Source organism: Sebastes umbrosus, chromosome 9, assembly GCF_015220745.1.
Source record: "Sebastes umbrosus isolate fSebUmb1 chromosome 9, fSebUmb1.pri, whole genome shotgun sequence".
In the NCBI taxonomy this organism is placed as follows: domain Eukaryota; kingdom Metazoa; phylum Chordata; class Actinopteri; order Perciformes; family Sebastidae; genus Sebastes; species Sebastes umbrosus.
Window position 1 is genome coordinate 16,270,245 of NC_051277.1, and position 118,953 is coordinate 16,389,197.

General features: G+C 40.7%; 9 protein-coding genes across 16 annotated transcripts; 6 read left to right on the top strand and 3 right to left on the bottom strand.

Annotated features, from left to right (window-relative positions):
- Window positions 1-6,514: 6,514 nt before the first annotated feature.
- Window positions 6,515-12,893, top strand: rtn4rl2b (reticulon 4 receptor-like 2b). Its single transcript, XM_037781234.1, has 4 exons — window positions 6,515-6,694; window positions 8,778-9,004; window positions 9,105-9,335; window positions 10,366-12,893. Exons 1-4 carry the CDS (start codon window positions 6,643-6,645, stop codon window positions 11,236-11,238), a joined length of 1,383 nt encoding a protein of 460 aa, XP_037637162.1. The 5' UTR covers window positions 6,515-6,642; the 3' UTR covers window positions 11,239-12,893.
- Window positions 12,894-20,404: 7,511 nt separating this feature from the next.
- On the bottom strand, window positions 20,405-25,771 carry si:dkey-31c13.1 (uncharacterized protein LOC100002197 homolog). The gene is made up of 10 exons (XM_037781020.1): window positions 25,559-25,771; window positions 25,283-25,434; window positions 24,604-24,717; window positions 24,247-24,399; window positions 23,966-24,115; window positions 23,576-23,754; window positions 23,216-23,421; window positions 22,673-22,911; window positions 22,291-22,466; window positions 20,405-22,033 (listed from the first exon to the last, which is right to left on the bottom strand). The coding sequence occupies exons 1-10, from the start codon at window positions 25,710-25,712 to the stop codon at window positions 21,307-21,309; spliced, it is 2,250 nt and encodes a 749-aa protein (XP_037636948.1). The 5' UTR covers window positions 25,713-25,771; the 3' UTR covers window positions 20,405-21,306.
- A 547-nt stretch (window positions 25,772-26,318) lies between these two features.
- Window positions 26,319-29,645, top strand: selenoh (selenoprotein H). Of its 2 annotated transcripts, none has more exons than XM_037781011.1 (5): window positions 26,319-26,473; window positions 27,599-27,725; window positions 28,261-28,382; window positions 28,965-29,084; window positions 29,370-29,645. In XM_037781011.1, exons 1-4 carry the CDS (start codon window positions 26,458-26,460, stop codon window positions 29,069-29,071), a joined length of 372 nt encoding a protein of 123 aa, XP_037636939.1. In that variant the 5' UTR covers window positions 26,319-26,457; the 3' UTR covers window positions 29,072-29,084; window positions 29,370-29,645. The 2 variants fall into 2 exon arrangements, with proteins under 2 accessions (XP_037636939.1, XP_037636938.1); XM_037781010.1 differs by having other exon boundaries at window positions 26,320-26,473; window positions 28,240-28,382.
- Window positions 29,646-30,343: 698 nt separating this feature from the next.
- On the top strand, window positions 30,344-34,490 carry clp1 (cleavage factor polyribonucleotide kinase subunit 1). 2 transcript variants are annotated; one of them, XM_037781009.1, is made up of 6 exons: window positions 30,344-30,501; window positions 31,580-31,854; window positions 32,041-32,148; window positions 32,248-32,367; window positions 33,224-33,361; window positions 33,498-34,490. In XM_037781009.1, the coding sequence occupies exons 2-6, from the start codon at window positions 31,582-31,584 to the stop codon at window positions 34,182-34,184; spliced, it is 1,326 nt and encodes a 441-aa protein (XP_037636937.1). In that variant the 5' UTR covers window positions 30,344-30,501; window positions 31,580-31,581; the 3' UTR covers window positions 34,185-34,490. The 2 variants fall into 2 exon arrangements, with proteins under 2 accessions (XP_037636937.1, XP_037636936.1); XM_037781008.1 differs by lacking the exon at window positions 30,344-30,501 and adding an exon at window positions 30,531-30,680.
- Window positions 34,491-37,330: 2,840 nt separating this feature from the next.
- Window positions 37,331-50,036, top strand: zdhhc5b (zinc finger DHHC-type palmitoyltransferase 5b). 3 transcript variants are annotated; one of them, XM_037780788.1, is made up of 13 exons: window positions 37,331-37,488; window positions 39,733-41,201; window positions 41,675-41,796; window positions 42,025-42,182; window positions 42,732-42,904; window positions 43,046-43,148; window positions 43,250-43,341; window positions 43,653-43,785; window positions 45,196-45,304; window positions 45,470-45,576; window positions 46,383-47,317; window positions 47,416-47,439; window positions 47,814-47,920. In XM_037780788.1, exons 2-12 carry the CDS (start codon window positions 41,053-41,055, stop codon window positions 47,432-47,434), a joined length of 2,100 nt encoding a protein of 699 aa, XP_037636716.1. In that variant the 5' UTR covers window positions 37,331-37,488; window positions 39,733-41,052; the 3' UTR covers window positions 47,435-47,439; window positions 47,814-47,920. The 3 variants fall into 3 exon arrangements, with proteins under 3 accessions (XP_037636716.1, XP_037636715.1, XP_037636714.1); XM_037780787.1 differs by having other exon boundaries at window positions 47,416-50,036; XM_037780786.1 differs by lacking the exon at window positions 47,416-47,439 and having other exon boundaries at window positions 47,814-50,036.
- Window positions 50,037-50,040: 4 nt separating this feature from the next.
- tmx2a (thioredoxin-related transmembrane protein 2a) lies at window positions 50,041-56,601 on the bottom strand. 2 transcript variants are annotated; one of them, XM_037780793.1, is made up of 9 exons: window positions 56,471-56,601; window positions 54,342-54,482; window positions 54,150-54,210; window positions 53,528-53,641; window positions 52,488-52,564; window positions 51,962-52,068; window positions 50,866-50,931; window positions 50,597-50,726; window positions 50,041-50,510 (listed from the first exon to the last, which is right to left on the bottom strand). In XM_037780793.1, the coding sequence occupies exons 1-9, from the start codon at window positions 56,498-56,500 to the stop codon at window positions 50,328-50,330; spliced, it is 909 nt and encodes a 302-aa protein (XP_037636721.1). In that variant the 5' UTR covers window positions 56,501-56,601; the 3' UTR covers window positions 50,041-50,327. The 2 variants fall into 2 exon arrangements, with proteins under 2 accessions (XP_037636721.1, XP_037636720.1); XM_037780792.1 differs by lacking the exon at window positions 56,471-56,601 and having other exon boundaries at window positions 54,342-54,578.
- On the top strand, window positions 55,245-58,088 carry si:dkey-6i22.5 (polyamine-modulated factor 1). Its single transcript, XM_037780795.1, has 5 exons — window positions 55,245-55,498; window positions 56,232-56,337; window positions 56,493-56,593; window positions 57,130-57,325; window positions 57,857-58,088. The coding sequence occupies exons 1-5, from the start codon at window positions 55,308-55,310 to the stop codon at window positions 57,920-57,922; spliced, it is 660 nt and encodes a 219-aa protein (XP_037636723.1). The 5' UTR covers window positions 55,245-55,307; the 3' UTR covers window positions 57,923-58,088.
- A 937-nt stretch (window positions 58,089-59,025) lies between these two features.
- med19a (mediator complex subunit 19a) lies at window positions 59,026-62,593 on the top strand. Its single transcript, XM_037780794.1, has 6 exons — window positions 59,026-59,432; window positions 60,474-60,596; window positions 60,815-60,948; window positions 61,091-61,187; window positions 61,273-61,367; window positions 62,178-62,593. Exons 1-6 carry the CDS (start codon window positions 59,210-59,212, stop codon window positions 62,241-62,243), a joined length of 738 nt encoding a protein of 245 aa, XP_037636722.1. The 5' UTR covers window positions 59,026-59,209; the 3' UTR covers window positions 62,244-62,593.
- A 141-nt stretch (window positions 62,594-62,734) lies between these two features.
- Window positions 62,735-91,868, bottom strand: slc43a1a (solute carrier family 43 member 1a). 3 transcript variants are annotated; one of them, XM_037780791.1, is made up of 15 exons: window positions 82,007-82,160; window positions 80,743-80,935; window positions 79,199-79,254; window positions 76,068-76,144; window positions 68,369-68,461; window positions 67,857-67,990; window positions 67,627-67,754; window positions 67,015-67,161; window positions 66,885-66,920; window positions 66,657-66,792; window positions 66,374-66,503; window positions 66,178-66,251; window positions 65,681-65,804; window positions 64,412-65,577; window positions 62,735-64,229 (listed from the first exon to the last, which is right to left on the bottom strand). In XM_037780791.1, exons 1-14 carry the CDS (start codon window positions 82,158-82,160, stop codon window positions 65,380-65,382), a joined length of 1,680 nt encoding a protein of 559 aa, XP_037636719.1. In that variant the 3' UTR covers window positions 62,735-64,229; window positions 64,412-65,379. The 3 variants fall into 3 exon arrangements, with proteins under 3 accessions (XP_037636719.1, XP_037636718.1, XP_037636717.1); XM_037780790.1 differs by having other exon boundaries at window positions 62,735-64,195; window positions 64,368-65,577; XM_037780789.1 differs by lacking the exon at window positions 62,735-64,229 and adding an exon at window positions 91,679-91,868 and having other exon boundaries at window positions 65,380-65,577; window positions 82,007-82,170.
- Window positions 91,869-118,953: the final 27,085 nt, after the last annotated feature.

Sequence of the window (118,953 nt, forward strand, 5' to 3'; positions counted from 1 at the left end):
CATATTTTGTGGGTCCAGACGGAGCTATCCATATAAGCCACGCCCATTTACGTCCATACTGATTTTTTGTCATTTTTAATTTTGTCCAAATGATATTTTTTGCAGCTCCTCTTAAAAATTTTGCGCAATCGTCACCAAATTTGGTACAGAACATCTCTGGACCAAGCCGTAAAACGTTCCTTTTTTGGATCGTTGATGTCACACACAGTTTTGCTATAGCTGGCCCTCAAAATAAGCTCAAAACGCTGTGGGCAGGGCTTATATTACAAAAAAAAAACGCCAGATCTCCTGAATGCTTTGTGCTATTGGTGGATATGTGTAGATATGTCTTCTGAATGACCATGGCAAGTTTGTTGCCATGTGGCCAATAGGTGGCGCTGTAGCAGCATCATCTATCTACTGTATAAAGGAAGTATTCTGTGTCTGTGTGTGTATGTTTGTATGACTGCCCTTCGCATATCTCGAGAACTGTTCATCCAAACAACTTCACACTTACAGGGTACACTAACAGCCATACCGCGGTTCTCGGGGGGCCGAGCAGTTGTCCCATTACGGAGAGGCATGCACTCTGAAGAGGTATTGCACTTGTTAAAATAAACATTAAAGTGATATTTAAAGACTGAACCCTGAATTCCCCCTTTTTTCCAATGTTCAGTTTACTGAGTCCATGTTTTCAGTTGAGTACTTTTGATTGACTGGTAGTATTTAATGCAACATCAGCTGCACAAATTGTCAAAATGCTAAATTTATTGTTAGAATTTATTTTGCATTAGTTGACAAGGAAAAAGAACGGATCTGTGGTTCTGCTGCTGCATCTAATTTGTCCATCGTAAGTTCAACAATGTTTCAGGACCGCAATGTTCGGAGGTCAGTCTGCCATCTCCAGGCACTGAGACGCTTGTCAGTCTGAGTAGGAGTTGCCATGTTGTTCCTGATACTGGTGGAGAGGTTTCACACGGGGCAGAATCATCTCTGGCAGGGTTTAAACCTGAAATAACAGGGTCACAGCAACCCCCACAACAGCATCTCTCAAGTCCTCTGTACACCTGCTGTGTGACAACGCAGTGAGCGCAGAAAAACTTCATGCAACTGTTCAAAGTTTCTCGTATCGTGTGTGTGTGTGTGCAGACATGTGCATGGTGACAGTTTCCTCCCTTTCATCTGCGTCATCGATGTTAAAAACCTCAGTTTCTATTCAATTTAAAAATACAAACTTGGATAAACAAATGTGTAACAGAAATAGGGGCGAAGGCGGGAGGAGCGGAGGATACAAATAAGCCAGCCTGTTAATGAGGCAATTTGTTATGTGTTGTTTTGCTTTTTTTAATCGGACTGAATCTGTCGCAGGGCCTGATGATGTCTTTATGACACACAGGCTTACTCAAAATGTGTCAACTAACTCATGTCTGTTCTCTTTGATTGGAGCAACAGGACAGAACTGTAATGGCCTCACTTTATCAGCCTTAATGTGCTGTTTTCCATCTGCTGTGGGGAGCTGGTGGCAAAACTAATTATCTCTGATGCTGAATGAATGAACAGGCTACAACATGAACGCTGAGCTTATTGATGCTCTGAGTTTTGGGTTGTAACTCAAAACAGACTGCTCAAGACTAATGGACATGGTGACTTTTAGATTTCTCTTAACTGTTATTCCTAATGAGGCAAAAGAGAAAAAATAATTACACTATATGGACAAAAGTATGAGTTCACTTTTGGTTTGGGGTTGTTTCTATGGTTTGTTTCAGTGGTGGAAAGTAACTTAGTGCATTTACTCCCTTTGTTTTGTTCAGTTTTTAAATATTTCAAGATGTTTATTGTCACTCCGGTTATGCAAGTACAATCATGTGTTTTTTGCTGGGAGGCTCCATAAAAGAGAGAATAGTGAAATATAAAAAAACATACACAAAATTATAAAATAAAATAAAATAACGAAATATAGGAAACAATAGAAATATCCATTTAAAGGTGCAGTGTGTAGGATTTGGCGACATCTAATGGTGTGGTTGCAGATTGCAACCAACTGAGTGCCTCTCCGCCTGCTCCTTCCTTTCCAAGACTGCGGTAACGTGAGCCGCCGAGTGCAAACAGTGATAACGCTGTTCGCCTCGCTCAGAGGCCATCCTTACCATAGTAACACTACTTTAGGAGCAACGGAAGTCAGACGGCGGCTGGCGGTACCAAGGTTTTGCACTCTGCAGCTCACATTACTGCAGTTTTACAGAGTCAGTGTTTGTTTTGTCCGTTCTGGGCTACTGTAGAAACATGGCGGAGCAACATGGCGGAGCAACATGGCGGACTCCGTGAAGAGGACCCGCTCCCTATGTAGATATGAAGGGCTCATTCTAAGCTAACGAAAACACAACGATTCTTAGTTTCAGCTGATTATACACTAATGAAAACATAGATATGAATATATTATACTCCATTTCTGATAATAGATCCCCCAAAATGTTACACGCTGTTCCTTTAAGAAAAACAATAAAAAGATTGCGTTCATGGAGTATGTTTACAATGCAGTATTGGGTACTTTTACTTTAGTAAACAATCTAAATACTTAAAGACTCCATCTCTGCTTTGAAATCTTAATGCTACAGCATATGACATTTTAACATGTCACAGGATGAAGATTGGTGTAAATACTAATAATGATAAAAAGAATGATTGCTGAATTTCATTTAGCAGCTTCGTTGTTCCTGCTGGCTCACTGTCACACTGTCGTATCTTACTGGGGCACTTGAATAGAACAGAGCCATTATTAATGTTAGTAGTAACAGTATCAGATATTTAAATCAAGAGTCGGTGGAAAGAGGGTGTGAGGCTTTGAGGCATCATGGACTGATAAATAAAACTGACTTGACATGAATGAGATGTTCAACACTCTCACATGGAAGTAATGTTTTGGTGTCCACATACTTTTGGCCATATAGTGTATCTTTGTTTCACTTTTTCTCCCCCTTTATGTGGCTGCTAGTCATCATACGGCACTAACACACCATCTCTCACTTTGCCTCTCTGTGTTTGTGAAACCGGAGTCAAATAGGATTTAAGATTTAAACTATCGCAGGATAAAAGATGAAAGGCTCTACTTTGCTGAAAAACAATCCTGAATTAATTTCTCAGATACAAGAAACTATGAAATTCTAAAATCCTCCTCACATTTGACTACAACAGGCGTATATTTAAATTGGTTGCAAATATGAACTTTACACACAGAAGCACACTGCAACTAAATATCAAGTGATTCATTATCTCGTTAACGAAGTCTTGTCAGACCTTTGCCGTCCCAAACGACACCCACATCTTGTCTGATTCATACACTTTTACACATATCGGCCTCGCGCTGCATTTCGAATTTGAAAAATGTGGAAAACTTTGGTGTTTAGTTGATATTAAGATTATAAGACTGTTTGCAGTCACATTTCAGGTGAAATAAAAATCATTCTATTTCACATGAAATTATCTCAGTTGGGGGATTCGTGATCCAGAACGAGTTCTCTGAGGAGGCAAGAAAAAAAACAAACTTCAGCTTCTGGGTTTTTTTCACCTCTTTACCATGATATACCATGAAGTGGGTAGAAACACACTTCGTCCACACACAAGGTCTTCAGCCCTGTGTGAGAGTGATTTTCTGTGTGTGTGTGTTTGACTGAGTGGGGGTTAGAGACGGAGTCAGCAACACATTTTTTTTAGGATCAGGACAGATCCTTTGAACATGCTGTGTTTACACCAGTTCAAATGCCAGTGTGCCCGTGATTCACTTTGACACAGCAGGCTAGTGTGAAGATGTAAGAGAGGGGATCTGGGAGTGGACATGTGCATGTGTGTGTGTGTTTGTTATGCATTTTTTCTGCCTATGTATTAGGATTGGTCATGATTTTAGCATCACACACACACACACACTCAGTCTGGATACTTGGTCTTTATAGTATGGAAATGGCACCAAGAACCGCACGTGTGCGCACACACACACACACACACTCCCACAGCCTCCCTGAAGCTGGTTGGTGAGTTGGCTGCCTCCCCCAGTTGCCCTGGGGCCAAGAACAGTGTGAATACACAACGTGCACCCACACACCCACACACACACACACACACGCGTGACCTTCTCAGTCCCACAGACCCCCATGGAGGCTAATGGCTGACTGGTGAGCTGTCTGCCTCCCCTAATCACTACACCTCAGCCAAGAAACAGTTTGACTCCAGACGCGCAACTTATGCCCTGCGCTGCTCACAGCTTGGCGTTGCAGATGACCCTCCGTGGAGCAGGTTTTGGGGAGCGTGTGTTCACTTGGGAACAGATGGTGTGCATCATGGTGGACCGGGCCTTGACCCATGTCATGAAGGGAGGACTCAGTTTGTGAGTAAACCTGCCCTGACACAATTTATTCCACATGCAGAAGACCTCCACGTCCATCCATATGCTGCAACCTACAGTAATTACAAGTTTAATTTGTTTTATTGGTGACACACACATACCTGGATGTATAGTAGGCACATGTGTTGTCACCTCTCCTCCTCCTCCTCACACAAATGTAATCAGTCCATATGATGCGTTGGATCATTTCGCTCCGCCGCTAGGTTTCCCTTTCATGTTCATCTGTTGTTCTGAATTGTAGGCGGCTCTAGGGCTTCTTTCCAAAACCTGGCCTACACTATGAGACAGATGATTTTTTGGCTTTAATGCCAAATGAGTTTTCCCGCCTCCTGTCCTCCTCCAGCCCTCTTGTGAGCACATGTGCCACGATGGAACTACACAAACACCCTTACAGTCATACAATAAATATTTGTTGCCTACTTTATCATAGAAATTCTGAGTTTATTGTCACCCAAGAAGACATCCATCCCACTTCTTCATGATCACAAAAAGTAAATTCAGGAAAAATCTCTGAAAAGGTACATTAGGATTGCTCATGTTCCGAGATGTAGACTAATAGACTGCGTTCTATGGTGCCTTTACCTCATCATAATGAATAAAGCCTAACAATCTTTGTAGTGGCAGCTTGCTCTAAACCGTCCTCGCCACTTCTAGCAGGATGTAAAGGTATTCTGACTCACATAGACTAACATGTCCAACTTCCACTTGCCTTCTGCAGACACTCACTCCATCGTCAGCTTCAAAGAAGGCAAATGGAAATTGGACATGTTAGTCTACGTGAGTCAGAAACCTTTACATCCTGCTAGAAGTGGCGAGGATGGTTTAGAGCAAGCTGCCACTACATAAGGTCAGAAAAATTGTTGCTCCCCATCCCGCTCCCCTGAAGCCTAACTAACATTAACCATACTTAAAGGGACACGCCCACATTGTCCAATAGAAGGACGACTAGTTAGGCACATCTTAAAGGGACTGTTTGTAACTTTTTACAGGTATAAATCTAACGGGTCGGGATCCCATGCGCGCTCGCGTGTGGCTGTAGTCTCTCCTCCTCTGCCTGCTTGCCTTCACGCACACGCCGCGCGCGTTCTCGCTGTCTCGCTGTCTCGCTCCACCTCTAGACGTGCATGCGCGCACACTACACACTGCAGGAGAGTTAGTTTAGCTCTGAGAATATCTATGGAATGTACAGTGGACGTTTGTGGAGAAATAACTGCTATAGCTCCTCCAGACCAACAGAGGTTTCCCGTGTCTTGTGAAGTGACGGGACTCCGCAGCGAGAAACATTATCGTCTCTGACCGGGTGCCGGTGTCTCCCTGCGGGCGCAGTCGGGAGACGATAACGTTTCTCTTCCTGCTTCAGCCCCGGAGGCTGAAGCAGGAAAGGCCAAAACTAGGATCAGCAGTGATTCATGGAGAGACCTTCATCTGGTCAGCTAACATTACTGCCAAGCAGCTGAAATATAGAGTGATATTGCGGTTTTAGCTGACGTGTGTCTCCTCACTGTGTTGAGCCATGCTCGTTCATGTCCACGTAGAGCGAGCACAAGCGCGAGCCCGACGCTGACTTTCGTTGACTTAACGGCCACAGGTGTCGCTGTTAACAGGCATTTCTGAAAGTTACAAATAGTCCTTTTAATATTGCACAGATTTACTGTTTGTTCAATGTCCGTATGGCCCAGGGAAAGAAACTGTTCGCGAGTCTGGAGGTGCGGGCTTTCATTGACCACAGAAAATAAATTCATTCAAAAATCTCTGAAAAGGTACATTAGGATTGCTCATGCAACATGTTATGTTAGCTTAGATCTTTCTTCCTTTTTTGTTATTGTTTTTTTTTCTCCTGTGCTTGGTTTTATATATGTGCAAATAAATACATTTAAAAAAATAAATACAAAAAAATGTTCCAAAATGTAGACTAATGGAGTGTTTCTGTGGTGCCATTACCTCATCATAATGCATAAAGCCTAACAATCTCACTTTGGACAAGCGAGGATGCATTAGGTAATGCCACAGTGGAGACCGTCACTGCCTTTCTGGTCGCTTCCTCCGGTGACTGTCCCTCCTCCTCCCGGTGTGACGTAGTGAGGATCCTCCGCAGCCCACGGTCTGTGGGCAACGACCCGGCGGGTATAAAAAGCTTCCCGGGACTCCAGCCCGTCACTGCATGCAGCCTTCAGCAACTCGTTCACCAGAGCTGAACTTCAGCAGAGATAGCAGCAAGCAGGCACCTCCTCGCCAGCAGGCTAACTCGCTTTCGGCTTTGGTTCGAGATGCAGACTCGCAGCACCACGAGACGCTCCAGCAGCTCCAGCAGCTTTAAAGGTGAGTTCTTCTCCATCATGCACCTGCACTTTGAATGCATTTTTTTGATTTTGCAAATGCATTTCTGTGATTTAGTTGACTTATTGCAGCGTGTGCACTCACTAGTGTGCACTTTTTTAAGATTTGAACAAAATGACTTGAGGAACAGTCAACTTTTACACTTTAAATTCACATAATTCACATCATTGTAAGGCAGGCTTCTCGTTGCCTTAACTATAAATTTACTTGTTACTGAATTAAACTACTGTAGAGCTTCGTCTGTGCAACAGGATCTACTTTAATGTCTCAACTCCAGCCTATAGGACAATTGAACACCGATAACCTAAAAGGTGGCACATCACTTCTTACTTCATATCACTCCGTCACATCTTAATCATCACTCACTTTATACAAGCACGTATAAGGTGCGCCAAATTATATAGTTCCAGATCTAACTTAAGGAGCAGAATACAATATGTATGCTGTATAAAATAAGTCTTTACAAAAATAAATCTAATCTTACATTATTTTCTGTTAACTTATTTGTTGGTTTAATTTATTATTACTCTTTTTTTTAACTCTATTCTTTTTTTTGTTGTCATTATTATTATTGTCATTTATTTTCTTGGTTTTGTTTCGGTTTTGAATGTTGAGGTTGTTTTTTCTCTAGTGTACTTAGTGTCTGTAAGCTCATCTACTTAAAAGTTGGTTTATAGACTGTTGTAAATACGAACAGTGGATTGCATACATGAAAACAGACTTGAAAAAAGGGAAAAAAGAAAGTATAAAAAAAGAAAAATCACATAATATGTCCATGTTATTCTGGGTAGCAGCAGCTTTGTGTGTCTGTAGAAAACCGCTGAATTTTTATGAACTTTATGATGATTTTATGCACGGTCATTTTGCATGTAGGTCTATTTTAAATTGTTTACCAAGATGTATTGTTCATCAGCCATTTTAATTTAAATCGTGTTTGCGAATTATGGATGTTAGAAATGTAAAGGAAGGTAGCAAATAGAGGGAGCCAGAGTGCGCACCTTTGGGGCACTTTTGTGCACAAAGATTTGTAAAAGCCTCTAAAGGAAATCTGTGTGAACTTATGTGATATCGTCATCTAAAGGAAACGTGATTTACAACACGTGATCAAAAGTTAGTATGTATGTTTTGGCTGTCCTATAAAGTTTACCTCCTTATCCAAATCTCTCTATATCTCTTTTACGCACAGAGATGTGCTGATATGCTGACGATTCCGAACTTTACTTTTCATGTCGTGTCGACTTTAGAGTAAATAAAACGAATGAAGACTCTAGAAAGGTGTCTTATTCCACTTAAAAGTCCTATCTCCAATTCTCCCTCTGCTAATAGTCCAACTTGTTAAGAGGTCAAGAGGTGAGTCGCTGGAAAATCTTGCGCACAACAGATGAATGGGAACTTCATCATTATTTCATGTGTATTGCTTTTCCCGCGGTGGCCACTTTTGTGCGCTGTTATCCGAGCTGTGCCAAGAAGCTGCTGCAAAATTGATAAGAACCGAAACTGATCCGGGTCTGGTTGCCGGTTTTACGCGTGCCCTCTGCGTGACAAACCTCTCAACGGAAACGTCCCTTTGTTAACCTGAGAACTAGGAAACCGGGTTAATTTAATCTAGTGAGGCACGTGTGATTCACGTATCTTGTCTCGTAAATGTCTTTATAGTAGATTTGGAGATTTTCCTCTTCTAAACAACTGAATTCAAGAGTTATGTAACGGTGTCACAACAGCCATGGAGACCTATGTAAAGTGATCCGGTGGATATGAATGGGTGAATGATTTCTGTAATGTAATCTGGTGAATTATATATGAACCCCAAAGTTCTGTAAACCCATCAACAAGTCACGGGTGAAAGCACAGCAGTGCTAAAAAGAATCACTGTCAACAGCAACAGGTTTGACAGACAGACAGCGAAGAAAGACTGGTGTCAAAAGCTGAAATCAACCTCTCCTTCTTTGTCTGTCTCTCTCTCCGGGACTAACTAGTGCAACAATGGTCCTTTGCTGCTAACCTGACCTTCAATTGTGTTCCTTTCATGAGAATGAACGTCCTCTGTCTCTCTGTCTCTCTGCAGGTGGATTGACTCTGTGGCTAATTCTGTGGCTAGTGGTGGTGAAGTCGGGCGGGGTGTCAGCATGCCCAAGGCTGTGCGTGTGTTACCCAACGCCCATGACGGTCAGCTGCCAGTCCCAGAACCTCACCATAGTGCCGGCCGGTGTGCCGTATGACTCACAGCGTGTTTTCCTGCAGAACAACCGCATCACAGAGCTGCGCGCAGACTCTTTTGGCTTCGAGACACAGGTAAAAATGGCAGTGAGTGCATCTGTGTGTGCATATTTCCCTGCAATATTTGCAGACATTCAAATTCATCTTTTTCCTCCTCTCTCCTCCCATTGTGCAGGTGCTTTGGCTGTATGGCAACAACATCACGTGGGTCGAGGCCGGGGCCTTCAGTAACCTCAGGGTGCTGGAGGAGCTGGATCTCGGCGATAACCCGCTACAGCGGCTGGAAGGTGGTGCCTTCAGGGGCTTGGAGAAGCTGCAGAGCCTGCACATGCATCGCTGCAAGCTGGCCACTCTCCCCCATGACCTCTTCCACAAGCTGTACAGCCTGCAGTTCCTTTACCTGCAGGTAAAACCAGCACACACACACACACCCACACCTAAAACACACAAGTTTTTAGTCATGCAAGAGTATGTACACGTGATGCAGACTTGATTTATGGACACATCAGTTGCCAACATGCAGGCTGAACACCCACACACATAGAGACACCGTGCACGTTGAAGGATTGTACTAAGTTGGTTCAGTGAGTTGCACACGGCCCGCAGTCACAAAAATGCAAAATTGAGAATAGATATAAGTAATTATTAAAACATTTAGAATCAAAGCAACACATCTCAGCTCCAATTAGAACTATTCAACAGTCAAAAAACAAAATTAATGTAACCATCAAAATATGAATCAAGCACAACAGATTGCTTTCAGATTGATTGGCAGGGAACTAATGACACAGAATGATCGCAAAGTGAGCGGCTGCCAAATTCTCCATGCACACACACACAACATATATGTATAATACACAAAAGGGAGCGTACGCCCACACATTTCCTCTCAACAGAAGTTCTAGCTGCTAGTCATATGAGACGAAATGATCAAACATAACTCTAGGATAGAATAAATGAAAATGATTAAATTCCCTGCAGTACAATAAACTCACCTAAACTCTAAGCTTGATTTATACAGCACTTAAAATCCAACCAAATAGTTTTGAATCACAAAGAGTAAAAAAAATACTGTTTCAGGCATTCATTACCGTGCTCTATGTAAATTAGCTTGCAGAGGTTTTTACAAGACATCACGTGTATTTTTATGTTTTTGCCAGTGTTGTTCTCAGCTTTTTGGCAGTTGACAGTGAGATCTCAGCTGTCGGACTGTCTTTGAATCCCCCATATTAAGCTCTGTTCCAATCAGAAAATAAGTCCCTGCCAAGAAAAAAAAATCTCTCCCACATTCAGTTTGGTTCCAGTTGGTAGAGGTCACTTCTGATCATTGTTAAGCTGATAGTAATCACTGACAACTTTTGCCAACTAGAACAACCCAACAGTCTTCCTTCGCTTTCCAAAACACTAAATCTTCTTGTGTTTTGTCTTTGCTCCAGGAGAATCAGCTCCACTTTCTGCAGGATGACCTGTTCTCAGATCTGGTCAACCTCAACCACCTCTTCCTGCATGGCAACCGCATCCGTGCCCTCTCTGAGAACGTGTTCAGAGGCCTGGTTAACCTGGACCGCCTCCTTATCCATGACAACCGCGTCAGGCAGGTCAACCGCCGGGCTTTCCGTGACCTGGGACGCCTGACCATCCTTTACCTGTTCAACAACTCCCTGGCCGAGCTGCCAGATCAGGCCATGAAAGACACCCAAGGCATCCAGTTCCTCCGCCTCAACGGGAACCCCTGGTCCTGCGGCTGCGAGGCTCTTCCCCTCTGGGAGTGGTTCCGCACGGCTCGCATCTCCTCCTCTGAGCTCATGTGCACCTCCCCGTCCCAGCGTCGCGGCCAGGACCTCAGGTTCCTCCGGGAGATGGACTTCGCACTCTGCCCTATGCCTGACCCCGGCTCTCTGGCGGGAACCACCACGACCACCTTCAGCACCAAGACCCGCTGGTGGTTCTCCAAGCACAAGCCCGCATCTTCATCCAAGGCCGCGTACCAGAAGAGCAGCGAGACGGTGAAGGCCTTCCCCTTCCCCGCCGGGAAGCCTGAATACCTCCCCAAAAAACCCTCCGAAACCATCTCCACCAAGTATGAACTGTCGGAGGACGAGGCGGCGCTCCCCAAGCTGGACCAAGAAGAATACTGGGCCAACTACGGCAACGAAGACTCCTCCATCCGCTGCTTCGAGCTGGAGTGCCCCCCGGGCTATGACAACCCAGCCTTCTCCTCGTCCTCCTCCTTACCCAGCACCTCATCCCTCCTCCACCTCCTCTCCCTCTCCATAGTCACATGCTCCCTCCATTTCCTTTTTGGCTGAACTCTTCTCTCCTTCACTCCTTCTTTTCCCTTCTGATATCTCCCCCCGCTCTTTCCAACTCTGAAAAGAAACCTGGATCTTGATTCCTTTCAGTTACCTCCTCAACTCGCAGGAGGTGCAACACTGACGCAGGAGACAGGCGAGGCAGCAGGGAGCTGTTTTAAAGAGCAGTTGAGTTGATGTAGAGTAGGACAGGATTTCACTGTTGAAGTAGCTGCTGCTTATTAGTACAGGCTTTAAAAAAAGCAGGGATCAGATCACGGAAACTGACTCTGATAGCGGCGGTACAAAGGCAGAAACCTGCAACAACACGATGAAATGATAGAGACACAACACACATCTGGTGTCTCCAGATGTTTTTTGATATCACAGCTGTGAGCAACGCAGGCGTTGTGACTCGACTACAGCTATTTTCTATATCAAGCGTTCACCATCCACTCACCACGAACATTGTCCATCACTAATTTCTTTCTTTCATCATTAATAGAAGTGGTTATTAATGATACCGGAAGTTGGAGATAACGAGAGTCTTGGGAGGAAAGAAAAGAAATAGAAAGAATTGCAGGGCGAAGTTGAAAGAAAAATCAATACACCGTGAGCAGAGTGAGCTTAAGATATTCATCTAAAGGCAGAGAAGGATGAGAGGATCATTAGAACTGCAGCCAAGAGCGGCTCTCCTCTCTCCTTCAGATTCTTGTGCAATCCCAGAGATGCCAGCAAACCACCACCACCACCCACACGTGTACATACCACTCTTCATCACTGTACATACACGCATCCTAAACGGCTCTGTATTTTAGACTAGCTGGATTTTTACCTTTCCTTTTTACTGTAGTACCATTCGGTAAATGACCGCTTGTGGTTTTAAAAGAGATACTCATTTTGTAAATGAGAGGCAAACAAATGAAATGTAGAAACTCCTGTTTTCGTCCCTCGTGTTCTCCAGTCTTGTCTCTTCCTCTCTCAGACGACCTAAAAATGTTCCAGATTCAGATTTTTTTTTGTGTGTGTGTTATTCAGTTTTTGTTGTAGACTAATAACCAAAGTCCCGAGAAGACCAGTTTGATCAGGTCTCTTCTTCAAATGAGTGTCTGTGTGTATGTGCCTGTTTTTCCTTTAGAAATATGGCCTTTGTCTGTCTGTCTATCTGGATGTCCAAACTGACAGATAACAAGGTTAAAACAACACCAGAGCTGAATCCTTTACAGTCTTTTGTGTTGTATTTAGCTCAGATTGAAAGCTGAAAAACTCCTTTACGCACAGATAAACTTACTAGCACCCATGACTGTTTAAAAACTGCATTGTTTACGAAATGCACGGGAATCTGGGTCTCGTTTCCACATTTGGCAAATCCAAGAATTTCATCTGATTTCAGTGATATCTGTAGTGTATGCTACTACAGACCACAAGGAGGACAATCAAGCTGTCATCCACTTTATAAGAGATATTTTCTTACTCCACTGTGTGTTTTTAGATACTGGGAAGTTCCTTGTTAACCCCAAATGTTTTTGAGTCCATACAAATCTGTGAGTTTCTGCATAGAACATGAAGGATACTGTGACGCTGGTAGATTCTGTATTTTTCAATTGAAAAACTTGTTGAAAGTTGAAAAGTGTTTTGCTTTATTAATAAAATAAACAAACAATTAAACAAAATTGTGTTTGGGTTTCACTGTTGTTTCACTGTCGTCTTCCCTACGGAAGCCACCAAACGGGCAAAAGTTAGTGAGCTGGCACATAAGCACAAACACAAGATATACAGATAATAATAGATAGTAGAAACCTTGACGTAGTGATGGAACACATTCATTCATCTAGTCTTGACTCAACAGCCTACTGCAGGCAATATTTTACACTTTCACACTAAAAGCCCAATAAAATAAGAGCATCAAAAGCATGAACGTTGTCAGCTCTGACGTCCTCGTGCCATTAAAGCAACACTCTGGGCTTTGTTTATTTAGAAGTGAATCACGTCATAGTGCTCCTGTCAAACCTCTCAGAAAAGGGAGGTGGTATTTGTAGTGTGTGTTTGTGTGTGTGTGACAGTGTGTGAGTGTGTTTGTTGAAGGTCACCAGCCTCAACTGTTCGCTCCTCGCCCCAATCTCTTTTCTCACCATGTGCAGAAGGCAGCTATATTGGGCCAAATTATACAGAGAGATGGATGAATGAGCTGTCCAAGTGTGTGCGTGTGTGTGTATGTCTGTGTGTGTGTGTTTGGGTTCAGTGTGTGTGTGTGTGTGTGTATGATTCAGGGAAGGGGCTGAATGGGGAACAGGCCAGGATGAAAATGTGACGATGTGTCCCGGAATCAGCACTCCCCCTCAACAGATTAACTCTCACCGTGATAATGACGGTGATGCATACGCTCATGTGTTGCATATATATTTACATGTGCAAATACACGCTGACACACACATACACAAAGTTCAGAAAAGTTTGGTGGGGCGGCCCTCTAATCTTTTTTATCTTCCAACTCACAAATAATTCATCACTTTCACACCTTTGTTTTTCTCCTCCCTCACTCCTTCCGGTCATAGTTTACAACAGATAAATCCTCAAACCCACGTATATTATTGTCCTTAACAGCGTATTTCTTTCAGAACTTTTCATTTCCTCAAATTCAACATGCACATTTTGACCACAAAGGAGATCAGTTTAAATCTGAGGGTGCACTGAGACGACGTGTGTCTGTTGTGATGACCCCTGACGACCCTTGTCAATTTTTGACTTCAAATGAAACTCGTGACGCGTGATTACAACATGGAAGTCGTGTACACAATATGCTTGGCGTTCAAGTGGTAAAGTTGCACACATACACATATACATGTGTCTGGAGTGGGCCTTACATGTGAAGGTGGATGCATGTGTGGGCCCATGTATATCTGTGTGCATGTTGAAAAGTATACCTATATGTTTATTTATGTATAGGTTTGTACACCTGTGTACATGTATATATACTGTATGTATATATGTATTTTTGTATGTATGTATGTGTATGTATGTGCATATATGTGTGTATATACTGTATATGTATATATATATATATACACATATTTGTGGGTTTATGAATATCTATATGGGTATGAATAAACATATGTATATGTTTATATGTCTACATAAATGTATGTGTACAAATATATGCCAGTATCCATGGTATATGTAAATGAATCTAATGTACACACTTGAATACAGCATCCATCCTAGTTGTTATATATTTTCTGTTTTTTATTTCTAATGCAGATGTTGTTCTCTTTTGTGTACATCTTGTTTTGTCTCTTTGTTCGTTTCTAAGCTCATTACTTAAAAGATTGTTATGAATGTATGAACTGTAAATTGCATATATGAAACAATCTAAAAAAAAAAGAAGAAGTATATAATCAAGTGGTTAAGTCGTGAGAACATCGCTGCTAAGCAACGGCAATATCAATGTTTCTGTCAGCGCCTAGAAGCCCCAGAGGCTAACGATTTAGCAAGCAAGAAGGTAACATAATGCAGTAAATGTAAAGGCATAATGACAGAGGAAAAAGATGAGTCCTCAGACATATTATAAAATTACAAAGAAAAACAATATGCAACTAAAATTACAATATATTAACTTATTATGCACCAAAAAATTAACTACCGTGGCCTCCACCATTTCTGACATCAACAAACACGTCACAACTCGTAAACACGGAGCTTTCAGAAACGTTCCACTTACGAGGTCGTGAATACCACGAGAGGGGGGCGTTCATATGGACTCTTCTCGTGAACACGGTAAACACAACCCCATTTGAAGGCACCAAATCTGTCTGCCATGTTTTCCAGGTACCTGGTGGAGGGGATCACTGCTGTTACTGGCAGTCTGGTTTCGCTCTCTGCCTGCTGTGCTGCTGATGCTGCAGTTCATACTCTTCCCTTGTTTTGTTTGCTTCAGACATTTTCACACATCCACACATGCTTACATTAGTGATTACTGACTTCCCACGTTTGTTCTGTTCTCTTTGGTTACTTTGTGAATAAATCCCTTTATAGTACTTTTATACTCATTTGGTCACCCATGTTTGTTGCAGCCTTTGAGCCGGGCTGTAACAAATGCTTTAGTTTGTTAAAAAGTTTGTTTGGTGCTGCAGGTAGAGGCGGGCGCATGGTGTTGATTGTGCAGCTGATGAGGTGATTCGGTCCAGCTGGAGTTCGACTGTGTGCTTTGTTACCAGAGCTGCTTTGGTCTTTGTTTGTGCTCTGGTTTCTGGTTTTGGGAAGATTCACCATGGCTACTATCCAAATTGTATACTTTTTCTTTTTACTTTTAGTACATAGTACAGCTGCCCTTACAAAGTACGTACTGTTGCATGCAGTATGCATACAATTGGGACATGCTAAATGTTTTTCTGGCATATTAAATGGTATGATAGTATGGGTATTGGAACACACAGCATGTGTTTTTTCAGCAGGAAGCGTCGGTTTCTCCAGTCTGGTCATAACACTGTTAATAAACAAATTAAAAGAAATCGTATTAACCAGTGTCACAGAGGTTTGGTTGGGTTATTGTTCTGTGATTGGCTGCAGAAGCAACAATGTTTAAAAAATCCTTGTCTCCAAATCTAGCAAAAAACATCTGCTATTTTGTCTGCAAACATGCAGCTACAGTGGTGCTTTGTTGGGATGTAAACAAGGTACGGTGCAGTTACAGTGGATGTTGCAATTACAAAAATGATGGCACTCCCAAATTTCCATCTAGAGATGAGAATGTAACACCGTCACAAACCCTGCTGTGTTTTGTGCAGCTTGTTTTTCTCAATTATCTTTATCACCAACATGCTACTGCTAATATTCACAGTTGTCTCTCTTCATCCCAGTCCGTAACACGTTTACACTTGCTCTCTCGGTGCTTGGCAAACACTATTATAATGTAAGGCAATCCAAGGGTTTTTCTTTGACATCAGGGTGTTCGCGCTTTTAAGGAATAGTTCAACATTTTGGGAAAGCCGCTTCTGACATAGAGTGAGGTGAGACGGTATCAATTGTCTCCTCTAACTCTCCGCTAGAAAGCGAACCAGCATATTTCCTAATTTCCTGCTTTCTGGCAGTCAAGGCTTCAGACATCTGTGGGTTTAGACTTCTCATGGACGTTATTAGTGATAAGAAACAAGAGAAATATCACTGCTGTTGTCCAAAATTGTCAAAGGGCATTGGCCTATAGCCAAGTTCAACTCAAATAATTATAAATATTTCACATTACAACCAATGGCATGGTAAAAAAAAATCATTGTAAAACAACTTTGGAGGCAGCTTTGAAGTTAAGTAAAAGGACATTAACTATGGGTCATAATTTCACACAAATGTGCAGATGGCAGTGATGGATGGCTCTGGACATGCTTCCGGGGTTATCCACCTTGAGAAATGCACATCAAAAACTTGAATCGTGACCAACGTGCTTTACTTTTCCTACATTTCCAAGTTGCTCTTCCATGGCAGAAGTGTAGGCGTTTGCTCCATAGCCTGAAAGCAGCTGCCTGGGTGGTCACGGGACGTCTATTTCCGGTGCAGGAACACAACCAGGCCATTAGCAGAGCGAATTTCTCTGAAGTCGTCAGACTTTGATGATGTGCGCTTATCACACACTGTGCCCACTCATTCCCCCCCAACTCTCTGTCCTTTCTCTTGCCTCTGCCTTTCTTCCTCTCTTTTGTGTGTTTGCCTGCTTTTCATATACTGTCACTCAGTCTTTGTCTGAACCCCTATCACTCTCTCTCACTCTCTCTCTCTCTCTGCCTGTCACACAGTCTCCCCCACATGGTTATGCTCGTCTTGGCCAAGCCTTCTGTGTTGGCTCGTGTGAGTTGGCGGGTTTGTTTGCGTGTCATTGGCGTGTTCGCTGACGTTCACTCTCACACATGTTCTTATTTGCAGAGGATGAACAGAGACTCACACCCTGACGTCAGAAGGCCCAGGATGGAAACAAAGAGGGATGAGAGAGACTTTTGGGATTTATTCACTGCCACCGAGTGTTTACTCTGAAATAATAGAATACAATTGTTGTCTTTTCTTGACATTATAGAAGAGAATAAGTTCAAACTGCAGTGTGACAATGCAGCCCTGCAGTCAACGTGACATCCATAATTGATGGACATCATTTGCAGCACTGTTGTACTCACCAACTCCCATTGTCCAGCACGTGGAAACATGAGCCTCCAGAGCAGCGGACCTCTGCTCCTGATAACCCACCCAACGGAAGAGGAAGGAAACAAGTGAAAACAGAGCGACGAGGAGATCCTTTGATTGATCTGAATAAATCATGGAAACACTGAGTATTCTCACTAAACAGAGACAGACTTTGCTATGAGTTCACCCACCGAGCAACAATGAGCCCATCGCTTGTGCGTCACCGGATAAAATGCTACCAAAAGGGCATCAGTGGGAAATAATATTTTTAAAACGCCTGAGACATTAGGAGAAGAAAAGGAGGTTGCTTTTAACTCATATGATTTTATTTCATACAACTGGTTTTGAAATGGTTTTCATAACCCCAAAAGCTGGAAAGGTTCATGTAATTCTTCACCAAAAACATAAAAATAAACAAAATTGGAACAGCATTCACACACAAAGATCTGATTATTGTGAAAACTAATACTATATAGCAGCTTTCAAAATACACTATAAAACCTCCAGTGATACTCTGATCTTTTATTGAGTAAAAGTATTAATACAATAATGTAAAAATACTCCTTTACAAGTGAAGGTTCTGCATTCAAAAGTAAAAGTACAGAGGTAATATCAGCAAAACATTATGTTATCAGATTATTAATACTGATGCATCATTGTTTAAGCAGCATTTTACTCTTATAGCTGGTCGAGGTGGAGCTAATTTATATATGTTATATAAAGTTACGTAGTTTAGTCCCGGGGTTCTCAAAGTTTTTGGGGCCAGGGACCCTCAAAGGGGAGAAAATTCTCCAAGGAACCCCTCTTAATCATAACACCGATTGAGCATAATGCTTACTACCATTTGTACTCTCAGGCGCCTTTGGAACTATTTGTAGTCTAAAACTTTTCAACCTAAATACCTTGGACCTGTTTCATAGTGATAAAAAGAAACACATTTCAATTTGAATCATGTTAACATCACTTTCAAATTGCGTTTGGACTCAACTTGACACCATTTACTTTTAAAGTAATTGATCTTAAAAGCTTTAAGAAAATGGACAGTAGTAAGACATAGTCCTAATAAATCCAGATGTTTAAATTTACCAGTCTAAAGCTGACTTTCAGTAAGTGCTTCAACTTAATTAAACAGCACAATTTTAAAATTTATAGCAAATTATTTCACGGACCCCCTGACAGAGTGCCACAGTCCCCTGGGGGTCCCTGGGCCCCACTTTGAGAAACACTGGTTTAGTCCAGTGGGTCCCCACCTGGGGGTTAGAGTTCCTCCAAAGCGTCATAAGACAAATTTGAGAGGCTGTGAAATTATTAATGAGAGAGGAAACACAAATACGTCTTTATGTTTTGGACTTTCTGCTAATCTTTGTTTTTTATGTTATTTAGACGACATTTTGTGAGGAATTTAGAGGGGAAATGTCTCTTTGGTTTTACTGCTAACAACTCATAGACATCTGAAACATAGGAGGCCATAAAGGATGGGAACCACTGGTTTAATCTTTATTTATGCATTTTAAAATGCTTTTTACATGAAATCTAAATCTGAAAAGTAAGTAGTGGGCTAATTCTAGCTGTCAGATACACGTATAAATTAAAATTAGACCTTCCAGCATACTGTATATGGTTTGAGATTTAAAACTCTCCAGACTATTCTATCTCGTTTGAAATAGACAAGACATGATGGAAACTTGCTGTTTCTTTTAGCACAAACAAGATGTGAGCAGCGTATTGTGTTTGTACAAAGGAACAGCATATAAGGCCTTTGTGAACAGACTCTTCAAACTGAGAGAATCAAAGCAAATCTGTCTGTGTCAGTGTGACTAATCAGTTGTTGATTGAACTTAATATATTACTGAAGTTGTACAATAACTCAAAATGATTCACGTTTCGTTCAGTTAACACATTTTTATGGCAGCAGGGGAGATTATGTGTCTAAATTAAACCAATGTGCAATGTTTCACACTATAAAGTGCTTAACAGCTTTACTACAGAGCCATTGACAGTGGAAGAAGCACAGCAGGGTTATCAATTAAACATCAGGATATATGTTTACCAGCTGGAGAATCCTAAATAATAAGGTGCTAAACATATTCAAAAAAGACCTTAATTTATGAATGAAATATTTGCCTTCTGTTGTTGCTTGCTTGTGTGTACATACAGACATATCTGCGTGCATGCAAGACTACACATTATGCAGTGTGGAGGCATCCAGGAGCTCTGTGCATCCGGTCTTGAGTCAGTCAGAAATTAAAGGAGGAAAGCGGGGTGAAGGCGGGGCACATCTGTTCGACGGTCTGTCCTCTCTTCTGAAGCTTTACGCACACGGCTAAAAATACGCTGCAACAGACTGCAAAGACAGATTGGGATCCAAAGACAGTAGAGATTTGCTGTGTCTTTGTGTCTGGTCTGCTTCAGAGAGAGTGACGCGCTGAGTGAAAGATTTAATAATATGGTGAAGGCAGCGGGGATAAAAGTTAGTGCACGGCCGAGATGAAGTGTGGGTCTTGACTTGGTTGTGAACAAAAGAACAGTTATTATATGAGCGCTCGTGAGTCAGTCACACCGCCTCGCTCTGGGAGTTTGTAGCCCATTTTTGTTGGCACGGACGCAGCTTGTGACGTCCTTCAGACAATTTGCTCGAGTGCCCAAATATGTGACTGCCACATCCACTGTGTAAGACACGTGGATTCTGTATTGCTATTCCGGTAACACCATATTTGTTCTTGACTTTGGAGTACTCAAACACATCCGTCTGTTGCTCTGCAGGGTTTTCTCTCACTTTCTCCTTGTTTGTTTTGAATGCTGTCTCTCACAAGTTTACAATAGGGAATTTTGCAAACAATTAGAGGACATGGGAACACACAACCCTTGGGACCTGCATTCATCTGTCCCTGTTTGCAGAGGCGATTACACAGATCTTCAGTTGGAACAGCCAGAAGGGGGAATTGATCTCAAAGTGTATCTAGGCTTTAACTGAATGGGATGATGCAAATGAGGCCATGTCAGAGATCCCAACACACACATCTATGTATCAAAAGTGGTTTCTTTACTGTGGAAACTTGTTTGAAATAGGTTACATTAATGATTATATGCAGCATTTTATATCATTGTCAAATCAATTATGATACAACTGCTGGAAACAAAAGGAAAACCAGAAGTCCACTGGTGGCCTCCATCTCGACCTGGGGATGTAGCATCAGCTGATTGTTTTGACATCATGTTGATGATCACGATCGACACTAGTTAGTAGTTTAACAGATTATAAATCAGTCCTGGTAGGAGCTTTTAACATTAAAACAAACTTAAAGTTTTGTACAGAATAAGAACATCAATGATCCTTGCAATGAAACCAAGGAAACAAGAACACAAAAAAAGTAAATGTAAATTATCTTACAGATTTTCATCCTCTTCCCATCCAGTGAAAACAATGAATGTCCAGATGTGTTGATTTTTGAATTTCCTTTATGTGTTGAGAAAATTCTCATTCTTCTTAAGCTCAATAAAACTATTTAAAAACCCTCTTGGATCAGCTGGAAAATACAACGTCACAAAGCTGATTACGGCTGTTTTTCTGAACTCAGGGAAAGTTTTTAGAGATACATGGTTCTCACAAACAAATGACGATGTTATAGAATATGATGCATTGCTGTAGATTAAACAGTACATAAAGGAGATCAAATCAGCACAACCTTAAACTTCTACAGCAGTAAAAAGCAACATATACATAAATGCACCAGTAATATTAATCCAAACCGACAGGGAACATTTTAATGCAATAACAACAATTGCAATGCAAAAAAATAACATGAGTAAAGGATCTGAAAACTTCCTCTGTCACCACTGACAACATATTAACATTAGATCCTGTCCATGTAGTGATACACAGTCTTACAGATATGCGTGGCCAACTCTGCCAGAGAATTGCAGTTACCGCATGTGCTTTTTCAGAAGCCTGAGGGGCTCAGCAGCCTCCGAGCGCCTCCTCTTAACTGCGGATGTAGACAATAGAGCGAGGGGGCCATCATGCGGAGTATGGTGTATGACGTCTTCCAGAAGGTCCTCTAGTTTCTCTATTACCCTGTCCATGTAGCTTTCGTCTTGGAGGTGGGAGACCTTGTCTGCAAGGTCTTTTAACAGACTATCACACTTCTGGCGCTTCCGTGCGCATGTGGAGCTGGATGATGATTCTGCATGGGTTTGTTGCTCGGAGGCGGAGGGATTGGTCGCTGTAGATGATGGTGCGGACGTACCTGAGCCGTCAGCAGAGTGCTTCAGGCACACCTCATCGATCACAAACAGAGGATTCTCCCTGTATGCGAGGCACAGTCTGTCCCAGCTCCAGTCAGGTACCAGGTTGAACACTGCACAAAAGTGCGTGCATGGGAGCAGGTTTTCCTGCCAGTCTTTACATGTACATGATGGCATCTGACTTTCCGATCCAAAGAACACGCTGCACTGTGGTACTGTTGTGTCTCTCTGAATGTTGACTTTGAAGCTGGCCTCCCCTGCAGACGCTACATGGTCCAGTGTGAACATCAGGGACTCCTGGTGTCTCGACATGATGTGCTCAGCCACCATTATTGGTTTGTCTCTGAGGAACCGTGGCAGATATTGGCTGTTTACCCGGTGGCCACGGACGTTCAACTCAATGTATCTGTGAGCAGATAAACATTGAATTACTTCATACCACATTATATATGGTTTGGTTAGGTTAGGTTATTTTGTCTCAGTCCTCTAGTACATTTGATTTGAAATTAAATATTTGTGCTTGAAGTACAGACTTGGTATGACAGTAAATACCGCCATGTCATATGAGCACTGTGAATAATATAACAGCAAAGTATTCATGCTTTGAGACTTTTTATTTTGGTTTTCTGTCTTCTGTTTGTTGGCCCTTTTTTGCGTTCTTACCTTTGATAAGATCTTGGCAAGATATCCTTCACAATAACAGTGGTGGTGTCACTGAGACTGCGGTCCTTGTAGCCCTTCAGGTACGAGTGTCTGAGTGTTTCATTTTGTCTCTCGACTCCATTGTTTGCGTAGGCAGCCACCCTCAGGTCTTCCTTCTTGAATGCCATAACCCATCTCTAGTTCAGGACATACAACGTCACAAAATCATATTAAAATCATTTTCATAAGGAATTCTAGTTGAATGTGTGCACTACAGTGCTAAAATAGGTTTTATTTTCAACCTTTAAAAATGTGCACTGGCCTAAAGTGTTGTCTAAAGCTTTTTAGCTTTTAGTTGTACAGGAACAAAAAGGACAGCTCTGGAGTAGAAGTGTACACAAACCTCTGCTTGGGAAAGCCATTTAGTGGAGAACCATCTTCTCAGACTCTCGTTTGTCTGCCAGGCAGAGTGTTGTTTGAGGAGGCGGGTGCTGCTATCAAATTCTTCAGCCGTCCCAGAGTCTGCGATGGCCCCAAGCATTTTCAAAACTTCCTCTTTACACGTCACTCCGTGTCCCTTTTTTCTGGTCCATTCTATCCACGCTTTCTCCCGGTGAAAATCGCAGAGGATCACATTGGAATCTAAGAACATAAACAACACAGAGTTACTGTATATTTCCCACTATATTTCACTAGACCTGAGTTTGGTTAAATATAATCATTGATTGTACCTTATTATACAACTTAATTGCAAACAATAAAATGTATTGTGTGTATCAAATGGTTTGTAATAAACAGGGGGGTGTGGGTAACCCAAAGTAATGGACATAACAAGCGATGGCAATAAAGTTATTTGTATTGCTATCTTCTGATTTGCTACGTAAAAGTTAATCTTTGTTTAAAAAAAAAAAATGGAATAAAGAAATAAATCAATTTAAATACTTACCCTTGAATACTTCTTCCAGAGCCCCAATTTCTGTGTTACAGAAATTGACCATGAAGTGGGACGGCTTCCAGTCTGCATTCCACTTTTTGAACACCTCCAACGCCTCTCTGATGTCCTCCTTCTTCTCAGACTGTGTGACGAAGACTCCAACCACAATGTAGTTTACATTAGTCCTCACACAGAGGAAGAAGACGGGTACTGAATACCTAAGAGGCAAATTAAGCAGATTGGTATTATGCTTTCTCAACAATACATTTTAATTTCGGCACAATAGTCATGCATTTTTCTAAGAAAAAATATGAATACAAAACAGTCTGTGAAGGTATGAATGACCTAATAAAGTTACTATCATTACAGTACCTGCTCGTACGGTACGTTGCATCGAGCAAGCACAATTGTTGCCCATACAACACCAAAAGCCTCCTCTGCCATTGGGTCTGCAAACAGAGGAGCAACTTCTCAACGGCGCCATCGTCCGTCTCCTGAGAAGGTCTGTACTCGATAGCACATCCCTCTTCCTTCCACGTCTCCACCAGGTCCTGGAACATGTGAAGGCCAAACATTATTTTAATGTATGTACTTATTCTTAGAAGTTTCTGTCCTGCAAACGTAAACGTAGACTGTCTTATTAGACGGTTTAAAACTGACTTTTCTTTGGTGGTCATAGATTTATGAACAACTCTGTGCATGATCTCCACAATACTACTTGTTGTTTGTCTGAAAGAGCAGCACCCACAACACAATCTTTACCTGTAAATTCAGCTGGTCTGCACTGCTCTTCATTGACCCCGTATTTACTTTTTGCATGATGTTGCGGATGTCTTTATCTAGAGGATAGAGCCTTCTCCGAGTAGGGGAAGAGGATTCGGAGCCTTGGAGCACCTCCCTTGACCCTGCTGCCTACATGTCCAAGCACATCAAATTGACATCACCAGCAATATCTTGAACAAAAAACCTGCATATACAGTATGTAAGAGAAGAACAGAAATGCTATGGAATTTGTAATGTCAAACCCAGCACAAGGCACAAACCTTTCCAACAATGGGGTGGTTTTTATGCACTGTCACATGTGGGAAATAAGCAGTGAACATCTGCTCTGTTACCACAGGTGACGGGTTTTCTTTTAGCGCTTTTCTCACAGCTGTTGATTGTTCTCGCCTCTGATATGGGGTGTCCTCGCTTATCTAGAAACACAAAACTCAGAACTAGAACTCAATTCTATTCAACCTTTTGTCATTTCAGTATGAACGAACATTGCAAATATGGTCTACTAAGATAGTAACGGATATATAACATGATAGAGTAAACAAAAGAAGTTACGCACATGAATATTGGAAACACAGTCTTTCCCATGACAAAATAGCAGTAAACATTAGATAGTATCTCACCTTATAATCAGGAAATCTGCATATATGCACTGCATATATGGCTGCAGGACAACCTGCTTTTTTGGATTTCCGCATGGTCTCCACAAACACATCTTCTTCTTTGACAGTCTTTGCCTGAAAGAAATCATCTTTAGCATTTATACATTCAGTGATATCCAAAGACTTAGTCTAAATTTGAAATGCCATATTGATCATCTTGCAAAGAAATGAAAAACTGCCTTTTTCTCGTAAAGTTATGACTTTATTCTCATACTATTATGACTTTATTCTGGAGATCTCAGATGTTTTTTCCCTCAATGTGGCCCTAATACTCCGTAATACATTTGCTCTTTGACCCTCACTGCATTAGACTTATATACTATATACTTAGACTATAAACTGTGTCACCTTCATTCACCACAATGATCAAATGTTTTGAAGCTCCAGACATATTATTATTTATTTTTTTTAATTTTGCCTAAAATGTCTCTTTTGATAGTAAAGGTTGCTGACCCCTGGTGTACATGCAAGTGTATTATTACACATGTAATGACAACCCCCACACACACTTAATAACACAGTTACACTCTTGTTAGTGAACTGTAGCATCTAGCAGCCTATCTCACATCATGACCAGCAACATGGTGATATATCTGTGGACTGATTCATGCTGTAGTATGCTGAGTGAGGGATTCCTCACCATCTTCTCTTGTCTCTTCCTCTTCTCTGCAGCATGTTTATCTCGACCCTGGTGACACACGTACGTTTTAGTGCCGAGCACAGCAAAGGGCGTGCCATCAAACGGGACCGTCTTCAGCTGCCAGTGGACACCTGTACCTGTTAAACTCACTTCTGTGGAGAGAAATCACCTGAGGTTAGTATCTAGATAGAAGTAACCTCGGCTGCAGACTGACATCTGACATTGAGCAGCATAACAGTTAGTTAGCCCAACCTTAACTTTAGTTCACTAACTTACCGTGTTTTCCAAACGATTTGTGGCTTTTTGAAACAACAAATTTGATATTGGTGTTTTTCTGGTATGACTTCAGATGAGCTTCAAAGTCTGAGAGACAAGAAAATGTTGAAGCGGCTCCCAAAGGTGTATGTGAGTCCGCCATTGCTGTTGTCATCCGTGTTGAATCTAGTGATGTGTCGTCGCGAAAGAGCCGGTTCTTTGAGCCGGCTCTTTGAGCTCTTATGATAAGAGCCCAAAGAGCGTTTATTATTTTTTTCTTTCTTTAATTAATTAAAGGCAGAAATGATATGATGATCTTCTCCGCTCCACGGGCACTCCATGCACTGACTGTGATTGAATGTTGTGTTAATGACGTCCGTGCGACCAATCAGGTGATGCCAGACAAGGATCATTACATCAAGCAGGAAGGGGCGAACGGCGCGCTGATGGTCTACAGGTACAGAGCAGGAAGGAGAGGAGGAGAGGAAGAAAGAGAGAGGAGTGCAGTGCACGAAAAGCAGACAAGATGAGTGACAGTCGGAAACAAAGCAGCATGTAAAATTATGGTATTCTGGAAATTATAAGGTTTAGTATAATTATATTGAATAATTTAAGTGATATATGTGCACACATACTAATCATAGGTCAAAACAGATAAAGCTAAATTTGACTGAATTATAAAAGGCAGAAGTGGTAAAACGCAGAGCCTTTTGGGAGCCGAAAGAGCCGGCACTTCTTGGTGAGCTGAGCCAAATGATCTGGCTCACTAAAAAGAGCCGGAATTCCCATCACTACTTGAATCAAGTGCGCATGCGTGAGAGATTCTCAACTTGTAGATGGTCTCGTCCGTCGTAGTGAAAACCCCTTCAGACAGATAGTTTGGTACAGCCCACCAGTCGCGCGAAAGTTCTGTAACAGCAATGGCGCCTAAAGCAGGTATGATGTAGTCATGGATGTATTAAAGGTTGTAGTATGTTGTAGAAATAAATATAACTCAGTAAGTTAGCAACATGATAGAGATGTGGTGTATATTGTTTGCAGTTGATAAACGGGTACCGTGTGTTATTATAACACTGGTTGTCATGGTTTGGTTAGACTTCCCCTAGTAGACTGCAGGTTGCCATGGAGTTACCGTTAGGTTGCCATGGAGTTACCGTTAGCTAGTAGCTTGCTAGGGCAAAGAGATGAGCAGAAAGGGGAACCCCCTTACCCAGCTGGTCCTGAGGCTGAGTTCACCAACCCTCTCCACCAACACACCAAGGCCTCAGGAACAGAACATACCACCAATTAGACTCAACCAAATTACAACACAGTTAACACTAAACTACATCACCTGTTGGTGAACACTATCTGGCTCTAAATCGACAGTACACCATAGCAGACTATCTGAGCATGGTTACTGATCTACATTTAAGAAGAACCTTGATGAAGTCCAGACTGAGTGAGCACAGCCTCGCCATTGAACAGGGGCGACACAGGAAGACCTGGCTCCCTGTAGAGCCCACTGCATCCTCAGTGAGCCTGAAACAGAGCTACACTTCCTCACCAAATGCGAGAAATATAAAAACATCAGGGAAATGTATTTTTTAAAAAAAATATATTTTAGCACTAAAGTTTTTCTACAGCTCTCGGATGGAGATAAATTATCCGTCCTACTGGGGGAGGACACTAGGAGCTGTGAGCTGGTAGCAGTCTATGTTGCTGCATACATAAACTGAAGTTCAGCTGTCTGCACCTTGTTGTTTGATTGTTTGTTAATTTGCTTCGTTTCCTGTTTATATCGTTGTTCCAATTGATTGATTGAAAATTATTTTTTATTTTATTTTATTGATGTTAATGAAATGTAACTATTGTACATTTTCATCATTTGAATATGCTTTGGCAATATGTACAGTGTTACGTCATGCCAATAAAGCCAATTGAATTGAATAGTGGAGCAAAGGGATGATGATCAAAGTATAACATCAGCTAGTGTTTATTAGTTGAGCGCTACGACTCACTTCCTTATCTACCATTATCCTGAGTGTATTGCATTCCCTTTAACATCAATGTGTATTCCAGGTCGTCGAGGGACGAAGCGCAAAGCGGAAGTTCAGACAGAGGAGGATAAACCATCCGTGGAGGAGAAGAAGGACAGAGGAGAGGAGGAGAACGGCCAGGACGGTCAAAGGGTAGTCATTGAACACTGGTGAGAAACACAGTGTTCAATGACCACTGTCAAATTTCTTATTCAGCATTTAGTTGTACTTAGCTCCATCCTCTCGTGTCACTTCTGGTTGCAAAAAAACAAGATGGCGACAGACAAAATGCAGTCCACAAACCAATGGGTGATGTCACAGGGACTACGTCCACTCCTTATAGTCTACTTGAGCCTGCCTGACAGGGCTGGTGGACAAAAACAGTTGGGAACCACTGTTCATCTGCACAAGACATCCTGCTGTACATTAGGCAACAAACACGCTTAATAACTTAATAAAAGAAGCAGCTGCTTCATGCATTGTAGACTTCATTTCACTAACTGGCATTCCTGCAACATGACTCCTTCAAAGCATTAAGCTCATGCAATAAAGTGTTCTCTGCAAAGTTGTACTTGAGGACAGTACTTGAGTAATGTACATAGATGCTTTATCATATGCAGTCATTGATAACTTTAGTAGACTGCATAAATGTCCACCTGATGGTTGATCTGTTATTTCTGGCAGTAAGAGCTGACGAGTGTATGGGCGTAATGCTGAGGAGGTGAAATCTGCCCTCTTGGCTGCCCACCCTGAACTGACTGTGGTCTTCAACCCTGAGAAACCCCGCAGGAACAGCTTCGAGATCACTCTGCTGGATGGAGGCAAAGGTGAGGACGACGAAAAGGGGAAAACCTAGAATAACTGCAATTTTACATCCCCAGTGGTTGAGCAAGTGTCAGTATCTCAGTTTTTGTACTTACTCATTTTTAAGGGCTATTAAAGGTTCAGTTCACAAAAATTACAAACAACAAAAACACAGTAATTTTCTAACCACTGTTTGCTATGCACGTAGTTTGATTTTATTTGCTGATGTTATGAGATCTTCACCTCTGAGATGGATACTGGTGGTGAATGAAATTTAATTTGGTCTTCATAGCAATAAAAATATCACTAAGCAAGGTGCATTCCCAGAAACAATGGTCCAGTTACTCAGGATGAGAGTTTAAGCCTCGCTTTTGACAATCGTCAGTTGTTTGTTTTTAATCTTCACATTAAAACAGTTTATAACGAGGCCTGTGGATCCCCCAGAGTAAACTGGGACTTTGTTTGTGGAAAGACCAATAAGAACATGGGGTATTTCAGCAGGTGTATACCAAAAGGCCCAGGCTTTTGTAACACATTGATAGTATTGCTTATCTTCTATATTGTTCCTACAAATGACGCCGTATTCTGATGTCTCATCCCTAAAGAAACATCTCTGTGGACTGGAATAAAGAAGGGTCCGCCTCGTAAGCTGAAGTTTCCTCAACCTGATGTTGTAGTTGCTGCTCTACAGGAGGCTCTGAAGGCTGAGTAGATGCGCAGTGAAGGTTTGTCATTTCAAATCTCTATCAGACAGAATAGTACAATACTCTATGCAAAAATGAATCAAGGATTGCACTGTCAGGCTAAATTTTTAATTTTGTTCAGCTGTAATAAATAGAGACGCAAAGTAAAATGAAACTTGTGAACTGTATTTTATATTGGATGTAAGTGTATATACTGCTGCTGGTTGAGACTGATGGCCTTACAGGGGAATAGTACACAACAGTGGTGTGTTAGGAATGTTTATATTTCAGAGTTTAACTAAAGAAAACTTCTTGTCCTGCTTTCAGCCAAGAGTTGAGGAGATGTGAACCATGGAAGCAGAATGATGAGGAGTGACCAATGGGATGTTCTCAGTCTCTCCTCTGATGATCCAAGCTCCAACAGCTCACATCTCCTGGACGCATGGTGACACCTAGTGGAGCCTCTCTGAGCCAATACATTTCATACAATGCATACAATGCTGCTGTTTTTGTAAACTATTTTTTTCCCCTTATTTCTCAACAGTTAATTATGCTTTTAAATCATGTTTTTGGTAAATAAATAAAGTGTTTCTTGTTTCTAAATTATTGTAATTGCAGGTTTGTGTTTCCTCTAGCCAAGCAGTCATTTGTATGTGGGAAGGTTTTTATTTTACATCCCAAAAAGATTTATTCTGTGCAGGGCAGAGTTGGAAAGTAACATAAGTAAGCGTATTTACTCAAGTACTTTACTTAAGTATAATTTTGAGGTACTTGTTCTTTATTTGTGTCTTTTCTTTTCATGCCTTTTTCTACTTCTACTCCATTACATTTCAGTCAGAAATATTGTACTTTTTACTCTACACTAACTTTTTCTGACAGCTTTAGTTACTTTAAAAATTAAGATTTTTGCACAGAAAACATATGAAGAGTTTGACAACTATTTTGATAATTGTTGTTTTTCGTACAAAAACATGACACAGGTAGATGTAATTACTGTGGCCAAGAGGAAACAGTGGAGCGTGTCATATTGCATTGTGAGAGATATGAGGAAGAAAGAAGGCATTTGAGTCAAGGCCTCAAAGAGATTAAAGTACACTTTGATTTAATTGATATTTGACAAAAGAACTCACTAAATGAGTGTTATAGAACATTAATTCAGTATCTTAGACAAATTAATATAATTGGAAAAATATGAGGTTGCTTGTTTTGTTTAGTTTTTTATGTTATTTATTTTTTTGGGATATAGTAATTATTATCCAGAATGATCCACACCTCCATACCAGTTGGTGGCGTTAAAGCACCAAATCGTTGTTTGCCAATAAACCTCAGAGAAGAAGAAAGAAGAACATGATTGGTTGCGAAAGACGTGACGTCATCACGTCGTCTCGACCAAACAGCGTTGTCTCCTCAAGAGTTGGGAAGCTACTTTTCATTCTACAATAAGGCTTGAAATCAGTCCGTAAGTACTACACAGTAAAGAATAATCAACCTGTAGACATTCACCTGACATTATGGGAGTAGTTTAGTGGTATTTGGAGCGTTTGTCGGCTCTTTACTGCTGAAATAGTTGCTGTTACTGCTTGTTAACTGCTAACGTTAGCTAGCTGGTCTCTGCCATGAAGCACTGGTTCTCTCTCTGTGTGTTCATTGATCAGTACACGTGTTATAAAGTACTCCAGAAAACTATTACTATAGCCAGCGATTAGCCCAACACTGGACTGTCACTCGACACACAAATGAGGAATCCAATTAAGTTTAAAATGTCCCAGCAGCTCTCTTTATAGCTCCAGTTTGTCCCTCACATGTAACATTATTAGTGGAAGCCACAGACTGGGGCTCCTCTCTGTCTTTCTGTAATCTGAGTTTACTGAATGAATTGTATGTTTATTAATGTGACACTATACTGCTATACTTTTTGCTGGCCTCTTGTGTGATAGTGATAATACATGTAAAGAGACTTTCTGGTTAAATGAACTTTGTAACTCAGCTTTTGACAAGCATTTGTCAATATTTTTGACATTTTAAGACTATTTTATGGTCTTTAAAAAGATAAGATAAGATGAGATAGAACTTTATTAATCCTGGAGGAAATTCTTGTGCCAGAGAGTGCTCAAAAATACAACAAAATTACAATAATTACAAGTGTAAAAAATAAAAAAGTACTATTTCTAGCACCAGTGCCTAAAAGAATAACAATTAAGTAAGATACATTTAGTAAAATGAGTAAATAAGATTAGTAAAATAAAAAATGTAAAAAGGAAAATAAGTAATATTGCACATGTTGGACATTAATATTGCACACAATGAACAGTGATATTGCACATGAGAATGTAAAAAGTAGTATTGCACATGATATTGATATTATTGTTGTTGTCGGTGATATTGTGACAACAATACATTTAAATACATACAAATACATCTCTAATATATTGGCAGTATTAGAGATATTGTGACAACCTGTACTGTATATGCATGTAACTTCTCTTTTTAATATGCCGTTATTGCCATATGTTTGTAACATAGACTTTCTCTTGTAGTCATGGCAACAGAGGGTGTGGAAACGACGATTGAAGATGTTCCGGTACCTGGGAAGGTCAGCACCAGGTTTGACTTGGAGAAGGAGACTGAACTGAGGTTTGAGGTGGAGGCAGGGGAGGCAGCAGAGCAAGTTGAGCTGGAGCTCCTCACGGGAATGGCTGAGGTGTTTGGCTCCGAGCTGAACCGCAACAAGAAGTACACATTTGGACCAGGCTCCAAGATCGCAGTTTTCACCTGGCAAGGCTGCAGTGTGAATCTTTATGGGAAGCCAGAGGTGAGCACCTGGAGGAGGGTCCATGCAGATTTGTGAACGTTTTTATGTGGCTTCTATTTTGGCTTATTTGGTGATTCAACTCACCAATTGGATATGGTATCACATTTAACCCTGTGTGGCTTTGTGAGTTTGACATTTGATGAATGAGAGGCTCAAATAACCAGCGTCTCTCCCTCATCGCCATAGGTGGCTTATGTGTCCAAGGATACTCCCATGCTGCTCTACCTGAACACACATGCTGCCCTGGAACAGATGAGAAAGCAAGCAGAGCGGGACAATGAGAGGGGGCCGAGGGTAGGTTTGATTAAAAAATACTATTTTCTTTATATGCAAGCTTTCCAGATCCCAGTAAATGCATTTTCCATTGACCTTGAATAATTAATCATCCCTCAGGTGATGGTGGTGGGCCCTACAGATGTGGGGAAGTCAACAGTGTGCCGGCTACTATTAAGCTATGCTGTAAGGGTGGGCCGGAGGCCAACACTGGTGGAACTGGATGTTGGACAGAGTGGGGTAAGATGAATTGGAGTTATCATAATAAACATCGACTACAGACTACGGGAATAGCACCTACTGATATTTTAATTATTTTGCATTGTGTCACACAGACTTATCATCTTGAATTCAGGCAATGTAGAACTACAGCATACACAGCATCTGTGGTATAGAATAATTTAGATGCCTCTGTTTTAACGGCAGTTAAAATAAAGAGTAGTGTAGTATTGCTTGCACAAGATTGATTACAGTGACCTACTGCTTGTGATGTTTATTATCATTTATTGTATCTGGGACTGTTGTAAAACGTCACTTTGAGTGCCATAGGTCCATTAAAGAGACAGTGTGTAGGATTTAGTGGCATCTAGTGGTGTGGTTGCAGATTGCAACCAACTGAGTACCCCTCCGCTCACTCCTCCCTTCCCAAGACTGCGGTAACATGAGCCGCAGAGTGCAAAATCGTGGTAATGCTGTTCGCCTCCTTACCATAACAACACTACTTTAGGAGTAACAGAAGTCAGACAGCGGCTGGTGGTTACAGCTCACGTTACTGCAGTTTCACAAGCGTGTCGGAGAACTAGGGTGGCCTTAAGGTTACATAAAAACGTGAAAGGCTCTCGCTAGAATATATGAATATTATATTAGATTTCTGCTTATAGATCCCCTAAATCCTTCACACTGTCCCTTTCAGTGGACATATGGCAAACATCGTAGTTAATCATGCCACAGTTTGTAATATACCATCAACATCCACGGTTTACTTTATTCATTCATAAAATCATGGAAATTACAGCGCCAGTGCTCTCAAGGTTGTTTTTTAAAAGTGCCATAGGTGATTCAAATCTTATTGTGTAAACTACATTCTGCTCCTCAGGTGTCTGTACCAGGGACTGTGTCGGCACTCTGCATTGAGCGCCCGGCAGACGTGGAGGAGGGTTTCTCAGTCCAGGCTCCTTTGGTCTATCACTTTGGCTCTACTACCCCAGGGACCAACATCAAACTTTACAATAAGGTGAGAAAAGAAAGATTCTGGCCGTTGCGTAACATGACAGAATGAAGCCCACGGCCAAACTACAAATTTAGTCTGCTTTGTCAACAGTTTTTGTTTCTCTGCCCAGTTTCATCTGTTCTTTTCTCAAAACGTGTAGTTGACGTCATGCCTGGCGGAGGTGTTTTCTCAGCGCTGTGAGGTGAACAGGAAGGCCAGCGTGGGAGGCTGTATCATCAACACTTGCGGCTGGGTCAAGGGCTCCGGATACCAGGCTCTAGTCCACTGTGCCTCCGCCTTCGAGGTGGATGTGGTGCTGGTGCTGGACCATGAGAGGCTCTACAATGAGCTCAAACGAGACCTCCCACACTTTGTACGGGTTGTACTCCTACCCAAGTCCGGAGGGGTGGTGGAGCGCTCCAAGGAGTGCAGGCGGGACACTCGGGACGAGAAGATCCGCGAGTATTTCTACGGCTTCCGTGGAGTGACCTTCTACCCCTTTTCCTATGAAGTGCGTTTCTCAGACGTCCGCATCTACAAGATCGGTGCACCGTCTATCCCGGACTCGTGCTTGCCACTGGGAATGTCTCAGGATGACACACAGCTAAAGCTGGTGCCTGTGACACCGGGGAGAGACCTCACGTATCACGTGCTAAGTGTGAGCAGCGCCGAGGATGGAGAGGAAGGTGCTAGAAAGGGTATAGTAGAGAGCCCCGTGTGTGGCTTTATTGTGGTGACTAATGTGGACACGCAAACACAGGTGATGAAAGTGCTGTCCCCAGCGCCCAGACCACTGCCAAGACACACTTTACTCATCATGGACATCCGCTTCATGGACATGAAATGAAGCGTTACACTTTAGAGAAGAGGGCCCTGTTGCAAAAGTAGTGGGAGTCATCCTTGGAGGAGTTCTGTTGAGAAGAAATTTTGTTTCCTAATTGTCTTTTTGGGCTTTGTAGGCAAAAGAGAAAACAATTTTGGCACGGAAATTGGTAGCTCCTGTAAATAATGCCCCATTTTATAGACCACACTGTACAGATGTTTGGGCAATTTGTGGTAAGGGATGTTTTTATCAGTGCAGGAATTATTTTCTTGATAATCTGTTTTATGAACATTGTGTTCTCTTTGAGTAATAAATGTTTTAAATGTAAAACGTTTGTGTCAATTATGGTCATGGCCGCATATTTTTCTATGCTACATATGGACTGTATATCAGTTCACGTTTATTTGCATATGTCCAGTACCTAATGCACTGGTTCACAACCTGGGGGTCTCGACCCACACTAGGGGGTCAACGAAGCTTCACGGGCTGTCGCGAGGCCTTCTTGATTTTAAGGGGTGTAAGATAACTTTTTTTTTTAATATACAGTTGGCCTTTATCTCAGCATTTCATTTAATTCTGTAAAGGAAACTATATGAAATTGTTATTTTTATAGTTTGGATTATTCTTTTTTTCAAGAAATAAACAGGATAAGGGCACAGTGAAGACCTGAATATAAGTTATATTCACAGAACCTTCCCTCTCTGCTAAACAGCCTCGTCCTGCATTACAACCTCTTAAAGAGCTAATAGAACAATGGCCAAGCATCAGAGAGTAGAAAACACTGAACTTCGAGCCTATTAAGTATGAATGATTGTTAATAAATAAATTAAAAAAATACACAATACAGAGAATTGTATTAAAAGTCCCTAAAAATAATAGGAAAAATCATTTCTGATACAATATTCACAGGAAATAATCTGCTCAAAATTCATCCAAATCACTGGTTATGAAAATATTTGTGTCTTTACTTAATTATAACATAATCAAATGTGGGAAAAAGTCTTTACAATTCCATTGCTTCATAGTAGGTTTTGCAAAATATTCTCACAGAGCTTCATCCAACATTGCAAACTTATTATGAACGTGTCTGTGAAATGGGAGACGTGTCCTGTCTTCTCTGTTGTATGTATACATCCTGTAGTGTTTGTGTCTGTTTGGAAATAAGTGGGGCAAAGGTCACTAAACTGTAGGCTATATCCTAACTGTCATACAGTACCAGTATGGCAGTAACCGTTTAGGAGGACTGCGTTATGAGCTCATTAGCTGTTTATGTTGTAAACACCTGCCAGCTCACTGGAGCTCATCACATATTCTACAGTTCCTTGTGCTGTAAATTGAACACATACAGTAACAATATCTCAAATTGAAACAACATATACCGCGTGATGCCCAGACAAATATTGCAAAATTAATTTATGTGCTGATTTTTATATTTAGCATGTTGTCTTTAAAGTTTATTTGCGGTTCTATTGCTCTAAACTTTGGCTTTAATCAGCAGGATGTGGCTTCATCGTAGGTGGGTCTGTTGCGGAGGATTCGAGTTGACCATCTGGGATCTGTGGTGAAAACTTTGCAAAGAAATTGTTTTACCTAAAGACTGTACTATAACTGCTTCCCAATTCACACTGCGCATTCATTTTTGTTATTCATATTCACATTCTTTCTTTTTATTATTATTATTATTATTATTATTATTATTATTATTTATTTTCTTAATTTTATTTCAATTTTGAATGTTGAAGTTGTTTTCTCTAGTGTGCTTAATGAGTTTGTCTATAAGCTCAACTACTTAATAAATTGGTTTTTAAACTATTGTAATTACAAACTGTAAATTACATATATGAAAACAACATTGAAAAAAGGGAAAAAATAAGTATGAAAAAAAATAATTTGGGAGGGTCAAAAGTGACTATAGTTGCAGAAACACAGTTTATGAAGCAAGTGTTCTTCCTCACCATTTCACAATGAGCCGGAAATGTTGCCCTTTAAATGTGTTGCAAGGATAATATCTGTGTATTACTTTAACTGAAAAAAACAAGTGATTTGGATGAATTTTGAGCAGATTATTTCCTGTGAATATTGTATCAGATATGAGTTTTCCTATTATTTTTAGGGACTTTTAATACAATTCTCTGTATTGTGTAAGACAGGACACGTCTCCCACTTCACAGACATGTTCATAATAAGTTTGCAATGTTGGATGAAGCTCTGTGAGAATATTTTGCAAAACCTACTATGAAGCAATGGAACTGTCAAGACTTTTCCCACGTTTGATTATGTTGTAATTAAGTAAAGACACACAAATATTTTCATAACCAGTCCATTAGTCTAGTGGTTCCCAAGCGTTTTCATTACGGGACCCTTTTTCAATCATTGAATAAACTGACGACCCCTGATTAAGTGACATAATTTATGAATATTTCATATTGTATTCAATGCATAACAATAAAAGTACAGAACAACTGATAAACTGTACTATTATTAACCCAAATAGTGAACGCAATAACTGCAGGAAGTTGTGTAAAACAAGTGATTTGGATGAATTTTGAGCAGATTATTTCCTGTGAATATTGTATCAGAGATGAATTTTCCTGTCAGTTTTAGGGACTTTTAATACAATTCTCTGTATTGTGTATTTTTTTTTAATTTATTAACAATCCTTCATACTCAGAAGTTCAGTGTTTTCTTCTCTCTGATGCTTGGTCATTGTTCCATTAGCTCTTTAAGAGGTTGTAATGCAGGACGAGGCTGTTTAGCAGAGAGGGAAGGTTCTGTGAATATAACTTGTAATCAGGTCTTCACTGTGCCCTTATCCTGTTTATTTCTTAAAATAATAATAATTAGTTAAAACCTAAATAGTGAACGCAATAACTGCAGGAAGTTGTGTAAAACAAGCGATTTGGATGAATTTTGAGCAATTATTTCCTGTGAATATTGAATCAGAGATGAGTTTTCCTATTTTTTTTAGGGACTTTTAATACAATTCTCTGTATTATGTATTTTTTTTAAATTTATTAACAATCATTCATAATTAATAGGCTCTAAAGTCAGTGTTTTCTTCTCTCTTTAACATTTATGTGGTAATAAAATATATCAAGGTGACAGTAAATCAATACTGTTATGACACAGTCTGATGTGTTTCCTGAGACCAACCTGCTCGCTCTCTGATTGGCTGCTCAGCCCACCTGAGGGACGACGGGCTACTTCCGGGATTCCGATGTGTCGGCCTAGCCAGCGAGCTAACTGGTCTGCTAGCGGCTAACTGAAGGAGCACCGGAACGACCCACAACACCTCGACAGGACAGACAGCTCACATGTTCCTCAACAGGTATGTCCTGCTTTGTTTTTACCTGGTGACTGTCTAGCTGAACGAAGCCACATTTATCTGAGAAAGACGTAAATGTTATCTGAGCCAGGTGAGCTAGCTCTGCTAGCTGTGGGAAAGGACTGAGCAGTGTCGCAAACAAACTTTAGAGGTAAGAGCTATAAGAAGTCTAGGTGGTGTTTAAACATGTCTTTATTTAATTCAACATTATTAGAGTCGAGCTAAAACACCGCAGTGTGGTTTTACTTCGTTTTAAAGAGATAAAATGAAGGTTTTAATGAGGTTTATTGAGCTGGTTGTCTTGTCCTAGCTAGCACTGCTCTGGCCTGTTGGTCTGTTTCAACAGTATGATCCACAGATATGAACTCAATCAAATGGTTTATAGATTGAAACAACACATCAGATAGACATTAACCTTTTAAATCAAAGCTTGAAACGTTCCTGTTTGCTGCTGCCTTTTATTAAACCAGATAATGATCTTATATATACTGCACTAGAGCTTTTACTCTTCTGTGTTTTACTCTATTTTAGCTTTTATTTTTATTTTCTAATCTTTAATGTTTTTATAACTGTTTTAATTATGTCTTAATGTTCTTTTTGCACTTTGTCACAATGTTCTTGAATGTTTATGTAAAGCACTGAATTGAAAAGTGCTATACAAATAAAGCTGCCTTGCAAAAGGTAGTAACTCAATCAAATGGTTTATATTGAAACAACACATCAGATAGCTATTAGCCTTTTAAATCAAAGCTTAAAACTTTCCTGTTTGCTGCTGCTGCCTTTTATTAAACCAGATTATTATCTTATACTGCACTAGAGCTTTTACTCTTGTGTGTTATACTCTATTTTAGCTTCTATCCTATAGCTTTTATTTTAACCTTGTTTTTATTTTCTAATCTTTAATGTTTTAATTATGTCTTAATGTTTATGTAAAGCACTTTGAATTGCCCTGTTGTTGAAATGTGCTATACAAATAAAGCTGCCTTGCAAAAGGTAGTAACTCAATCAAATGGTTTAGATTGAAACAACACATCAGATAGACATTATTTAGTGTGTCACTGCTGGGAACATGGATTAAACTCATAACACCACTAGCTAGCTTTGCGAGCTGCAGATTGTTGGTGACATGACAGACAGGCTCGACATGGAGATTTTAGGATTAACATCCATTATAGGAGGTGGTGGTGGAGGGGCAGGTGAGATGATTAACAACACTGACACTGTGCCACGGCTGCTGTATTTTGTTAGTATTACTTGGTGATTGTTGAAGAAAGAGGGGTGTGTCCAAACTATCAGGTTACACCTTATATATCCGTGTCCAGTGTGTGTGTGTGTGTGCACACCTCACTATTTCTTCTTCACCTGGAGATGAGGGAAATTAATCTGAGGCGTCCAGGCTCATCACAGATCTTTGTCTCCGTGTTGTTTTGAATTTTCCAGAAGTGGGAGGTGTTTTCATTTGACATCCTGAGGGCATTTTACGGTAACATCTGTGTGTTTAACAACAGCGGCAGGCTGTTGAGCAACTCTGTTTTTATGAGTAATGGTGAGAAATGCACAGGCACTTAGTTAATAAAGAGTTGGTTAGTCATCCTGATTGTTGTGAAATCAGAGTGAAACCGAAACCTCTGCTTCTCTTATCAATACCTCTGTCTCCTCTTCCTCCTGTAACCTAACAATTAAATTTACTATTGACAGTGAAGCTTAAACCTGAAAAATGAAACATAGATTGTTTCATAAACAGTATTATTGTTAGGCAAGGCAGCTTTATTTGTAGAGCACATTTCAGCAACAGGACAATTCAAAGTGCTTTACATAAAAATTCAAGAACATTTTGACAAAGTGCAAAAGAACATTAAGACATCATTAAAACAGTTATAAAAACATTAAAGATGATAAAAGAAAAACAAGCTAAAAATAAAAGCTATAGGATAGAAGCTAAAATAGAATATAACACACAAGAGTAAAAGCTCTAGTGCAGTATATAAGATCATTATTTGGTTTAATAAAAGGCAGCAGCAAACAGGAAAGTTTTAAGCATTGATTTAAAAGGCTAATAGCTATCTGATGTGTTGTTTCAATCTAAACCATTTGATTGAGTTTTTTCCCCTACAATGGCCCTAATATGCCGTCACACTATTGATTATTGAAATAACTGCCAATTAATCTAATCAAGTACTTCAGCTGTAATTATTGGCAACATTGGTTTTTGCCCACTGACTGTAATTTTTATTTTATTTTTAACAGGGGCATCCAGCAGCTGACCCACAGAGCCCGTGGGTAAAAGAAGACAGGGGGACAAAGAGGAAAACAAGGACTAAAATGCATCAGACTACATAACATCACTGCTGCACATGGCTTTGTTTAAGAAATGCAAAATGGGAAAGGAGGTCTATCTGCAGAGAATTTGGAGATGGGAGAGGTCTCTACACCCAGACCCGGCCAAGTGCGGTGACACCTCGAAGACATACACAGGGCTTCTTTTTGGATTGAGTTGATTTTGTCCCCATATTGACACAAAGACTGAAGGCAGGGGTCTCACAAGAACCAGGGGACTCTGCTTGGCTGTTTGAGCTGTTTTACTTGTAAAGGCAAGGCTAGACATCTTTTTTTAAAACATTTTTTTTTTTTAATCAGCTTTTTGAAATTCCAGCTGGACTTTTGTTTGACGCAGCTTCCCGCAAGTGGTTTAAAAGTGAATTTGTTTGTTTAGTTGTTTTCCCCTGCTGACTTAGTTTGAAACGCTGGAACTGTTCCTTCTGCCGCCATCCTCAGTTTCTTCCACCCACCCAGTGCCTAAATAAGCCCTCTCGGGACAATCACAGAAGTCATCAGCAGCTGCTGCGCTCAATCCTCTGCCTGTTCTCCTCTATGTGCTTCTGCTCTTGGCCTGCTGGCTATCCACCCACTACCTCTTTAATTTTCTGCTCTTTTGTTATTATATTCATTTTCTCTGAGAGGCATAATCACAACTCAAGCACAGTGGCGAGCATTAAATGTAAACACTGAGTTTCGGTTGTGGAGAGAAACCTAGATTGCTCCGGTTTTAGTCGCGTCTGTGCTTTTGTGTTCAAGCACAGAAGTGTTACGGTTGCACTGGTGCCAGTGAGCAGTAAGATTCGATTTATTTATATTCTTGCACCAAATACAGTTACATTAAAGCCATACAAAAATATTTATGAATTACCTACACATATTTTTGTATCACATTGCTCTTGTATAGTTTTGCATTTATAAACCTCTATTAAGATTATGCACACAAATTAAATATCTACAAGCTGTACACTTGCAAGTAAAGCTGTATATTGCTGTATAAAAAAATATCCTCTTATTTTGAGTGATTATATTAGTGCCAGGAGACATTTAGTGTCTGGACACAGAGAATCCCTCATGTTCCCATTCAGTTGCTGCTTTGCATAGTGTTTTCTTTTCCTGTGTGTAGTCATGGCCCCTCCTCCCAAACAAACACCATATTCGCCATTTTGACCAGTAAAGCACCCTTTACAGTAGGTAGACCGGAGATATCTACCTCTCTCTGTCTGTCTTCCTCCCCTCTCTCTGTCTCTGATGCCGGGCTTCAGTGGTGGGGGGGTTGGGGGAGGAGTAGGTGTCCCTGCTTCTGCTCCTCCCCGTCCATTTCGTCCCAGCCGATATGTCCCGGTGTCTGCAGCCACCACGTTCCTCGTCGGATCCACAACCCTCTTCTTCTGTTTCACGTAAGTATCTGTTTCTTGCTCATATGCGCAAACATGGTTCAAAGGACCTACATGTATGTACACACTCCACATAACTAATAATGTTTGTACATATTTGTGTGTTCTAAAGGCATGTGTCAATATCTCTACGCGTTCTGTTTTATATGAAGACATCCTGTTGTTTGTTTAACTTTTATTTATTCAGAGAAAGTTTAGTGAGCAAACCCGCCCTCTATTCAGCAATACTTCACACAGTTCCTCACAATTACACCTGTGAGCTCCCCATTTACTGAGCAGCTTTAGCAGAGCTGTTTAGGTGGTAAATTGCCTTGTACAAAGGCTTGTCAGCAGTTTTTGATGGAGTGTGTGGAGTGCTACTTGCTCATTTTCCCCATCTGTTTATTGCCAGCAAGTGCAGGGGATCGAATTATGTAGTAGTCCAGTAGTTATGGCAATAATATGTTAAACTGTAATTTTATTTTCATGCTGTCCAGGTGCCCATGGTTGTCAGAGTATTTCTCTTCTGTCATTCCCATCTACATTGCCGTGATCTTCCTCTTCACCCTTGCCAATTTCTGTATGGCCACTTTCATGGACCCTGGAGTCTTCCCCAGAGGTAAACACATGTGGACCGTGTTGGTATACAAGTCTAGAAAGTTAATTATCACATACTTACATATGCAATGCGTTTGAGTACATGATAGATAAACTACGACTGAAAATATAGTAATGACCGTGATCCATTAGTAAAATGACTGAAATAGTGTCACACAGTACAGGGAGATCATATGATCAGGTACTATGATGTTTGTACAGTCTCAGTGTTTGTATCTGTTGTCTTTAGCGGAGGAGGATGAGGACAAAGAGGATGATTTCCGCGCTCCACTCTATAAGACGGTGGAGATCAAAGGAATCCAGGTGCGCATGAAGTGGTGCTCGACCTGCCGCTTCTACCGCCCACCGCGCTGCTCGCACTGCTCAGTCTGCGACAACTGTGTGGAGGTACACACACACACACACACACACACACACACACACACACACACACACACACACATTATAACATGGGCTTGAATTATGAGTCCTAATTATAATTTTTTTTTAATTTCACACACATTATTATACAAATATTAGTTAATGTTATACAGGGAGATTGGGTGAGACAGGGTGACGGTTTTTGATTATCTGGGCTCATTTTGCCTTTTTAAATATGAAACACATTCTGTCCTTTTTGTAATATTTTAAATATATATTTGAAAACGAATGTATCCCGATATCAACAGTCTAAAAACACTACTTCATTTAGTTTGCATTACATATGCTGTACGTGTGTGTAATGTGTCTTTTAGTTTTAATAGCACGTCCTAATTTCCCAGTGAACTTTTATAAAGTGTAGTGTGATTTGACTGCTCTACCTAGATTTGTAGTTTTCCATGTGTGAGCGTGAGAGATAGAAATTGTTTGATTTTGATGTATTGTAGTTGTTCTTTGTCATCAGAATTTCCCTCTCTGTTATATCCTCACTGGTGCTTGCACACTATGCTCTCTCAGGATTTTGACCACCACTGTCCTTGGGTGAACAACTGCATTGGTCGGAGGAATTACCGCTATTTCTTCCTCTTCCTGATATCACTCACCACCCACATCGTGAACGTATTTGGTTTTGGCTTGGTTTATGTCCTGCACCACCGCCAGCACCTGGACACGCCACACGCTGCCGTTACGTATCCTTCACGTGGCACACTGCGGCCACGAAGATGCAGGACAAATTATGAGACTTTCTTTTCACATTTTATTTGCAGAGGTTGATTTGTAGCCTGATATTTGCTGGGTTTGTTGTAACCTCCTTGACCCTCTCCTCCCAGTATGGCTGTAATGTGTGTGGCTGGTCTGTTTTTTGTCCCAGTCGCTGGCCTGACTGGGTTCCACATGGTGTTGGTGGCCCGCGGTAGGACCACAAATGAACAGGTACATGCAACGGTATCAAATCCTGCATCATTGAATTCATCATTATTGTTGGTGTCCCTGTGAGCTGGAACATTTCTCTCTCCTCCTCCCTCTCACTGCAGGTGACAGGGAAGTTTCGGGGAGGCGTTAACCCTTTCACCAACGGCTGCATGAGGAACATTTCTCATGTGCTCTGCAGCTCCCTGGCCCCCAGGTCAGCCTTCCTCTCTCCTCTGCACTCAACTGTTTACTCCCCTCCTTTAACACACTGCTCCACAATTATTATTTTTTCCACTGCCTCTTTCTTTCCATCGTTCTCTCCCCTCTTCCACTTTTTCCAGCCTCCTCTTTTATTGTTCTAACTTGTCTGTTTAGTTAATGGAATATATGAGAGCAAGCGTTCAGTGTGAGTGGCCACTGGTGTTAGATTATGTTTGTCAATAGAGCAACATTCTGCTAAGCCTTTTGTTTAATGCTTGTGTCATTTGAATTAGGATTCACATGTCATTCACGTCCCTCTCACAGATACATGGGCCGGTTGCGGAGCCCTAAGGCAGTGGATGTACAGCCACCATTTCTTAGACCGCCCCTCACTGAGGCCCAGCTAGAAGCAAAGGTCCTGGACAACGGCATCCAGAATGACCGACACAGCAACAGGGTGAGTGTTACTAAATCAAACAATCGTACAAAAACGATGTGGAAGTTTAGATATAGGAACAGAGATTCTCAATGATTTTCATGTTATTCAAGAATTAGTGGTATATACTGTATGCTTGACTGTATACATTGTTGCTGTGTGATAAAAATGTCTGAGTGACAGGTGCGTAAGATCAAAAACTCTATAGACCTGAAAAGAAAACCAAAGAATCCCAAACACTTTCCATCACTTGAGCTCTTTGAGTACTTTACAAACACTACATTTTGGTCCGCAAAATTCATACAGATAAAACCTAGTGAGTTCAAGTGGTGGACAGTGTGCAGGATTCTTTGGTTTTCTTTTCATGTTTAAATCCTGAAAGGTGGGGAGCAACACAGAAAATAACTGTGAAGAGGCAGCTGATGTGTTGGTGCTGCAGCCGTTGGCCTGGATACCGGTTGTAATTCTGCAAACTTTCCAGTTAATATAGACAAAATAACATATTCTGAGCTCCGCAGTTCTGCTTTTCCTCTCCGTATTTGAAAAACTTCATGTCTTATGTCTCAGTTATCCAATGGAAACATTCTTAAACAGTCCTTTTAAACTGTCTTTAAACAATATGATAAAACATGGGGCTTGAAGGTTTGTCAGTGTGCTGCTATTCTACAAATGATCTCAAAGTATAAACTGTTTTCAGAACAGAGAAACAGCACACAAAGTCAGTTAACAGTTAAATCCCGATGCCATGTTGGAAGATTTGAATAATTAATGAAGATATCCAAGCTGTGCCAGCTTTGTGTAATATTATGCATGGTTTTGGAGAGGTGTGAGAGAAATTGATTTGGAGATAATTGCAGGTAACAGGTCAGTTCCCATGCTAAGCTTTGCAGGTGTGTGACAGGTTTGCAAATCTGGGAACGTGCAGGACAGAAGATGAAAAATGACTCCCTACTTTGCTCATGTTAAAACATTTTAATAATACTTTTCTTTTTTTTCTTCACTGCGTATGCACACTGTATTTCACACACTGAATAAGAGTATATAACACAAGAAAACCCTACCTCATCTGGATAATGAAGTACATGTGTTAGCAGCTGCTTAAGAGGGCGTTCAGACTAAAAATAGTTTGAGCACATCAGTGAGTTTATCAGATGCCAAAACGTTGAACAATGGTTTATGAAACAGGACTTCATAACTCCCAAGAAGTTGTTATGGCAACAACCGTTCCATCATTTGTTGTAACAACTACAAGGTAAACAATAGAAGTACACCGCTCAAGTTGCAAAGTAATCTACCTGCAATATGTGTGCATTGGCAGATGATGTTGCCTTTTCTTGCAGGACTGGGTTTTTGATTCCGTGCTATTGTCAGTCTGAACACGGCCTGATACTGTGTGTCTGCTCACATGACTCCTCTGTGTGTCTCCTCCAGTCTAAGAGCAGTCTAGATCAGATGGAGAGCCAGTCAGCTGATGCAGAGCCTCCACCTCCTCCAAAGCCAGAGCTTCGTTACCCTGGCCTGCCCCGAGCGGACACAGAGGGTGAGACACACACACACACAATACAGAAGTGAACCTATCTAGATGCAGGTATATCACCTGACCATCAATTGCAGCCTTGGTGTTTTCACGTGAACGGATGACTGTTTGTTTAGTAATCACAAACACGCCTCCTTCAAATGTCACTTTTGGTTTCTTGCCACACAGAGAGCAGCTTGTTGACTGAAGCTCCACCTACACCGTCGATGTACAAGTACCGACCAGCCTTCAACAGCCCAGGAAGGAACCACACTGCCCTCACACACCCCAACAAGGTACAAGTCGATATACACCTGCACAGACCTCAAGGTACTGGGTATAAACTATTCACATAACATTATGTAGATACTGTATATTAAGGCTGTGTCTGAAGTCACTCACTGGTAAGACTCATGTATATCTAAATATATTCTTTTAAATACAAACAACCTTGTTGATTTTTACATAGCAAGCTTGTTTTAGCAAAAACATAGCGGGATGTGGTTAACCTTACTGCACGAAAAGAAGTGACGAGAACAGAACAGGAAATATCCCATGGATTACTGTAACAGTTGGTCTGGCGGCACTTCTAATATCCTTTGTGGTTAATACCATGCCCCTCTTTTTTGTTTTTACTTTGAATTGATCATTCAGTGGCCATCGGTCGATCAGTAAGTCTCAGCTAGTGTCATCTGTGTGTATCCCTTTGGCTGTCTCTGTGTGTTTGAGTGGATCTATCCTTTCCCCTGAGACTGCATTGACTGGATTGTGTAGTTCATGTACCGTTATGTATTTGTATTTCCATTTATGTGTTGATACACACACAGTCTTTGACATGCAGTGTCAGTGCTTGTTCCAGCCAGTCAATGTTTCCAGTCCAGTAGTGTGATGATGGAGTAGAGCACCGGTCAAGCATCCAATTTCTCCCCACCACTCTTTATTTCTGTTAGAATCTGTAGAAAATGTTTTTTTTTTGCGATGTTATCTGTTCCTGAGGTAACATGGTGATTTTCATCTTTGTCCCCCCCTCTTCACTCCTGCCTTCATCTTCATCACACTTCCTCCCTCTTCTCTACCTTTTGTCTGTTTCTCCTCCTCTCAGATGATCCGTGGGGAGAGTCTCGACTCTCCGTCTCCCTCCATCCTCCAGTCCAGCCGTCAGCCTAGCTACCGCTCGGAGCCGAGCAGCCTGGACGGGACCACAGTGGTGGGGGGAGGTGTAGGGGCGCGCAGAGGGGGAGGGGAAAGGGGTGAGGGCCCCGGAGGCCCAGGCGGGACTGCTGGGGTGATGCCGGGGGGCATGTCAGGCTACTCCCTGACTGGGCGCTCCTACACCTCCTACCCATCCTCTCTGGTTCTGTCCACTGGCGGCTCTCGCTCCTCCAGCCTGCGCTCAGCGCACACGGCACATAACCCGCTGGCCACGCTCCAATCGGAGGGCACCACAGACACCAGCTACAAAAGCCTGGCCAATCAAACGCCTCGGAATGGCAGCCTGTCCTACGACAGCCTTCTGACACCATCCGAGAGCCCAGAGTTCGAGTCGGCCGCTCACGAGCTGTCGCCGCAGAAGCCTCGCGTTCCGTTTCCCTCAGCGACTATAACAGGCCAGCCTGAGGTGGTGTCACCCAGTAGCCCGCTGCAGGGCTACACGTCGCCCTTCCTCTCGGCTCAGATCGCCCAGCAGAGGGAGGGGCAGCTGCTCCAGGGCTCTGCCACTTTCTCCTCCCCCCACAGGGCCTACCTGCGTGCCGTCAGCCCGCCCCCTTCCTCCCCCTCTGGGCCTCCTGAGATCCAGCACCTGCTTCTGCACAACCAGGACTCCTCTTCCCGAGCCCCTCGTAACCTTTCCTCCTCATCCTCTTCCCCTGGGGCTCGCTCACTAGAGCCCCCGGTGTCCCCGCCACCTCGCGGCCTCTCCCTCGGCAAGTCCCAGTCTTACATTGGAGAGGCGGGGCCTCAGCACAAGCCTCGGGTCGCAGGAGGAGGCATTGTGCTGGGAGGGGGAGGAGCCGGAGGAGGGCAACAGGCTCCACAGTGAGTAGTGATCCATCGCCAGATCCGTCAGCCTGCTACTCTTCCTCCTCCTTCTCCTTTTCCTCCTAATTCTCTTCTTCCTCCCTGGTTTGTGTCAGCCTTCCTCTTCCTCCTTGATCTGTGTGAGTCTTCCTTTTCCTCCTTCACGGTTTACAGTCTTTGCTTGTTTAGTGTGTGTGGATGTTTTATTGGTTCAGTTGGTGGATTAGTAAAGCATGTCAGTATGTGTTTAGCTCTGTGAAAGCATGCCTAACCAAGCTGCTGTTTACTTCTGTCCTGTAGCCTTTTCTGTCCTCGTCCTTTTCTCACTCACTTAGTTAGTTACCAAATGCCTTACAAGATCGACGGTAGAGAAACATTTTGCTGTTTGTGCTCGTTTGTTGTTATTTTTTAAGTAGAACCACTCACTTCCACATCCATGTATCCTCTTGTCCTCACCCCTAATCTGTCTCCCCCCGCTCCTCTCCCCTCCCCCTCCTGATGGCTGTCCAATCAGATCAACCTCTCGTCCCGTCTTGGCCAATCACACCACATCCAAACCAGGGGGCGGAGTGAAGAAGGTGACAGGCGTCGGAGGGACCACTTACGAGATATCGGTTTGAGTGACAGACATCCTTCCCGGTCTATCACGAGGAGGGGGGGAAACGTCACTGGACTACTTCCACTTGTCTCTTACCTGAGCTGGACATTATTCACGACTGCAGGCTCCTGAGAAATGACTGTTTTCCGCTACAGGACTCGAGGAGCAGGCCCATCTGGTACTCACTTTGTTATATTTGTAACGCCACTGGCCACTCTTCTCTGCTAGCCTTTCAGATTTGAACAAAGAGTAAAAGGGGGACGCTTCATTTTTTTCACAGGATCAAGTCGTCTCCATTTAGCCACTTTGTGAGCCATAGACTGATGTGACTGTATCATCACGGCTGGGTACAGATACGTCTATAGAACACGCATAGCTATTCAATGATTTGCTGTTTTATTTGGTACATTAGCACACAGAGTTTTGACCACCGTGTCCGACACTTAAGGAAAGGATGGCCTTTATCCAGTGGATGTAGAACTTAAAGGGGGAGGATTTAGGATTTCTGTTGACCAATAGAAAACGTCTTCTCCGCAGTCAGAACGGACCACACAACCTGTTTTAAGAGTCCAACCTATAAACACAGTATCATTTTAGTTTTATAAATCTTTTTTTTTTTTTAAATATTGTTTTATATAAATGTATAAACAGATTATTATTGGGTCAACTTGTCAGGTATTGAAGATGACTAAAGGGTGGCAGATGTACTGTGTGTAATTATTCATGAAAGCGATTTTTCAAATCAGTTGCCTGTTTTTATTTAATGGCTGCATCAGCCACTCATGAGCTCTTGCTGGAGTTTTCATCGTCCAAAGAGAATGATGATCGTTTGGCGGACAGCTTAAAGTGGCAAATATAATTGAGCTTAATTTTTTTTCTGAAAGCCACAAAGAAATTCTGAATCACGATTGCAGCACAAGCATCTTTGTGGAATGTACGCTTGTAATGTTTATGCTAGAGACATTATGCAAACTCTGTTAGTAGCTTTAAGATCATTGTATGTCTTTTTTGGTGTTTTTATTTTTCTTTCTTTTCTGTAATGTTTTGTCTGTCAAGATGCTAGCAGAACCTTAAACCTTTAACAGATGGCCAGCCAAATAGGGGCAGCGAGGGAAGGGCTTATTTATTTCACCAGACAAGACAACCTTGTAGTTTTGGGCACAATTTCAAACCAGTCTCTACCAGTTTGTTCTTTTTTTTTTTTCTTTTTTTTTAAGAAAAAAAGAGCAAGTATGAATATTTTGTATGAAAAAGACTTTATAAATGAAATTGTAAATGCGATATGCCACTGAATAGAATTTCAAGGAGGGACTGGTTTGCAGTTGGAGACTGTGTTGATTGTTTTTTTTTGCCTTGAGACCATTCATAGAGAAGCATGCGCATTATTTTTTTTCTATTGGTTTGTATTTTTTACACTTTTCTGAGGAAAACATGTAAGGCAGATTAGATTTGTTTGATTGACTTTTAAAACTTCTGTCAAGATATAGTTAATTTTTTTTACCCATTACCATGTTAAGAAAGGAATAATTAGAGGGAGGGAGGTGTGTATGGGTTTTCACGATTGGGCATTACAGTTAAGGTTTTATTTATTTTATTGTTTTCTATCAGTGGTGTTAGCAGTAGAATGTCAAAGCTGGCTGAATGTAACACGTCTTTGGGGGGAAAAGTTCACGCTTGAAGCACACAAGTATCAACCCCAACGACCGTGTTACAAGTTTTTCAACCCTCCCAGTCTTCAGTGTGCATGTGACTTTTGTTTGTCGTGCTGAATGCTTCACTGGCGTGCGTACTTGTGAGAATATTGTCAAAAGCCCACCTGGTTGATGTGTGGGTGGCAACAAGAAAAGAAGCATCTTTTAAAGATCACAGGCAGCCGTCGTACAGAGATAAAGACAACCTGTGTTACTTTTCTTCCTGCTCTGGCCATGGACAGTGGTCACTGAACAATTTGAAACTATGTGAGTACAGTAAGTATACTTCTATGTGAGATAAAAATATCGCTATTGTGGGCTGTGATGAATGGAACGAGTTTCACAAATATCTGTAACGAGTACATTAAAAGACATTTCCAAAATGGCCTTATAAAGAATTTTTAAAAAGATGTCTTCTCAGAATAAAAAGGTCAAACTGATGAAAAACTGAATGCGTCATGAATCGTTTTTTTTATTATTTATTATTTCAGTTTCACCTTTTACTTTGGTTTTGAATCATGAGATATCAGTAAACACACCAGCTGCAAAATACAGGCAGCAAAAGTTAACACACAGTGATGAGATGTTGCTGAAAAAACATTAATTACAAAAAAAGGCACTTGTTTTCCAATAACTTAAGTAATAAAATGTCCCAAAATCATTGCTTATCTTTTGCATAGCTGCATTCATTCGTGCATCGTACCCAGTCAGACCATGCAGCCCCTCTGAATCATCCTCCTCACTGGTCTTTCTTGCTCTCTGTGGGCTCCTCCAGGTCGTCAGTTTCATCATGGAGCTCGTCGTCGCCCTCCTCTGGCTGAACACCGTTATGCTCCTCTCCTTCTTTCAAAGCACGACTTTTGTTCAGCTTCTTGGACTTTTGGAAGAGCTCGTTGAGGTTAAACTCTCGGATAATGTTCTCCTAGGAATGAAATAAGCTTCGTATTAGCACGTGTGTGTGTGTGTGTGAATGTAACAGTACATGTGTTAGTTACAGACAAGACTTACCTCACTGAAGGTCCAGGACACAGCTCTGGATTTATTGTCCACCATTGGACGTCTCATCAGCTCCCGCCCTCCTTGGAAAAGCATCAGTGTGGGCAGCTGCTTGGCCAGAGGAGACGTACTCACCCTGTAACTGTTCAGAAATAATTCATGGGGGAGTCAAAAACCTGTGCTCAGAGAATCTAATACATTTGTATAGCATAAACAAACATTAAAACTACTGCTGCATCATTAAAGGCAAGCAGAGTGGGAAAGCGAAGAAAATGACCGACCTCTGTGAAACCTCTCCGTAGCGTCCGATGTCCACCTTCCCAAACCTGAGTCCAGCACAGTTGTACCTGTGAGGGGAAGATGCACGAGACAGTTATGCCTCAAGCCAAAACTATCCAAACATCCAATATTGGGTCGATTTTTGGAGAGCATTTCACTTCATTCTTCAGCAGAACTTAAATATAGTTTAATCCAACAACGTGATTGTGATCACTGAAGGAAACATTAAATGCATCTTAAAATTAATCAACAGCCTATTTTGATTTTTTTTTTTTCACCAGCATCTGCAGCTACTATTAAATAAATACAATTATTTTTATGTTTCATAGCAAAGACATCAAAGACTATGATTTTTAAGGTGAATCTAGAACAAGTATCTGTACTTTACTTGAGTTTTTATTTTTCTGTAAACGTTCACTTTTACTCCACTTAATCTTCTAAATAAAATGTGTACTTTTACTCCGAAACATTTCCCCGAAGCTTCTTCGTTACTCGTTACTATTGCAAGCAAGCAGGTTCGGTGAATCAGTGGTCCAAGTTACATCATTCACGTGATGGGCCAGTGCAAACAAAGCATTAACTTGTACTTTCAATACTTAATTACATTTAATATCAGAAAATTACTTTTGATACTTAAGTACAATATATATCAGATACTTTAAGACTTTTACTAAGTAATATTCTAAAAGGTGACTTTAGCTTCTACTGAAGTCATTTTCTGGTTAGATGTCTACTTTTACTCAAGTGTTGCTTTCATGTACTTCATCCACCACCGATAGCCTATCTATAACACTCAGCAGATTCAAGAAACATGTGGGTGTTTAACCTATAAATGTTTATTAATCATAAGGTTTACATCCTTCAAAATCAATAGATATATCATGGTTGCTTATTTAAGTAAAAGGCATGACTAGTGATTTGTAGCTTCATAGTCAAAAACAAGTGTGCATTCGTCTTGTATTTTGTCTTGAACACAGCTCAGCCAATCAGAACTATATCTGTTTTACCATTAGTGACTAATTAACTTGTGAGAGTGCCTGGGGTCAACATACTGAGACAATATAAGCCTCAGTAGGCCATTATTTACTTATCTCTTACTTGAGTGAAAGGTCGGCAAAGACAGGAGCGAAGGACTGGCATTCAGAGGACCAGTTGGCGTAGAATTCAACAATCCAGGTGACGCGACTGTCTCTCCGCAGTTCCTCCTAATGACTCAATAACACAGAGTTAGATTAGAACAGATTACACAGGTGTAGATCTCCGTCATTCACACCCACTCACCTCCAGGACGGGCGCATCGTCAATGCATTATATTAATTGGCATACTGCTATTATAACGTGCCGTGAATGTGTGATGATCACTGTCCGAAATGCAAACATTCTTATTGCATCGTGCAATAAGAAGCTCACATCTTTATGTTGATATAATATTGCATATGAACACTTGATTACTCTATTATAATTCCCACCAGGTTGTGTTGTTTCAAAGCTTTTACTTCACATATCAGAGGCCTGAGGTGGCGCTGTACATCATATGTAGTAACACATGCAGTCTTACGTCATAAAGTAATTTACAAGCATTTAAACAACTGAAATTCAGCATCATCTGCAGTGTAACACTCACATCTATGGTCTTGTCACTGAAGTACTTGATGTACTCGGGGCCCATGTAGAGAGGCGGCTTACAGGTCATGAGAAACGCTGGAGACAAGGCACAGATAAACACTTTGATAAGTTTACATTACGGAGGTGCCCAGTGAATGAAAACAATGTCTACATTTTCTGAAGCTATGAAAGTCTCAGATTAGGTTACATTTAAACCCTAAAAGCATTGTTTGGGTTCAGTGGAATAGGTGCTTGATACCAAAACATCTGAATATAAAAGAAAGGCACCCACAGTGGAATCAGAGCCTTTTTTAATCTATAGTAGTGATGTCCTGAGGGAGACCAGTGTTAGGTCAAAACATCTGTAATAAAACAGGAGCTTCAAATGCAGTTTGCAGGTGCCTTTGTTGTTTTCGTGTTAATCAATTTCCCCAAATGTTGGCTTGTTTTATGAATATCTATAATTCCATAAAAACTGTTGAGTAATATATATAGATCCAAGTCAATATTTGGAGGATTTCCTGCAGTGTTTTAATTTGCCTGAAATAAAGACCATCTCCGTTAACATTATTAAAATGAATACACTTTTATGAAACAAAACATTAACGTTCAGGGGAGAAGAGCAGATGTGCTATTTTACAGAGCAAATGTCACATATTTAATGAGTTTGCCAATTGTTTAGGCCGTCATTTACTAACAAAAATGATTAAAATACCAAATGTGAGAGGATCTAACTCTGCTAAATAGAACTGCAACGATTAATCGATTAGTTGTCAACTATCAAATTAATCATCATCTATTTTGATAGTCGATTAATCGCTTGGAATACTTTTTTAAGATAAAAGAAGTCTAAATTCTCTGATTCCAGCTTCTTAAATGTGAATATTTTCTGGTTTCTTTACTCCTCTATGCCAGCAAACTGAATATCTTTGAGTTGTGGACAAAATAAGACATTTGAGGACATCGTCTTGGGCTTTGGGAAACACTGATCAACATTTGTCACCATTTTCTGACATTTTATAAACCATTTGTGACAAGGGTTATAATAAGACCACTGACCGACACACAGTGCCATGTAAAGGATGCCGAGCCGAATGTCCAGCCTGAAGAAGAGGATGACGTTGGCCACTTTACTGAACAGGAACACGTTGCCTATGTGCTGCTCCAATGTGACTGGGAAAGAGAGAGAGGAGGAACAATGAATGCAGCAGTGGAATAACCTTCACGCTGTTGATACAAGGTCACAGGATTACAATGTTTACACAACAAAGCAAAGTGTTTTAGAGCACTCCCTGGATGTGGTTTAGCTGCTGCAGGGCCTCTCAGGATTTGAAACGGTTACACATTAAGTACCTGTTTGGTTGAAGTTTAACATTACATACATATTATAGGACAGTCCTTGTTGTTAGATGTGATGTTGAACACAGTCACATAACTGTCTACAGGTTAAAGGATGAGGTTTAATTATAGGATATATGCATCAATATATCCTGGGGGCTCCCTGAGCATCACCTGCTTGGTGCATATAGGCCACTTTTGATGATGTGACTGTTTACAGTATAAACACACAATCTGGTTTACACATATACAAATGTGTGTGTGCGTGTGTGAGTGTGTGTGTGTGCGTATGTGAGTGTGTCTCTCTGTGTGTGTGTGTGTGTGTGTGTGTGTGGTTACTTACTGGCTCTCCTGTTCTTCATCATCACTATTGCACTAAGAAACATAAGAATCTCCAGCTCTCTCTATAAAATAAAATAAAGAAAAAAAAAACATGAATCAACTTTCTTTGTGATAAATCATCTAACTCATGTTTCAGGAGCTCACTCAGCCCCTCCACCATATTTAGCCCCACCACCACCTCCACCATGCTCACCCAGTCAAAGTCGCAGGAGTTGCCGTCCTCTCTCTGGGTCGCCAGGTGCTCGCACAGACCTGGAGCCTTCCGGACCAACGCGAAGGCGACGGTCATGAAGACAGAGGTGATATAATAAGGCTTCAGCAGCCATTTGTAGATCTGAGGTAAATGGTAAAAGAAAGTACAGAGTCCTGTGATCAGACCCATGTTGGAGGAGGTGACAGTCAACCTCGAGGAGGTTTGAGGAGGAATGACAGCTGCAGGTAGCTGACTGGAGACTGGGGATGTTTCGTCACGAACGAGTCGGCGACAAGAGCCGGCTCTTTTAAAGGGACTGTTTGTGAGAATCAGAAATGCTTGTTAACAGCGACACCTGTGGCCGTTACGTCAACGAAAGTCAGCGTCGGGCTCGCGCTTGTGTTCGCTCTACAGACATGAACGAGCATCGCTCAAAACAGTGAGGCGACACAGCTAAAACCACAATATCACTCTATATTTCACCTGCTTGGCAGTAATGTTAGCTGACCAGACGAAGGTCTCTCTTTACAGTTTACAGTTTTGGTGCTTCCATGTAGTTTGTGTTGGAGTCTGAGTCTGAACAGCGTAGCCACACGCGAGCGCGCGTGGGACACCGACCCGGGTGATTTATACGTGTAAGAAGTTACAAACAGTCCCTTTAAGTGATATATGCGCACACATACTAATCATAGGTCAAAACAGCGCTAAATTTGGCTGAATTATAAAAGGCAGAAGTGGTAAAACGAAGAGCCGTTTGGGAGCCGAAAGAGCCGGCTCTTCTTGGTGAGCTGAGCCAAATGATCTGGATCGCTAAAAAAAGACGGAATTCCCATCACTATTGGCGACAGGGTCGTACTGCGCATGCGCCAAACACAAACTTTTAGAGTTTTTCATAGTTTGTGGGCGCAGCGACTCGCCGTAGATTTGGCGGGTACTGCAAAAACGTAAACAGAGGAAGCTGGAAACATGGAGGAAAGCGAAGTAGCAACACAAAAGAACTCTGTAGATAAAGACTCAGTAGAAAAGCAGACTAATGAAGCTACAGGAGAAGTTTCCTCACAGGTGTTAAACCCTGGATCAGAGGCTCGCTACAAGAGGCTGAAGCTGTTCGACAAGGTGATGCAGAAGAGCCTGAAGAAGTTCATCGAGCATGCCAGGTAACATGTTATATATGTGTTTATAGGAGGGAATCTAGTCCCAGTTAGTAGCTCTCGTGTTATAGATCATCATTACTGTCAATTACAGTGTATTATATTACATTTTGAAAACAGACGAGCTACAGAAAGCAGTGTGTGACTGATCATAACAGTGCAGCATTCACCTTTCTTTTCTATTCATGTTAATCAATTTCACTAAATGTTGGCTTGTTCTATGAATATCCACCAATCAGGGAATGAAATTAGCACCTGCCACCTGCTAAATACAGGGTAAATGTTGGCTGTGGCAGGTAACACTTTCAGGTCACCTGCCACCATGGCCTAAGGTTTTCCTTATATTAAGAAATATTAGTTTTAAAAAGCAATTCCTACATTATAATAGTCAGGGATTAAGGTTACATGATCCATATTTGTACTGTCTGTTACCACTGACTCAGTATTTACTAGGGGTGGACGAAAATATTGAGTATTGCAATATTTTGTGATACTGTATTAATTCTCAAAAACCCTGTATTGAATTCTAATTAATAGTTTACATGCAAAGATTAACTCAGGAAATACTTTACTTTATTTACAAAGATCCTACTATTCTGATCGCATAAAAAAGTTTACTTTTTATATCTATCAACTTATAGATGAATCAGATAATCATTTCAGCACTAGATTGGTTAACTGAGAAAAGGTCAAAGCCATAATTCGCTGCAGTTTTTGTTGACGTTGCTTTCACTCTCAGTTTTAACAGATTCGCCAGCACATTTCGGCCGCTGTACAAGAAGAACCCACAGAGGATGGAGAGCATTCACAAGCAGTTCATTGAGGAGTTGCAGAGGACTATACAGGTACGCAGCACATCACACATTAATATCATGAATGAAAACATAAACTACAAATGGAAGGTCTACTGTCTTGTTGTTTTTATTATATTAGCTGTATGCACTTGTCTACCTGCCTTTTGTTTTTTTATTTCCTTACATCAATGTCTGTGCATGTGAAGGAGGACATCAGCAGATTGATTGAAGAAGGCCGGCTAGAGTTCAAACTGAATGAGCTGGACAAACTGGAGAGTGCTGCCAAGAAAAGTGCAGATCCTGCATGGTCAGTAAACAGCATTAAAAAACAATTCACCTTTCAGCACCGTCTGCTTTCTCTCCAATTAAATGATCAGCTGGTTACATGTCAAGATTTTAATTATATATGCTCAGTTGTCCTGTAAAACCTTTCCCCTTTTTGACAACATCTGAAGTCTGATGGCATCCATCTGCTTCTATTACCACCACTCATTCAAATACATTGTAACAACATGCAAGTAGTAAGTTCATTTTCTTAACCCTCTGACCTGCATTTGTATTTGTTTTTGTGTGTTTCTGAATGCAAACTGCAGAGAATCTGAATAATTATAGTTATATGATTTGCCGCAGCATTGTTGTGTTAATCAATCACTGAAGAACATCTTATCGCCTGAACACTTGCACACTCTATATTTTATGCTCTTGTGTCTCATTAACAACCCTGTAATATAGGTGCATTGCATTCTTTATTGCCCTGTGCATCACCACTGTAATATTTCCATTTTGCAACATGATTAAAATGCAAAACACTTTAATTCTTTACCCTCTCACTTGTTTTGTTAGGCGGCCGAGTGGGGTTCCTGAGGACGACTTTTGCAGCTTTTTGATGCCATACTATCAAAAGCAGGAGGCCTACATGCGACTGGAACTAAAAAAGATTCAAGCGGAGAACGCTGCCTTAGCACAGAAAGTTCAGGCTGGTAGAGAGAGTCTTGCACAGACTGAACATCGGATTTCTACGGCTGTTGATGAGTGGAAGGTGAGAGAGAAACAATAGGCAAAAGAGACATTAGAGTTGTACAGGATCAGAACATTCACAAAAAAAAAAAAACATATTCAACATGTTTATTTTTACACTCACAAAGGGGATGCATGTGAAAGTAATGCTTGAGTCTTTACTTTAAAATGTATTTGTGACATTAGAGGTCATCTGGAAATTAATACACCAAAGCTGTTTTACATAATCATAGAAAACGCATTCTTCTAATTGCAGTCTCATAAATTCTGTAATAGCTGCATGATTGACAGTATTTATCTAAAGCTGCATATTCTTCTCAAGTAAGTTTTAGTGTCTTAAATGTATTGTAAATGGGAGCAACTTTTTTTAATTAAAAAAATAAAGGAGAAAAAAACAGTATTTGCATTGGTGCAGTTTGAAGGAGGCCACTCTCTGACAGATTATGCTGATGAAAAAAATATACCCATGCACTATGACATAAATAAATAAAATAGAAGTTTGCCTTGACTGTTAACAGTTTTTAATGTGATTTTTATTTTCTCTCACTTTTAGGCATCGGTCACAGAGTTTGAAAGGCTGGCATCTTCTCTCTGCCCTGCTGATGTCTTCGATGTGTGATCTTCACATTATTTCACATGCAGATATATCACCTAACTTAACTGTACATATCAATTTTGTTTACTCTGCCTGTTTGTATGAAAATAACGACGGAGTATTAGGGCCACATTGAGGAACAAAAATCTGAGATTTCAAGAATAAAGTCATAAATTTATGAGAAAAAAGTCGTAATATTACGAGAAAAAAGTTGTAATTTTACAAGAAAAAAGTCGTAATACGAGAAAAAAGTTGTAATTTTGCAAGAAAAAAGTCGGAATACGAGAATAAAGTCGCAATTTTACGAGAAAAAAGTAGTAATATTACGAGAATAAAGTCGTAATTTTACGAGAAAAAAGTAGTAATATTACAAGAATAAAGTCATAATTTTACGAGAAAAAAAGTCGTAATTTTACGAGAATAAAGTTGTAATTTTACGAGAAAAAAAGTCGTAATTTTACGAGAATAAGGTAATATTACGAGAATAAGGTCGTAATTTTACGAGAGAAAAAAGTAATAATATTACGAGAATAAAGTCGTAATTTTATGAGAAAGAAAATCGTAACATTACGAGAATAAAGTTTTAATTTTACGAGAAAAAAAATCGTTATATTACGCTATGTCCTCTCGCCCTTTTTTTTGGTTGCTGGTAATATTTTTTCCTAATATAACGACTTTTTTCTCGTAAATTACGACTTTATTCTCTAATAAAATCTCAGATTTTTTTTTCCCTCAATGTGGCCCTAATACTCCGTCGTAGAAAATAAACTTGAAATCTTGGAAAATTAAAGTTGCATTTGTGACCTCAATGATTCTATCCTTTTGGGCTCCTATACACCAATCATAACGGTAATGTGAGAAAAAAAAAGTCGTAAAATTACAAAAATAAAGTCGTAATTTTACGAGAAAAAAAGTCATAACATTACAAGACAAAGTCGTGATTTTATTCTCGTAAATTACGACTTTTTTCTCGTAAATTTACGACTTTATTCTCTAATAAAATCTCAGATTTTTTTCCCCCTCAATGTGGCCCTAATACTCCGTCGTAGAAAATAAAGTTGAAATCTTGTAAATAAAAGTGATTTGTGACCTCAGTGATGACATCATCCTCTTTGGGCTCATCTCCACCCATCATTACGGTAACGTGTGCGCGTGTCTCCTGGTATTACGGTATCGTAGGCTCGTGACCATAATGCCTCGGAGAAGTGAAGAGTCGAGGAGTTGATGATTTAACGGTGAAACATCCTCACTCATACCCGACCACACGCTTCAAGAAACCGGCTCCACATCAATGTATTACTCGTGATAGATATGACGGAGATGTTTTCAACTCTGTTCGGGCAGAACGAAGCTCAGGGACCGCCCGGCTCCTCGTCGTCTCTGGGTTTCGGACCGGGGAAACCTCCGCCGCCTCAGCCCCAGAATCAAGTCCCCATGGCGGGGACGATGCCACCGCAGCTCGGGGATGAGGGGCCTACACTGCGGAAGCCCGGAGCCATGAATGAACCTTTCTACTTACTGCGGGAGCTTCCTGGTAACTGTCTGACTATCACACCTGCTGTAGGCTTTGTGTGTTATTGGTATGGTTTATTTAAAAAGAAAGAGTTGCTTAGCAAAGGTTGCTAAGCAGTTTGTAAACAATGCTAGCTAACGTTAGCACACAAGATTAGCAAAACATGTTTTTTTTATTTTTATTTTTTTATTGAACAAATTCAGATTTACAAACAACATGGCTCATTGATCCTTTTTTTTTTTCTTTTTTTTTTTTTAAGAAAATTAATTTACTAACATTGAGGCATTGTAATCTAAACTCAATACTTCTAACATACAAGGCACAATTGGATAGGAAAGATAACTTAAATTATAAAAAATAATATAATAAAAATAAAAGAGGGTAGAAAATAATTCAAGGAACAAAATAAATAAATAAATAATAATATGACTGCACTCTTCCATAGTAGCTGTAGGGGTCATCATCATATAGGTTCAGTTCTTCATGAGCTCTAAGGAGAGACTTTGCATGTTGTCCTTTCATTAGTCTTAAAGGCTCATAGATCATTGCATTAGAGTAAAAGGACAAGGTGCATACAGACAAGAACAAGTAAAATTATACATGAAAATAATAATAAATTAAATTAAGGGCTACAGGGCTGTACCTGTAATTCATATTCTTCTATTATACTAAGAAGTTTCAATGCATTTTTGTTTTTAAAGACTTTAAGGGCTTTTATGTAAGAAAGAAACTCAGAATTAAACACTTTAAACCTATAGGTTTCACTTTCATATACTTGGATTTGTGCAAATAAAATGTTTCCAAGAATGAGAATGTTATTCACCAGAAAGTCATCTTTGTTATTGTCCATGACGAGACCATATACAATGTCCTTTTGAGTGAAGTTTCCCAGATGAGAAACTTTTAGGAAAAGCCAGTCATGTATATCATAAAGCCATAAAGCTCCAGAATACATACAATTAAAAAATAAATGATGTGCAAAATGTATACATTCGTTGCATATGACATGACTTTGTGGTGTTTTGCATGAATTACACTGATGACTATATGTGTGTGTTTTAGTGGGAAACGAGCTAACGGGCAACACCAACCTCATCACACACTACAACCTGGAGCACGCCTACAACAAGTTCTGTGGGAAGAAGGTGAAGGAGAAGCTCAGCAACTTTCTGCCAGAGTTACCAGGTGGGTTGTGGGTAGGAACAGGTGGGTTATGGGTAGGAACAGGTGGGTTATGGGTAGGAACAAACAAATGTTATGTTTTGGAAAAAAAAGTTAATTTCCAACCTTGGTCTTTATAGCTGTGTCTATTCAGTGCTCACCACCTTGCTCTTTCATTGTTTGTATTTTGATCTCTGAATTTCCCCCTCATTCCAACTTGTCCTTTCTCTTCTGTGCTGCAGGTATGATTGACTGTCCGGGCACGCAGGACGGCAGCTCGTTGCGCTCTCTGATTGATAAGCCTCCAGTGTGTGGGAACTCCTTCAGCCCACTGACGGGCGCTCTGCTGACAGGCTTCAGACTACACACAGGACCGGTACTTATTGAATATATTAACAGTATTATGGCAAAGTGTCTTTAGTTGTCATGTTCTGACCCACAGGTATCCTTAATCTCTTAATTATATTGTTCATTTCAATACTTACATGCGTGCACATTTTTGTGTTTGTTTTTCCCAGCTACCAGAACAGTACAGACTGATGCACATACAGCCTCCAAAGAAGAAGAGCAAACACAAGCACAAACACCATCGACCACAGGACCCATTACCACAAGGTATGACATGAGCTATATGTACACACTAATGCAAAGGAATGCAACATGTTTCAGGCCACTGAGCTGCTTCTTTTTGACATCACAGAAACTCCATCGGACACTGATCCCAAGAAGAAGAAGAAGAAGAGGGACGACGATCCTGACCGCAAGAAAAAGAAGAAAGACAAGAAAAAGAAGAAGGTAAGAAAATCTATCCAAAACCCACTAATTCATAAAGTTGCCAGTTAGGCGTTATTATGGGCCCTAATGCAGTTATGGGCAGAGATGGAGGGTCATCCGAGACCCTTATCCTGAACATAGTCACACAAAACCCATTCCTAAAGTTTATTATCTTAAAATGTATAACTAATACAGTTACAAATTTCCAGTTTTAGCAATGAATTAAACTTAAACCTCTGTTTAACTTTTAAGTTAAAGGTGCTAAATACAGGATCGGGAGCATTTCTATTGCCTTCACAAGGCTCTCACGGTGTAACAGTGCAAACAACGCCAAAAGTGCTGACAGAGCTAACAGTGTTTACCTGAGGGGGAACCGGAGGGTGGGTGCTACGCTTCCGCAATGACGTCGTCGGTCAGGACTATGTTATCAGCTGTAACCGCTGTATGAGAGCAGTGCAGAGCGGCGGCCACATGCACTAAAAGCACGCACTGCCGGCACAGCGATGTCAACAAAGCAAAGAGAAACTCTGATTACAACACACTACTATTACTCTACTATATCTTTACATAGCAAAGAGTTGTTTGCTGCTATATTAAGGCTCTGGATATTTTATTTAGCACCTTTTTAAGTTTACAGTTTATTATAGGTCTTTTTGCAAGACGTTTTTGCAACACGGTGTATAATCGCCGTGGGGGGACAGGTAGGTCACATCCTCCCAATATATGAAACATGGAAATTGTTATCAGCTCTCTCCAAAAGCTTATAGAAAGCTCATTTGTTCCCTTCAGTATTCATATCTCTGATACACAAGCTCTCTGTCTCCCCCCCAGAACCGCCACAGTCCCGATCACCCCGGCCTCGCTGGATCACAACCCAACAGCAACAGCCTCAGATAGACAGGAGCACACTGTGTGCACACCTGTGTTTGAATGCGTGTGCGACTGTGCATTTTGTAAGAGGATGCGTGTGTGTGTGTGTTTTACAGATAATTGTATTATTGGGAGAATGTTTATTGAGAGTAATGCAAATGGTTGTATGATGTGTGTGTGTGAGTGAAAAAAGCAGCGACACAGTGGATGTGTGTGACGGAAAGAAATGTTACAGACCAGTGTAAAAGGCAGAACGCCGCTGATGAGCTGTGTGATGTTATGGATGACTGAACAAGCACTGTATGTATGTCCCTCTTTTATTTTGTTGTGATATCTTTTGACCATAATGCCAAAATCAAATAAACTTTTGGTTATTATTTTTGTGTCTTTGCAAGACTTCTTGTGGGAGTGCAGATTATATGTTCAGGTACATAGTTTATAATACACTGTAGCAGCAACAAAGATAAACACTGAGGCACTTTGTTGCATGGATGGCACACAGACAACATGTTTACATTCATTCATTCATTTATTTGTTTATCAAATGCACAAGCAGGATATATTGATTGAAGGCAGGAAAAAAGGCGTACATTTAGCAACTCATATAAAGACTTCAGCCCCAAGGGTCAAGAGAGAAGATTAGATAAACCACTGTAGATGATGGTCTTAAAATACAGACAAAGCAATTCTAATTGCTTTTTTAGAGACTGTCAGAGGTGTTGATTAAACTTAACACCAACAATTCAGGCAGCAACTGTAAAGACTTCAGAGCTCTGACAACCACTTTTTTCTTATGGACCTTTAAGGCAACTTGCAGAGAGGCAAAGAGGTCCGATAGTTGTTGCTGGAATTGCTGTTACATTTGTTTCAAACATTACAAAATACTGTGCAAGAGGAAAGTAATGACATATACCAAACTGGAAAACCTCACCAACACTGATTGTAATGCACTTAACAGGGTTTATACTAAACAACACAAAAGTACAGCCTCAAAAATCACAGTGAAGCTGAATTTTTCTTTGTATTTTCTGTATTTACTGCAGGACTAATGCATTGTGTTGTAAGGCATTCCTCTTAGGAAAGTGCGGTACTATCAACTTGCTAACAGTCCCTACACATGGCTTTGGTTTACAGAGAAAGATGTTTGCCAGAGGCATCTTACATTCATATCTATTGCAATAAAGCCAAAATGGCAGCCAAGGCACGGAGTTGAAACAAAACACAGAATCTCCTTCATATCGAGAAAGCAAAAGATTCAAGAAGCTGAACACATTTTATGTAAGAAGGGAAAAAATGCATCAGACGAGAAAGGAAACATCTACTATAGCTGTCTTGACACTGAAATGGATTGAGTCAAAAATTTTAAAAAATATACAACTGATTAAAGAAATCGACATGATACTGATGCTGTGTGCAGAACAAACATGTACAGGATGGACACATTTTGTTGTCTCTTTGGAAGAACGTACATGGTTCTGTTTTGTTCTGCAGCTGGCTGAAACAATGTCTTCGTAATGTGTGAGAAAAATCACATTAAAAACAGCCAGTGTCTCCTCAGCCATCAGTTAATACACTGTACACACCCACCTATAGCAAAACAAGCAGAATATGTCATAAAATACAAGACCACCTCAGTTCTATTTACAAATTTGACGGAGGTTTGTTTGCTCCACAATCGATACACGAAGAAAAAGCAAAAAGGCAAAAGCAGAATACACAGCGAATCATCCGAGGGTCATTTATAATTGGCACACTACAAAATAACTGATACTGTAACAAACACTTCCCTTTTTAATGCTACTGCAGCTAGAGTATAAAAATACACTTAAATACAGTACATATTTTATACACACACTAGTTCATTTCTGTGCATAAAGCAGTACAAAGTGATTCATAACATTGACACACACTGTGTCACAATTTTAAAAGTCAGTCATATTTTTCCTTGTGAATTTTTCCTAAAAACAAAAATGTTTTTCCTATATATCTATATATAGATATATAGATATATATCTATATATAGATATATAGATATATATACACATACATACATATATATATATACATATATATATATAAATATATATATATTTATATAAATATATATATATATATATACATAAATATATATATATATATTTATATATAAACATATATATAAACATTCATATATATATATATATGTATATATATACATATATGTATGTATATATATATATACATATATATATATATATATAAAAAATCCAGAAATACAAAGGTTGACTCAGCAAAGCCTCTAAAAATAAACATGAATGCACAAGGAGCCATTCTGTACTGATTAAATTTGTCATTTTGGGTATTTGACAATTAAAAGATTAATAGTTCCTAATGTGAAAATAAAGACGTTGATGGACAGACAGGAGTCAGTTGCATAGAGACAGTACAACAAAGGAAACAGAGGAGGTAGATATGATGTCTCTACAACCAGCCTATCTGTGTGTGTCTGTTTGAATAACTGGGCTCTGAAAATACCTGAAACACTTCTTTATACGTACCAGAGGTCTGCTATTCAGGTGCTTTAAAATGTCTTTGATTGCTTGTATGCTTTAAAAGTGTTTTATAGATGTATATTTATAGCTTTTGCCAGGGGGGATTACAGTAGAAACAGCACAATATACTAAAGTTTGCTTCATTAAGCACACTTTTGAAACAACACTGAAGTAGAAAGTCTAACTTTCCTAATATCGTTAAGCTGTTCTTTGGTGTTAGCGTTGATTGTGATGATTTTTAGAAGTCTTTGAAAACTATATAACAGTATTTCAAGTACCGTGATATCCGCAGTCTGACACGCAGACCATACCAGGGTGTGTGCATGTGTCTTTGTGAGTGAAATCTATGGCTTTAAATCACACTAATTTGGCTCTTTTACACTAAAACCAAAATAAATAAACAAATCATGACACTTCTTCTCCGGAAATCACAAGGAACATACGGTCTGAGTCGTAACAAAGCATGAGGAATCCTATTATTTGCTCTGTGGTGAGCGAAATGTGCACCAGCAATGGACAAAAAAACACTTGAAATATCAAAACAAAGAAATATGTGGATGCGTAGATTGCTGGTGCTCATTTTGAAGACACACGTACAAATAAATCCTACAGTTCCCCCAATCGTTGTCGCTCTAGGCCTCCACAGCAGCGAGGCCGTTGCTGTGAGGTTTACAGCCGTTGGCCTCGGTGTCGTTGAGCGCCTGCATCTCCTGTCCGGCCGCCCGCTTGTCTCTGGCCTCCTTTTCCCTCACCAGGCATCTGCGGTGGTAGAACAGGTAACCCGGCAACAGGAAGCCAGCCAATGAGGAGATGAGCAGGCCGAGGTTGATCTAAGGGAGAGTTGGATGACAGTTACAGCTACAGTCACACAGTTCCTGGTGGGTGCTAGAGATTATTTTGTGTATGGAGCTAGAGGTAAGTGTGCGTCCTCACCCAGTAGGGGTCTCCTCCCAGCGGTCCGACCATGGCGATGAAGAGCGGCTGCTGCAGCAGAGCGATCACAGCGCTGATCATGGACTGGAGGCCTGTCAGAGTGCCAAAGTGGTTGGACGGGTAGCTGTGGGGGAGATACAGGTTATTACCAAAGAGTTTGAAACACCAAATTAAATGACACAGAGCCCCAGATTAGAAAGGAAATATGATGAGCTGAGAAGTGCCTCTAGCAATAATCCGTAATTATTGCTAGTAATACATTAAATGCAACTTTCCAGAGTGTTTGATTGTGAGGTTGTTTCCTCTTCACGGATTCACCACTAGATGATGCCAATACACATGATCCTACACACTGTCCTTTAAAAATTGCTTTGTGTTTTAAGCATGAAACTTTGTGAAACATTACACCCTTAAAGTTATGTTTTCATGTAAGATGTGAATGTGTTAAACAGAGCGTCAGGTGATGCAGGTTGATGAATTAGCGGTGCAGCACTCACACAGCAGCGTAAAGGCCTCCGCAGCAGGAGTGGATGAAGCCTCGGACCATAGTGTGGAGGATGAAGGTCAAGATCTGAGGAAGAGAAGCAACACAATCAATGGATCTGAGCGACTATTTATTCTTTACTTGTTTCCTTGTTCTCTGGCTGCTATAATGTGTGTGTGTGTGTTCTCATGTGTGTGTGTGTTTGCTACCTGTAGAGGCAGGTTGTCTATGAGGCAGCAGCATCCGAAAGCGATCAGCAGCAGGTTGGTGAGGATGAAGGCCCTCATGGCGTTGGTCACTTTCTGGATCTTACGGTCTCTCTTGGGTACGGTGCTCTGTCTGATGGGGCGCAGACACAGAGGTGTTTTAACATTAATGGTACGCTGGGACACTCCCATTATAACGACACCATACAACATTCATGTTTATATGTCACATCTGGTTACATAAAAAAAAATGGACCAAGTCGTGTTTAGAATAATCTGTACGTACATCTTCTCTGTGCTTGAAAGGACGGTCTTCTCCTCTTCACAATCCTTCATCCTCCAGTCCATGATGTATCCAATCAGAGGACACGTTAACAGGCACAGCAGCTGCAGCGTGCCGAAGATGGACGAGTAGAAACTCACTGAAAAAGAAATAAAACATTAAATCAAAGAAAAATAAAAGATATGCCAGACAAGTTACATAAAATGTATATATTTAAAGCTGAATTGTTACCTTTCTCTAATTTCTCAATCACCAGCTGCTCAGATGCTGAAATATAAAAACAAAGAAACACTCTGTCAGTAACTTTTAGATGTTCTTGATAGTTGTTTGCTGGGAATGTGGTTGAGGGTTCGTCACTCACGATGCTCTTCGCCGTGGGTGACCATGAACTCCAGCATCTTGTTCATCGCCCCCATGAAGAAGATGATCCTCAGCTGGGACATCCCCATGGTAACCAGACTCCACAGGAAGATGGGAGAGAACACGGACCGTCGGAAGGGAGTCGCGTCTGAGAGAGGAGGAAACGGTTCGTCCAACGTTCGTCCAGTACATTTATTTATTTTGATATAAAGATGAGAGGAGCTCACGGCAGGTGATTTCTTTCTTGTTTGAGTTTAAGTGTAAAAGCTTTCTTGTGACCCCTTCAGATATATCTCGTGAAGTCAGAAGATATATCTGAGGGGTCACAAGATGATTTACGGGAAGTAAAGAAAGCAAATTTCTGTAAAACAAAATTGTTTCTTTTAAGATTTGTCTTGTAAATTACTAATTGTTTGTCTTTAAGCCTCTAAAAAAACTATTTAAAAAAACATGAGAAGAAAGAAAACACCTTTTGGTTGATTTAGTCACACCCTGTAGACATATGCAACCCGTGATGTCCCAAGTCAGCATCCTTTTTGGCACACAAGCCAAAAAGACTGGTTTAAGGCTGGTATAAAGTAAATGGCTGAGAGCATAACGGTTGTTGACTTACTGGGAGCAGGGTCAGATCCATTAGGAAGTTTTTCTGTGGAGTGTCGGATGTCTCCATTTTTCTGGCTCAGTCTCTCTCCAACACCCTTCAGCTCAGATGCAGGCACCTCTTGCAGTGTGAGGATCTTACTGTTATATAGAAACACACTGTGAGGGTTGGAGCGAAGGAGCGATGTTCTGATATACATTTTTGATGTCTGTGGGAACGAGATGACCGGCGGACACACTGACCTGTAGTCTACCTCGTCAGGTGTTGGGAAGCCTTCCGCGGGCCAGTTCAGGAAACAGTTGGCGAAGACAAACCCGGCAAGACCTGCCCAACTCCACATGATGGCCTGGAAGGACACGCCTGCGTCGTAGATCAGCTGGGAGGAAGAGAGAGTTACATTTGTTTAAGAAACTTGCACTTGTTTTCAAGTGACATGATGTTTTTGGCCACTTCGGGGCAACAGAACGAGCTGTGAACACAACACTGGCACATTATCACCCAGTAAATTTGTTTTTTTTCCTGTTGCAGTGTTTGGCTTCATCCGAAATCACATATTATGCACTACATCCCAATATGTGTTCTATCGTTCAACATACTTTTGTGTGAATAAACAGTAGTATGCATCTTTTCGGAGGCACTGAGCAGTAATTTACGTTGTCACTTCCTCAGAGCCTCCTTGCTGGTTAGAGACGTGTAACCATGGTAACCTGTGCCGACCTCATGTGTCCAAAACGATGAGCCATTTGTAATTTACCTTGACTCCAGGGAAGGTGACAGCAGAGGAGGCGTAGGAGCCGATCATCAGAGACATGATGGTGGAGCTCAGAGCGCCAAACATGTTGGGGAGCTGCAGGGACAGAGGAGGAGATACAATAGATATCAGTCAGTCAGCCACCTCAGCAATGTGACCTACAGTACATCTGTACACATATGGGCTGTTCTGAGTCAAAACTGTGGTTTAATCAAGATGCAGTGTGTTATTTTGACCTGCAGAGGGCAGACCACACCTTTGTATGAGCAGCATGAACCAGACAGGAGTTAATCAAGCCACTGTGAACTGTCCCTGCCTCGGGAGTTTGCACCCAGTCACACTTCTCTCAACCCACAGAGCAGACTCATTAAAAAAATATTAGTTTCCATGTCATGAGGAAACAAGAAACAAAGTCATGACCCAGTTTGGTTCCTGACTCCGTAGTTCAAACACAGACTAAGCTATACCTAGACACACGTCCACAGTCTTTTATTCTTGCTTTATCAGCAAATTCTTTTGAGTTAGGATTAAAAATGTGGAGGCCGATCTATAGCCGGCTCTTGATGAACTTCACAGGGGTTCGTAGACACGGCGTGGGGGAACACATGCATGACACACAGCAAAGGGGACAAGGCGGCGGGCACCAGGCACTAACACATCATATATTAGGTCGACCTATTTACAGTAGTAAGAAGCTTAGCGAACACAACAATGACCTATTGTGCTGCCAGCACACTCAGTGGCCTTTGATTAGAGATTTAAATGGGTCAATCACGATTATAAAATCACATGTGTGGGATTTTAGGTGTGCTGCATGACAAGCTCGCTATTCTCTCCCAACACTGACCACGGTTTTCCAAACTTCTTCTGGCGTCGACTAATCTCCCCGCTGGGTCAGAGGTCACCTTGTAGTGTCAGTGTTTATTGCCACAGTGTTCATTTTCCTCACTGATCTCACTGTGGTTGGACCAAATGACGTCAAATCAGAGTTGGGAAACTGGAAACACGGTGACAATGATGCACTTTTAGCTATTATTGGAAACAATGAACCAACCGATTCAGACATTTATATATTCTTTTAAGATTATGTTGCACTTTCTTGGATAGATTCAGAGAGAAAACATGGGGAAAGCGTGGACACTGCAGCTATATGGTATGCATCTTGACCACTAAGTCAGTGCACCAACTTCAGACGTTTATGAGTCCGATGCTGACGTGAGGCCCTCTTTACTTTTGTATGATGGGAAGGACATGAATGAAGGGTGGAGAGATGGATATATAGAGGTGGAAGGATTTGGGGTGATGACGATTACACATCTTCAAACCTTGCTGACATGCACTGTAAATGCAAAAAGTGAAGAAGAACTGTTTTATAACAGTATTTCAGTGCTGCATTAACGGATTTCTGGTCACTTGGAGGCAGCACAACAAGCTGCAAATACGACCCTGACACATTATAACTTATAAAAGTTCAATCAGATGAAAGAGGAGATAAAGTTTTGTAGAGCTGCAGAGTCAAGCAACAATTATCTATGGGTTCATTACTACAAACAACCACTTTCACATACAAGTAGTCATTTGATCCTTGTTAATATAAAGATATTGATTGCAGCAGCTTTAAGTGTAGCTGATATCTCATTAATTGTTTCTAATTATTATGGGACTGTGTGTTTATCATGAATGCTTGTAGCTTTTTAAAATGTTATATGCTTTAAAGCGATGCAGTAAAACAGATATGTCACATTTGCAGAGGACTCCCTGGAGGGCCAGAAACTATGGAATAACTTCCAAGAAAAGGCTTTCCAGGAACTTTAAACTACCCCATATGGACATTCCTGGAGCTGCTTATTGCTCCTGAGTCCAGCAAGACCTGAAGGTGGAAGATGTAGGTGAGACTTAATGCGTGCTTTTCTTTAAATGTAGATGTTTTGTGTGTGTAAGGGGGGTTTATTGTTTGCACCAAAAACCAAGGCAAATTCCCTCTAAGTGAAACCCTACTTGGCAATAAACCGTATTATGATTCTGATTCGGTTTGGCTGCTGTCTGGAGATTAGGCTGTGGTGACAGTGTGTGGCTGGCAGACTAATATGTGTGTGTGTGTGTGTGTGTGTTGCAGGGGGAAGCATGAGGTCACTCAAAGGGCTGACACAACAACGATGGCAGATAAACAGGAAAAAAAAGCTTTCCTGAGGATGTTTGAGAGAGATGAGAAAAACAACCCGGAGAACACCCCTCCTCATTCAGCGATTCTGAGAATCAAAATACTTCACAGCCCGACTGTGACCATGAGATCCACGGCGCTGGACTCTCTGGCAGCGGCGGTTTGTGGTATGCAGACGAGAGGGCCCTCTGAGCACACACATCTTACTAACGTTAAAGCAAAGATATTCCAGCCATGTGAGATGTCAGCTAACTGATGTTTGCCTTCAGAAGTGCAGAAGTGAAGATGAAATGTGTGTGTGCATGTGCGAGCAGCAGGCGTGATTCCCACCGTTTTAGTCCTCATATAGTACATAACTCAAACAGGGCCTTGCAGCACATGTTCTGCATGCTAACGCTAACGACAGAAACACGTGACTGTATGGAGGCAACACGGGGGTCAACTGGTGTCAGGAAGTCACACACACGAATGCGGCTTTGGGCGTTCGCTTGTCACGACTAATCAGTTCAGGCTCTACTCCTGCTGTGCCCACTCACTTGGGTGTTGTAAGACTTTGCCACTGAGTTTAATTAAGACCTTAATCACTGAGAGAACGGTCCAAATAGTGGCTTAATGAGGAGAACTGAAAGTCTGATGCAGCTCTGAACATGTCAAGAGAAAGTGGAATAAATGGGAAGAGGAGAGAGAGAAAGAAGGAGTGTATGAAAATAAGCAAATGACGAAAAAGAGAGGTAGTGGGAGGAACTTTTTTTTTTGGTTTGACTGATCTCCCCAAGCCACAGCTGCAGCCCCTCTCTCTCTGTGGAGATCCCAGCAGGAAACACTAAACCACAGCTGATTAGCACCGGCTTCTTCTCCCCACCTCAATTCTGTGCCGCCCTCTCTCACTGTTCATAGAGTGGCCAAACCGTTATCCCTCACAGCGTTGGTTCAGTTTAGTTCACGTCCAGCTGCACTGCACTTATATAACACAAAAAAAAGTAGTCTAACGTAAAGACGGTGGTTCAACTGGATGCCTCGAGCCACGACGTGTGACTCTCGCTTTTGAGGTTTCTTTGTATTTTACATAGGGTGACCAGATCCCAACAAACCAAATGTGGGACAAAGAGTATGTTTGTGTGGGACAATGTGGAACACGTTACCAAGGCTGAGAGATAATCTACCATTTACCATTTACCATCTAACTTAAATCATAAACATTTCTCTTCTGCCCCTTATCTTGTAACATCTCTATGCTTTGCCCGAATGCATCCATAGATCGGCAAATCTCTTTTTGAGCCGCGCGTTTCTTGTGAGACTCACATGAACTGTGCTGCTTCATGTCGTATTCCTCGCTGTGTGAAATGGAAAAATAACTGGCAAATTTCACAAAAAAAACCTCTGAGAATCGCCTTCCACCGGCTTATAAATACTTATAAGTAGTTTCACAGTCTTTATTCTAGCTGCTCTTCTTTTTCTTTGTGGTAGTTTCCATCATATTCCGCCTAAATCTGCATAGCTTGTGACTTTGCGGTAACTCGCTATTTTCTGCGTTGGGCATAGCGTAGCAAAGATGGTGAAATGTTAACCTGCGCTTGACTCACGTGTGCGCAGTTTGACAACAAACACAGACCCGTGATGACAGTCTTCCCTGCTTTCTTCACAGCCATTGGATAAAAGCCAGATTTAAAAAAGCGTCTGTCCTGCAGTGGTTTGACTTTTGAACACTAGAGCCAATCAAAATGTGGGACATCGTCTCAATATGCGGGACAAGAGATAAAATGCTGTGCAGTCCCTCGTAAAGTGGGACACCTGGTCACCCTAGTTTTACCCAAAGTCCCTGTAAAGGCCTCTATCTGTTGAGCAAATTTAAAAGCACGTGGAAGACTGACAGTTCTTGCAAACGCAGCGAGGAAAAGCATGTGATCAATACGTGCAAGAGGACTGTCCTCATTCCTCTATTGTGTGACGCATTACGTTTACAGTCACACCGTACATAGTTGATATGCACCATTAATGGTATGTGGGAACCAGGAGGCCCTGAAGGTTGCGTGCTTTTGGTAAACCACGAAGGTGTGTTCGCACAGGTTAATGATTCTAAATAAAAGGCCAGGTGCAAGATTTGTTCTTTTTTTTGCAAATCAGTTTTTAATATCGCAAGTGAGGAAAGAACACGCAGTCCCATTGAGCTACAGATCAACCCATCATCAAGTTAAATGGAAAATCAGCTACACCTTGTCTACGTCACAGCCTCTCATCACTGATGGAGGTAAATAAATATGCACTCATACACACGTGTGCCTTACGTAACCACCCTTAGAAAAAACGATTTGCATGTTTATGATAGCAATGAGAAGTTATAAGTTATATCTATTTGTTTATTTGTTTTTGTTTGTTATGCTTTGTTTTATCTGTCTCATTTTGTCTATATTCCTGTCCTATATATTATGTTGTTTATTGTGTCCCTATTTTGTGTACCACCCTTTGCACCAATGAAAAGAAAATAAATAAATTTGGCACAAACATAAAAAATATTCAAATAAAATAATAATAAAAAATTAAATCATATGGACAGAATATGAAGTGAAATTTTTTCTTTTCTCATTATAATGGTTTTATATTGCGTTTTCTTTCTTACTTATGTTTTTTTCCACCATACAATCCCACACAAACATATAAGTCCCCCTATGTACTGTATGTTCACAACTTTATTTTGTCCACAATATAAATTGTTCAGCTGACCTGCTCTTTGTTATGAAAATAAGAATTTCCCGGCTCCTTCTCAGGATTTTATATATTTCTCTGCCAATTCTATGTGTTTGCATGTTGCAACTTGTCCTTATTATTACTATACACACAGAGTAACTGTGCACACAATGCAGGTGCAAATAGTGTCAGTAGAGCATGGAGGAGTTAACTACTTTGTCATACAGGTAGAGTATTTCATCAGCAATATTCAAAACCTTCCCTTAAGTTTAAAGGTTTTATATTATGATTTCCAGCACACCAGATAATGTGAACATATATTAAATCAAATCACATGACAGACGGGGTTAAGTCCCTCATTATGTGTAACTGACTGTAGAAGGACAAATGTTCTTTCCTTATTCAATAACTTCCTTGTACAAAAGCAGAGCTGTTACTCTAAAGCACATGATTTAAATCGGAACGGGATGTGTGTTTCTCAGTCCTTGTGCTCTGCCGTCATTCGCTCTCCAGAACAACAACAACAACAACAGTGTGGAGGTCAGCCAATGTTGGTACACCGAAGGGAGGCACAGAGGTCAGACAGGGACAACGAGGAGGGAAGGAGTTGAACATTACTCAAGTGTGTGTGTAATATTAATCTGTTGTTTGTGAGTGATTAATAGAATAGAAAGAGTACAGTACCTTCCTGTGTGAGAGTTATTTGAGTGTGAGACCAAACACTAAAAGGAGTTTCCGTGTCGCTGCTACCATGAGTCACAAGCTCTATTGTCAGATTTAACCGAGCGTTACTGATAATTATTATTATTAATAACAGATTAGATGTGTATTTACATTGCCAGGCTTCCTCAGTGGGTGTGTCTCTTTTGGTGCTTGCTTAAGAAAAGTGTCAAACATTTGGAGAACTTTTTCAAACCACCTGATAATTTTATCTCGATCAACTGATTGAAAATCCAGCCAGACATTTTTTTGGTAAATTTGGGATCCCTCTAAGAAATTCAAATACATTTAGGTTTGTTTATTTATATATTTTATGTAACTTTTATTTAATCAGGAAGTCCCTTGAGATTAAAATCTCTTTTTCAAGGGAGATCTGGCCAAGATAGCATGCCATTACAATGTTACAAACAATTATGAAATAAAGCATTTCAAAAACAGACATGAGTTTGTAATGACTGACCACCAAGGTCCAGGGATTTTAAATCGCAATCTGTCCATTAAAAATGAAGATAACTTGTGCAATTGTGCTAACAATCACCTTGAACAAATAGACATCACATCCTTTTTACATGGATACATAGTTATTTTGTGTGTTCCTTCTATTAAACAGCGATGTCAGCTGTCTATTCACATGGTCAGCAGGTTTCAGTGAGATACACGATGCAGAATATCTATTTAATTTGAGACAGGTGTCTTAGCTTTTCTTTTCTACAGTCACCAGGTCATAGGAGAGGGTCATCTGTCTGTTCTCAGCTTCATTATCTAAACATTTGTTTCATGTTCGTCTCCCCTGTGTGTGCATCACCATGCAAACACATGTGTCCATCCACATGTGTGCACAGTCATGCAGAGCTGAAACGGTTTCGGCATTGATTTTCAGCTGACTGCTGAGCAGAACAGAGAAACAGGAGAGAGAGAGAAGATGGGAAGATAAGAACAAAGGCAGAAGGAAGGAAGTGAGAGACAAAAGAAAGTGTGGCCTTGAGTATTTTGAATAGAGGTGAGTGGGCCGAGCTTTGGGGAGAGGGTGTGTCTTCAAACGCTGGCCGTTATTGGTGGAAACACAAATGGGAGACTTTCCATCTGGGGGAAGTTATATGCAGCTCTGAAGGAAACACTGCTGACATGCACATACCGAAATACTTGCCATGACACAGGAGGCAGCGGCAACAATAAAACACACTCGATAATGCTGGTACCAGCTGACACATCACACGCAAACATACACATGCCTGACGTGAATGTAAACAAACAGCTCCCAGTCACAGCACCCACTGTTTCCTCAGCTGAGACAAATAGAGGCCCCGACCACGCCAAGACTCTCAGCTACCAAAACTGTTCTGCTCATTCGTTCCAGAAACACAACCCTGCATTCGTACTTTCTCAGAGTCTGAGTTATGTAACCAAAGTAGAGACTTTCAGAGCTATAATGTGGGAATAAAAAGAAAGAAAAAGGCTGTTTGGTGCCAAATTATACCCTTAAAAAGGATCCTCTTCTTCATGCTGACAACATGCTTAACATGATGCTGATTTAACAGACAAGAAAGACATTGATATGTTTCCTTTTAGCTCAGAAGCTGACATGATTATTTATAACATTTAATGCTTTTCTGTGTGTTTTACTTTCTTTAACATGGTGCAAGTTATAACTTGAACAACTGACCCTGTTCTTTTATCATGGCTGTCCAGTCAGTCCTGAGAAGAATTAAATGAACTGTAAATATTCGTAGATATATATATTTAAAAAATATAGACTAACAAAAATAGTTTGGAGGTTGTTAGGGACACACATACAGTACGCAGTGTGAAAGCAAAGGCAGTCTCGGAGGCATCATATGACCATCTAACCCAGAGTTGTCATTTTCACCATTTCATTTCCTTCGTTCTCTACCAGGTCAGAAAAGTTCTTATGTAAGGAAGTTGCTAATAAACACAATAGCCATCAAAATATGGATGTCACTGAGCATGTGGACATCCACCAAAACAATGAGAACGGGCACAGAGAAGAGTGAATGTCTCTTATCACAATAAGGTGATATCTAGTCTTGTGTGTAAATATCAATATTATACTGTATGTATATATATTCTGCTCCGTTACTCAGTGAGAATCTGTCTTTTTCTGGTTGTGTGTCTCACCGTTAGCGAGGTGAAGGTCAGGCAGATGCCTCCAAAGCCGTTCAGGGAGAGAGCCAAGAAGATGAGCGCTGACAGAACTGCAGAGAAAAACAGAAACACAGAGGTGTTAGAGCCATTATCAAATCTCTCAGAATAAGATTGGAGGACATATTTTTTACTTTGTCCAACAAAAGATTTACATACTTTTTTCAGAGACTACACTCGAAGATGAGGCAAAAAGCTAATTGTTTGGGCAGTTTTGATGCAGTTACCCCACTTATGACATCTGAGAGGTGTGATTATGAATTGATCCACTTTTTATTTACTTTTACGTTTATTTGTCGTTTCTCTATTTTTCATTTTTTTTATTTTGTGTGATTTTGCTTGTTTCTGTTCTGTTTGTACACTTAAATTAAATTAATTGAAATTAATTAAAACATAATTAATAATAAGATGGAAAACAAGCTGTGCGGGGGGGAGGGTGTCAGACTGCTAGATGATCCAGCCGGCTGTTTGTTTGAAGCATATTGAGGGCCTTATAAAGTGGAATTTTCAGTTGGTACAAAAGCTCAACGAACAGGATACAGGAAATAAAATATCACATTTTCAGGTAGCACATGGGCATTTCCTGGTGTGTATTTAATACCAACTCAGCCACTGTGTGTTTTCTAAGTGTGTGGTGTAGAGAGGCCTATTGGCTATCGGCCATTGTTCGGAACCTGATCCCGATATCAGTCGCATCCGAAACTACATGGTTTCCATTGCAGCCAGAGGCAATCGGTGAGATTTAATAGTTACATGAACAGTTGTGAAAGAAGGAGTGTGGAGAATGTGAAGAAATTAATTTGTTGATTGTTTGGATTCTGCCCATTTTTACACCTTTGCACACCTGTCCAATTGCACCTGGCGTAAGTGTTGTTGAAAGGTCTCAAAGTCTACTGGGTAACATGGACCACACTGTCTTGTCCAGTGAAAGGAGCTTTAATACACTATTAAGATGCAATAAAAAAAAACATGATTCAGCTTACAAGGTTCTACTGATAGCTACTGCGTGTATAACACAACTCAACTTTATTTAGCCTATATAGCACCTTTCATACAATCAGCCCAAAGTGCTTCACAGAGACCTTTTTAGAACTGCTTTTAATGTGTGATTAATATTGTGTGTTTTATATCTTTTTTTATGATGTCCTTGTTTTATGATCTTTTTATCTATGTAAAGTGTCTTTGAGTTTTTAGAAAAGCGCTATATAAATAAAATGTATTACTATTATTATTAAAATTATTTCTATTCTATTATCGTATTCTACCGAAATGGCCTGTGTTGAACAACAAAGTATTGTAAAGGTTAATGTTAATATTGTATATGAGAACTATGAGGACTTTAAGAACTTTAAACACGCACTATCTGCAAACATTTTGGACTCTAACCACTGGCACACTTTACACTTACTTTACACTATATATCCTATATACCACTTTATAGACTGCACGTATGTACATATTACATTTATTTATTGTACATACTACATTTATTTATTGACGGACTGCACACACTATGTTCACCCATTCACTCTGTATCTTTTATATCTCTATTATTGTTTTTATCATTTTTGTATACCTCTCCTGTGTTTCACTCTGTTTGCTGATGTTGCTGCTTTGACACCTGAATTTCCCTCCGAGGATTAATAAAGGTTCAACTTATCTTATCTTATATATAATAAGTGTTTTCAGTCCAAAATGGCGGCAAAAACACAGAAAGTTTCATCTCTTTGCCTGCGCTATGACGTCATATATAAGTTCTTTGCGTTTGAGGAAAAAAACGTTCTAATGTGTTGTCATGGTGTCATGGTTGCTTAGCGACAGGGTCATTTCCGCCAAGACGGAAGAGGTTACAGCTACAAGCTAACAAAGCTAGCGAGCTAAACCCTGCCACTAAATGGAATAGTTTAAAGTTAACGCCACCACGACTCAGAGGCTATCTGATGCGGGTCTTGAGAGACGTTATGGCCGTAACGTTAAGTTAGTGTGAAACATCTCTCCGGAGCTACGGACAACTGAAACTCGGGGAAACTCGGAGAAAGTGGAGCAACATCCTCAACCACGCCAGCAACAACACACCTCCACCTGACAAGACAAGGTAGTAGCCTAGTTCCTACAAGCAGTTATCAGAGTCAGCTTTTCAGTGAGTGCACAATAAATGGCAACGTACAAATAATGTAAATAAATAGCCAAATAATGAAATTAATATAACGTTAGCCTGTGAAGAAAAAAGAAATATGCTAATATCTGTACCCCTTATGTCTATGCCTTCTATCATTGGACCTATGGAGGCTTAAATGGCCCCACTTATTACAGTTTTATTTAGTTTTAGTTATGTTAAAGGGCCCTTATTATAAAAAAAAGTGAGATTTTCATGTTTTTTTTATTATAAAGCAGGCTTAAGTCCTTTATAAATGCTGTGAAAGTATCGAAACACTCAATCCACAGGGAAATACACACAGCCCGTATTCAGAAACTCTGCATTTGAAACAAGCCGTCAGGATTTCTGCCCATTTGTGATGTCACAAATATACAATATTTAGAACCTTTACACAATTTGAAATCCAAAAATTCTAAATGTGTCCCAGTTTATTCCTGGTTGCAGTTTATGTGAATGTCATCAGCTGACAGGAAGTACAAATGGACCCAAGCTGTTGCCTAGCAACGCATTCTGTTGCAATTCTGTTACAATTCCGTCAAAATGCGCTAAAACTGAGCTTTTCAGGCTGACAGTATGAGGAAAATAAAGTTTTTTTTTAACATTACAGCATGTAAACATGTTCTAGTAGAAACACAAAATACAAGTATGAACCTGAAAATGAGCATGATATGGGACCTTTAAGTATTCTAAATGTAGCCCTTCTTGTCTTAGCTGTGTGTGTTATATAGGTTAAATTATATAACACAAGTAATGTAAACATTGAGAATGTTGCTCTTCCAGAGGAGCAGCTGGCCTTTTAGCCTCTAAATAAATTATGACCTCAGGTGTGCTTCAAGCTGTCACTCAAAACCTAAACTGAAAGATAACCACAACACATTTACACATTTCTTATGTCACATTTGATGAATTGATATCTGGCACATGTTTTTGTGTATGTGTTTGTACTCACCATTAGGGTCATAGGCAGACACGGCCATCATGGCACAGGACAGAGCGAAACACGAACTGTAACAAAAAAATATTTTAAATTCTTGCATACTGAATCACATACTGAGTCACATTCATACAGTATATAATTAGTGTTTCTAAGAACAATGCATCACATATAGAAACTCCCAGAGGGCCATGATAGAAATACCACAGCGTATTTAACTGCTGGTGATACAGCAGTCTCTGTGTGTCATACAACTGCCACTTTATTCAGTGAAAGTGTGAGTCAAATGAGTTCAGATGCAGTTTAGTTTGGTCAGCAGATCTGGATATACCAGCATAAGTTAAACAATGTTTTCATACATGAATTAGGGGTGTTCGAAAATATCGATTCACATGAGTATCGCACTATTATGTTGTGTGATTCTCCAAAACACTGTTTAAATTAACCTCTTACATATTTTTTTTTTATTTAGTTACTAGCATCATATGAAACCTAGACTATAGACTAAACCTAAGGAATCCATTGATACAAAGCATGTCACACTCGCTTGTCGCAAAGGAGGCTAAATAACGCTCTAAACTTACGCTAAATTTTGGCGAGGCAAAACTGGTATGGCCATTTCAAAAGGGTCCCTTGACCTCTGACCTCAAGATATGTGAATGAAAATGGGTTCTATGGGTACCCACGAGTCTCCCCTTTACAGAAATGTCCATTTTATGATAATCACATGCAGTTTGGGGCAAAAACCATGCAGTTTGTTTGCATACAGTATAAATGTGTTATTTTTGGCTATCATAAACTGGTTTATTTCTGGTGAGTTCTTTATACTATGACAGTTATCCTAAAATTAAATTAAAAAAATCTATCTCCTTGCTTACAGTATCGCAATATATCACAATATATTGAATGATTACCCCTGTATCATGATACGTATCGTATAACCAGATTCTTGCCAATACACAGCCCTTACATGAATAACATTACAAATATGATACACAAAACGTCAGTTAAGCCGTTGGTTATCAGCCAAAGACTGAAACCGTCAGTGGTTTAAGAGCCTGCAGCTGCAGATAAACTCCACATTCTCCATTTTTTATCATCCTATTGTCAAAGCGTCTGGCTACTCAATTACGTAGCTGCTGAAACTGTGAATGAGAAGGAGAAAAGGTGCATTCATGTGAAGATACTCACTCTCCATTCAGTGTACTTGTGTTCACATGTCCACACCCAACGAGAAAGAATTTACTTACTATGCAATGTGCACACGCACTCTACTGCCCCACCTTTATTTATTGATTCACACGCTGAGTAAATCACTTCGGGAATGTGATCCAACTGCTTTTTTTCCTTTTACTATAACCTCAGTAGTGGTTGAGGAATCGACTTTCACTCCAGGTTCTCACAATCACAATGACGAAAATGTTAAGTAGTCAAACCTCCAAATGACAAAGCCAAGTTTTCATAAAGCAAATCTGTATATTAAAAAAGATTTAGGTTTTTAAAATGACACATTAACACCCCGCAGACATGCACATTCCCTTACAAATTGTGGCTATTACCTGCCCATCAGGCGAATTGGGCGTGGCCCAAACCTGTCCATCAGTATACCGAGCGGCAGGGTGGTGGCGCTGAGCAGGAAGGAGCCAATGGTGAAGCCCAGATTCAGCATCTCCTCCTGGTCCACGCAGCTGGGCCACTCCTCCACCTCGCCATTGGAGGAGTTGCCTAAAGACAGGATCACGGAGTCGTTCTCTGTGAGGGTTGAGGTGAAGAGAGGTGAGCGGTGAGAATATGAACAGAGATTAAAACATTTAGCGTTTTGGGTCAAGAGATGATTAAGAGGAGCAGAGACCAGATCTGCTGCATAATTTTTTTTCAGACTTTTCTATAATTTAAAGTAAATTATTGGGGGGAAAAAAGGTCCTCTAAATGCCTCTACAAGTAGAGCTGCAATGAATAATCGATTAGTTGTCAACTATTAAGTTAATTTGAACTATTTTGATAATCTATTAATCGGTTGGAGTAGTTTTGTAAGAAAAAAAGTTAAAATTCTCTTGCGCATTGGATAAAGTTGTCATAAAAACAAAAGCAACCGTAGTAATTATGACACGATCAGAAGCTGAAGTCAGGCTCTATAGACAGCGTTAAAACTCCATATGGGGTGGAGGTTGGGGGCAATGGATGCAAATCACAGGGTTTTTACCCAGGAGACCTGAGTTCGCATCCCGTGTAAAATCAACAATGCATATGGTTTTTGTGTACACAAGCGTTAAAATGTATGTTGAAATATAGTTATTTTAATACAATGTTTTGCCCTAAACTTAACCAAGTGGTTGTGTTGCCTTAACCTAATGAAGTTGTAGTTTTGTTGCCTAAACTTAAAGAATCCTTTTTGTTTGTGTTCAAAACGTAACTTTTCATTCAGTTTTATGTTAGATCGTGTTGCTTTTAAGGTTCGCTGTCACTCTTACAATGTAGTAGGCGTAGCAGGGCTCTACTGGCCCACATCTATGGTGCTTATAGCAGCGGATAACGCCTATTTGATGACCTGATAACAGTGAAATCGGGGGCACCGTTCTAGAGAATATAACCGTCCTCTGTATTGTTTTACAGCTGAGACCCAAAACAGAAGTAATGCGTAATTTTCTGTTGCAGACGTCTGAAATATGTCATCAGTTCAAAATCATATTTATAAGCAATTCTCATAAAATTAGGAGAAGTCATGAGGTATCAAGGTGATAAAACAACATTGTGCATGTTTTATGGAGCTGTTAAAGAGAAACAAAATGTTCAGGTTAAGTGACAAAGATCTGTTGTTTTTACCTGGACACAGGTGGGAGTAGAAGCCTTCCCTTTTCAGCATGATGAGCAGCGAGCCCCAGCCCAGCAGCACCGCCGAACACAGCAGGTTTTCAATCACCGCCGTCACCGCCATCCACCAGCGCCTCCTGTAGGCCCGGAGGAGAGTGGGCGCCATTGCTGCTGCTCTGTGATGGAGGAGAGGCGAGAAGGGAGGTGAGATTTCATTTATCTTCAAACTTTTGAGATGTAAGGCCATGTTAGTGGGTAACTGTGTCATACCACAGCCTGATGAAACTCTACTAAATATATATAAACAGCACAAAACTCAACATGAGAATGAATGCAAATTAGGGCTGCAACTTAGTATTTGTTATAAAAATGTTCATCACAAGTTCCCAGAGCTCAAGATGATGCCTTCAAATGTCTTGTTTTGTCTGATCATCAGTCAAAAATAAAAATATATTTAATTTACTATCATAGAAGAGTAAGAAAACAAGCAAATATTCACATTTTTAGAAGCTGAAAACCAAAATTTGTGTTGCTTAATGTTCTGGCCATTGACCAATCGTTGCAGCTCCAATACAAACCGCACAAAACACAGACAATGATGCAATAAAATAACCATAAAACTCAATGACAACCATTAGATCATTCATGACTACCAATTGAAAGCTGCTCCAACTTGAGTTTGAAAGGAGTTTTGTGTGTAATAAGTTGCACATATTGATCCCCAATATGATTTACAAAATATTCTTTCTCCATATTGACTTCCAGAAAATAAAAAATCTGTAATATTTCCTTGTTTACTTCACTGTTGAGACATGAAGGAGCTCCTTGAGACATTTTTCTCCCAGTTTGCCTAATGAGTGCCCATGTGACCAGTCATTGTTTTGTAAATCCAGTTCACCTTGGATGGAATTGTCCTCTGAAATCCTCCCACTGTGCTGTCAACAGAGCAGCTATTTCACCCCTGATTCTGACCGGAGGAAACAATGCTGAGCGCTCGCTGTGTCTGCTTTTGTTCTGTAAACAGGGTTAGCATTTTAAAAGGGCGACATTTCAATCTGAAAGTTGGACTCGGGGAGTCTTTCAACAGCATGTTATTATCTCACCGGGGTCAAAAGTGAGTGGTGATGCAGCTTTTATGTAAACACAAACAGAATACTGAAACTTGTGACGTGACTGACCAAATAAAGTTAGGTTAGTCACTACGACCTGGGAAGTAAACAGACACAGGACAGGTCATCGGTCACTGTACCCTGTGACATGAGTGACCAACACACAGAATATACAGTCATGACCGCCCTGACAGGATCACACATCTGGAAAACATCTAAGCAAGAAATACAGATCCAAATATAACCAGCTATTCAATTTGGCGGAGAACCAGAGGAGAAGTGGAAAGGATCAGAGGGAGGAAAAGTCTCAGCTACTTGATTTGAAGAGAGACGGACGGCGAAGTGGGGAATGGCGGGGGGCTGCAAGTCAAGGCCTAAAACAGGAAACACTTTCAACAGTTCCTAATGAGGGCATCTCTTCGGGCATTTGTGTTTGTATGGGAGAAGACGAGAGGATCTAATAGGACAGATTTGTCTCTGCGTGTGTCCATGAGTCTGCGTATGTGCTCGTGAGGCGTGCATGTAATGCGATTATCCATAGCTCACTGAACTGCCTTTGTGCTGAAAAGAGAGTTTGAAAAGGGGGGATTTCTATGAAACTGACACCCCGTGCTTAAAACCCCTTCAGCACACACAAGACTCCCCAACTCTCAACGAGGCGACAGAGCGAGACGGCGCTCATTCACTCAGACCTAAGTATATAATCCACAAATTAACCTGTTAATTAAACCACAAGAGCACATAGACAGTAAAGAGGCTAACTTGTTGCCTTTGTGTGTCTAAAATCAGGCCGATAAGGACAACTAACGGCTGCCGTCATTATGGATTAAACTACTCGATAAATTATTTGGCCTATAAAAAATTAGAAAGCCGTGAAAAATGGCCATCGCAACATCCTAGAGCCCAATGTGTCTTCATTAAACCATCCAAAACTCCAAAATATTCAATTTATAGTAATGTAAGACCAAGAAAAGCAACCAATTCTCACATTAGAGAAGCTGGAATTGTCCAACTGTTGCTGTTTTTGCTTGAAAAATGACTTACACTGTGAATCAGCTATTGAAATAGTTGCAGATTAATTTTTCTTTTGATCAACGAATCGATTCATTGACTAATCTTTGCAGCACTAATGGAAATGAATCTCAATATCAATATGATTCTGACAGTTGAGGTCATGGCTTCCCAACATCTGAACGATAAGGGCATAATCTCCCCTTCAGGTACTGGATCATATCATCATGTACCATAGAAGCTTAATAAATTACATTTTTGCAGAAAGTACCTTTATCATGACACCATCAGTTAACCTATGAGTACTCCCCTTCTCATATCTAAAATCATATATCACGTTCTGCGTTTCCTTAATGAGTCACAGAATATCAGTGAATTGTTGATGTCAAAAACAACCTTTACTTCTGGCCTCCCGGTTTGGAGAAGGTGTCGTAGGCGTGTTTTCCACTAACTCCTACTGACAAGTTACACATTTTAAAATTTCGACCTATTTTTCTATCAGCGAAAAAGGCTAAAGATAACAAGCCAAAGAAGATGAATCAGTTAGGGCAACCGCTGCTAATGATAGCATAGGAATCCCCAACCTACTGGCTGAAAAAAGCAAAGATTCTGCCATGAGATGCAAAAAGTACTCTGATTGAATATCTTTAATCTTAACTGTGCAGTCCTTCACTTTAATTTATCATCAACTGTTTCTAGTAACACCATAACTTTAAAGGCAGGGGGTCAGAATAGCAGAGTGGGCCCAAAAGCACAACATCTGCATTTTAATTACACTACTATGCAGTGTAGTACCAGCTTTGTGTCACTTTGAGCACCATTAATCCCTCTGTCTGACCAGCACACTAAAAGATACACACTTGGGTCTTTGTTTAACATTTTAGAGAAATGTTAAGTGCAGAACTATAACATGAAGTTAAGCATTAGGGATGCACCGATCCGGCTTTTTCAGTCTCACTGTGTGGGAGTGACTGGGGTCATTGTTTTATGTTTAAGAAAACATCAGGCTGGACTGAAAGAGGACATATTGTTCTCATATTAGAGAAACTCCCTTTGGCGTGGACTTTGGGCTTTGTAACTTTGCAGACCTTTTACATGCACAAAAACTATAAAACACTAAAGGAAATGGAAAAAGCACATCGCTTTAAACATTGCTTTCCTAACTTTGAAAAACATAATATAACAAATACATATATAGATATAAATGTAAGAGTTATTTATTCATAAAATAATAGATTGTGCACTAGCAACTTGGTAAAAAAACTTCAAAATTAACAGGAATTACAATTCAAGTTAATGCAGCCTGGTCAAATCGGTTGGTTGTGTTATATTTTGCAGTGTGGCTTTGCAGATACTGCAAGTAGCCGTAGAACTGGTTGGCGCAGCAAGCGTGTAATACCTCCAAACAGCTGACATGTCTGTAGTTAGCTCCCTCAGTAATGCAGTCTAAAGACATACTGCTAATGCATGACATAGGCAAGTATGCGCACATGTAATCAAACGTAAACATAGAATTGAATTGAATAGATCAGCCCCATTGTCACCGATAGCCGATCCAGCTATTTGAGTCAGTATCGGCCCGATATAAGTATCAGATCAGTGCATCCCTAATTATTACCAGCCGCGACAGCGACGTTGGTATTGTTTTTAACTTGTGAGTCTGTGTGTGTGTCATCATGTCAAAATGTGGTCATGGAGACCCCTACTGTAGCGGGAACTATCACAGAAGAGGTTTTGAGTACTTTACCCGGTGTTTATATGTCTGTCTGTGGACAGATTTTTTCACCGTGATAGCTTCCGTGTAAGATTCAGTCACGAAAGTTTACAGGTATGTAATTGAGATCAAACTGAAGGCTGAGTTTGAAGATGGGTGTGGTCCGAGTAAGGGCGCCAGAAGTAGGGGGTGTTTTAGCTAGTGTGATCATCGCAAGATGGTCTCTAGTTTGTTTATGTGTTGCAGTAATCTGGTAGAACGGACAGACAGACGAGTCTTTCAAACTTGAGCTGACACAGTCTGTTAAAGGCCTAAGTATAGAGACTGCTGTGACATGGACTGGATTTAAAATGCTGTGGCTGCAATAAATACACATCACATACGCAATCAAAGCTCGGGTGACAATGTTGCACAGAGCCATGGCGACTTGGTGTCGTGAAGAAAGGTCTGCAGGAAAGGTGTCAGGTCTGCAGGAAAGGTATCAGGTCTATAGTAAAGGTATCAGGTCTGTAGGAAAGGTATCAGGTCTATAGTAAAGGTATCAGGTCTGTAGGAAAGGTATCAGGTCTGCAGGAACGGTATCAGGTCTGTAGGAAATGCATCAGGTCTGTAGGAAAGGCATCAGGTATGTAGGAAAGGTATCAGGTCTGTAGGAAAGGCATCGGGTCTGTAGTAAAGGTATCTGGTCTGTAGGAAGGTGTCGGGTCTGTAGTAAAGGCATCGGGTCTGTAGTAAAGGTATAAGGTCTGTAGTAAAGGTATCGGGTCTGTAGTAAAGGTATCAGTTGCTCCTTGGTGTGTATTTGAGTTCAGGTTATAAAGCCACGTGTTGGACTGATGCAAGACACACAAGTCATGCCAGTTCAAGACAACCATCTAAACTGCTGGCATCAGGTATGTAGGAAAGGTATCAGGTCTGTAGGAAAGGTAACGGGTCTGTAGGAAAGGTATCGGGTCTGTAGTAAAGGTATCTGGTCTGTAGGAAGGTGTCGGGTCTGTAGTAAAGGCATCGGGTCTGTAGTAAAGGTATCAGGTCTGTAGGAAAGGTATCGGGTCTGTAGCAAAGGTATCTGGTCTGTAGGAAGGTGTCGGGTCTGTAGTAAAGGTATCGGGTCTGTAGTAAAGGTATCAGGTCTGTAGTAAAGGTATCAGGTCTGTAGGAAAGGTATCAGGTCTGTAGTAAAGGTATCAGGTCTGTAGTAAAGGTATCGGGTCTGTAGGAAAGGTATCAGGTCTGTAGGAAAGGTATCAGGTCTGTTGTAAAGGTATCAGGTCTGTAGTAAAGGTATCAGGTCTGTAGGAAAGGTATCAGGTCTGTAGCAAAGGTATCTGGTCTGTAGGAAGGTGTCGGGTCTGTAGTAAAGGTATCGGGTCTGTAGTAAAGGTATCAGGTCTGTAGTAAAGGTATCAGGTCTGTAGGAAAGGTATCAGGTCTGTAGTAAAGGTATCAGGTCTGTAGTAAAGGTATCGGGTCTGTAGGAAAGGTATCAGGTCTGTAGGAAAGGTATCAGGTCTGTTGTAAAGGTATCAGGTCTGTAGTAAAGGTATCAGGTCTGTAGGAAAGGTATCAGGTCTGTTGTAAAGGTATCAGGTCTGTAGTAAAGATATCAGGTCTGTAGGAAAGGTATCGGGTCTGTAGCAAAGGTATCTGGTCTGTAGGAAGGTGTCGGGTCTGTAGTAAAGGTATCGGGTCTGTAGTAAAGGTATCAGGTCTGTAGTAAAGGTATCAGGTCTGTAGGAAAGGTATCAGGTCTGTAGTAAAGGTATCAGGTCTGTAGTAAAGGTATCGGGTCTGTAGGAAAGGTATCAGGTCTGTAGGAAAGGTATCAGGTCTGTTGTAAAGGTATCAGGTCTGTAGTAAAGGTATCAGGTCTGTAGGAAAGGTATCAGGTCTGTTGTAAAGGTATCAGGTCTGTAGTAAAGATATCAGGTCTGTAGGAAAGGTATCGGGTCTGTAGCAAAGGTATCTGGTCTGTAGGAAGGTGTCGGGTCTGTAGTAAAGGTATCAGGTCTGTAGTAAAGGTATCAGGTCTGTAGGAAAGGTATCAGGTCTGTAGGAAAGGTATCAGGTCTGTTGTAAAGGTATCAGGTCTGTAGTAAAGATATCAGGTCTGTAGGAAAGGTATCGGGTCTGTAGCAAAGGTATCTGGTCTGTAGGAAGGTGTCGGGTCTGTAGTAAAGGTATCGGGTCTGTAGTAAAGGTATCAGGTCTGTAGTAAAGGTATCAGGTCTGTAGGAAAGGTATCAGGTCTGTAGGAAAGGTATCAGGTCTGTTGTAAAGGTATCAGGTCTGTAGGAAAGGTATCAGGTCTGTTGTAAAGGTATCAGGTCTGTAGTAAAGATATCAGGTCTGTAGTAAAGGTATCAGTTGCTCCTTGGTGTGTATTTGAGCTCAGGTTATAAAGCCACGTGTTGGACTGATGCAAGACACACAAGTCATGCCAGTTCAAGACAACCATCTAAACTGCTGCCGCCGCCTCTATTTTTGGTTGCTACACATTCTTCCTCTCTGTTTCCCGCCTGTTTTGTGCCGCTTGTTAAAGCAGCAGTTACTTGGAAACTGCACGTTGTCATTAAGGACTAAGGCGTGTAGTGCCCTGGTGCTGTGAGGCGGGAACGACAACACAACAAAGACTTGCCAACAAGCTGAAACACAGAAAGACAAAGACTATTAACGGTTGGCAGGCAGTTGTGAGTTCTTGTCATACATCACACTGTGATGCGTTTATGTGTGTGTGTGTGGAAAAGCAGGTGAAGTGAGCACTGAGCTGAACACCATATAAGGAAGCTGCTTCCTGAAATACCTGACCACCAGCAGCTGATGCAATGTTGCCATGACTAACTCCTCTATGGCTGATGGAGTTTTGGTATTTATGGTGGTGGGTCGGGTGGTTATAGGCTATTCATAGATTATATTTTGGATTATTATGACACAAAATACTTTTTTTCTGCTGCTTCTGTATTAAAATGTGAGTTGGCCATGATATAGCCTATAGTCTGTTATCACGTGTCCTGCTTTCTTTCTTTCAAGTCTTTCTGTTGATGCTCCCATCCAGTCCTGCTCTTTTTTCCCCGCGGGGATGTTTGTGACCTCGACCGGCCGTGTTTATCAACCTCTGCCGGACATAAAGGACCGCAGGGCAAACTCTTTATCCTCACAAGTTTCCAAGAAAATAAACCTTGCGCCCTGGGAGCCTCTGTTCCTCGAGGCTGCCCGGCCGGCGAGCAGCTGTCTCTCCGCGGGCATGACCTCAGCCCGGGCTCCGGAGTCCGGTTACCAGGATGACAGGGCGGCCGCTGAAGAAAACCCGGCCCTGCTCAAGTCTGCTGTTGCGTTCATGTGCTCCTCCGAAACGTCAGAATTGTGAGATCGACGCACAAGAAAGACGCACAGTGGTGGTGATGGATACCACCTTGTTTCCCATGATACCACATCGACCTACAGATTATAATAATGAGCTTTTAATTAAAGGGACTATTTGTAACTTTCAGAAATGCTTGTTAACAGCGACACATGTGGCCGTTAAGTCGACGAAAGTCAGCGTCGGGTTCACGCTTGCTCGCTCTAAATAGACATGAACGAGCATCGCTCAAAAACAGTGAGGAGACACACGTCAGCTAAAACCACAATATCACTCTATATTTCAGCTGCTTGGCAGAAATGTTAGCTGACCAGACGAAGGTCTCTCCATGAATCAATGCTGATTCTAGTGTTGGCTTTTCCTGCTTCAGCCTCCCGACTGCGGTCGGAGGGAGACACCGGCACCCGGTCGGAGACGATAACGTTTCTCGCTGCGGAGCTCCGTCACTTCACGAGACACGGAAAACCTCTGTTGGTCTGGAGGAGCTGCAGCAGTTATTTCTGCACAAACGTCCACTGTACATTCACTAAATATTCTCAGAGCTACTAACTATTCTGCAGTGTGTAGTGTGCGCGCATGAACGTGAGGTGGAGCGAGAACGCGCGCGTTGTGTGAGTGAAGGCAAGCAGAGGAGCAGTCTGAACAGCATAGCCACACGCGAGCGCACATGGGACATCGACCCGGTAGATTTATACCTGTAAAAAGTTACAAACAGTCCCTTTAAATCGTTTTACAAGCAAAAAAAATGCCAGTTCCAGCTTCTGAAATGTGAGGGTTTGCTGCTTTTCTGTGTTTTATATCACTGTAAATTGAATATCTTTGGGTTTTGGACTGATGGTCAGAAAAAAATCCAAGAAACAGATATTTGCATCTGTCTGTGGATGAGTAAACAAACGTCCATCAACACACTATATATTTGCAGTGGTGAAGAGTAACTAAGTACTGTACTTAAGTGCAGTTTCGAGGTACTTTACTTGAGTTTTTCCCATTTCATGCTACTTTATAGCCTACACTTCCATGAGGAATATTGTGTTTTTTAACTCCACTACATGTATTTGACAACTGTAGTTACTCTGCAGATTCAAAATAATAGGCTAATACAAAATATAATCAAAAATACAATTTTAATTAGGATGTGTTTATTACGCATTATCATTATTATTATTATTATATTATTAGTGCTGTAATTACAATGAGCACCACCTTTACCAGCTGCAACATTAAAGTAATATACATATTAATGCGTCAATAATTATAATCCAATAATATGATATACATTATTCTGAAATGGGCCATTCTGCATGATGAGTACTTTTACTTTTGGTACTTTAAGTATATTCTAATGCTAATACTTTTGTACTCAGTAAGAGTTAGACTGCAGGACTTTTACTTGTAACAGAGTATTTCTACAGTGTGGTATTGCTACTTTTAATCAAATAAAAGATCTAAATACTTCTTCCACCACTGCCTATTTGTTTAATAATTATATGAAATGTTTAGGTCCTCATGTGTTTTGTGTTGTTATTTGTATTTTGCATGATGAATACTTTTACTTTTGGTATTTTAAAGAATTTAAAGACCTTGAGCTCTGAGGAACTGTGAAATTTTTCATTATTTTCTAAACACACATAGTTGCAGCCCAAATTTGTACGATTTTTTTTATTGTAACAAAACACAACGTCCTTTGTTACAGACTTCTTTACTCTAAAGTTATTTTTTAATATATTTTAAATCCAATTAATCCAATTAATTTAAAGAATTTAAAAACCTTGAGCTCTGAGGAAATGTGATTTTTTTCATTATTTTCTAAACACACTTAAATGCAGCCCAAATTTGTAAGATTTTATTGTAACAAAACACAACCTTTGTGACAGACTTCTTTACTCTAAAGTTATTTTTTTATTTATTTTAAATCCAATTAAAAACGTGTTCGTATAAAATCTGACTTTATGGGGTGACCATGAAGGCAACAGAAGGCTTTTATACTAACCATCACGTCTGTGACCGCTGCTTCTGGTAATAACATCTCATTTAGAGTAATAACATTTGAATTAGAGTGTAACAACACGATCTAATTAGCCATATGTGCGTATTAGAGGCTAGAGAGAGTTTACCACTCAAAGAAACACAGAAACCACTTTAACATCATGTGAACTCACTTGAATAGTCACTTCCGAAACAGCGCGCTCCTTTCCGCTTCTATTTCTCACCCTTAATGTGGTTTCTACTCTCACGTTCCCCCTCTCTGTGTGAAACTTGCGACCTTTTTCCCCCACTACGCATCTACACATGTTTAATACAGTGACTCACATAGTGACTATGTGCTGAGTCTTTTGTGTCTCCGTTTCATGCCACGTGTGAGTTATATGCAGCCGGTTCGTCCTGCTGTCGCCTTCAGGTCGCCACTCCACACGTTAAGAGCTTTATACTACACTTATTAACCAGTAGCAACATAGAGTGAACATTCAAGGGAAAACTCATTCACTTACTTCAGTTGTGCGTCTTCTCAGAGAGGAAAAATAATGTTTTTGTTGCTCACTGAGTGAAAAAATGAAGGATTAAAAATGAGCTGATTGTTGTAGTTAGTAGTCAGTGAATTAAACCTTCTCCTCTCTCTCTACTGCTGCTTCCTTTCTTTCTTTTCCTGCTAGTCCTTGTGAGACTCCACACTTCTTTTCTTTCTCTGGTTTCATCACAGACTCCCCCTCTTCTACTAATTTGACTTCTAATTCCCTCCCTCTTTTGAATGGGTGGAGAGAAGTCATTCACTACTTCACAGGGCATAATGTCTTCACTCCACTCCACTCAGCTCTATATGCTCTCCTCATGGAGTCTGCAGCTAAAACACGCTTCAAATGCAAAACACATGAGGACCTAAACATTTCATATCATTGTTAAACAAATAGGCAGTGGTGGAAGAAGTATTCAGATCTTTTATTTGAGTAAAAGTAGCAATACCACACTGTAGAAATACTCGGTTACAAGTAAAAGTCCTGCAGTCAAACTCTTACTGAGTACAAAAGTATTAGCATTAGAATATACTTAAAGTACTAAAAGTAAAAGTACTCATCATGCAGAATGGCCCATTTCAGAATAATGTATATCATATTATTGGATTATAATTATTGACGCATTAATTTGTATATTACTTTAATGTTGCAGCTGGTAAAGGTGGAGCTCATTGTAATTACAGCACTAATAATAATATAATAATAATAATGATAATGCGTAATAAACACATAATCGATGTTCCAGAGGTTGTAGCGGGTTCAGGTAAGCTTGTGTCATACTAGCTCGTCGTCAAGGAGACTTAATAACGCTCTGAACTTGCGCTAAATTTTGGCGAGGAAAAACTGGCATGGTCGTTTTCAAAGGGGTCCCTTGACCTCTGACCTCAAGATATGTGAATGAAAATGGGTTCTATGGGTACCCACGAGTCTCCCCTTTACAGACATGCCCACTTTATGATAATCACATGCAGTTTGGGGCAAGTCAAGTCAGCACACTGACACACTGACAGCTGTTGTTGCCTGTTGGGCTGCAGTTTGCCATGTTATGATTTGAGCATATTGTTTATGCTTAATGCAGTTCCTGTATTATATAAATTTGCATAAAGGAAGCATATTTGCCCACTCATGTTGATAAGAGTATTAAATACTGAACAAATCTCACTTTAAGGTACATTTTGAACAGATGAAAAATGTGATTTAATTTGCGATTAATCACAATTAAAGGGACTGTTTGTAAGAATCATAAATGCTTGTTGCGACACCTGTGGCTGATAAGTCAACGAAAGTCAGCGTCGGGCTCGCGCTTGTGCTCGCTCTACATAGACAAAAAAGTGAGGTGACACACGTCAGCTAAAACCACAATATCACTATATTTCACCTGCTTGGCAGTAATGTTAGCTGACCAGACGAAGGTCTCTCCATGAATCACTGCTGATCCTAGTGCTTTTCCTGCCTCAGCCTCATGACCGCGGCCGGAGGGAGACCAAAGCTACGGTCTCCCCCGCGTCCTCCGACCGCGGCCAACACTGTTTTGCAAGACGGGCTTCACTAGATATAACTTTGCGGTTTTGGTGCTTCCGTGCTGTTTGTGTTGGAGTCTGAGTCTGAACAGCGTAGCCACACGCGAGCGCGCATGGGACACCGACCCGGATTGATTTATACGTGTAAGAAGTTACAAACAGTCCCTTTAATTAGCTGAAAGACACTAAAATATCTGTAACGGCACTCATGACATAATTCTCTGTAGGTTCAAAGAGAGACCCCTTTCACGTGATTATTTGATCCACTGTTAATATAAAAATATGAATTTGACTAACTGTGAAGTTTAAAGGTTCTCTATAGACCATTTCAACATTTGTCAACTTGATCATTCTTAATGTACTGGTACTACTCTTTGACTATGGACAATCATGCAATTAATCGCGATTAAATATTTTAATCGATTGACAGCCCTAGTTTTTAAACTTTATTTGCGGGATAGTTTGTGAATTTGCCCCACAGATCAATAAAGTCTTATCTTATTCATAATAATACATCATAATTTATTTGTTGATTGTATTTTTTTACTATTATTCTGAATCTGCAAAAAAGTAACTACAGTTGTCAAATAAATGTAGTGGAGTAAAAACACAATATTTGCCTCTGAATTGTAGTGGAAGTATAAAGTAGCATGAAATGGAAATACTCAAGTAAAGTACAAGTACCCCAAAATTGCACTTAGGTACAGTACTTAGTTACTTTCTACCACTGCAAATAGTACCGTTAATGCTGTGTGTATGTTGATAGACGTTTGTCCACAGACAGATGCAAATGTCTGTTTGTGTAAAACATGTTCAACGCTAAGCACAAAACAAAACACACTTCAGGCTACCAAAACAAACTGGTTCATTCTACAGAAAGACTACAGATGTTTTAATGTGACGGTAATGGTGTCAGTGTTTCTCTCTGTTTACGCCAGTGTTTTTTTTCAAAGCAATGAAAGTAATGAACACGCTGTTGTACAGTACTCTGCTCATAGAGAAGCAAAAAAATCAGCATAGAGCTCATGTTATACATGAATGTGTCTCTAATAGTATAGGCATTTGATATCTTCAGACAGTAGTAAAACATAGATCAGACATGGCAACAATGATTTTTTTTTCTCCTGTAATCTTATCATGACTCTTGATTCTAAATCAAATGTACGTATATTGTTATTGTGGCCTTCAGCAGGCAGCTTTCAGCAGAAATACTCGACTCAAAACTTCAAGTTAAAACTAGTTTCTGTTTACATTCACTGTTACACACCAAAGCAAACAGTTTTTTATCCTTGAGGGCTGACAAACTCATTAATTTCCTTCTGTCGTCAAACATTTGCAAAGTAGATTTTGTTGGACAACACCAATCAACATCCATATTTACTTGCTGGCAGTATTCCTTTTTGTTGGGGCATTGCTGCATTTCTTGGCTCCTCACTGACACCTGGTGTTCAGAGGACGTTTGCAACATACGCAGTGAGCCTTTCGCTCAATCAGTTTAAGTCTCTTTCAAAAACTTACTTCAACAAATGTGCTTTTAAGTGAGTATTTTATCTTTTTACTTCCTTAAAGGTGCAGTGTGTAGTATGTGAAAAGGTGAAGTTGCAGATTGCACCCAACTGAAACTTCTCCCGTGTGCCAAGCATGTAGGAAAACTACGGTGACCAACGTGTTTTCTGTTGGCTCCAAAACATCTTTAGCTCCATAGAGATCTATTCAACAAGTGCAAAAATGGGAAAACAAGAATGGCCCTTTCTGGAGTCAGTGTTTGGTTTGTCTGTTCTGGGCTACTGTAGAAACATGGCGGCCAGCTCCGTGAAGAGGATTTGCTCCATATGTAGATATAAACGGCTCATTCTAAGTGAACGAAAACACGTTTCTTATTATCAGCTGATTTATACACTAAAGAAAACATGTTTTTATTAATATTATATTAATTTCTGCCAACAGATCCCCCTAAATTGTTACACACTGTTCCTTTAACTTATTTTATTTTAGCCTCAGATGCTTGACTTTGTTAAGTGGTCATTTTTTGTATTATATGTTTTTTTACCTGGCTGTTTCTATCTAGTTTTTTGTAAATCCCTTTGTGGACAACCTCCAGGTCTGAAAAATTAAGCCATTGTGGAAGTGCCTTAAACTTGCATTCTTGCTAATAGCCAGCAGGGGGCGACTCCTCTGGTTGCAAAAAGAAGTCTGATTGTATAGAAGTCTATGAGAAAATGTCCCTACTTCTCACTTGATTTATTACCTCAGTAAACATTGTAAACATGAGTTTATTGTCTCAATCGCTAGTGTGGTGGCAGTTTCTGTTAAAACAAGACACAAGCCAAGGTCACAACTTGTCTTTCAAGTAAATTTAATAAGAAAAGCATCTGCAGATGGACTCACTTGCCACAGCCCCCTGAGTGGGCTGTGGCAAGTGAGCCCCGAACACAAAAATAGTCAGGCCTTTATACATAGTAGTACAAAACACACAGATAAGTGCAGAGCCTTGAAAACATAGTAAAGTGAATCATTATCCTTAAGTCAGCACAAAAAAGACAACAGAGCATCACAAGACAAGTATTTCAGCCATCCTTTGTTTACAGAGGTTATCTATCAGAAGACAAAACTGTCGGGTCACTGTTTTAATGCTTATGGTGACAAGGTCTGCTAGATGTGAGGCCCTGAGATTCCCTAAAGGTACATGGTTAACTTTGGCCCACTCAGATATGAAAATGTCCATTACACTAGTCTCAAGTCTTCTTCAATACAGCATGATGATCATTTAGTAAATTATGGTCCCATTTAGAGTCAAATAGACCATAAAACAGGGGATGCTTTAGGGCGTGACTACCTTGTGATTGACAGGTCGCTACCACGGCGTTGTCCGGTCTGGGAGTTCTCTTTGTTTTTGTCTTACAGCTTTAACTGGTTCACAGTGTGTTTTCAGTTTATGAAAGTTAATTGTAACATTTTGGTAACATTGGTAACAAATCACAAAATATTTGAAAATGATATTCTTCAAAGGGAAGCTACAAACAAAGAAGAAAAGTTCTTCAGCTTAACCTTTCTGTATGAACAAAATGTTCAGTTTCAGGCACGGGAACACTCTTTGATTCTCCTCCAAAGATGTCTCAGTACAAGAGACTGAATAAATTGTTTTATCATTTGGTAACATTGGTAACAAATCACAAAATATTTGAAAATGCTATTCTTCAAAGAGAAGCTACAAACAGAGAAGAAAAGTTCTTCAGCTTAACCTTTCTGTAAGAACAAAATGTTCAGTTTCCGTCTTTGTTACTTTCTTGGATTGGCAGCTGAGCTCTAGTAATTCTGTTTTCCAGACATCGTCATTCACTGCACCCTGCTGGGCTCTACAGGGAAGTTTTCCATTTCAAACATACAGAATTTTATCCATATAGTCACAGCTTTACGGTTGGTCATGAAACATTTGTTCCAGCTGCAGGGACAAATCTAGGAACTCTGGGCCCCACTTTCTTAATAAAATAATCCCGTTGGAATTTGTGTGATCTCTCTCCAGCTGTGGACACCTGGAAAGTTCACCTTTAACCCCACCTGCAAACTGCAATGTCCACGTGAGCAAGTAAAAGTCAGGTCAATTTATACTCAGGTTGACAATGTCACACTGTACTTACCCACAGCGGGAGTGGAGTGGACACAATGCAGAAACACCTCCACAGTATTTCATCAGCTCTCCATTAATTAAGACCTTTGTGAAACACTCATGTACAATTTTAGTTGGGACTGCCATCATGACTGAAAGATACAGACATTAAAAGAGTGGCTCAGGGTTATTACGAGTGCATAAACTAGTGAAAAAGAAAGTAAGGTTGAGGAGTCAGTTATTAGAATATGGAGATTTCTAACACCAATATTTTTGCAGTGCTATTAATATAATATATTACCACTTAATGCTTTCTGTTGGCTCCAGAACATCTATTCAACAAGTGCAAAATTTCCTCTTGAAATAGTAAATCAATATTTTTTTTCCCCACAAGATATTGTCTCAGTAGCATGCACTTCTTCTGATGTCTATATATAGACTGTCCGGTCTAGGAGTTTTCTTTGTTTTTGTCTTACAGCTTTAACTGGTTCACAGTGTGTTTTCAGTTTATGAAAGTTAATTGTAACATTTTGGTAACATTGGTAACAAAACACAAAATATTTGAAAATGATATTCTTCAAAGAGAAGCTACAAACAGAGAAGAAAAGATCTTCAGTTTAACCTTTCTGAATGAACAAAATGTTCAATTTCCGTCTTTATTACTTTATGTCAATTTATTACCCTAAACTGACATAAATATATTTATGTCAATTTAGGGTTTATAGAGAGTCAGCCTGTGTGACAGGACTCTAAGATACACTCAGCAGCGATGGATGTTATCTTAAGGGTCCTCAGCTTTTACCCAAATTTGGCTTGTCAGACTCCACTAACTACAAAGAAACCCAGTAAACCATCCCGGCTTCAAAACATCACGTCAGTCCATGTTTTTCTGCAGTCTGTGGTCAGTGTGTTGATTCAAGTAGTACTGTAATTTTCGAGGTCTTTCTGAGATGTCACATTGTGCCAAAACTGATTTCCTCACACTCTCATTTGCCAGATTTGTCATTCTTTCATTTATATGATTACATAACCTGTGTATATTTAAACATCTTAAATTTGATTATTGAACACATCAGTAACTTACTTTTATATTTAAGTATAAGTTTGACAGTGTATCAAAATCTTACCACACTTGATATCCATTTATAGCAAGAATAGGCGACTGCATAGACGTTTTTTTTTTTTGTTTATATAATTTTTTAAATGTTTTTCTTTTTTCTGTATGGAGTCTGACACCCCATTTTGGTTTTCATCATACTCATAGAGGAAAACTTGAACTGATAGAGGGCTCCACCTGCTGGACAGGCAGCATTGGTGAGGGACTAAGGCAACAGCCACAGAGAAGGACACCAGTGTGTTATTAACCATGCACGTCCTCTCTGTGTAAGTCATGGAAGAGCCTAAAGGTAGATGTAAATGCACCATTCATATTCATCTTGCAGCAATTAAATAAATAAGTTAATGTAGGATTCAAAAAGTTCTGGTTTTATTTAGTTTATTTGCCCAATTATTTGGATACAAAATACATACAATAGGCAAAACAGTAATTTCAGTGCAAAAAGAAAAGAGGCCTCCCCTATTTAGACAAATTTAAAATTGATATTATTACTCATTAAAAGCGAAAAAAAACAAAAAAACAAACAAAGAACACACACAAAACTCACAAGCGAGCATAAATAAAGTAAAGTAAGAAGAGAAAACAAACAAATATAAAACAAAAGTCGAGTAAGTAGATATGTACAACCAACAGAAGAATCTTACCGTGAGATTTCAGTGAGAAATTTCTTTAACTGTCTCCTAAAAGCTGGTAAGGAAAGAAGATAGACTTCAGTGACATCTAAATTAGATTTTTTAAAATTGATGTCTTGATGTATGACAATAATATAAATGGAAATATGTTTGTGAAGGTCCTCAGTCATCCAGGTCACGGTATCCGAGGAAGGGTTTAATCAGCAGCATCTGGACTTGGTTTTAGCTTTTTGAAGACGTTTCACTTCTCATCTGCAAAGCTTCTTCCCCTACGCCCTCAGACAGAAACTGGTCCACCCTAAAGACCGCACACCCAAACACAAGCAAAGCAACCTGGTGTATGCAGTCCAATGCAGTGAGGAGTGCACAGATTTGTACATTTGTGAAACCAAACAACCACTAAACAGACGGATGGCTCAACACAGACGGGCCAACTCCTCAGGTTTAGACTCAGCAGTCTATCTACACCTGAAGGACAAGGGACACTCTTTTGATGACCATAATGTACATATTTTGGACAGGGAAGAAAGATGGTTTGAAATAGGAAGTAAAAGAAGCCATCTATGCTAAAGTAGGGAAGCCATCACTCAACAGAGGAGGCATCACCTGTCGTCCACCTACAATGCTGTCCTGGCATCCCTGCCCAGGAGATTAAACAACCATTCACACTTGACCTCACCCGACAGTCATTCACACCTGGCATCAGCTGACTCTAACGACTCCAACCACCCATGGGACAGCCATTCACATTAGGTATCAGCTGACTCTAACGACCCTTGATTGCGGTCGTGACACCTAGGAGCACCATTGTACTGAGTGGTTTCTATATTCCTGCTAACGACCCCACAGAGTTTAAATTCCTGGGATCCCCTACCATTCAGTCAGAACTGAAGAAGCTTTTTGGATGAGAAATGAAACGTCTTGAAGAAACTAAACCAAGTCCAGTTGCTGCTGATTTAACCCTTCCTCGGATAAAGGGAAATACTTTTTTTTGCCTCGTTGGATATGAATGAATGTCTGAAGATAAACAAAAAAAAAAAGAAATGTATCTGGGAGATCTTGCCTGCAATTCATGTATTTAAGCATAAACAAGCATGTTTGAAAAACATTTACCGTATCTATAAATATTTTCTAAACAGAGGTGCAGATGGATGTTGTCTGTTAAAATGTGAAATCATTCTCAAAAACCTCTTCTTAAATTATAATTTGGTGAGATATGATGGATGTGTAGCAGCCCAAACAATACTACAGTAGATAATATAGGGGGGAATAAGACTATAATAAAAGCCAGATGAGGAGAAGGAAACATTTATAATTGTTTTAGTAATGATTATGATTTAAACTATTATGGAAGCTACTCTTTTATTTATCTATGTGGTCATGGTATTATTTTTTTATTGTCTGCATTACAGGGAGGTCAAAGGTCAGGTCAGCTTCAACACAGCAGCTGAAAGGATTCAAAGCAGCACTTTGAATAATGTGTGTAATTAATTAGTTAATAGACATATTTGGAATAAACGTAAGGAAATCAGTCCATTGCAAAATGTATTAATGAAGCTCCTCTTTACAGCCATAACTTAGTCATTGAAAAATGTTCATCTCAAACAGTGAGGGTGACCAAATGCAGCATAATGTGGTCGTCAATCACAACCTGTCACATCCCATTACACAGACAGTGCATAATAACACATCAAAGTGGGTATAAAAGCCACTAATTTACTGCCATAGACTGGTCGTCTGCATGCACAGGCACGGAAACACTCTTTGATTCTCCTCCAGAGATGTCTCCGTACGAGAGACTGAATAAATTGTTTTATCACCATGAGCGACGGGCAAACTTTGGACAAACAGTACAGAGTCTGACGAGTTCAACGAGGACATCTGACTTCCATGAACGACTCTGAATAGAGTGTTTTGACTGATTCATAGATGAATTTACATGGAAGCGTGACTGTGACAGACTCTGATTTGTCTATTTAAGCTGTCAAAGTGTGAGAACAAACAGTGAAATGTGACTTCTAATACATTAAATTTCGAAATAAGAAAATATCACCTATATTTGTTGATTCAAAGTGTCTAGAGAGGTTTCAGTTTGTCACAGTTGAGCAGAGAAAGAAGTTCAGAAACTCCTCTATAGAGAGCCCTGCCAAGCATTTAAGTAACTGACATTCAGGTGGTCAAGTATTGCAAATGATTTCTCAAATACTAACAAATAAATAAATCCATCTGAGAAAATAAGCTACTTTGCCTAAAGAATTACAGTGTGTTATGGTTGAAAAAAATCCATTGCACTGTTACAGAAAGGGGATTTCATCACATGTGTGCAAGATGAGGTCAAATAGATAGCAGAGTGCAGAAAAATGTGCATCTGAAACGCAAACAGACAATGAAATAGCTGTCAAAAGGCAACATAAAGAAAGTCCCTTCTGTGCCAAAACACAATCAGTTCTTCACATCATAATCGAGGCATTTACATTTCAACCAACCACAAGTGTCCTTTTTATTGTGTGCTGACTTTCTGAGCAGAATCTAAGATGTGTGAGTGACATCAACTTGGTTTTAATCTGTCATTGAGAGCCTCAGGATCTGATGTAAGGAGAAATCTGTGCCTGAGAAAATATGACAAGTGTCACCGCGTCAATCTTTGCCTTTCTCTGAAAAACGTAATATTGAAGTGAATAAATAAGCATTTATTTCCTTTAATCTACAGCCTGTTATGTTCCTCTGCAACACAAATGACCTTTTCTTTTGTGTGTCAATTTCTTTTCTGACATGTAGGTACAATAACTTATTTGGGGAACTTAAAACTCTTCAAAACTACAAAAAATAGCTATCACATTTAGAAATAGGCTAACCTTTGAAGCCAAATACTTTCTCCGTCTTACGCCATCTCACAGTGATCACTGAGTCGACCCAAGAGACGTTTGTGGTTTGCAGGAACGACATGTTTGTTTTAGTTTCCAACATTTCAGTGGGTATATAACAGGCCTTTTTGACAGCAGACCTTTTGACTTGTCATAGCAGGAAAAGCATAGGAGAAATAACTTGATGACTCCATCAAGTGTTCCAGTAAGACACAACCCTGAAACTGGCTGACCTAAGAGGTTTTCAAGTTGATTTTTTTTTCTTTTGCAGCATCAAATGAAATGGATGGTGAGTCCAGCGTGTCGTCAGCAGTGGGCCCTCTTCTTCACTTCCCTGGAGTCAACACGAGCGGATAGCCAACTGGAAGCAGAATCAAACCAAAGTGTATTTCACCGGTGTGACCGTGAGTAAGCCGCGACCTGTGTGTGTTTTTTCCCCCTGTGACTGAGACTGTATTTCCCCAAGAGTAAGACTTGATACTAACTTATAACACTACAACACTACTACAACGTTACAGCCAGCAAAATACCTCTGCTAATTAAATCCATGCTCTCCTTCATAACCGCAGTGGTTATGACAGAGCAAGCGACAAATACGCCTATTTGGGGATTACCTCCGCTAAGTGTATTTCATAGAGATGGGCTATACCATACTTTTTTAATTCGATACGATACAAATACTGATCTTAAATGGATATGTGAATTTTTTAAATAATGATCATTGTGATGGAATTTGCAATCAATTCCTCTCTCCTTGGTCGGGAGGTCAGAGTGTTTGTCAGAGTGTCCCTCTGTTGACATTATTGGGTTGGAGTCCTGTCTAGGGGAGCCACCGTTATCTGTACAGCTGTGTCTGTAGAAGGGACCATAGAGCCAGTCGCTGGGGCAACCAGGGTCAGAGATGCCACCGGAACGGAGTAAGTCAAAACATGATAAGGTTAAAACACTGAGCACCAGGGAGGAAGGGCAGAGTTGTGAGGCCTTCATGCAGAGAGCACCTCAATGGTGGAGACCTGACAATTGTTCCTTGATCAACCTTCAATAAACCATCTGTGTAAGACATCAACAGCTCCGGGTCCTCTTCCTTCCTATTGAGTTAATTTGTGTATCAGAAATTCCACAAGGGTCAATTTTAGAAGAAAAAAAAGATCATTACACCCGAAGGCAAATCACATGACACATACCGGCCATTTATAACAAATTTATTACAAAAGCAAATATGAGTAGGCCTACAATTTAATAAAAATGTTCCCACTAAGTGTAAAAAAAATAATCAGCCAATTATGTCAGGACTGTTTTGGCACCAACATTATAGAAAAGTAGAGAAAACGTTTGGAAGTGATACAGCCACCCATGTAGTATTGATACCACAGTATCGATCCACCCATCCCTAGTATTTCACCAACCTGACGGTGTGTAACAGTGACCTGGAAGTGTTTTTCCGGGGCGGATTTAGTGATTTGGCGGCTCCAAAGGCAAAGGCTGTCTAGTTTTACTTTCACCCTTTCTCTAACTGGGAATGTTGGTTGGCAGTAGCAGAAGAAGTAGGCTATTCAAAACCTTTTTTCTGAAGTAAAACTAGTAACTATTATTAGTAAAACTTTTAAAACCACAGTAAAAGTCCTGCATTCAAATGTTTACTTCAAGTGAAGAGTGAAAGAGAGGTATTATCAGCACAATGTACTTAAATGTACTTAACACCTGTTCAAGGTGGATCTTTCAATTCTAATATGATGCTGGGTAGTTTATTGAATAATAATGCATCATATTTTAATTGTTATATTTTGTGAGTCAAAACTGAATCTGCAGCATAACCAGTAACATTTCTTTCTGTCAGGTAAATGTAGTACTACAATGTTTTCCTCTGAAGTAGAAGTACACAGTAAGTAGTATACAGCTGAGTTGCATATTTAAGTGCTTCGGGGGCCTTTGTCAGATATTTCGGGGTACAATGAGTTAGGGTAGTGACATAATTCAATACTTTTCATATCTAAACATCATAATAAATCTGTAGCTGTTTGGGGCCCTGGCAGTTGCCTACCTTTCCTAACGGTTAACTCTGTCTCTGTTGTTTTTCCTTTGAACCTGAGTGTATTTCACCAGTGTTTCTGACCGTGAGTAGCCCTGACTTGGGTGTGTGACGCAACTATGTAATGGCAGGTGTATTGCTCAGGATGAATGTGAAGTTGTTTTTATGAGCGGTTCTCGAGAAAGCTGCAAGCAGCAACACCCCTGGCCAAGCATTCAGCCCGTTCTGAACAGGCATGTTTTCAACGGGCACCGCACTAGTATCTATTCAATTTGGTTTTAATTACATTGAATGACGGTCTTTGGCTGATGTCAGGCGTCCGAATTTGTTTATGCCTAGTTTTCTGGCACTTTTGTATTAGTAAGCGACAATGAGGATATATCAGAGCTTTCAGAAAAATCAGAGTCTCCCAGTCATAATTATGACTTGGAAGTTGACGTAAACAAAGTCGGAAGCTTGTAATTACGATTACTCCATTATGCACATGCAAAAAATGTTCATAGTAACACCTGTCAAAATGTCTGCTATGAAAAACATCAGTCCTGGCAAAGGACGAAAAATAACTGACTAGATCAATTCCAACACTTCTGGGTTTGATAATGTAACTTGCAAACTTTCTGATCAGCTTAAAGCTCGATGAATACAGATGCACTGACAATGCAGCACCAACAAAAGCGCTACTTATGAAATAAGCTGGAATTTTGTTATGAAGCATACTGTATGTGTGTTTGCCAAAAAGTTTTCACTCTTAAGGATCACCGAGGTGCTTTTTGGCAAACTTCAGACAAGCATTCATTTTTCTTCCCAGTGAGCAGGGGTTTCTGTCTTGGTACCCTGCCATGAATCTCATTTTTCTCCAGCTTCTTTTTGATGGTGGACTCATGAACACTGACCAAAGCCAAGGACAAAAGGATCCTGCAGACCCCTGGATGATGAAACGGGCGTTCTTATTGACTTCCTGTTTGATTTTTATACATTGCTCTTGGAGAGATTTTGGCAGGATGATCACTTCTTGGAAGATTCACTATTGTCCCACAGTTTCTGCGCTTGTACGGCATGTAGTTGGCTGGGATTCAGTGGAGCCCTGGTGCTCTTGGACTGTTTTGAAATAATTTACAGACTGACAGATGTCAACACCGTCCCTCTGGAGACGTTGAGGGATTGGGTTCGATCGTGACGTGGCGTGGTTCTCCATCCTGTGTACTTTTTTTCTCATGGTTTAAGGCCGACGTTTCTCAGATGTGTCAGGTCCGCTCCAAATCAGACAGGATAGCTGGCACGTTTGTGAAAGAGCTGAGGAGAAAGACTATGCATCAATAATATTAAAGGTAAGGTGTAGGGCTAGATAGGTAGCTTAGCTTAGCATAAAGACTGGAAACAGGGGGAAACAGCTAGCCTGGCTCTGTCTGAAGGTTACAAAATCAATCTACCAGCACCTCTAAAAGTCATTAATGCATTGTATCTTGTTTGTTTGATCTGTACAAAAAACCAAAGAGTAAAGATGACAAGTTTTGGTTTTACAGGAAGTTATGTGTCGGACTATTTCTTTGCCGGGTGCGGTGACTTCCTGAGGTGATTGTAGGTGGATTTTGAAAAGAGCCAGGATAGCTGTTTCCCCCTGCTTCCAGTGTTTGTGCTAGGGTAGGCTAACCGGCTGCTGACTGTAGCTTCATATTTACCGTACAAACATGAGAGTGGTGTGGATCTTCTCATCTAAATTTTGACAATAGTATTGCGTGGGTCAACCCACAACCCACGTCGGGCGAGTTCGGGGGAGCGTATTAGAAAAAAATCACGGGTTCGGGCGGGCAGGTTAAAGAGTGACAAAGCAGCGTTCTGAGTAAGTTATTAATAGCTTACAGAAACATTGGTGCTATTGTCCACCTTCTTTTCAACTATAATGCATAAAGTTGGCGGTTTGCGCGTCGGGCTCGTGTGATTGATTAACACATATTTTTGCGGGTCAGGCGGTGCGGCTTGGCTCTCATAATGGGTCGGGTGGATGCAGGTTATAAAAAAAAACCTGATTCACTGTTTGATAATAAAGCAAATAAGCATATTTTCCCAGAATGTCGAACTTTTGCTTTAAGTTTAAATTTAGCATGCATGAAATGTGTTGCAGAACACACATTATTTACTTACGTTACTATGAAGACAATAGCAGAAAGAGTTATCATAGGCCTCACATGACTTTTTGTGTACATGTGTGTGTGTGTGTGTGTGTGTATGTGTGTGTGTGTGTGTGTGTGTGTGGGTATGAGTGTGTGTGGTTCCAATTGACCTGAAGCCCCTTTAAAAGCAGTCCTGTGATGCGGCTGCTGTTTGACATAGTTAGGGAAATTCCATCTTATTAGACCTAATTATCATTCTTCAATCTGTTTCTACTTAAATAAGGTCCAGACAGCAATCAGTGAACGCACACACACACACACACACACTCTCAAACTCAAACTCAATGTGGTCTTAATTTTCATTAATGTGAGGACGGTTGGTGGGTTGGCAGGGGAGCGGGCGAGTCTCACGGTACCTGAAACATAAAACATATCTAATCCCATGATTCCATTAGCAGAAGAGCGTAACACATCATTCTTCTCAGCTCGAAACTACACACAGGTGGTCAAACACACTCGCAGCTCCTGAGAAGTCATGAACCGCTAATAGCAATGCTCACTGCTCGCCACAGGAGGGCAACAGAGGCCTATAAAAACAGCATGGTGCTACTTTTTTACAAGAGGTCTATTTAACCTCTTTAACTACTGGCCAATCATTTAGGAAACTGTGCTGTGGGCTGAAACAAAACAGTTTCCAGTGAGGTTATTTACCCTCTGGTAAGATTTGGAGCAGGATCTTTCTCCTTAATGTAATCCAGCGCTCTGCTCAAACACAAGAAACAAAGCATGAATACATCTTTTTGACACATTGCCTTTTGTTGCCTCCAGTAGCTTGGAGGCTTTTCTACCTCTTCTCATTCTTAAAGTCATACAAATTGTGCCTTATCCAACTTGGAACATATTCTCCCATTATTCTGCCTGATATCTCATCAGCTGCTTCACTGCAGAGCTTCATGCATCTTCCTTAAGTGGGTGCGGCTCGTCAATCCTGTAAGATTAATGGATTGTCCAAAAATCAACCCAACAGTATATGTTTTCAACACGCTAATACACATCTTTCATTAATTTAAATAGACAATAATGAACAACAACAAAACTGCATGAGGAAAAAACAGACTTAAAAAAGTTTTTTGAAGTCAAACTGAAATTACAATTCATTTTAATTCATTTTGATTTCATTAATTTAAGTGTTCTTCTCTCTCTCTAAAGTCAGTCATCCTTGGTGTTTGTTTTGACTCAAAATTGTAATTATCAAAAAGAAGAAATTTACGTTTTATTTATTTTTTTGGTGTGATTGAACCTCCTACATTATTGTTCTTCAGTGGGGTTGAATCTTTGGTAGTTAATATCGGTACTGGTAATTTGGTCGGCACAGTTTCTGTGTATACTGTATGTCTTGGTTTCCAGCAGTCACATAGGCAGTTAACCAGCTGCCTTGGCCGACTTTGTTGCCACTTTCATGTTAGTTTAGACCGTAATTACGAGCAGTAGAGTTACTGTGAATATCTGGATCTCACTCTTGGTAAAAAAAAGAACTAATTAAGTGTTAAACAAACCACTGGCAACATGGCTGCAAGGCGACCAACACGGGCAGTGACACCTAATAAAATGAAATATTAGCACTAATAGAGTCGATTCAGCTGATTTAAAAGGCGCTATACACGGTTTGTATCTGGTTTCACCTGCTAACGAACCGCTACACATACAACAAAAATAGCTAATTTAGGCTATTTATTTGGTGTGACGACGGGTAACCTCAGTGTGATTCATCACAGGTTAACATATGGAGCGCTGAGGTTACAGGGCAATCTGGTGCTAAAAGTCTTTACATCATCACATGAAAGAGAGACAGCTAAGACCCCTTCCTTTGAATTATAAGGGACAGACACAACACTTGGCAATGGCACTCAGCAGGTGTTGAACTAACGAAGTGGGAATCCGGCTCACTAGGAAGCTAGTTATCTTAGCTTGCAAGTGAAACAAGCTTTTTCTCACAAATGTTCAATGTTGTAAAAATACATAACCAATACGTGGAATAGGGGTGAAAATAACTTGTGTCTGTGTTCGTAGGCTATACAGAGGGCTATGACATGCTCTAGTCTCTAGTGCACCACTGATGTTGACAGCGTGTCTCCAATGTTCGCCAAGATGTCAGTCAACTGCTGCAAAGACAAACTAAGGCTTGAAGCTTTGAAACTAGTATAGTTCCCACAGATATTTCCAAAAACGGGTTTATTCCCTTTTGAATTAAATGTCCACAATAGCTGCATTATAGATTAAATTTCCTGCTACAAAAAGTAAAGAAAATAGAAATCGTTTGACTTTAACCTTTTTGCATTATCCATCATCGCAGATGAAGCAGCAGACCCTGGGAGCTTTTGAGTTTGTTTTTTGGAGCGAGTAGCCAGGCATGCTGGCAAGAAAGATGTACAAGAGATTTATTATAAGCAAATAAGACTTTGGTCCGAATTGAAAGAAGATGTGAAAATGGAGTCCAGGTTGAACGCGGCCTGAGCTCTGCTTTCGAGAGGCATTTTGGACCTTCGGGGCATTCGGTGAAGGCCGTGATTACCCTCCCTGCTGTTTCTGTGCACGCTCCCCCTCTGAAGCTCAATGGGCAGAGCATGGCACTAGCTGTGCTGTGGTTAGGGGGTTAGACTCCCACTGGGGCTCCTCAAATTGAAAATGTATGTTTGCACATTACTGAAAGACGAATAATAAAATGTATCCTCCAAATTGCTTATGGAGCATTTGTACCCTGTGAGGCGAGTAGGTGCCTAAAAGTAATTAGCACGTTCATTGTTTGTCTGAAAACGACAGCCTCCACTGAGAGCGGTGAGAAATCAAAGAGATCCCGCTGTGCCGTTGGGCCTGTGAGCCAATCAGACGTCTCCCTCTGGCTTGAATTATGACAAGAAGCTTTTTGAGCCAGGGGCATGGAGTCAAAGGAACCCTGAGTGTGCATAAAACCAACGCAGCGCTAGTATAGGACAAGCATATTCGCATCAATATGAGATAATTACACGACGGCGTCACGACCGCCGGCGACAGCACATGATGGATGAGCCAGGGAAAGAAAACATGCACGAGGCGAGCGGAGAAAGAGACAGGGCTACTGGTGTAACACAAACTGTGGACGGAGGGATGGGAGTGAAAGGCAAAACAAAAGATGGACTAAAGGAGGAGAGACTGGTAGAGGTCTTAGAGTCTCAGGCCTCAAGTATTACCCCTCTTCTATTTCTGCCTTTTAAGGAACTCCATAACTTCAAGTAGATAATGAGTGCCTTGAAGCAGGCTGAGTAAAGCTGAGGGAGAGAAAAGGTGTGTGTGTGAGAGAGAGGGGGGTGAGGGTGGATTGAGCGAGGCAGAAGGAAACAGTGGAAGGAAGAAGAAGATTAGAAGTGATAACAAACGAAGCGAGAGAGGAGCTGAGCTGAGTGGAGATGCGTGATAAGATCTTGCATTAACTTAAAAGCATACTTTAATGAAACTCCTCTGAGAGCTTTAGAGAGGGAGACGCAAAGATGGGTCCCACGGAGGTTAGGAAAATATATATATATCCCTGGTAGAATTTTTTGAGTTCCTGATTCTGAAATCTCTTCTCACCATTCTTTACACTCATCATGTTTCTCTATTTACAGTCTGAATAGCCGCATTTGGATTCTCGTCTTTCTCCGCCAGTCTTTTAAGAATTTACAGCAGAGGGGAAACATAAAAAAAAAAATCTAAAACTTGGTTTCTTTGTAGAAATGTTGTGACTTTGAAGGAGTCTTGAGAGGGCACAGAAAAATTCCTCATCGCTGGGTTCAGACCGACAGTGATTGAGTCAACTTTAAACTTTGACCCTTATTGGAATCATATGAGTCAGAGTAATGGCCTCAAACAAGCTCTTTTTTAAGTCTTTATACAACAACTAACAACTACTACTACTACTACTATCAAGTCAAGTAAAGTCAGTTTTATATACAAAATACTAATTTGTCTCAAAGGGCTTTACAATATGTTCAGCACAAGACACATTAGACCCCCAAAACTCCCCAAATAAAAGCCCTTTAACAAGAAAACAAGGAAGAAATCATAGGCAGAACAACAGAAGCGTGATCCCTCTTCCAGTATGAACAAGCATGCAGAAATTTTGCCTTCTACCGTCACTTTTCGTGTGTACATCTCAGCGCAACAAGGAAGAGCCTTTGAGAAAAGACGGTTCGAAATTGTGTGCTGTTATCCCCATTTGTACAAATTCACCGTGTCGAGACAGCCAGCCGTTCTCATTTCCAGGGCGGAAGTTACCGACGCTTTGTCACACCCATTGGCGTGATACCAACACACAAGGTACCCTTTAGCGCCAATGCACCGGGCTTTCCATTAACTAGAATGTCAACCCATCCGCAGCAACAGTGAACGCTCAGAGAAAGTGCTCTGGAAGTATGGTGACGTAGTTTAAAGAATGAAAAAGAAACACACATGGCGGGAGGGGTGGCGGATGGGTCCATCAACACAGGGCTTTCATCCAGTTTCACTTTCACGTTACAATCAGCTGTTCCTTTGTGTCCCGTGTTCACAATGTTAAGTCTCAGTTTCACTTTATAAACGTAGTAATTTTAAGCCCAACCATGATGTTTTTTCAAAAACTTAACTAAGTGGTTTTGATGTCTAAACCTAAGTGTTTTTGTTCAATTAACAACGTTAAGCATGTATTTACTGCAACCAAAAAGTGACGCTGAGGGGTCTGACAAAGCGTGAGTATCTGACGAGTTGGGATGAGAACGTGTTTAAAAGTAAAGTTTAAAGTTAAAGTTTTAAATTGTTAAAAATACGTAGGAGGAGAGAGATCAGTGAGGCAGCGTGATGCAGCCAGGCGGACGGAGGCTATGACGTGTGGCCTTTTGTCACATTGTACAACCTAGTTTGTTTCAACCTCACTGAACCCTTGAAGCTGCTCTAATCAGTATTTTCATGTCAACAATGGGTCGTATGAATAGACTATGTGTAATGTGAAACTCGTAGTGATGAACCTGCAGACAATTATCACCCAACTCTGCATTCCCCGCAGCTTTACGGAGCGTTTTAGCATCTTTCAGCTCATTGTTGTGGTTTTTGCAGCCCGTTTGCACAAAAAGGCGATGAATGACACGATAATCACAATGCATTTAGCATGCATTAAGAAGGCCTTTCTTGCGTTTGACGTGTCATTTGACCGCCATGTATTCTGGACTGACTGCAATATAAACACATCTGTGTAACTATGCTACGGTAAGAGTTAGTGATATTGAATAAAAAGCGAGAGAGACTGCTTATTGCGGGTGGGAGGGGAGGTGGATGGGTCCAACAAACACGGCTTTCAATAAGGAGACCGGTGTTTTTTTTTGTAAGTTACGTTAGTGACGTTTTCCACGTTTTTAGTGACGTTTGTGACGTGCTTTCTGTACTTATCTTACATTGTTTCCGTACGTATTTTACTTAGTTTAAGAACTTATTTTAAGCCCAACCATGACGTTTTTTCTAAACCCCTCTAAGTGTTGCCTAAACGTAACTGCAGATGTTACCGTAGTTTTATTGAGTGCCGACAAATGACACACGAAAAGCCTAAAGTGCGTCCTCATGACACACAAAATATCCTTGTAATGTCGTGATGTTTATACGTCTTCCCATGAGACTGGGTTGGAATTTTTGGCCCACAACTTAGCTGTTTTGAGAAAAAAATTAAATAGAAATCACTCAATGCATGTTTAAAGCTGCCCTGAAGTGCTTCACCTAAGCTTCTTCTTGTGGGATCTGAAACTTGTTAGCCATTCATGTTAAACTGGTGAGAAAATAGGCACCGTAATAAAACGCCTTTATTGCCGGCTTAGGATAACTGTAGCTGCTGTAGACCAAACAACTGTGCGTCTCTGTGGTAAAGTTCAATTTCCTACTTTTCAGTCGCCCTCCCTGTCAAAAATGACAACAGTCAGTCTAATAGAAAACAAATAGCACCCAAGCTCCAAATAATACTCTCATGTGACGTCAAGGAGAAGAGAAGTCCCATTCTTTACCCATGTTTCCAGATCTGTCTCTGTTTTACTGTGTTTCTCTGTATTTTGCTTTCCCATTCGTCTGCTTCTCTGTCCCTAAACCGCAGCAGTTGTGGGAAATCAGGCCCAGCTGTCAGCACTTTGATTTGATCGTAGAATGTGTCAATCAAGCCGGGGCACGTTGCGCAAAGTCTAATTCTAGTCACTCATTATTTCAGCTCCCACTGAGCTCTTTGCCGAGGGATTAACTTTGACTGTCACACAGAACCGAGGAACCCATGGCGAGACTGACCAGCGCATCTGATCTTTGTTCCCTCTACCAAGCAAACCGAACATGAAAGCATAAACTTATTCAAAACAACTTGTTCTGGATCCCTTTGAATGTTCTTGCTCCTAGCAGTAAATACTTGCATGGCAGGGTTACATGGCAGCAACGTTATTATCTCTTTTTTTTTAAATATTCAAGATGTAAAAGCTGCATTCAAACTGCCAGCACTGAGAGGAACAGCAGTGTGGGAATCTCTCCTCAGGATATCTGTAGTGGTGTGGTGGTTCTGCAGGTTTGAGAGTTCAGATCTCTGTCAAACATCAAACTGGTGTCACAAATAGGATGTGAATCAAAACAGCTCAGAGTCATTCATCAAAGCAGAATCCAGACTCTCTTTCTCTAAATGTTTCCTTCTTGCTCATCCCTGTCTGTCCTTCCAGGCGGACACAAGCTTGCCTTCTGGGAGTTTGTTTTGGTCCAGTCTCTTCTTAATGTGCTCAAATGGTGAAAGACCAGAAAGGAATTATAAAGAAAAGAAAAGTCAGACAGCGTGACGGAATGAAGAAACAGCATCATATTACCTCTTAAGAGGACCGTAAAAAGATATGCACTGTGTACTTTCCAGGCCTGGAACAGGAAAATATTTGGTTCTGCCTTTTCCTACGCTTTTGAAATGGTGCACTGTGGGAGAGGGAAAAGAAAATGGTCCAGTGTTCGTGAGAATTTTAAGAAAAGCAAAAGAGGAAGCCGTGAGCGAGTGTGAGGAAATGTGTGTTGTGTCGGTGCAGGTGTGTTTAAGACACTGTAGAGGTGTGAGAATAAAGTGGTCTGCTTATAGTTTTATACAGTCACCTTGTGGATTTGGGGAGAGTTAATTTGAAGGTAAACCATTCAAATTTAAAGTTCAGGTTTTTGGTCAAAGTTGGGTTAAAGGCTTGCAATATTCTGTGTTTTTGTTGTTGTCTACAAATACCATGAAAAGACCAAAAACCAAAATGGATTATTCCGTCTGTAATTTTTCTGACTCCCCCAGCCCCAAGCCAGATGTTGTTTCCTGAAGATGCAAATCTTTTGAAAACGGGTCACGGAAATACACTTTGATTCTTTAAAAATGCTTGAATTAATTTTAAAAAGTGGGCACTTGTAGTTTTTAGCAAATTTTACTCAAACAGGAGTAAATAGTGCATTTGTTGTAGGTGTTTGTTACTCAAAACTCAAAATAAACTACACTGCCCATGTTCATCTTAATGAAGGAACATGTCGCCCAGTGCAGGCTGTTCTCATTCACTGTTCGTACTTACGAAAAATAATATACGTGAGGGGCATGCAGGGCAGACGCTGAGGAAGTCAAAGTCTGCATAGGGAGGAGGTCGGGGTGGATGGATGGGTCAAACAAACACATGATTTTCACCCAGGAGACCGCTGTTTGTGTCCCGTGTGAAACCAAAAGTCAACTTATTTTACCTTTTGTTACGTAATTTTCGTTCTTAACTAACGCCACCTAAGTCATGTAACACACATAATTATTTTACGTAACAAACATACTTATTTTAACCCAAGGCTTGTGGCATGAAGGGTTAAGATTGTAGGGTAGGTCTACAGGGAATGAATGTAAGTCAGCGTCTCTTCCTAAGTGACAAAAACAAGTGTGCAACTGAGTGTGTGTGCGTGTGAAGGAGTCTGTAGTTCTTCCATAATCTCCTGTCTTTGTGCGTCCCGCAGACAGTTTAAAAGCTTTCTATTTACCTTTCGCACCATTCTCCCATTTCCAGGTCGCAGAGCGGGATGGAGGTGTGTGTGTGCGTGTGTGTGTTGTGTGTGTGTGTGTGAGACAGAGGACTGTAAGTCCTCCTGGTGTGGGTGGACAGCTGGTCCAAAACAGGCGTTTTAGTCTCTAACAAACCGTGACACGTCAAAGATGTAATGTAGACCGCAACACAGCAACATGTAAAACGCCTCATTGACTCCCACCCAAGGCCTCGGGGAAAAGAAAAAAGAAAAAAGAAAAACCTTTTCGCTCAAACACACAACTCGCAGCCATTAATCATAACTGAATTTTTACGAGGGATGGGGAGGAATATGATTGTCATGAAATGAGCAAAACAAATGCGCGGAGGGAAGTTCCTGGCTACGACTGCTGGAATCACCTCAGGATAGCTTGGCTCGGGGAACAAAGGTGCTGAGATATACCCTGAGTTTGGATGAGTATGTTTTACCCGCTGTGTTTCGCTTCCCCCTCTGTTTTGAATTTATGCGTCTGTGCTTTTGCCAGGATGCATGTCAGTTATCAGACTTATTAGATGCCATCAAACGTCCGCTCTATCATCTGTCTGTCATCTGGCTCTGATTTCTCTCTCCTTTAAAGTAGCTCTTGCTTGTTTTCTCTTTTCATCACTTTCCCCCCACATACACTTAAAAACATACGTTAAATGCAAACGTTGGCAAGACAGACGAGCAGGAAAAAAAGAGATAGAGAGAAAGAAAAGCACTCACACAATGTTTCTCTGAAGCTGAAACGCCTGATTTTCTGAACTGTTCTACTAAAAACAACAAGAAGAGTCAACACAGTTTGTCTTGTAATATGTGGATTTTAGATTTGAGCCTGCTGACCAAGCCTCAGAACAAACCGAGCCGTCGCTATTTCATTAAACGTTGAGCTTTTATTAGACTTGAAGCGGGACAAATCTAAACATGTCATGATACTAAAGTTTGAGGTGATTAAAGATGTAAATCTGCACTCACAGTGTAATTTTCCTTGACAGTAATCTGTCTTTTACATCATCTCTAATTATCTATCAAGTGAATGAACCACAGGTATTTTTCTTAGGAGCTCGCAGACCGGATCAGTTTTAACACATAGATATCTGGGCAAAGTTTCAACAGGTGGTGAAGAAGATAACCGCAGTGGGATGTTGCTCTGAGGCTGCTGGGTGTGTAAGTCATGTCGGAAAGTTGTTTGCTGTCACATTACAGCCCGTTCTCATTCCCAGGGCGTCAAAAATGGACGCTTTGTCGCAGCCGTCGCCGTTTGATACCACCGCACAAGGCACCCTTTAACGTCGGTATGAGAAACAACGGGCTTTCCATTAACTACAATGTAAACCCATCCGCGGCAACAGTAAACACACAGGGAAAGTGCTGTGGTGATGTAGTTTAAAGAGTGAAAAGAGACACACAGGGCGGGAGGTGGATGGGTCCAACAAACACAGGGCTTTCATCCAGGAGCGCCTGTGTTGTGTCAGCTGTTCGTCCCCTGTTCACAACATTCAGTGTCATTTTCACTGTACAAACGTAGTAATTTGAAGCCCAACCTGTACTGCCTGAACCTAAGCAAGTGTTTTTGTTTAATTCACAATATTAAGCTCGTATTTACTGCAACCGAAAATTGACGCTGAGGGGAGTTGGGATGAGACTGTATTGCACATTACACAAGTTGACATCGTAAATCAAGGCTTGAGTTAGGCCTGAATGTACCTTATGCATGATGTCACTACTTTTCATTGTCAGGTAGACTTCTGTAAGACACCCACATTCAACTATACATGAACATCCACCCATTCAAGCCATTCAACCATCAAATGAATGAACACCCAGCCCCATTTTCTCCCTAATTGCTTTTGAAAACATGTCGTAGAACCGAGCAACACGGAGAATGACAGCTCCCGGTGTTTTCCTAAGGGACTAAGTCAACAAGCACAGACAGTGACATGAAAGAGCTCACACACCTCTGCGGTTTTGCTCACTCACACGGACGACCAATTGATTAACTCATAAATCAACCTCATCCCAGGCCCCGGGCCCTGGAGCGCCCCCTCCACCTCCACCCCCACCAACCCCAAAAAACAAAACGGCGGTGAGAAGGTGCAGCCCAACCCTGCGCCCTCCAGCTAAGTAAGTGGAGGCGGGATGTTTCAGCTCATGGCAGAAACCCAGCAGGAGGGAGAGGCCAGGTGGGGCAGGTATAGTGGGTGCTACGGAGTATAAGAAATTAAGGTGGGGTCATGGAAACGACAGGTATTAGTATGTGTTATTAAAAAGGCAGGGAGGGATGGAGAAAGAAAACACAGAGGGGCCTAAAGAAGGATACAAATGTGTTAAAAAGACAAAAGGAGAAGATCTGAATGAAACGCTGTGTAGTGCTGCCAGAACGGAGAGAAAACGAGGGGAGACAGATATGGAGAGAAAGCATAGAGGAATGCAGTAAATCCCTGAGCGACTGAACAATCCTCTGGAGAAAGAAAAGAGGAATTTTTATGTGCTGCAGGTGAGCAGAACTGAGAGGGAGGGGAGAGGGAAGAGGAGACAAGGAGATAGACAGATGGAAAAAGAGGGAGCGAACGCGGGGGTGGCCGAGGGAATTTGAGGAAAGCGTGAAAGGGTTTGATTGTAGCAGAGAAGAAGGGGACACACGGGGTGAAAATGAAGCAAAAGTGACACATAATGACACCAAATGGCTACTCAGGCAGTTAGAGAGAGGATGGTATAAGGATGGACACGGTGAAGAAAGGCTGAGAGACATATGGAGAAAAGATTGGGAGACAGAGTGTGACCCGAAAAAAAAAAAAAGGATAAATAGAAGAGAGACAGGGAGGAAGAGGAGGTCCGAGAACGACTCAACGAGCGCATCTGTGTATCTTAAAGGCATACACGGTCAGCTTCAATGATGAGATCACACACACCAAAATCATAATGTGACACAGAAATCATGTTGAATATTATCTGGGTATAAGAAAGATGACCTTTAATAGACAATAGAGTCTTCATTTGTATGGCCTAATGACTGATATATCATTACTTCAGTAGTTCATGTATAATCTTAGGTGTTTTGAGGGAGAACGTGTACTCTGGTCTATTTAACTGCATTCTTTTAATTATATCTTCAATGTTCCTCAACATGAACACAAGCGAGTCTCCCGTTTAGATAGATGATAGTATAGGTTTACATTCTGGCCCTTCACTCTTTATTAGATATAGCCTAGTTAGATACCACTGTGGAGAAGAAGCCATTCAGTGGCATGAATCAGAGCTGTAACAAATTAAAAATGCTTCGTCGTTGCATCTAGGATAAAAACCCTCTACCACAGGTGGCAAACTCCTGCAAAATTTACTCAGTGACTGCTGAATAATTTCAAAGCATAATCTTTAGCTTCAGCTTATTGTTAGCAGGTCATGTGCAAAAAAAAAAAACTTGTGATGAGATGTTTCTTTCTGAAATGCTTGGACATTTTGTCAAAGAATCTCAAATTTAATACCGTAGTGAAGTTACAAGTGATGTCCCGAAATCTTTGAGCAAACTGTTGGCAGTTGAATTGCATGGTGGGAAATATAGGTGACTGGTTTTGACTAGGAAGAGGAATGCGTGGAATAAAAAATACGATATGGCACCACAGCATTAGACCGAAACCACTTAGTTTAGGAAAAACATCATGATTGGTCTTTAAATAAGTACGTAAACTAACTAAAACACAGACAGAAACGACGTAACATCAGTAAGGAAAATATATGACAAGCGTGATCACAAAACATGTGACAAACGTCACTGACATAACATGCAAAACAAAACACCGGTCTCGATCACCGGTCTCCTGGTTGAAAGTCCTGTGTTTGTTGGACCCATCCACCTCTCCTCCTGCCGGCCAAGAGTGGTCTTTCTCACTTTTTATTCTACATCACTAACTCTAAGCATTGCATGTTTACACAGATGCATTTACATTGCAGTCAGTACAGACTACATGGTGTACAAATGACACTCCTAAAGCAAGAAGAGCGTTCTTATTACATTATCGCATTATCGTTATTACATTATCGCATTATCGTGTCATTCATATGCTTTTTCGTGCAACCGGGCTGGACCTCCATAGGGGGACACGGAGGAATTTAAGAAAATCTTGTTGTTTTTCTTTAAAAGGAGTGGAAGTGTGGAGCGAAGGAGCAGAAGAGGTGCTCTCCAAGAGCAAATAAAAGTTCTCCAACAAGATGGCCCGCGCATCGACTCCTCTGGAGGTCGTACGTCTTACATCACGGCCTGCCAGTCAGAGAGACGGGCATGTCTGAGCAGAAGAGCCTCCTTCTGTCAGCAGCTGCCTGATAAACCGAACAAGCCAATAATGTCGATGCCTTGTCACTGACAGTATCAGTTATTATCGAAGGACTCGCCCTCGCTGAGTCATACAACACGGGGCTCGACGATCCTGTTACGTATTAGTTACAGCAATTTGTCTCCGCTTCGCTGACAGAGAGAGACGACGCTGAGTGATGGCTGTTAGATAGCTACGCATGACGAGCCTCATTCCAACAGAGTTCTGACACAGAGATATAATGATTCACACACGTGCTGCGCTCGCAAGCCCACACTCGGGCAAACAATACACACAGATAAACGCACACACACACACACACCATACAAAGCTGCCTTTGTTGACTACTGGCGGCCCTTCAGTCTTTGCTTACTGAATGTAAAAAACACACAGCGTTGTGTGTGTGTGTGTGTGTCACATCTCTGTCAGCGTTAACCCTTTCCCCCACTTAGTGAGAGTGATGATGTGTCAGCGTTGACACAGTCCACCTCCCATATAAGTCACTTCCTGCTCCGCTAATGCTGCTTTTTAAGGTTCATGTGGGCTCTTGTTTGGCAGCACATGGTCCACATTTGTGTGTGTGTGTTTGTGTGTGTATGTGGGGGTCAGGGCGGGAGTGTGCGGTTGTGTGCAGGTGTGTACCTCGAAGGAGATTCTCATTGATCCTTTAATATCTGGCCTGGGGCGAGGAGGGGAGAGGAGAGGGAGCCAGAGAGTTGCTGCAGAGCACATGAGAAAAAAGCGTGGTCGAGAGCAATAAAGCCGAACAAGAAAGAAAGATAACAGGTGAGAAAGCGATAAAAGAGTGGGTGCGTAGAAGAGAAGAGCAAAAACAGTAAGAGGCAGAGGCGGTGACAGAGACAGAGAGAACGGCGGCATTGAAACACAGACACAACAAGAGAGATTATGAGGGGGTGTGTTTGTACCTGAGCCTGTTTCATGTAAATCCCTCACTGTCACAGGTCAAGGGGATGTTTTGGGGGGAAGAGGAGCTTCGTGAGATAGCGTGATGAGA

Excerpts from the sequence above, each read along its gene's own strand:
- rtn4rl2b (XM_037781234.1), top strand. The coding sequence starts at position 6,643 with ATGCAGACTCGCAGCACCACGAGACGCTCCAGCAGCTCCAGCAGCTTT. Across the intron at positions 6,695-8,777 it reads CAGCTCCAGCAGCTTTAAAG|GTGGATTGACTCTGTGGCTA; the intron begins GTGAGTTCTTCT and ends GTCTCTCTGCAG. Across the intron at positions 9,005-9,104 it reads CTTTTGGCTTCGAGACACAG|GTGCTTTGGCTGTATGGCAA; the intron begins GTAAAAATGGCA and ends CCCATTGTGCAG.
- si:dkey-31c13.1 (XM_037781020.1), bottom strand. The coding sequence starts at position 25,712 with ATGACAACAGCAATGGCGGACTCACATACACCTTTGGGAGCCGCTTCA. Across the intron at positions 23,422-23,575 it reads GCAACGTACCGTACGAGCAG|GTATTCAGTACCCGTCTTCT; the intron begins GTACTGTAATGA and ends TTTGCCTCTTAG. Across the intron at positions 22,912-23,215 it reads TCTGGAAGAAGTATTCAAGG|ATTCCAATGTGATCCTCTGC; the intron begins GTAAGTATTTAA and ends TTATGTTCTTAG.
- selenoh (XM_037781011.1), top strand. Across the intron at positions 27,726-28,260 it reads AGGGTAGTCATTGAACACTG|GCGTAATGCTGAGGAGGTGA; the intron begins GTGAGAAACACA and ends ACGAGTGTATGG. Across the intron at positions 28,383-28,964 it reads TCTGCTGGATGGAGGCAAAG|AAACATCTCTGTGGACTGGA; the intron begins GTGAGGACGACG and ends TCATCCCTAAAG.
- clp1 (XM_037781008.1), top strand. The coding sequence starts at position 30,659 with ATGAAGCACTGGTTCTCTCTCT. Across the intron at positions 30,681-31,579 it reads GAAGCACTGGTTCTCTCTCT|TCATGGCAACAGAGGGTGTG; the intron begins GTGTGTTCATTG and ends TTTCTCTTGTAG. Across the intron at positions 31,855-32,040 it reads ATCTTTATGGGAAGCCAGAG|GTGGCTTATGTGTCCAAGGA; the intron begins GTGAGCACCTGG and ends TCATCGCCATAG.
- zdhhc5b (XM_037780786.1), top strand. The coding sequence starts at position 41,053 with ATGCCGGGCTTCAGTGGTGGGGGGGTTGGGGGAGGAGTAGGTGTCCCT. Across the intron at positions 42,905-43,045 it reads ACGCCACACGCTGCCGTTAC|TATGGCTGTAATGTGTGTGG; the intron begins GTATCCTTCACG and ends CTCTCCTCCCAG. Across the intron at positions 43,786-45,195 it reads ATGACCGACACAGCAACAGG|TCTAAGAGCAGTCTAGATCA; the intron begins GTGAGTGTTACT and ends TGTCTCCTCCAG.
- tmx2a (XM_037780792.1), bottom strand. The coding sequence starts at position 54,530 with ATGGGTCTGATCACAGGACTCTGTACTTTCTTTTACCATTTACCTCAG. Across the intron at positions 52,565-53,527 it reads TTACATGGCACTGTGTGTCG|CGTTTCTCATGACCTGTAAG; the intron begins GTCAGTGGTCTT and ends CCTTGTCTCCAG. Across the intron at positions 50,511-50,596 it reads TGTCCTGGACCTTCAGTGAG|GAGAACATTATCCGAGAGTT; the intron begins GTAAGTCTTGTC and ends TTTCATTCCTAG.
- si:dkey-6i22.5 (XM_037780795.1), top strand. The coding sequence starts at position 55,308 with ATGGAGGAAAGCGAAGTAGCAACACAAAAGAACTCTGTAGATAAAGAC. Across the intron at positions 56,338-56,492 it reads AGTTGCAGAGGACTATACAG|GAGGACATCAGCAGATTGAT; the intron begins GTACGCAGCACA and ends GTGCATGTGAAG. Across the intron at positions 56,594-57,129 it reads AAAAGTGCAGATCCTGCATG|GCGGCCGAGTGGGGTTCCTG; the intron begins GTCAGTAAACAG and ends TTGTTTTGTTAG.
- med19a (XM_037780794.1), top strand. The coding sequence starts at position 59,210 with ATGACGGAGATGTTTTCAACTCTGTTCGGGCAGAACGAAGCTCAGGGA. Across the intron at positions 60,949-61,090 it reads TCAGACTACACACAGGACCG|CTACCAGAACAGTACAGACT; the intron begins GTACTTATTGAA and ends TGTTTTTCCCAG. Across the intron at positions 61,188-61,272 it reads ACAGGACCCATTACCACAAG|AAACTCCATCGGACACTGAT; the intron begins GTATGACATGAG and ends TTGACATCACAG.
- slc43a1a (XM_037780791.1), bottom strand. The coding sequence starts at position 82,160 with ATGGCGCCCACTCTCCTCCGGGCCTACAGGAGGCGCTGGTGGATGGCG. Across the intron at positions 66,921-67,014 it reads CACCCACGGCGAAGAGCATC|CATCTGAGCAGCTGGTGATT; the intron begins GTGAGTGACGAA and ends TTTATATTTCAG. Across the intron at positions 65,578-65,680 it reads TGGGAGGAGACCCCTACTGG|ATCAACCTCGGCCTGCTCAT; the intron begins GTGAGGACGCAC and ends ACTCTCCCTTAG.